The 125,765-nt window shown below is 43.7% G+C and overlaps 2 protein-coding genes across 2 annotated transcripts; both read right to left on the minus strand.

Moving 5' to 3' along the window:
- Positions 1–61,588: 61,588 nt before the first annotated feature.
- PSAT1 (phosphoserine aminotransferase 1) lies at positions 61,589–81,868 on the minus strand. The gene is made up of 9 exons (XM_033164070.1): positions 81,741–81,868; positions 79,153–79,213; positions 76,731–76,800; positions 75,496–75,701; positions 73,842–74,014; positions 73,017–73,186; positions 66,744–66,872; positions 64,411–64,548; positions 61,589–61,830 (listed from the first exon to the last, which is right to left on the minus strand). Exons 1-9 carry the CDS (start codon positions 81,798–81,800, stop codon positions 61,725–61,727), a joined length of 1,113 nt encoding a protein of 370 aa, XP_033019961.1. The 5' UTR covers positions 81,801–81,868; the 3' UTR covers positions 61,589–61,724.
- A 16,400-nt stretch (positions 81,869–98,268) lies between these two features.
- On the minus strand, positions 98,269–119,384 carry CEP78 (centrosomal protein 78). Its single transcript, XM_033164009.1, is given in 17 exon segments — positions 98,269–98,636; positions 101,181–101,299; positions 101,302–101,333; positions 102,950–102,989; positions 102,992–103,115; positions 106,179–106,319; positions 106,607–106,652; positions 107,692–107,827; positions 109,820–109,925; positions 111,283–111,347; positions 113,303–113,416; positions 114,188–114,362; positions 115,455–115,558; positions 116,878–116,950; positions 117,035–117,213; positions 117,779–118,061; positions 119,244–119,384. Coding segments are annotated over 16 exon segments (1,890 nt in total). The 5' UTR covers positions 118,032–118,061; positions 119,244–119,384; the 3' UTR covers positions 98,269–98,453.
- Positions 119,385–125,765: the final 6,381 nt, after the last annotated feature.

Below are 125,765 nucleotides of genomic sequence, written 5' to 3' on the forward strand. Positions count from 1 at the left end.
GGATTTCCTTGTTAGGAGCTAAGCACAGGATTAGCTGAATTCTCCATGGAGAAATCTTGATTTGTTCAAGGTCTTTCATGTTTTCTACAGAGAAGGGATTATGTCTACTTAAAGAGGGGGCTTGCTTAAAAAGCTACAAAGTATAAGAAAAGGATTTAGGGCAGTCGGGCCTGCGGTTAAGTAGCTGAGGGGGTAGAGGGTGTTTTAGAGCAAAGGATTATTTAAATCCATAAAGTTAAAAAAAAATTGGTTTAGCAGTACTAGGTCAAAGCGAAGGAACATGCTGGAAAGGCAGTTAAGCATAAGTTAATATTCATTTTACTTTGGCTAATTATTGCAAGGATTCAGAGATAATGGGTGAAAGAAGAAATGGCCAGTTCTTGCTGTCTCAATTGGGGGTTGATAGGAAGAGACAGAATTCAGTCCTACAGTGTCTTCTTTTCTGTTACTTTGCTTTTAAAAGAGGTGCTTATTGTGACATATATTACCAGCCAAATGCACACATTGGGAAGGATTTTTTTATTTTAAAAAAACACCATTTTGGCATTGTTTGGCATCACAAGGCTATGATGAAGTAGACAGTTAAATGCCTCTCTCAAGAATCACAGGAAACACGAACCTTTTGGAGCCCAGTAACCACCATTCTCTCTTTTCTCACTATATATGATTACTGGTATCAACAATAGGTCTAAGAAATGGCATTTTTTGCTCTTTGTGCAACTGAGAAAGTGCCACTCCACAATCACACCCATTAATAATGGGACACATATTGCACAAGACACACAGTTTGAATTAACTAGGGCTTACTCACAGGTAAGTGGAAATAGGCTTGCAGCCACATGCAGAGAGAAATATCCATTCTTGAGGAATTTGTCTACTGATCAATAAGACTCAACTGGTATGCCCACTTGGGGCCAGATTAGGTACACTTCCAAGCAGGTATACTTCCTTCTTCAGGTCTTTCAATGTACAGCTGATTCCCGTCTTGCTGGCTGTGCCAGGTGCATTTAAAGTTCCCCTGTTAAAGCAACAGAGGAGCAGCAAACAAGTTTCCAGCTCAAGAAGTACGTGAGTATTAATAGCCTGAACTGAATAATACTTGCAGAAATTTTGTTCAATGCCTTTATGCGTGCAGATACTGTATCTCCATACAAATGAATGGAGAAACTGTTGAGAGGGGTGGAGATTCTAAACTCACAAGTGATTTTCAACACACAGACAACTGCTGGACCAAATAAATCGAATTTATTTTTATATTTTAATTGTAACCTGAGCTGATAGAAAAAGGAATGGTAGAAATCCAACTAAATATAATTGGAGATTTATATTTATATATATAGTGTTGACTGTTTTCATTAGATGGATGGATAGATAGATAGATAGATAGATATTCACAATTTTCCTGAGAATAAATGTAGCCTGAGAACATATATAGCATAATTGTAATGTTAATATCAAATGGAAATGATGGTACTATGTAAAAATACTCTAATGTTCGTGAAATAATTAAAAATCAAGTAAGCTATAGTGCAGTTTTGCTTGTTGTTTCTAATGGGGAACAACAGACACATAAATTTTAAGTTAGGTGAGGTGTATACTGTATTAGAAAGGACAACAAAATAGTTAATCTGAAAAGGTTGGAAACATTGAAATAATAACAGGAAGAAGAAGAAGAAGAAGAAGAAGAAGAAGAAGAAGAAGAAGAAGAAGAAGAAGAAGGCAAACTATGATTTAATTTAAATTACATCAAATTAATTTAAATTACAAATTAATTTCAATTACATCAGATTATGGTGTAATTTAGAATGGTAGCTATTAGACTATCTGGGAGGGGGAAATGTTCTGAAATTCAATCTGAGGAAAACCTGGAATACATCAATGTTAAAAAAATGGGAGTAGTGAAAATGGGTGTTAGCTATACAGTAATAGTATTTGCCAAGCTGGTGCCCTCCACGTGTTCTGCACTACAATTCCCATCAGCCCCAGCAAACACAGATGGGAGTTGTAATCCAAAACATCTGTTGAACACCAGGTTGACATTTGTTGTTCAGTCGTTCAGTCGTGTCCGACTCTTCGTGACCCCATGGACCAGAGCACGCCAGGCACGCCTATCCTTCACCAGGTTGACATAGGCTACACTATAATATGACAATGCAATTAGAAAACCTCTAAGGTAAAATGTTGCACATGTTATGATCTGAAGTGCTGTCTCCCTCCCTTATATATCTGTTTGGTCTTGAATATCTTCAACAGAGGCCGGTCTCCAGAAGCCCTCAGCAAATAAAGTAAGTCACATGGTTACCAGAAAGGGGGTCAGTCATGGAATTATCTCCCTAGCAGGGCTTTCTTGGCACCTACACTGCGGTGTTTTGAGGTGAAGGAAGGGCCACTTTTATTTTCCCAAGCTTTTTAATCACAGGATTTTACTGCAGTTTTAGCTTTTGGCACTAATTACTTTCCCCTGTGCTGTTTTCTAGACTGCCTTGTGTGGATTTTATGTAATGTGCTGCATTTTATGTGGCTTTTGACCTGTTTTTAGGCTGATGTTTGTGTGGTTGTTTTTTTTTTAATCTAGTTGTAACATTATAGTTTTAAAACATGAGCTTCATTTTTAGGGCACTTTTATAATGTTTTGTAAAAGCCCAGAGGACTTAATCAAAGGAGTAGTATCTAAACACTCGGAAATAAATAGTCCATGCAAGAATCTTGGTAGCAGATAGGATACCCGAATAAACTCCTGCCAGTTCCCAATGAGATGCTGAGAAGTTGGAGAGAGTACAGAGAGGAAAATGGAAAAATAATTAAGAGGACAGGAGCATATTATTATCAGGAGTCAAGAAGCAAAATGCTGAATGAGCACCTTGCCTAAGTGACAATCAAGTGGGTGGTGGGAAGAAGACACAATATCAGGCTACACAGACTTGGGGATTGTACAAACAAAGGAGAGGGAATACATTATTTACAGCAGGGTGCAGGGCCTTAAAAGAGATCTGGTGTAGAATTAAGAACTGAGAATTGCTCCCTGAAAATGAAATCTATGGATTATTTCCCCAAAGCAGCAAAAACTGTGTCATAGGTATGTGCATGGGGTAGAGCAGGCATCCCCAAATTTCGACCCTCCAGGTGTTTTGAACTACAGTTCCCATCATCCCTGACCACTGGTCCTGTTAGCTAGGGATCATGGGAGTTGTAGGCCAAAAACATCTGGAGGGCCGCAGGTTGGGGGTGCCTGGGGTAGAGGGAGGATTTTATTTATTGATTCACTAAAGGTTTCATCATCGTCATCATTCATTTAATAACATTCATTTAATTTCTCATTTGGCTTAGGACATAGATATCTGAAAGAGCATTACTGGGACCCAGTATAATTCTGCCCTGTGTTTTGAGGTCAGCTGTCGGGGTTTGAGTGCTGGAGCTCCTCGTGCACAACTTGAACTAGTCATGCACGAGGTACCAGTTGCGGGGAAAGCGGCCAGCGTTCCGCGTGCTTTTGAGCACGGGCGCCGGCCAAGTCTCACAATCCGAAGGAAGCTGAGTAAGCCAATTGATGACTCCGAAGGTGCATGAGTTCTTAGTTGCCTTCTTAATGAAAAGTTGCCTCGTGAAATAGAATATACCCTGACTCTGAATAGATGGACCAACTTAAGGAAATTAAAATTTTTACTTTAAACCTTTTACTCCCCCCTTTTTCACCCCAAAGGAAGACAGACACCGGTTGTATCTTTAGTGGCTTCGGCAGAACCCGCATAGGCTCGTCCCCTAAGCTAAGTTCTCCTAAGCTTAAAGTCCCTGCGCGCCCAATCTTCCGCGAGGCTAGCTAAATAAGACTAAAACCGAAATATCTTCCGCAAGCCTAGCCCTAGGCTAAACCTAAAAGGAACCTAACTAAAACTAAACCGAATGATCTTCCGCGATCTAACTCTAACTAAAAGGAAAACCCATCCAACCCATCCAGCCCGCTCCTAATCCCTTAAACTAAACTTGACTTCAACTAAAACCCAACTAAAGCTGAACGGAAAAGAACGTACTAACCTGCCTAAGCGGGGAGCCTCAGCCTTTTATTTAGGAACAAACGTGACATCATGATCAATGCCTCAACCAATAAAATCACTGTTGCTGCCCTCCAAAAAGGCGGGAAGCAAGTTTAACGCTCATTAATAACTTTGAACATGACCAGAACTATAAAATAAAGGCGGATTAATCTCATAAGTGAACCACACTATTCATTCATACTTTCACTTTCGCTTTTGCGCGTAGTGATACCAAAAGTAAATCTCGAAAACCTCATTAAATAACTAAATAAATGTGGATCCATGGCGGATCCGTGAAACGTATACCGACAGTCAGCTGAGGAGGTTTTTTCTGGTAGTGTCTTCATTGCATGAGATTCAAAGTCTCATCAGAGGGGCTTCTCCCCAATAACACCTGAACTATGGGACATTCTCCTCTCCAAGCTTTGACTGCCACCAACTTGGGTTATTTTTGGGTGCCAGTTGAAGATTCTCCTCTTCCCTCAGACTTTTTGAACAGGCTATAATGGCCTCGAGATATATTTGGTTTTTATTGCACTTTTGTTTTTTCGTGACCCACCATGAAATCACAAGTGATGAGGGGAAGAATATAGATCTTTATTAAATAAATAAAATAAAATAAAATAAAATAAAATAAAATAAATGATTTTCTGTTGGTTTTGGTTTTATCTACTTGAAAATAGTGATAGCTACCAACCTGGATAGCTTTAAAAGAACATTTGATAAATTAAAGGAGGATAAGGCTATCAATGGCTACTGGGCATGATGACCATGTTCAGCCTCCACAGAGGCAGCATGCCTCTGGATGTCTGTTACTGGGAATCACAGATGGAGAGAGTGCTGTTATGATCACATTCTGCTTGCAGGCTTCCTATGGACATCTGATTGGACACAGTGAGTGTTTCTTCTTATGTCTGGTTTATTGTATGTATGTATGTAATGTATTTAAATAAAATATAGCTTCATATGGAAATCCACAATACCCTAAGATTATTGTTATTCTTTATTGATATATTAACATTCTCATACAAACAGCTACTACATATATACACATAAACACCCCCCCAAAAAAAATACCCCTCATAACAACCACAGAAAACTTTGGCAGCACACTAACAGTGGGACCTAGCAAGATACCATAGGTGATGGGATCAAAAGCTACTGAGAAATTAAGGAGAATCAACAGGATCACACACTTTCTCTGTCTCTTCCTTTCAAAAGAGGTCATCCGGCAGGGCAGCTAAGGGTGTTACAGTCCCAAAACCAGGTCTAAAAACAGACTTCAATGGGTCTAGATAATCTGTTTCCTCCACTAACATCTAAAGCTTCCCAGACATTTGTTTGAACACCTTGCCAAAGAAGGGGAAATTCACAACTGGGGTGGGGTGGGGACTTTTCAGTGGTAAGTTCACCACCACTCCTTGATATAAAGAGGCATTTAGGTAAAAGGTAAATGACCCCTGGATGGTTAAGTCCAGTCAAACTATGGGGTGTGGCACTCAACTCGCTTCTGGCCAAGGGAGCTGGCATTTGTTCACTGACAGCTTTCTGGGTCATGTGGCCAACAGGACTAAACCACTTCTGGCACAACGGAACACTGTGATGGAAGCCAAAGTGCACGGAAATGTCATTTACCTTCCCACCACAGCGGTACCTATTTATCTACTTGCACTGGTATGCTTTCAAACTGCCAGGCTGGCAGAAGCTGGGACAGAGCAATGGGAGCTCACCATGTTGAGTGGATTCGAATTGCCGATCTTCTGATCAGGAAGCCCAAGAGGCATTTACCACACCCTGGACACACCCAGCGAATCCTCCTCTGCTAGGTGTCAGCAGCCAAGAACGGCAAGGCTAGATGTGGTTGGATGGACAGTCTCAAGAGTCATGTCCACTTCCTCAGAATGAAATAACTGAAAATAACCCCATAAAATCTGACTAGGTGGTAATCTGGATCCCTCCACAGGAAGTCTATGAATTGTAGTGCCAACACCAGAGTAGATGCAAGCAGTTTTATCACCAAAATGCTTTCCAAATCTGTCATAGCAGGCGACTGAGAGCTTCATCTCGTCTGCTCCAAGCTAGATCCCAGCAAGCCCTTCACCATTTATAATAGCTCAGCTAGAGGATGCAATGGAGGCAGCAAATTAGTTCTTTTTGCCAGCCTCACTGCCACATGACTTGCACCACATGTTCTCTGGCCATTGTCCATCCTGTTTTGTAGCCCTACAGTCCCCAGTAAGCTCTGGGCTCCACAGTATCAAAGAGAATATTTGGGAACCATTGTTTCAATAGCACCATCCTTCTTGCCATTCCACAGTGAAACCAGGATCTCAATAGAATGATCAGACCTGTCAACCAGAAAATCCCCCAGAGCTTCAAATGCCATGATCTTCAGTTTCAGGCTTACCACATCTGACAATATCAAACAAAAATAGAAACACTTATATGGATGGTATAACAGAAGCAAACTGTGGTCACACCCCTTGACCTAATCAAGCCTAGAAAGAAATGTTGAAATGTGGAGTAATAATAAGATGAGCACTTTCCCTTCAGTCTCACATAACTGCAGTTCAATAACACACAAGTTTTCCACATCACCAAGTTTTCCATCATGTGCACATGGTTACAAGTGCTCACTTTATATTTTATCTGAAATATATTATCAGGATTGCCAGACTACTTTGTTGTTGATTATTTTACTCTAACCTATCAGGAATGCCAGGGAGCAAGGCGGGAAAATGTTAATTGTGTGCTCTTCACAACTGAACTAATACACATTATTGTCTAAAATGGGAGCCCTGTAAGCCAAAGGTTATAACTGTAGGCCTACTGCTGCTCTGCTGTTGTGAGGGCTTTAAGGGGACACAATAATAAATCATTTGTAGTCATGGTGACTATATCCAGCTGGAATCTATCTGAGGAATCATCCACACACGTATAAACACAGAGAACATGTAATATAGCCAAAATTATACATTTCTGCAAAGTTCCATCCTCTCTCTGCTCCAGACTGAACCCAGCCTTGTGCACACTGTTTGGTTTAATTAACCTTCCATCTTTCCAAAGGTAACAGCTGTGCCATCACCTGTCAGTGTAAATTAATGTCAGTTGTATTGGACCAATACTAGAAGAAGCACAGCAACTTCTTCTTAACGCTTGGTAGCCTGTTGGTCCCACAGAACCAAAAACACATGAGATCAAGTAATGTACAAAAAGCTGAAGGTGTCAGTTGTTTTGCTACACATATGTCAAATAGAATGCAAACAGATTGGCCTTTCCACAGATCATACTGTGATAGTAACGGTGTATAAACACCACAGCCCCTCGGTGGCACTGGACAAGGAAAGAGAGGAAAATAACAGTAACATGGTGTCAGAGGGAATTTAGGAAGTCAGGTCATTGGTCCATCTAACTCAGAACTGCCTAAACTGACTGTTAGTGGCTCTTCAGGGTTTCAGACAGGGGACTTTCCCAGCCTGATCTGGGCCATTTGGGATTGAACCTGGGACATTCAGAATTCAAAGTGTACGCTTTACCACTGAGCTACAGTCCTTCTTCCAAGACTAACTGGATCATCTGCAAGGCACAGAAAACTTTACAAAAACAAACAGGGAGGCCTCCCTTAAAAAAGCTCAACATTTCCCCCCTCCTCCCTGAAAAAGCTCAACAACTTTGACCTGAACCCCAAAAAGGAGGGTAGATCACTGACAGTTTTTAACTCTGTGAGTAGATCGCAGTCTCTTGGGAGTTGGCCGCCCCTGACATGGAACATACAGCTCTATCTGCTAGCAAAAGGATATTGTCAGGGAGGTGAAGAGAAACAACCAGGGGACTGATGCTTCTACACATACACACAGACAGTGTCTTCCCCTTGAGGCGGTCATCTGCCTAATGGTAGGCCTGAGTACCACATACGACGCGGACTCCAGTTGGGGCAGGACCCAGGGGAGCCAAGCATATAAGGGATTCAAAAAAGCAAAGCAAAACACCCCACACCCATGGTACAAAATAGCCATTGTTGATACTGGGCCCCACTTGGGGTGCCTGCATCATACTTTATATTATGTGTGTGGTGAAGGGGCACAAACCACACTTGCTTCCTTATTATGTGATTTGCAGCACTGGTTTGTATGTGTTTGAACCAGGCCTCAGATTAGATCGCTGTTGGTCAAAATTTGGGGAGAGTGTCATATGTCATGTACATTAGCAGGTGGGTGCATGTATACACACACACACACACACACACACACACATACCACTGCTATTTTGGGGGGTAGTTTTCCTTTGAAATTGGGGAAAGGCATATTACACTATATATCCTAGGGTTGTTGAGCTTATGCAGGGGGGAAGGGCAAAGTTGTTGAGCACAATGGGTAGATTTCCCCAGACATTTAGCCAAATTCAACCCAGACACAGTGGCGTAGGGAGCCGCTTTGCCACCTGGAGCGGCAAACACGGAGGCACTCCCCAGGGGCGGGGCGCCGCTCCCAAGCGCGCGCCCTGACGTCACGACGCACGCGCAGCATCCAGGGTGGAGTGCGCATGTGCGGACATGCGCACACCACCCATGATGCCGGATGCGAGCAGCCAGCAACCCTTCCATGCAGGTGCAGCAGCGGCAACTTTTAAGGCTGCAGTGCAAACAGCAGCACAGACAGGCCTGTGCTGCTGCTCGCACGCTGCAGCCTTAAAAGTTGCCGCCGCATGGAAGGGGTGGTGGGCGGCGGCTTGGGAGTGGGGGGGGTGGCGCCGAGTGTCACCCTCCCCCCAGGCTGGCACCTGGGGCGGTCCGCCCCCATTGCCCCCCCCCGTACGCCACTGCCCAGACACGGCTTGTGGCTGCAGTATTCCGGATATGTCAGAAAAATTCTGGACTTGTGGCAACCCTACCATACCCAGGCTCAAAGGCTTATTGTTTGCTTGTGTGTGGCATCTGTGCTACAAATTAGTCACAATATGGTAGTTAGGAGGTAACATTCGCACAGAGAACACGGGATGGAATTAGTAAGGGCATCTCTGAGCAGGACATTCTCCTTAACCAGCCAGTGCTTTATTTATTTTTCCCCAGTTCTTCACTGCTTCACTTGAATTGCTGGAATAAACCAGCCCAATGTAATTCCAACTGAATTACATATACTGAATATCCTCCTGCTGGTTACAGAAGGAGCATCTGCAGTTCTGATTTCCAAGGTAGGTAAATGGAAAGGATACTTTGCTTCACTGAACAAGGAGAGCTTTGCCTCCAGGAATTTTGTTTTTCACATCTTCAGAGCTAAAACAGCCTGAACTCCAACAGATGACAGAGTGCTCTGCTGCCAAAGGAGACAGAATGACAACTCCATTCTTCACTGAATTCTGTCTCCAAAATTCAATTAAAAAACAAATATGAAACAAACATATACTTCTTTTTAAAGTGTGCATAACAATTACTATGTACTGCATCCTTCTCTGTTAGAAGTAATTTTGTTTGGGGCATAATTTGAATTCTGGAATCCTTTTTAACTCCATTTTTTTCAAGAAATTATGTTCCAGTGTCTTGATTATTGTTGCATATTACATATGCTCTGAAATATCAAAGGCTCAGCTCTGGGGTATATGCAGAGTAGTAGTAGTAGTAGTAGTCATATTTGCACATCACACTAGGCCAAAGCATTGGTAACGGTCATTCCCACAACCTCAAACAGCAAGCACAACCAGGCTCAAATGAGGAAGAGATCGACCAGAGTGTTGAGTCTGGTTGGCTTGGGTCAACCTGATAATAAAAAAAAAATGTTACAGTTTCTTAATGGTTGTAAATGGTCCTCTGAAGGGCAAGTCGCGTCTAAGATGGGGAGCTCAGACAAGTCCTCTGCAGGGTATATGCAAGACAGAGAAAGAGATAGCAGACAGGCAGAACCGCAGTTTTGCAGTCTATACGATGAGGCAGAATTTATAGCTAGAATTTGTAGCTGGAGTTAACAGAAACTGGGATCTCCAGGGATCTGCTGCCTGCTGCAGGAGTGCTTGTTTGCATCTACTGACTTTATTTTCAAATAGAGCAAATGTGACAAATACATGATAAGTCTTCTGTGCTCTCTCATCAAAGGGAAACTAAATGCTATACAGCACTACACCTGAAACTTCTCAGCCTTGGGGAAGTGGAAACACGTAAGAACACCAAATTTACTCAGAAAAGAAAAAGGGATCTAGTTTTGTGCCAGCCAACTGGCTAACCATGAAGGCAGCTGGTAAAAAATGGACCTCAACCACAGTGCCAATAATAAGTCTTCAAGAAATAAGAGCCACCACTGGAGAACAGCAGCTAACAATGCCTTTCCATACGCCCTGTTCTACCAGTTAAGAAAAATGTATTGTTATCAAGACATTTTGGGACTATTTATGACACTGCAATAGCAGTCCCTGCCCACCTAGCAGTTCGAAAGCACATCAAAGTGCAAGTAGATAAATAGGCACTGCTCTGGCGGGAAGGTAAACGGAGATTACCAGCACCATAATTCAAAAGCATCAATTCTTCAGCCTACCTAATTCTCACTTCCAGAACAAGACACAAAGACAAATGCAGCCATTTGCACTTTTCTGTGTACAGAAATGTCTGTCCTAAGGTGAATTGTGCATATAAATATATTCTTAAATTAATTTATATTGTTAATATATACTAAGGGAAATTTGCAAAAACATACATATAAAATGTATACAATGTACACAAACAAAATGCATATATTTATATTAAAATTGCATACAAAATTGTGTATATTATTAGAAATTATTAAAATGTTGATGAACCTTCATAATAACTTTTTAAAATGCAAATGGGGAAAGTGGAGAACTGAATTTCAGATTGAAAAAAAATGAGTAGCCATTCATAAATATGTGCATTCATTTATGCAATAGTGAAGTTGTTATAAGGGGTTTTGAGAAGATTTATATACTTGATGAATGAGCTCTTTCAGGGCCACTGTTGAGACAGAGTATTGTGTTAGATCTGATCCAGCAATGCCGTTTTTGTGCCTGTCACAGTGAGTTGAAATGACTAAAGTATTTGGTGGGGGGGGAGAAGAAAATAAATGCAAAACTTATTTTAAGAAAACCACACAAATGTACTGCTGGCGCAAAGAAGCTAAAACTAAAGTAACACACCAATTACAGAGCCCAAAACTCAAGTCCATTGTGTTTTGATATCACAACAGCACATATGGTCTTCCATTAGTAGGTCTCTGAGCTGTGAGCACTGTTACTGTACCATATGCACCAATGTGAACTACTGAGCTGATTTATGTCAGCATTTGTGGAGTTCCCTCCCCTGTCCAAGCTCCCTTTCAACAGAAAGATAAAGAGGTTCTTCATGTTTTGCTTTTATTCTGATTTACAGGAATTTCACATGCTGTCTCCCCGTGTAATGTTGTTTTCCAGGAGCCACCTAACTGTGGCTTGCCATAAATATTCGGCAGCCCCTTTAATGGCAGAGCTCTTTAATGGGGCTTAGAACATAAGAAAAGGGTCCCACTGGATCAGAGGACCACTGAATCAGAGGCCCATCTAATTCACTATTCTCTCAGGTGCCTATGGGAAGCCTGCCAGCGGGACATGAGCGCAGCAGCACTGACTCTTCCCACTTCCTAGTAACTGGTATTCAGAGACATACTGGCTCTGTGGAGATAGAACAAAGCCATCTTGGCTAGCAGCTATTGATACCCTTATTCTCCACAAATTTGTCTAATCCCATTCTAAGGTTGGCAAGCATCACTATATATTACAGGAGTGAATTTCATAGTTCCATGTGCTTCATTAAAGCTTCATTGGCTTTACCAACGTTCTAGTATTACGACCAGGGAAGAAAACCTTTTCTCTGTCTACTTTCTCTATGCAATGTGCAATGGTATGTATGCAGCTCTATCAGATTCCTCTTAGATGCCTTTTCTCTAAGCTAAAAAGCCCCCAAACTTTAACCTTTCATCATAGGGAAGTTGTTCCATCCCCTTGATCCTTTTGGCTACCCTCTTCGGAAGCTATTCCCACTCTACAATAACCTTGTTGGAATACTCTTGTTGGAATATCTGAGTTTGACTACTCTTTTGGGGTTCACGTGGACCAACAGTCCACCACATCTCTGAAACTTACTGCTTTCCTTTGGCACTATTGTGTGGGAATACATTTTGGGATTTCCCGCGCTTTTGCTGCTTTATTTATCCTTCCGCGCAATGCGCAGCAAGAAAGAGGATCCGGCTGGAGATTGGTGCCTGGATCCCTCCGTGCCTCCACAAGAGCGTGCCAGGAAGCCTCCTGGTAACGGTCACAGGACTGGTTTCCCACCCGGAAACACTGACTATTGCAATGCTGTTATTGGTTAATGCTTATGTTATGACGCTGTATAATTTGCTAATAAATAGCCCTGCTCCTGTTAGCTCTGTGACGAGTAGCACGAGACAAGCCCGGCGAGTAGCACGATACAAGCACAGAGAGACAAGCGCAGAGCAACAGAGAGACAGAGAGCTCGCTCGTACTGAGTGCACTTGAAACCAACGACTGCAGTCTTCTTTTTTATTTGGCCTCTTTCCTGCCTTCGGCCACACCTTTTGCTCTACTTCTTGCTGCCTATCCTATCCTCTTCAGAACCTTTGCAACGCCCGAAAACTCCTCACGACCTTCAGGAAAACTTCATAACCAGCGGAACCATCATAACCAGCCAGAGCAGGCTCTCAGACGACGGGTTATCCCAGAAGCTGGTTATCCCAACACTATTGCCTTAGCACCTAGTAAATACAGTGTTCGAGAGGCATCACTTCAGAGAGCATTAAAATCTATTTTATATCTTTTTTCACCTCAATAGGTACTGGGTTCAAGCCAGTGTTCATACAATAATTACATCATAAACATACACACCAATTTTATTTTTTTATATCGTTCAAGGAACGTACGACATTATGGTGTTTCTGACATCTTTCATGGTCCCTTTGAAAACAAGTTTTCAAAGCTTGTTTCAAAGCTTCTCAAGCTGGGGTTAGAACTTGTAATGTAGAAAGGTGTGCTGAACATTCATGTCAACCTTCCTTTTGACTTTTCAATCAAGACAGAATATTGTATTAAATTCTGCATTTTCCTTTTCCCTTCCCACACATTGAAAATGGGCATGTGTCAGCCAACTGAATATTGAATAGTATAGTAGGTTTAATCATATATTGAGCAGTGTACCGTTTTTATGGTATTACAATGTGATTCATGCTTGCCTTTGGTTAAACTATAAAGGTTTGTGATTTATATAGCCCAGGCTGCAGCTATTTCTTTAATCCCATGAAATTTAATGGGAGATATGGAGAATTGAGCCAACCCAGATCTCTATAAAGCCATCTGCATATCCCCCACTGATTCCAGTTCTTAGTATGATGCTAAAATGAGATGGAAAGTGACTACTTAAATATATTTATTAATTTATCTTTCTGCACTAATCACACGGAGAATAGACTCTCCAATCCATACACAGAGAAGTATTTAAAGAGTTGGTTAATTCCAACATTTTACCACTCTTTAACTCCCATTATTGCAACTGAAACAGTGATTAAAGCATGTGAGTTCATGCAAAATGGTCTAATGCCTTTTCCAAGCCAAGTAACCTCTCTCTTGGACTTTGTCTGTCAGACTCTTCTTCTTCTCCTATAGCAGGGGTCAGCAAACTTTCAGCAGTGGGCCGGTCCACTGTCCCTCAGACCTTGTGGGGGGCCAGACTATATTTGGAAAAAAATATATGAACAAATTACTATGCCCCACAAATAACCCAGAGATGCATTTTAAATAAAAGCACACATTCTACTCATGTAAAAACATGCTGATTCCCGGACCGTCCGTGGGCCGAATTTAGAAGGCGATTGGGCCATATCCAGCCCCCAGGCCTTAGTTTGGGGACCCCTATCCTATAGCATAACCTCTTCCTTCCCCTTTCTTATCCTTACAAGTTTCCCTGGAGCTTTACCTTCGAGGAAACCTTAATGTCCTAGTGCCAGCTGCTGTTCCAATCTGTTGGATCAAAACGTGCAGAAATAACTTCATCAATTTCAACCTTAAAAAAAGAAGAAAGAAAATAGGCTGGCATATGGCTTGACAGTATTCTCTTTGTGCATGTGCCAGCCCTTTCGGTTGAAATGCCTATGGTTCATCATCACAATCCTAGAAAATTGCACTCTTCCAATACCAGGAAGGGCAAGTGCTACAGGCCTATAGAAAAGCTAGTGGAGGTGAAATATGGGATTGAGGATTTCAGAATTACTAACCCCCTGCATTCTGGTAACTGAGACACCCTATTTCTATCACTGGAATAAAATGAGACAGTCTTTTCCATGGGGCCCTCCAATTTTGGAACTCCTCTCCACTGAAGTGAGCATTGCTCCAACATTTCAGACTTTTAAGCAGGTCTGAAAAACATCAAATAAATGAAGTTTCCTAATGCTACTGGTTTAAAGTTATTGAAAATAATAGGTGATATTCAACTAAGAGTAGTTGGATATCTATTTAGAAGAGACCCATTGAAATCAATGGACAGGTTACCCAGTGGGTCTACTTTGAGTATCTTACATTGGATATCATCCATTAATTTTTACAACATTGCAGTGTGTGTGTGTGTGTGTGTGTGTGTGTGTGTTGGAATCTACATTGCTATTTCATTAAGATTTGCATTAACTAGCTGAAAGGGCTTTAAAATAAAAGTGCTGCTGTCTTATAAAAAGTCTGCATTGTCCTAATGTGTTTTTATTTTTCACGATGACAGAAGCCACTATGTAAGGGCAATTCCTTAAAAGATGGACTATAAATGTGTGTGAGTGTTGTGAGTACACACAGCATACTCACACACACTGTAAAGCAGGGATGTCCAAAGTCCGCTTCGGGGGCTTAATCCGGCCCCTGTGGCAGTTTACTTCCTGGGGTAAAATCCCAAAAAAAAGCTCAACAAAAAAAGCTCAACAACTTTGGTCGGCCCTCACGCATGTTCACTTCATCAAATCTGGCCCTCTTTGAAAAAAGTTTGGGCACCCCTGCAAGCAACTAGCTCAGGGGTAGGCAATGTTGTGCCCTCCATATATTTATTGTTAGACTACAACTCCCATCATCCTGCCCACTGGCTATGCTGGCTGGGGTGGATCTCCCCTGCATGTACAAACAATATGTTTGCAGCCTTAGCCACATAGTGCATAAAGCAGCTTAGAGACAGCTGCTTCATTAAATACGGCTATACCCATTTCACAGATGCATACAAGGATCGCCAAATGAAAAAGCTACAACCATGGCTCGCAGCTAACCTTTTTCAGCTCCTCCTAATAATTCCCTGCTAGATTCACTGAGGAAACACAGAGTAGGAATAAAAATAAATGTACTCTGGCAGCTGCCTCAGCTGCCACTGTGGTGCCTTGTGACACATAATTAGAAAATAAATGGCAGATTAGCTTAATAATATTCATTAGTATCTAATGAAACTGAGAGTGTTTCCTGTTCAAAGCATGTTGAGCTGTTAGTTGAATTTAAGCAAATTCTATATTTCCCCCTCCGACAAATTGAGGTGGGATGGTGGCCGGGGGGGGGGGGGCTAACAACTATTAACCCTTTCCCTAAAGGCTGGCTTTGACACACATGCTTGTCCAAAAGCTGCAAGAGAAGTGAATGGTTAACAGAAAAGCAATACTTCCTTTCAGACATTGTTGTTCTTTTGCTTAGCCCCCCTCCAGTCTAAGAATTTAATGATATGCAGAAATTATAGCTGTCTTGCTGACCTCCCTTGACAGTTCTTAAATTATTCAGCTATCAAGGGCCTGCTAAACATTAAATTAAGCATCCTCTCTCCCCTGTCCTAAACCATTAAGTTATGCAAATGCACAGATAATGGGGCATATGACAGCTGGAGGCATTAATCAAGCCGCTCTGTCTCGGGGCTGTTGTTATGTAGGAACTGCATCTGCCAACAGACAGAACAGACACAATTAGATCCCACTCAGTGGGATGAGAAGGAACTACCTCGCTCTCTACGTTCATGTAAGGTTGTCAACCTGGGATTGAATAAGACACTTGGGAAATCTCTCTCCGTTTCATTCTGTCTAGTTTTAACTCTCCACCTTCCCACAAGTTTCTCTCTCTCCCCCCCCCCTTCCCCTCCTCTCTGTCTCTCTCTCCTCCTTATACCTGCTCCCTCATCAAAATGAAAAATTACCTATAATTGTTATCATTTGCAAACAAAGCCTGCCATAAGTTCCACCTGCTGTTTACAATGGAGGGGTTTTTTGTTTTTGTTTTTTTTCTCTTGTGCATAATTCAGGTTCTTGGGGGGATTTTATATATTTGTTTTTTTGTTTATTTATTTCACTAACATCTCAGGGCAAAGGAGGGAGGGAGGCAAACATAATCCTGTCTCACGTTGGCCCTTCAAACGTGTGAATTATTGCTTTTTTAAAAAGAAGTATACTCCATCATCCTCCCAGAATTTAGTGCTGAAGCACAAGACAGTTCTTTGTGCCTATTTATTTCTCACCAATAAAGGGCTAATTATTTGTAAATTAAATGTTGGCAAACATTTTACGCCATTATTTTCCCTCGGTCCTTATAATGTAGTTCCAGGAAAGTGATGACAAGAGGCAATACCCTGTTTTGCCTGTCTTCTGAAAATAACTGACCATCCAAACTCTAGACAGAACATGGAAGGCGGTGTGGAGGAAACCCCAGTGTCCACCTTGGAGACAATTTGGGTAGAGATGGTGCCTAAAGGAATCTTGGCACAAGAAGCCCCAGAATTAGTTTAGTTCCGTCATGGGATGGAGAACCTTTTTCAGCCAAAAGGCCACATTGCCTTCTGGACAGCCTTCTGGAAGCCACGTGCCAATGTTTTTGTTTTTTAAATTGCTTTTATTTTTTATCTATGTCATTTTAAATTGTGATTGATATTAATGCTGTATTCTTAGTTTTAGATTTTATGATTTATGTGGAAATTGTTTTCCATTTGGTTCTGTACTTTTTGATATGTTTTATTTATTGTTTATGACCTTTGTTATGTTGGTAATTATGTAAATCTTGTCATGTTGTAAGCCGCCTTGAGCATTGTTTTAACTGTGGAAAGGCGGCATACAAATATAATGATGATGATGATGATGATGATGAGGGTCAGAGGCAAAAGTGGGCAGAGCAATTGATGCCATTTTTACCTTTGAACAGTAGGCTAGTTTCTACACACACCACTCCCTATTACCCACCCAGGCAATCAAAAGGCATTCTAGAGGTTCAAGGGCACATGCCAATCAAGCAAAATCACTCGCGCAGGTTGTGAAGAAGGGCAAGTGGGAGGCATGGCTTGAGGAACTGCTTCTCCATTCCTAATATGTTGGAGCAATAAGAGCGAAACAAAAACCAGTTCACCAACCCTGTTTTAAAAAGAAAAGAAACAAAATACTCTGGAGCAGGGGTCAGCAAAGTTTTTGTGGCTTGGGCCGGTTCACAGTCCCGCAGACACCGCGGTGGGTTGCACGCGCACGCGCAAACGCTATTCCCAGTGCTCCTTCTGGCACAGAGGAGGCGTGCGCAGCTTCCCATTGGCTGCAGGAGGGAGTCCCTGTTCTGCTCTACGCCAGTTTAGCGCAGCGCATGGGAGCTGACCGAGTGGGCAGCGGGGGTCCATGGGGCGGTTAAACGACCCCCATTGGCCTTAGGTTGCCGACCCCTGCTCTTGAGCATTTGTAGTTTTTTTCCTTTGGAACTCACGTAAATCACAGCATCATCAGGACTACTGGAAAAGAATGGAGTTTGCTTCTGCTGCTAAACACATTTATTTGGAAATAAGCACCATTTTGTAGCAGAAAAAAGGATACCAGTAATTTATTTTTAAAGTGAAAATAATAATTATATGAGCACCTGTAACCTTGCCCCCCCCACCAACCAGAAAGTGTTATTGAAAATAAGAAAAAAGAAAGAATGCTGTGAGGACCGATGGGTTCCAGCGTCCCCATGGTGGTCTGTTGCTGAGTCCGGGTCTGTTTGCCACTGACTCCTTCATCTGCTACTGAACTCCATCACTTCCCATACTAGACAATTTAAGATATCAATTATATTGGCAAAAAAGTTGTCACCAGTGCTGTAGTCATTGGCACCTTCTGCTGCATGAGCACCAAATATCAGAGCAAGTTTGAAAGTGTATGATTTGACTTAAATGGCAGTTTAATGGTGGTGGAACAACTTGGACGGGCGACCACAGGAAACTAATGGAATTGGATTGATTTTTTAAAGCTGCAGAATAACATTTAATAAATGCTGAGCAGAGGACTACTCTGTCCACATTCAGGTGGATCTCAGTGACAAAACCCACCCAACCCTCTGGCCATGCTGTAGCATTTTGGTTGGACTGATGTCACCACCAGTAACTACCTGTATGATGAGTAAAGGTGGCTCAATGTCAGAGAGGGTTGCGGGAGAAGGAAGGGAGGACTTCCTCCTCTGAGGGGAAAGGGCCAGAGAAGGTGCTGAACGAAGATAGGGGGAAACAGTTTGAGAGACATGGGAAGAGGGGAAAATATAGATTTAAAAGCTCTCTGAACTTGGAGCTTCTGGATCAGAAAATTCTCCCTAAAATATTATCCATTTCCAAATATTTCCCAAGCTAATGTTTGTATTTAACTTGAGTAAGGATGAACTACGAAACTCCTTATGTGGAGGAAAATGGGATGGCAATGAGTTTCAAAAGGAGGATTACCGGTAGATATCAATAGAAAATGGTGTCAGCAATTGCCAACTGATTGTGTCAAACTCACTCTCCATCTGCCACCATTTTGTTACTGAATCTTCCCCTGCAGCACCATTTTGCAACTGGTGGGCTTTAGTAATTTCAGCCTGCTCAGGTGGGCTCTAGGGATAAGGAAGGCCAGCATCTGAAAAAGACAAAGGAGATTATGAACATTGGAATACCCATGGCTCAGATTTCTTATGGGTTATACAAAAATTTGTAATATCTACACTCGGTTGAAATTATGCAAAGTTCTGTAAATGTATTTCATTAGCATAATTCATTTTGCTAATAACATTTCCATCATTAATTGGGCTACTAATGACGGAGATCATTGCAGCCGAGGCAGTTTTAGGGTAGAGCAGCCACTGTGGCTGCAGAGGGTGCCACAACAATGCTGTAGAACATAGCATAGCATGAGAGGGTGTGCCAAATTTTAGCGATACACAGGGCACTGTTAAAGTTTGAGAGTCCTGTCTGCCACTGATTACAGGTGTGGAGGACAGCAGCAAAATAGTGAGGTGTTTAGACAAAATGTTTATTTACAAGGTGCATGAAGGTGTGCACTTCAGAATATCATTGATTTAAATGGGAGACCTAAGCCAGGAAGTGGGGAGAGTGCTGTTGCCCTCGGGTCCTGCTTGTGGGCTTCTCACAGGGATCCAGTTGGTTGATGCGAGAGCAGATGGAGAAACCCAATGTTAAGTGACTTGGTGGCCATCACCATGCATGCCGGATATTGCCCCAACTAAACACCAGTTGGAGAATCTGGTCAGCTACTGTGTAAAAATGGACAGCATGTACAACTATTCTGCCTCAAATGATCCATTAAAACTATGGATTGCGTTAGAGGCCCTACTATCAAAATATTTTTTTATCACAATTACGAAAGTACATCCTCATCAAAAAAACAGAAGAGATTCTGTTTTGTCATGGAGAAAAGTATAATTTTCTGAACAGCTCTCAGATTGTGGCCAGATATCTAATGTTATGTGGAGGTTATGCAACTTTATTTTGCTGATATGAAGTAGCAAATCATTCACAGACCAAAGGCAATAAGTCTTAACTGTGGGAAGGAATTTTCTTCCCTTAAAGCAGAACTTGTAGCATAGAGCACAAAAACTACAATATGCCCTGCAAGCATCAAGAAAGGGGACAGCTCAACACAGCACCAATAAAGAGCAAAGGTCCGTTCATTGGCTGTGCCTCAAATAAACCATAACTGATTTATAAATGTGTAGCTGAAGTCATTTGAAATGGCAACTGCCCAGAAAGGGGTTTGCTGCTCATACTTTATCAATGCATACATCCTATACGTCTTTTAGAAGATGTTTGGAAACTGTGATTCCTACTCTTGTTTAACTAATAATCTGGAAATACTTCATGCTCTGTGGAGGCTGAACTAGGTGGGTATTTGCCCTTTTCCTAACTCTGTAGGTCTTTCTGTCAGAGGCTAATTCATGCTTTCTGACTCCTGGAAGAATAGTGAGACAATCTAGAAAACAGCAGTTTGGTAAAGGAACTAGGACCATAAAGTTGCTGAGTATTCTCTCTCCAGTGAACAACTTTAATAATACCAAATAAAATTAAACACATGCAGGTTTTTAATGACAATTTCAACTTCTTCCATGAAGAACAAATAAGGATAAAGGAAGTTGGCTTGCAGTCAGAATGTTGGTCCCTCTAGCACAGTACAATGATTGGCAGAGATTTCATATAGGGGTCTCTATCTCAGCACTACTGGGACGGGAGATGCCAAGGATTGAACCTCGAACCTTCCACATGCAAGGATGATGCTCTACAACTGAGCCACAGTCCCTTTCTATTATAATTTAGCCTATTTACAATTAACTTCTTTCTAATTCATGTCCAGTTCTATGATACCATGTTCAGAAATGGCTCAGGATGTTTTGCCACATCAGGAAAAAACAGAAAATGCTGCCCCCTTTGCTGCTGTCAACTCCTCATCTGCACACCCCACCCTGCATGCCTGCTCTGCCTCCACCACCTTCCTCCTCCTCCTCAGCGGGCACTGGGCATGCAGACGTGGAGAACGCAGTGTCTGGCAGGTGGTGGCAAGGGAGCAGCGGGCCAGGGAGGAGGCAGCCACCGTGAACAGTAACAGAGGAGGCAGATTCTGCTGCCTGAGGAAACCACCTCCCCTCGCCTCATGGGCAACCATGCTTTTTAACTCTTGTAATCTCTACTGATCAGGGGCGTAGCAAGGTAAATTGGTACCCGGGGGCAAAAAAAAATTTGCCCCCCCCCCAGGCATGGGAAGGTCAGGTGGTACCTGGTGCGGAAAATTTCTAGTCAACCCCATTCATTCCCGCCCTCTGCAAAAATGGTTTTACGTTATTTCATATTTTCTTACAAAGGAATAATAACAAGTAATAATAATAAAAAAAACTTTTATTTATATCCCACCCTCCCCGGCCAAAGTCGGGCTCAGGGTGGCTAACATCAGATACATAACATTGGTATAAAATCAAACAATAATTAAATTACCTCCTAAAAACATCTCAAAATCAAATTAAAGTCTAATTAGATGGCTTTCCACAGGGTTAGGGTTGGGAACAGTAAGTGCTCCACTGAACTGAAATTTCAGCCTTCATGACATAGGAAAACAGCCAAGTGAACAGCTATTTTGGTGGAGGAGGGTCAATATATTAACCGATATGCATGAAATTTCATATATAGCTATATAATCCCTAGTATAGTAAGATAAGACCTTCGGAGCAGGCATTTTCCAAAAAAAAAAAATTCAAAAAAAATTGTTCCTTGATAATTTGTCACCCCCTCCATTATGGAACATGGGGAGGCCCGCCCCCCTTGCTACGCCCCTGCTACTGGTTTCCTTACCTGTGTGGTAATTTCAGGCATTCATTTCATCATGAGCACTTGTATTGTGGAAGAAGGTCTTTATCAAGTTTAACTCATTTTACTTTTGCAAAATGAGCTGATGAATGCCTCCAAAGGATCCCAACTGTATCAGTAATTATTGCTCTCTTAATGTTCTTGAAGGAAAACATATGCTTTTGCCGGTTGTCTTCCCATCATCATCTTATAGTTGCCATAACTCTTGGAAATACATTATGTCTCTATTTGTTGTTATGTTTTATTATTTCCTTAAGTTATTCATCCCACAGCTTTACAAAGCTCTGTCTAATATCTTTCTTCTGAATATGTTGGTTCTACCCATCTGCTGTTCTTATGTTCAGATGTGTTTTTGTAGATGTGTTAAGTGCTGTGTGCTAGGCATACTACTAAATCATAGTTATCCCATTGAAGACAATAAAAAAAATCTGTGGGAATTACTTCCAAGCAATGTATTTAGGATCAAGGCAGCAGCACCACCACCACCACCATTTCAATAAATAAAATAATATTGCACAATGGAATGAATGAGCTAGTAAGTTAAGCGAGTGAGTGGTTGCAGACACCTAGTCCTGAAAGCTCTGCAGTTTTGGTAACCACACAGGTTTTGTGTGTCTTCAGCTCTTCGCAGCAGTAGAGGCTGGTTTCACAGCTTTTTAAAGACGATGATAGTTTGACAGGATTTTCATTAGGAAGCCCAGCTGCAATGTTTGTGGCTGTGGCTGCTCAGTCTGCATTCGCCGAAGACATTCAGCTCAGTAGATTACTGTGTTCTCAGGGATGGCTTCGTAGGACTTTGCAGCAGCCTCCAGTGATGCAGCCACGTGTCAAGATCACATTCCCACCTATCAATTAAGAGAATTTAGGGATTTACCAGGAAAATTAACAACATGGATACGATATCATCATTTGAATGAAGTATTTAAGAAAGATAGGATACGAAGGTTTGGGGAACAAACATCACAATTGGAGAGAGATCTGTTGCAATGTAATGCTAAAGTGCTGTCTAAAATACTATTGGAGTGGGAGACAAAGGATGAGCAAGTAAAATCCTCAAGGATACATTGGGCAATAGATATTGGTTATACAGTAATATAGATATGGAAGCACGGGAACGATTGTGGAATACGGATATAAATTTCACAGCATGCTGTGGTTTAAGATAGGGGTCAGCAAACTTTTTCAAGAGGGGGCCGATCCACTGTCCCTCAGACCTTGGAGGGCCAGATCCCCCTCCCAAAAGGACCCCCTTCTCCTGAAAGGACCGCCCCCCGCCGCCACTCACATCGCAGGCACTGACACCGCCTCGTCTTTGGAAGCGTCGTCATTGTCCTCTGCCTCAGCCAGGGGTCCGCAGGGCACAGACTCCATGCCGCTGGCCATACGTGACCACCTCAGCGGGAAGGAAGGGGCATTGCCCAGAGGCCTCCATGGCTTCGGCTCCTGCAGCCAATCCAAAGCCGCGCCAGCGTTGCCGCCCGCCCAAAGGCATCCACAGCTTCGGGTTGGCTGGAGGAGCTTCCTGCAGCCATTCTGAAGCCATGCCAGTGTCATGGAAGTCAGTCTCCATGCAGCGAGGCCTCTGCACCACGCCAGTTTAGCATAGGGACTGACTGAGCAGGGTCCACAGGCCAGATTTATGAGCCCGGTGGGCCGTAATTTGCCAACCCCTGGTTTAAGAGAAAATTATATGAAAATGTTATATCTATGGTATCTAACACCGAGTAATTTGGCAAAAATGTATAAATCAAAATCAAGTAAGTGTTGGAAATGTAAAGAGAAAGAAGGTTCTTTTTATTTATGTCTAAGTTAAAGCTTACTGGGAAATGATATATAATGAATTGAAAAAGTTGTTTAAAATAATGTTTGTAAAAAAAAAACACTAGAAGCTTTCCTTATAGGGACAGATCTACCCAAACTGTATAGAAATTTATACACACAGCGGCAAGAATATTTCCCCAAAAATGGAAAGAATAAGTCGTCCCAACATGGTGAGAACGGGCATAGGTATCAAATTTCAGTTTCTATTTCAATGTTTTCCATCTTATACCAGTAGTTTTCCACTTCGACTCAGACTTTTCGCAGCCATTTTCCCTGAAACCAGGGCGCCAAGACCATAACTTTAAAAAGGGATATTCTCCATCCTCTTCCTCCCCAAAGGGAGATCTAAATAGTCTCACTTGTGAAAAAATCCAGACATTGTAACCATCTTGGTAGCAACAGTGTCATAAACCGTTATTTTCTTGCCGCCGAAGGGAGGGAGGCAGACTTCCTTTCCCTAAAACCTCCCGGATCGTTAAGACCACAAATTTAATCCAGTCAAGTACTCACAACCACCGGGCTTCATTTACTTTTCATCTTCTACAGGGAGAACGTCGTCGCTCGTCACGGCCAGCACTTGCCGCTTTTCCGCCCGGTTGGGGCATTTCCCCTAATGGCCCAGCTCCGTGATCCCCTCTCACCCCCCACTCCCCCTTTACAGGGGGAGCAAGGGAAGGGGACGGAGCTTAGCGGGCCCGCCGGGGAGCCCGAGGCGCAGGACGCTCTTCCCGCGCCTCACCGGAGCCCCGCTTAGCGGTAGCGGGGCTCCAACCCCCGGGCTGGACTGGGTCGCCTCGCTGCCGAGGCAACCCACGACCGCCCGCGATGTTTTTGAACTTGTTCTGAACTCTGGACTAACTGATGAACAAAGGATTATTATTTTGAAACTGGAACTGCTTAATCAGAAATTGAAGGTTTTGAGTGGGGATATGAAGAAAAATTTACTTCCCACAGAGGAGACCTTTCAGGTATTCGACACTATGGAAGAGAGCCTTGGCAAAGAGCAGAAGGGGATGATTGAAGAATTGAGAGAGATGGCTTGGCGACTCCTGGAAAAAGAAACGTCCTTCGGCGGTGGCAGCCCTGGGACGGTGAAGAATGTTATATCCAGCCCCCGAGGTGAGAGCTCGGGAGTGAAGGGCAAAAAATTAAGATATCTACAAATAGAAGAAGAATGCAGCATTGAATGGGAGAAGCTGAAAGAAGATGAACAGTGTACCCTGATGTTCGATGCAAGGACTGTTGGGGACTGTGTCTGGATCTGTGGGCGCACAAGGAAAGAGAACAATTTGAGGAGTGGTTCCGGTGTAAGATGGAGAAGGACAATGGATAGAGGGGGGATAGGGTGAAGTATATTAAGTGAAGAATATAAATGATTTGCTATGGTAATCTGAAATCGGAGGGTTAAGACATTAAGTTTTATTTTATTTTCTAACAAGAAAAGGGATATTTTGAATTTTTTGTTATTAGCAGCAGTTTAAGGGATAGAAGAAGTTTGCTTAGATTTGATATAAGAATAATTTGTTAAGATATAAAGTTTTGTTATTAATTATTATGGATTAAGATGATGGTTTAGATTTGAATTTTTTTTTTAATGAATTCAATTTTTAGAGAGATGAAGTTATTAAAGTAGAATCTGGATTTGGAACCGAAGGAGAGAAGGCAGGGGAAGTCAATTGTAAAGATTCGGAACTAGAATTTTTTTTGTGTGTGTAAACAAGAAGAAGAATCGTGGTTATGTTTGTATTTGTTTTGTATAAATGTGGGTGGGTGATGGTATTCTTTGTTATGGAAAATACCAATAAATTCTTTATATATAAAAAAAAGAATAAGTCGTCCCAACAAAAGAATAATGGATACAAAAACTTGTGGAATATGCAGGAATGGTGAAACTTACTGGAAAAAAAGAAATCAAGATAGCAAACTTTTTATAAAAGAATAGAAATGGTTTATTGAATATTTACAATATATAATATTTACAAACAAACAGTAAACAGATAAGAACATTGGCAGGATTATTGTAATAACTTGCAGTTTTATAAGAGCATACATTTAAAATAGACAAATAAATGATTATATTAAGTTAATTTGGAATATGCAGAAAATATGAAAAACAAATGTAAGGAACTGCAGAAAGAGGAGGAAGGAAGTCAGTTTTTGAAATGTTAAAATGATTGTAAAATTATTGAAATGTATAAAATTAAAAAAACATATATTTAAGATCACGTTCCTAACTACAAATGCCTTGAAGTCAATTACATTGTAGTCTCCTATTTTCATTGCCAGAAAATAACAGCCAACTTCAAAGACGTTGTTGGTGCCAATGATCATTGGTTTGGCTCCCACCTGCTCTGTATCAGGAGTAATGTTTTCAGGATAGCCATTTATGATAATTGTCTGTTCTTCTGTGATGTTACATTCCCCAATTATTGGCACAGCTTCTGCAATGATCCGCACTTTGGGGTGAATCACTGTCCTAGGCCCATTTTGTCACATCACCCTTGATTTAACTCTTCACACAGACAACAGCTCCAGGAGCAATCTTGACACTCTTCTGTGCCTCTCTGCCATCTTGTCCGGCCCCTCATCCATTGTTCCAAAAGTTTGCTTTTGGGGTGTTTGCTTCTTATTTAAATGTGGTACAAAAATTACAATGTTATAAGATTTTTCTTTAGGAAATCTTTGAAAAAATAGGATCTTTACATTGTTAATCATCTGAGGGTAAGGAATATTTGGCCACCTGGGCTTTTGATTCAATAGCATTTTAATTCAATGAAACCCAGAAGTGGTTTCATAGCTTCTAAAACTGAAATGACAAAAGAAATTAATAAAACAGTGTATCTCTGAACTCTAGTTCTAATCTGCTTTGCAGATTAGCATCCTAAAAAATAGAATTAATGGCTTTTTTAAAAATGCCATTTTCTATTTTAAAGATTAGCACAAGGAAGACGCAAAGCAGTTTTCAGTAACCCAACAACTTTCCTTTCTTTTCCTTTTGCATGTTCAGACCCAGAAACCTCCCCCCTAAATAAATTGACACGACTCAAATTTTAGTTTGGTTTTTGGCAGAATTTAGGCCACAACTTTATTGATTACAGAAAGTGAGTGGTTGCATAGGCTCTGGTTCGACTAGCTCCCTGCCATGCAGGTAGCGCTGACCCAGGGTTCCAGCATAGGTCAGCCAAGCGTGAACACCTGGGTAAGCGGAAAGACCGGGACAGGCTATGTCCGCCACCCAAAGGTCCCCCTGGACTCAGGCATGGGCACAACCCCCTCTCAGGGGTTGACCAAACCATTGAGTCCTTGGATTCCTTTAACGGAATACCCCTCACATAGGGATAGCGAGAGCGTTCTCCCACCCCTATCACCTGAACCAGAGCCTATCCGCAACCTTACAAGTTGTGACGATTTGCTACGTGGCAGGCAAAACCCAAATGGCAACAGCGAATCAGTCAAGTGGGGAAAATTCCTGCCATGCCCCTGTCTCAACGACAGACGACACATGACGGCATAGCAAGGTCAAGTGCAAAAGTCCTAAAAGGAGGGAGAGGTGGGCGGGTGTTCTGAATGCACGCACCAAAAGAGGAAGCTCAAGGCCACGTGCATGGGTATAAATAGGTCCCTCAATCATCAGTTTGGACTGCGCTCCATTGGCCCAATTGAACCCAGTATCAATGGACCTTCCAATTGGGTGTTGTAGCTGACCAATCATACCCACGCACAACACCGGGTGTTGGTTTCCAGGTCTCACCGCGACACGTGCCCACTTTGAGGGAGGACCCGATTTGTATTTTACTCCAAGATACATTATCAGTTGCCCAGGATAGCTAGAATACAGCTATTTCGGATGAGAGGTCTCAGTCCCCCCCCCCCATAAGGAGCTCCACACACACATCAAATGCAAAAACTCCAACCACTCTTCACAAGCAAGAGGCTTTAATTTCTGAATCTCTACTTGTACACATGCTCCAGTTGGACTTGAATAGGAGCAGCATTTGATAAATTACATCCTTTTCAGTGGGCCCCTCTCTTTCTTTGGAATTCATACATCCTTCTGAAGTACTGTAGCTTTTGTGGTTTTTAGTCAATGAATAATGGCACAGCACTCTCCACTTTCAGCCTTGAAGTGAACTCTCTACTTGGCCTTAATAAATGCTCAAAGTAACACCAAACTGCCAGTAATAACAGATTCGGTTCTATATGTGTAATATTTTCCAGCACCAATTTCTAGTGTTTTTCTTCCTATTGTTTTACAACCCCGCTAATTTTAAAGCTTTTTTTCACCCCTCATTTTCAAGCCATTGTTCCCTAATCACAGCAAGATCCCCAAGATAATTATAGATACGATCACTTTTGTGTGGTCAGAAGTTGAACTCTAAACCCTCAGGCCCCAATAAACCCCCGAGGTATGCTGAAATTCATAATAACCCTTGGTTCATTTTGCCATATTACTTAATTAATCCAGCTGCTCCAGACTTGCATTACTGGATATTAAAACAACTTGTCAATCTGTAATTGCAGATCTCCTTCCTCCCCCTTTTTATCTAATTCAGTTGTGTTATATTAAGTCAGTCTCTTCCCTGCACTCAGTCTCTTTGTTTCATTAACTTCTAATAGAAATGCATTTGATAAAATGACTTGGAGTGAAAATGCAATCTGGCCAGCATGGACGGTGAGGTCCGTATTTATGAAACCTTATATATACTTGGGAAGTGCACTAAAACATTATTACAAAATGCAGTAGAATATTATACAAGAAGTATATGGGAAATAATGTCACCCCCTTCCCCCTCCCAAAAGAGATACTGCATTACTATGCACTGATGAAACTTTGTATTCTTTCATTTATATGTTTTGCTTTTACATAAATGTATGGCTTTGTGACATATAGAATTGTCCACTGTGTAAGTTCAGGCATCTTTTACAGTTTTTCAAAGGACACTGAACACCCATCTCAGAAGGGTTCCCTTGCCGTGCATATGCAAATTCAGTGTAAAATTAATGGAGAAGATGGTATATTCACATCTCTGTCCAAAAGAGGACATGAACATTTAAACATTGGTCCTTGGCTTACGCCTGAGATAACACATTCATCTGGTTGGTTCACACATCCCTATGCATCACCTGATTCCTTTCACCACTTGATCAATTGCAGCTAAACTTATTTGAAAAATGTTATTGCTGTCATATTATCTGTGAAGGCTTACTCATGTATGGGGGTCACTTGATGCTCTAGTGATCAAGTGATAATCATGCATGTAGAAACCAACTCATAGCTGGGGCATGTCTACAAAAGGAGTAAGAAACTACTTGCATATTATATAGTATGGCTTTTCTTAGTATCAAAGATGCTTAAGTCCACATGTATCTGTTTCATATTTGAAAATGTGTTTTTTGCTCTATTTTCTTACATATGGAACAATGCTCTTGCTAAATATGAAAAAGCATCAGGGTATCTTTTTCTGACTTCCATTAACTTTTTCGGCGTGGAAGACCTATTAGTATATTATCCCAGCATTTATCTCACATGTGAATTCCTTATTGGCGGGTGGGGGGAATGAACCATGAAGAGAAATTAAAGTTTTAGATCCATTTTTGAAGTTTCGAAGTGTTAAATGACATTAAAACCCTAACTCATCCTCATGTATATGATTCATCAAGGTATGTGCCAGCCTGGTTCAGAACATTAAATGTTTCACACGGACTTGGGAAACTTTGGCTCAAAGGCCAAACCTTACCACTAGGCAGATTGAGGCAGCTGCCTTAAACATCTGATCTGGGGTCCATCAAGTTGTTATGGGCAGAGCAATTCAATAAGGGTGGAGGAAGAGAATCTGTCTTGATAGAAGCACCAAATCTACCTGGCAGTTTTATGCTGGCCAGGGTGGAAAGTGGCAGGGACACCTGAAGGAAGCATGCCCAGCCTAGGAGCATGCTGGGGGAATGGATAGCTTTAAATCCAATAGTTCTGGAGCTTGCCCTATTGTTCCCCAAACACCCTCCTTTTGCCTTCTTCAACCACCTCTCTGCGGCAGCCTTTCTGGCAGCAACTGGGAGGGGGCTTTTGAGCGTGGGACATCTGCAAAATTCTGTGTCCTCTGGGATCCCTGCAAACCACAAATTGTGGCCTTAATTATTATTACTGCTAGGTTGAGGGAGGGGGAGAAGCAGAGCTGCAGCTGGGGGAGGGGTCTAGCCAGGGTTTCTGCCCCGGGTGAAGCCTCCAGAGGGGCGCCATTGAGGTTCCCAGCCTCCCACCATGTCTGGACTTCAGGGGAGAAAGATGAAAAAGTGAATGGCAGCTGTGAGCTCTCCCCATGAAGCAAAAAAAGGGCTCATTTACAACACAATGCAGGGAGAGTTGGAAAATCTGAGTGGCCTTCCCCCAGTGAAGCAGAAGATAGGATCCCCTGTGGGTTTGCTACTGTGCGAGAAAGAAATTATGGAGGGACAGAGGAAGGGGTGGGAAGCTGAGGAAGAGAACCAGTGGGACTAGATCAGGGACATCCAACTTCCAAGAGACAGTGATCTACTCCCACTGTAAATAAACTGGCAGTGATCCACCCATTGGATTGAGCAGAGTTGTTGAGCTTTTGGGAGGGGGGGGATGAGCTTTTTGTTGAGCTTTTTAAAGGGAGGATCAACCAAAGCTCTTGAGCTTTCTTTGGGGAGGATCAGCTGTCGAACTTGGGAGGGTCCCGCGATCGACCAGGATCGACCAGGAAAACCCCACGATCGACAGGTAGATTGTGATCAACCGGTTGGACATCACTGGACTAGATGATCCTTGTGGTCCCTTCCAACTTCTATGATTCTATGATCCCTTCAAAACTTTGAATGTGTTTAAACAGCTAAGGTTGATTCATTTTACAGACTAGCCATGATCTACACACAGGAAAGTAAAGGGTGTGTGAGCATTTTCCTGCCAGAGGCAGTTCCCTGGCAAACGCTGGTCAGCCCGGCTGCATTAGGATTGCAATGGAAGGGCACTTTCTACTTTAGACCCGCAAAAAGGGGTGGGTGGTGTAAAAAGCCTCAAAGGGGGGGACATTTTAAAAGAAAATCAGAGGGTCTTGGCTGATCTTATGGAAATGTTTCTTTTAATGATCCTGTGACCAAATAAATCCAATTCTTATACTTGACCTCAGATAGACAATTGCTGCACATGGAAGTTCTCATTTTGACAAACAATTTGCTTTTGCTAGAAGGGATGCTCATTTTCCCTTTGGTCATATAGTCGTAATGCTTGTTAGGATTCCTTTGTAATAAAATGATATATTGCCTACTTTTTATGCCCTTTACGAAGAAATGTGTTGAGGTATGTACGCAAACACACATCCGGGGGGTGGGATGCCAAACTGGGTCTTTGACCTGGGTGACAGCCTACCGGTAGTTTCGGCCCTGGGGAGAGGCATTTGCAATATTTTCTACCTAGAGTGCCAAAATAAGTTGACTGGCCATGGGTGCTTGTAGGAGAGACATTGACTTATGGGGGGGGGGGTGTCGGGGTTTGGGTGCTGGAGCTCCTCGTGCACGGCCTTGGACTGGTTATGCACGAGGTACCAGTTGCGGGGAAAGCGGCCAGCGTTCCGCGTGCTTTTGAGCACGGTCGCCGGCCGAGTCTCACAATCTGAAGGAAGTTGAGTAAGCCAATTGATGACTCCGAAGGTGTATGAGTTCCTAGTTGCCTTCTTAGTGAAAAGTTGCCTCGTGAAAATGAATATACCCTGACTCTGAATAGATGGACCAGTTAAATGAAAATAAAAATTTTACTTTAAACCTTTTACTCCCCTTATTTCCCCAAAGGAAGACAGACACCGGTTGTATCTTTAGTGGCTTCGGCAGAACCCGCGTAGGCTCGTCCCCTAAGCTAAGTTCTCCTAAGCTTAAAGTCCCTGCGCGCCCGATCTTCCGCGAGGCTAGCTAAATAAAACTAAAACCGAAATATCTTCCGCAATTCTAGCCCTAGGCTAAACCTAAAAGAAAACCTAACTAAGGCTAAACCGAATGATCTTCCGCGATCTAACTCTAACTAAAGAAAAACCCATCCAACCCATCCAGCCCGCTCCTAATCCCTTAAACTAAACTTGACTTCAACTAAAACCCAACTAAAACAAAATGAAAGAATGCACGAACAAACGTGCCTAAGCGGGGTGCCTCTGCCTTTTATTAGGGAACAAACGTGACATCATCATCAATGCCTCAACCAATAAAATCACTGTTGCTGCCCTCCAAAAAGGCGGGAAGCAAGTTTAACGCTCATTAACAACTTTGAACATGACCGGAACTATAAAATAAAGGCGGATTAATCTCATAAGTGAACCACACTATTCATTCATGCTTTCACTTTCGCTTTTGCGCGCAGTTATACCAAAAGTAGATCTCGAAAACCTCATAAAATAACCAAATAAATATGAATCCATGGCGGATCCGTGAAACGTATTCCGACATATCATCTTTCTTTTTTTGTTTTAAATTAAATTATTTTTGTTTTAGTTATATAAAAAGGAAGGTTAAAGATATCAAAAAGCATTTATCCTGACATAAACATTACCATTTGTTATGATATAGACTTTGATATAAACACTACCAACATTATCAACATTCATCTTTTCATAGGAGGAAATACTTGTACAAAATGTAGCAACAAAGTCATGAAAATAACAAACCACTGGCCGAACATAAAAAGTGATCGATCCGATACACTGTAAACCTTTTAGGCATATATATCATGCAGCATAAAACAACAAATTACATCCCAAACACAAGAGAGGACCTGATGCAGGTCCAAAATTAAAAATAACGGATAACGACTGCCCAAACATAAGAGAGGTCCCGATCCGGGACCCAAAATAAAATATAACTAGAGCTGGGGCTACATAGCCTACCCAGACCCCTCCCCCATTTTTTTTAATTTTTATTTGAAAAACTGAGGAAAAATGGATAAGGTAACAGAAAAGGGTTGTGGCTCTGAGGCTACAGAATCGAGGGAACTTTCAGGAAGGTAGATTCTGGACTTACCACAGCGACCACAGGTAACGGGGAACTAGGGTCCGATTCCAGAGAGGGGATTTAAGCCACCTATGTAATGGCTTTCCAGCCATGAGTTGGGATTTAAGCCACCTAAGTAAAGGTCTCCCAACCATGAGGAAGGATTTAAGCCATCTACGCAAGAGTTTCCAGCAAAAGCGAGATGGGATTTAAACCACCTACATAAGGGTCTCCCATCAGCAGCAGGAAATAGAGTGAAAGGAAAAGCTGGGAACCTGGTTTACTGCCAAAAGGTAGCATATAGAGGGGGTTTTTCAAAAGAAAAGAGGGGTACCAAGAGGGTAGGATGCCACCAGACTTGACATATATACCTTGAACAAATCCGAGAATGACCAATTCTTTGACCAAAAGAAAGCATTTCAAATAAGGTATATAAGCGTTAAGACGCACATTTTGAACTACAACTTTTGTAAGCACAACGTGGAGATTTAGGATTATTGAAATTGAACATATATGTATGAATATGTCCATGACTAGAACTGCACAAAGACGATGCTTTGACCTTACATAAACATTTCCATATCATCAAAATTGTGATGCTCTAAATGGAAACCATTTCAGAAAAGTTTCATATATATAAACACCCATATCATTAATTACCAAGCTATAAGGAAAACACATGTAACATGCGAGGCGGATATTTCAAGAAGCATACAAAATTGAAAATACAAGTTTTGTAAATACAATAAAAGTACAGGACAGTTTTAGAACTGCAAAATGGTGCTGGAGAGGAAGATGAAGACGATGAATGAGTTGCCGGGCGTCTTCTTCTCCGACTACACACGACCATGTAGAAGAAATAGTCCTGGAACTCAGGAAAAGTTCATGGAGCTCAGGAAAGTTCTGAAACATTGAGTTCTGAAGAAACAACGATACCTGTAGAAGAAAGGAGGTTAAGCAAGCAAATCAGAGTGATCTGCTAGTGAATGCAGGTAAGGGAGTAACTGGAACAAATTCAGGCAGCCAGGAACCAAGGGGCTGCCCAGAAGCAAACAAAAGGCATAGGTTGAGGATAGTTGAAGAGTTGCTGCATTTGACACTGGAAACTGGTGCAGTCAAACAACGAGGTGGATATTCTTAACTTGGTTCCTTAGCTCTCCAAGGGCGCACACACCTGGCAGGCACCCAAACAGCCTTTTCTTCAAGGGCAACTGCAGCGTAACCACGACCCCAAGTGATGAGTGGAACTGGTCCTCGCCATTCGATGTCAGGCAAGAGGCGATAAGAGACCAAAGGTCGAGGAAGCTGTTCTTCTTTCTTGAAGTGGAGATCCACTGGGGAATGAGGCTTGTTATGTGGAAAGAGAAGAAAATTTAAGGTGAACAGCACCTTTGCAACTGCCAAAGGGATCTCCGAGGCTGGAAGGTGACGTCCTGCAGTCTGTTTGTGGAGCAGAGTTTTGAAAGTGAGGTGTGTCCTTTCAATGAGAGCTTGGCCTGTCGAATTAAACGGAATCCCATGGGATAGGGAAATGTTCCATTGCACACAAAAGTCACTAAAGGCCTGAGAAGTATAGGCCGGGCCATTATCTGTTTTAATGGCTTGAGGTTTTCCCATAACCGAAAAGGTTCTCATGCAGTGTTGTATGACGTGCCTCGCAGTTTCTCCCTTCAGTGCTGTAGCCCAAATGAAACCTGAAAAGGTGTCCACTGTGACATGCAACTTAGACATTGGAGCAAGGGCTGGGACATGTGTCACATCCATCTGCCACAGCTGATTCGCCTCCGTGCCTCGAGGATTTACAGCATCAAATGGCAAGCAGATAGGAGACTTGGAGCACGAAGGGCAGCATGAAATAATGTCCCTTGCTTGTGACATTGGAATGTTGAAGGTCTTGTGTAGAACCTTTGCTGATTGGTGGAAAGTTTCATGGCTTGTCACAGGATTGTCGAACAAGGAGAAAGCTAGAGTCCTGAGGGCAGCGTCTGCTACTGCATTTCCTTCCACCAGGAATCCTGGAAGGTTAGAATGAGAGCGCAAGTGTGCAGCAAAAAAGGGAAATGAACGTCTCTGTAATAGTTCTTGAAGCTGCGCGAACAAATTAAAGAGATTTTCGTCCATGGATGGAGACAGATAAGCAACAGGAAGCGATGATAACAGTCTATATACATACTGAGAATCTACGACGAGGTTGAATGCTTCTGCAGTGAAAGTCTGAAAAGCGAGGATCACTGCTGCCAGTTCCGATCTTTGTGCTGAAAGTTGTTTCTCTGTAAACACAGTCTTCCATTGCCCATCCTCCTGCCATGCAAGGACACCATAGGAAGAGGAGCCATCTGTGAACAGAGTTTTTGCAGTGGGAATAGGCTGAAGCACCAACATAGATGAAAGGTGATAGTTTACTTGCTGTAACAAAGTGAATCTTTTGTCCTTAGGAGGATTATACAAGAACGAACCAACAAAATCTGCAATAGCAATCTGGAAACTTTCTGAAAATTGGATTAAAGACAGTACTTGTTCCTGAGAGAAAGGAAGGTAAATGGAAAGCAGATCACTTCCACTCAGGCGAATTGCACGGCCTCTGCACTTAACAAGGAGATCAGCAACAGCGTCTATACTGGGGTACACATTCCTTTGAGGCGTGTGTGAAAGATGAATCCACTCCACGATTGCCACTTTTGAGGAAGTATCCGGAACATATAAAGCTGCTGTAGGCAATCTTGGTGTAGTGAAGATGGCACATGAAAGAGCGCAGTTAGCTGTTGGCACACGATCTACAGCTATTTGGTGCAGTTTTGTGTTTACTCCTTGTAAAGCAAGACGCATCTCAGAGGTGCACGGAATAACATCCGAAGGAGATGTATGTCCCTTAAGAGCAGAAAACAATGGTGAGAGTTCAGATGTTGGAACTGCTAGAGACTTTCGAGCCCAATTTATCTGTCCCAAGAGATGCTGCAGTTGTGTCAAAGTAAAGGACTCTGGGATGACTATGCTCGGCATCTCTGGCAGGGCTGTATCTTGAAGCAGTTTGTGACCCAAGTAATGAAATGGAGCAGTGCGCTGTACCTTTTCTGGGGCAATACAAAGCCCAAAAGAGTTCAGGATGCGCGTAAGATGCTCAATATGATGCTCTGAGACCTTTTCTCCATGGATCAAGATGTCATCCATGTAATGACAAACTTCTAAGGCTGGATATTGTGCTCTGAAAGGCTGTAATGCTTTATCCACAAAGTTCTGGCAGAGAGTCGGTGAATTCACCATTCCTTGAGGGAGTACCTTCCAAGAGTATCTGGAGGCTGGTCTGGTGTTATTGAACACAGGTAGAGTGAAAGCGAACTTTTCTTGATCTGCAGGTGCTAGCGGGATAGTAAAGAAACAATCTTTGAGATCGATGATTGCAAGCTGATGGTTTCTAGGAATGAGGTTAGGGTTAGGAAGTCCACATTGAAGGGGACCCATTGGAACAATTCTCTCGTTGATCCTTCTCAGGTCTTGAAGCAAACGCCATTTTCCACTTTTCTTCTTGATGACGAAGATTGGAGTGTTCCAAGGGCTATTAGAGGGTTGCACACGATCCTGATATAGCAGCTCTTTGATTAGGGCCTCTGCTGCAGCGAGCTTTTCTGACGTCAGCGCCCATTGGTCGACCCATACAGGGGGTCCTTCCTTCCACGTGAGTGGAAGAGCATGTACTGGCGCTGATGCAAAGGCCCACATCAAAAATGTGTATGGACAACAGTTCTTGCTTTAGACAATAAGTCTCTACCCCAAAGGGTGATAGGCACATCCATAACAAGTGGACGGAGCTGCACCATGGAGCCTGAGTCTGACTGGAAGGTAATCGGATGCACGCTCTGGTGGGCGGGTTCGAAACCTCCGACTCCGAAGACTTCCTGGGTGACAGTCGTTGCCCACTGGTCAGGCCAATCCTTTCTGGCGATCACTGTGACATCTGCGCCTGTATCAAGAAGACCCTTGATCTTTCATCCACCCATTTCTAAGACGAGATGAGGGCGTTCTTCTGTAATCTTGATTAGCGCCATTGCTGCCTGAGGAGGTAAAGAGTCTACAGGAGCTGTAGGCGTGGAAGTAAGCAAATAGAGTCTGGCAATTTCCAAACCTTTTGTTAGGACACAAGGAACAGTTGAAAATCCTGGAATCAGCAATTGCGATGAATCTGTGATTCGAACTAGGCCTGCAGTCAATGTGACTGTGGCAGGGAGGCGATCCATCCTAGGCAGAATAAGGCAGATTGAGGTGTCTGGGAATGGACCACGAATGGATGTTGGCAATTGCTGAGCAAACCATGGATTTGAAAAGTAACAGTCCTCTGTTAAGAAGAGTGGTATACCTGGGACAGAAGAAGCTTCTTGTTCTTCATTGGCAGTGTTTGAAGACATCTTTTTGGCTTCGGGTTTTTTGCACTGCTGAAGTTGGCAACTTTGAAGCTGCTTGGCGTTGAGTTGGCAAACTTGAGGTTCTTCCGTTGGTAAGAGTTGCTGATGCTGATGAACCTGCTGGCATTCAGTCAGTTGTGCATCAAACTGGCAGGATGGAACTTCTTCTTTGACACAAGGCAATCGAAGTTGTTGTTCATGATAATTGCTTGGTTGTGGCGGGCTGAGCTTAAAAGCTGGAGGTGACACAAAGGTGTGGACATTGTTAATTGGAGTGATGTTTAAGCTTCCACAAGAGGGAGCTGGCTCACTCACTTGTATTCTTTGGCCACATGGAAAGTGATCATCAGCTGGGTTGCAACTTGAACACTGCTGTTTCACCAAAGGCAAATGTTCTTCAACGATAGGTTGACCTTGATTTGAAGGTGAATAAAGCTCAGGTATTGCAAGGTTGATTTCAGTGGGATGTCTTCTCAAACATTGAAGGCAATTCTGCGATCAGAGACTTGACCGTGATTGCTTGCTGTGAAGCGGGGGTAACACCAGTAGGAACTGAAAGGCGGTTAGCAGGAGGTGAACTGAATGCTGTGTTCTCTACTGGAACCCTTTGAATAGGTAAGGCAGACGATGAAACCTCTGGAACCTGAATGTCTGATGAGGTCACATCTTTTCTCTGGACATCTGAAGAGTAGACACCTCTCTGGATCACTCTCTTTTCCTGATGACCTGGATAAGGAGTAGCGTTGTTCATCTTTCTGGGATGGTTGACCTTCATGATGTTCTTGAGCTTGCACCCTATTGTTTTACCGGGGCCGGGGCGCGGCCCGCAGAACCGTTTCCCTGAACTGGAGATGAGGTAGGTGATGTATTTTGTGGATTCAAACGACAATCATTCGCCCAATGAAATCCTTTTTGACAGATGGGACATCTCTCTGGCGGCTTGGCAGAAGGCCTTGGTGTTGCCGTGCACTGCGACCTGAAATGCCCATCGCCTCCACACCCATAGCACTTCTTGACTGGCGTAGAGCTGTCTTGACGTGGCATCTGTACCGCAGCTGCCAAGAGTTGTGCTTTGTAGGAGTGGGTACCAACATTCTGGCAGACGCGTAGCATCTCAGTCAATGTGGCATCTGGACGAGCTGCAACTGCTGTTAGGGCATTCTTGCAGTCATCGTTGGCATTTTCAAAGGCAAGTTGTTTTGTCAGCATGTTTCTGGCATGACGATCTTCTATCTGGCGTTCCACTGCAACAATCAGGCGATCCACGAAGTCCCCATAAGGCTCTTTTGGACCTTGCCTAACTGCAGCGAATCCTGATACTGAGCTGGCATCTGTGCGATTGGGTAATCTGCGCCAAGCTTTGACTACGATGTCTGCTATGGTGACGAGTGCAGCATCAGGTATGGCTAGCTGTTGATTGAGATTGGAGTAATGTCCTGATCCTGTGAGCATATCCTCTGTGGCGAGTGGTGTTGCACGTCTGGCTGCTACTTCTTTCCACTCTTACAGGCACAGAAGAGCATCTGTAGGCGACAGGAAGGTGCGAAGTATCAACTTCCAATCAGATGGCAGAAGTCTACTAGTGGACAGTCCTTCAAGTAAACTTCTAGTATAAGGAGCTTGAAGTCCATTTTCACGTATGGCCTTTCGCAGTTCACGTAGCGTTTCAAAAGGGATGGCTTGATATCTTGCAGGTTGTCCTCCATTGGCACGGATCACTGGAAAGATGTGCATTGGATCAGCACTAAAGTCTATTTGTCCCAAAGCTGCTTCCAAAGCTTGAGTTCTGCAGATGGGTTGCATTGCTGTTGGATCTGTAGGTGGCATCAGTGAGTTTAAATCTTCTTGATGCTTTCCAAATGATGAGCCACTAGATGGTGCTAAAGAGTCTTTGACATCTGGATGCCTTGAAGATGGCTGACTATGAAGACAAGATGGCTGACTTGAAGTTGGATGAAGACAAGATGGCTGACTTGAAGTTGGATGAAAACAAGATGGCTGACTTGAAGTTGGAGCATAAGGTTGTTGGCTCTGTACTGCAAGTCCTGGCATCTGGATCATCATTGTTTGGCTTTGTTCTTGTCTTGGAATCTGCACTTGCATCGGAGGTGCTGAAGGGTTGGTAAATTGCTGTTGTGCTGCTTGCATTGAAGCTTGGATTGCTGTTGATTGGAAATCAGCTTGCTGCAAAACTGGAGCTGCTGGCTTGAGCGCGGCCTGCAGGGCAGCAGGGTTTGCTGGCAAAAAAGCTGCTTGCTGCTGCTGCTGCTGGATCGCTGGCAAAAGCGCGGCTTGCGATGGAGGAAGCGGGACCGTTGCTTGGAGCGAGGTCCGCGGCTGCTGCTGACTTGAGATCGCTGGCTGGTAAAAGGCCTGTGATGACTGCTGAGCGACTGGCGGTGGGGCAGTTCGCGGCGGGGCTTGAAAGGCCGACGGCGTCTGCTGCACCGGCACAGGCGGCAATGAATCTGGCAATGACAAATTGGACAAGGGCGAGTGCGTGTACGACAACGGGGCCTGAACTGGCTGCTGCGAGGGGGCCGAAAATGGCACAACCGCAAGCGGCAGCACAGGGGCACTATTAAGAGCAGTATTTCCTAAATTCACTGTTCCATTAAGCAAAACATTTCTTGGAGCGATTTGTTGAAAGCAGTTTCTTACTTTGCTCCATACCAATTGCACAGGAATTCCGATTTTCGGGTTGGCCATAAATTCTAACCCGATCCTTTCCCATGAAGCTAGATCTTTCGTTCCCTCCTTAGGGACCCAAGGGCAAACTTCCCCAATAGTTTTAACTAAAAGCTCTACTTCTGATTCAGAGACAGGGTGACCATTTCTTTTCAAAAGGTACAATAAATCTTCACAAAATTTAACTTGAGCAGTTGAGAGTGAGGAGCCCATTTTTAACACTTTTCCAAAAACTTTTCCTCCCCCACCCGTAGGCTTCTACTAGGGGACACCGGTTCTACCCGTAGGCTTTAACCGAAAAACCTGGCACCCGTAGGCTTTAGCCAGAAAACCTCCACCCCCACCCGTGGGCTTCTACTAGGGGCTACCGGCCCTACCCGTAGGCTTTGACCGAAAAACCTGGCACCCGTAGGCTTTTGCCAGAAAACCTTTCCCTCCCACCCGTAGGCTTTTTCGGGAGACACCGGCCCTACCCGTAGGCTTTGACCGAAAAACCCTGGCACCCGTAGGCTTTTGCCAGAAACCCTTCCCACCCGTAGGCTTTAGGGAAGACCTTTCTACCTAGAGTGCCAAAATAAGTTGACTGGCCATGGGTGCTTGTAGGAGAGACATTGACTTATGGGGGGGGTGTCGGGGTTTGGGTGCTGGAGCTCCTCGTGCACGGCCTTGGACTGGTTATGCACGAGGTACCAGTTGCGGGGAAAGCGGCCAGCGTTCCGCGTGCTTTTGAGCACGGTCGCCGGCCGAGTCTCACAATCTGAAGGAAGTTGAGTAAGCCAATTGATGACTCCGAAGGTGTATGAGTTCCTAGTTGCCTTCTTAGTGAAAAGTTGCCTCGTGAAAATGAATATACCCTGACTCTGAATAGATGGACCAGTTAAATGAAAATAAAAATTTTACTTTAAACCTTTTACTCCCCTTATTTCCCCAAAGGAAGACAGACACCGGTTGTATCTTTAGTGGCTTCGGCAGAACCCGCGTAGGCTCGTCCCCTAAGCTAAGTTCTCCTAAGCTTAAAGTCCCTGCGCGCCCGATCTTCCGCGAGGCTAGCTAAATAAAACTAAAACCGAAATATCTTCCGCAATTCTAGCCCTAGGCTAAACCTAAAAGAAAACCTAACTAAGGCTAAACCGAATGATCTTCCGCGATCTAACTCTAACTAAAGAAAAACCCATCCAACCCATCCAGCCCGCTCCTAATCCCTTAAACTAAACTTGACTTCAACTAAAACCCAACTAAAACAAAATGAAAGAATGCACGAACAAACGTGCCTAAGCGGGGTGCCTCTGCCTTTTATTAGGGAACAAACGTGACATCATCATCAATGCCTCAACCAATAAAATCACTGTTGCTGCCCTCCAAAAAGGCGGGAAGCAAGTTTAACGCTCATTAACAACTTTGAACATGACCGGAACTATAAAATAAAGGCGGATTAATCTCATAAGTGAACCACACTATTCATTCATGCTTTCACTTTCGCTTTTGCGCGCAGTTATACCAAAAGTAGATCTCGAAAACCTCATAAAATAACCAAATAAATATGAATCCATGGCGGATCCGTGAAACGTATTCCGACAGGGGGGACACACCATTTGCTGCTCTTTCTTTCTTTTAAAAGTATTTTTTATTAAAGATTTTCTTGATTTACAAAGGTAGTGCAATGTCTCTCTCGTATTTTTCCCATGTAACATTTTTACAAATCAATTTCGTTTGTTGAGACATTATGAAGAAAAGGGGGAAGAGATGGGTGGGATGGGGAGATGGGTGAGGTGGGGTGACAATATTTCTATTTTACTTAATATGTGTAGGGTTTGGTGTCAGCATTGTTTGTGCAGGAACAACGTGGAAACAGTGACTTCATTTATGGGTCTCAGTGGATGTTAACATCAAGCACAGCAGGAACAGTGCATGGTTTTGTTCCATTGCTTTACCTATGACCCTGCACATCATGTGCTGCTGCAGATATGAAGGCCTATGAGATGGCTCATAGAGACCGCCAGCACTGGCAGGGCTCTCTGGCTGGTCCCTGCGCTGCAAATGCCGCTCCCAGGGGGGAGCCGGAGGTGCCCAATGCAAGGATCGAGGGGGCTGCACAAGGCTCCCACCCACCCCCGACCTTGGCTGCAACAGGACTGGGTTTGCCCTGGCAGTGATCCAACGGAGCTCAGAGATCCAACAACACAGCGGAGCCATAAAGGCCCCCGCCCCAGCTGAACACTTGCCAGCCTCCGCTGTCACAACCACAACTGCTGTAGGCATAATTCTTTTTTTAAATTAAAATACATTTTTCTTTTTATCTCTATTTTTTCTAACTCTCAAGAATTAAAATGGCGGTGCCCATAAAGGAGCCCTGAACCAACACAGGCCACTTCCTTGGACTGCTGCTTCAGCCCTGACTTCCTCTTATTTTTTATTTTTTATTTCTCATTTTTTTAAATTAAATAGAAAAAAAAACAAAAAATAAAATCTGAGTCCCAACCTCCCCCAACCTCCCTTTATTATCATCGTCGTTTTTAAAAAAACAAACAACTTTTTATTCCATTTTATTTTTATTGATATTGCTATTGTTCCCCTTCTTTCTTTTTTTATTGTTCCACTTCCTCTTTAAAGAGAACACACACACACACACACACACACACACATATAAAAGAACTCACTCTGAAACTCAATTACAGATGGTACCTAACACCTCAGAAACTAGCGCTAATACGCCCAGGAACCTGACCAAAATGCTGGAGAGGGTGCACCTCAACAGGCACATACCTCCACATGTGGTGGGAGTGCCCCAAAATCTAATTCTTCTGGACATCAATCATACAAGAAATATGTAAAATAACTTAGCAAGTCACCCCAGAAGTGGCCCTACTAAACATCTTTCAAGATAATAATGCCCACTCACATTATAAGGAGCTCATAACCCACCTACTCTCAGCAGCCAGAAACATCATAGCCAGGCACTAGAAACACCTGTCAGAAGTAAGCATGGACCAATGGTATCAAATAGTATGGAAAACAGCCTTATTAGAAAAACTAACTAACCAATAAATAGAAGAAGACGCCTTCACCCCGGTATGGTTCCCCTTTATCACAAACATAGCCCAACAAGACAGCAACAAGAATCTGCCGACAGCATACGAATCAATCTGGCTAACGTGATCCCAAAATCCACAAACACACACACCCCACTCACACACAAAAACAAATCTCACTACAGCCAAACAAAGACAACCAACCACACCCTAGGCCACCCCCAACCTCTCCCAACATCAAGGAAATACAACAAGTGAATAGTAAGAGAATCCATACAAGTGATGCTGACCCAAAACCCCACACATGCACTTAGAATAGAAGCATAGCCACCCAACCCCCACCCCACTCACCATTCCCCCTCCCCCTCTTTTCTCCCTAACCTAATACTGCATGCAACAGTAATGTCTCACAACAAATGAAACTGATCTGTAGAAAACACAACTTGAACAAAGAGAGAATGCACGTGTTTCTGTAAGCTAAAAAATCTTTTATATATATATATATATATATATATATATATATATATATATATGTATGTATATATATATATATGTATATGTATATATATATATTTGTAATTCCAAAAAAAAAAACACTTGCTGCTTTGCCTTTCCCCAAAGATGTTGCATATTGAAAATACTGTAATACATTTGGGGCAAATAGCAGCTGGGGGCATTTGTCAGAAGGGAACTCTATGCTCACAGTTCCGATCTGGAACACAAAGGGCAGCTCCTTTTATGAAAAATTAAAGGAGTCAGTGAAGCACATGCTGCTGTTTTGAAAAGTGTGCTTAACACAACATGTTATTTCCTGTCAGTGACACACTAATGATTCAGTGCAAGGTGCAGAATACTGTGCCCTATATAGGATTATCTTTCTTTCCCTGCTAACTCTTTTCTGTTCCTTTCTCTGGTATGTTTGGCTTCGAAGACCATACAAGTAAGTTGATACTGTGGGACAACGCTGATTGATTTTAAACGGAATATGAGTCTTGATGTCTTCCTTCCTCTTATTACGAAGAACGACTGTTGTGAGTGATACAGCCTGCTGTGCCCCTGGATCGTGGTGTGAGTTGCAATACTATTGCCTGACAGCAAAAACACAATTCCCTGTGAATAGTGACACCAGTTTTGACCATTGTTAACATAGGTCTTTGGTGTAATACAGTAGTATTTCTCCTGTTACCCCATTAATACAGTTATTATTACACAGCATTTATGAGTACACAACTTCTAACAAATTCATTTGAAACACACAAGGAAAAATACAATTCAGTTATCCATGGCCAATTTCTCTCCATACAGGAATGCCCAAAGGCAAATATACATGAAACCTATACGTGGATTATTAGGCTATAGCAAGCAGCCACCAAGAGCCTCATTATTCTCACTCAGGGGTTTTTCATGCAGGCCGAGAACGTCCCCTACTTGAAAGGACCATTCCTATGTTTAAGGCCCCTTCCCTTAAAAAAAAAAAGTCTCCTTTACTGATTTCCCTCCCATTCTATAACAATTTAGGTATTTAGATTATAAATTAATTTGGATATTTCCATTCTAAAAAAATAATATGAAGTTATCTGAGTGAACGCCCAGTGTGAAGAGAAGAAAATGTCACAGAGGGGGAGCAATGTTTTATAATGAAAAATAACTGTTTCAACACAACATGCAGTGAAAAAAAGAAACCAACTTGCATGTTTCCATCTCTCTAACAGCTTCCGGTTAGGCTACAAATCAGATTTAAAAGCATTGGGAACAAACTGCTCTAAAAATCAATGTAAGCAATCTGCCTGACCTTAACTTCCAATAGCTTTTTATCATCTAGTTTGAGGCAGGTTGTTTTTGTTTTGTCTTTGTATTAATAAATGTTGTCATTTGCACTTGATTCAAATGGGACAGACAGTTTATAAATACAATTGGCACACGCCCACCCCCCAAAACCCCACCCAAATAAATGGAGGGGGTGCTTTCTTAAGTGTCAGATAGAAGGACAGATTGAAAGGGAAGTCAGTGGAAGAACACCTGCTTGGCATGAAAAAGGTCCCAGGTTAAATTCTGGCATTTCTAGGTAGGGCTGGGAGAGTTCCCTGTCTGAAAACCTGGAAAGCTGCCGGTTAGTGTTGACAGTAACAAGCCAGATGCACCAGTGGTTTCACTTGCTGTAAGGCAGCTTCATATGTCCCTAAATTCGGGGGGGGGGGAGGTTTCAGCCACTACTGATGAAAGTTACAGGTAGGGAGCCGTGTTGGTGTGCCATAGTCAAAACAAAACAAAATAAAAAATTCCTTCCAGTAGCACCTTTGTTGTTGTTCAGTCGTTCAGTCGTGTCCGACTCTTCGTGACCCCATGGACCAGAGCACGCCAGGCACGCCTATCCTTCACTGCCTCCCGCAGTTTGGCCAAACTCATGCTAGTCGCTTCGAGAACACTGTCCAACCATCTCATCCTCTGTCGTCCCCTTCTCCTTGTCCCCTCCATCTTTCCCAACATCAGGGTCTTTTCCAGGGAGTCTTCTCTTCTCATGAGGTGGGCAAAGTACTAATTCCTTCCAGTAGCACCTTAGAGACCAACTAAGTTTGTTCTTGGTATGAGCTTTCGTGTGCATGCACACTTCTTCAGATACACTGAAACAGAAGTCACCATACCCTTATATATAGTGAGAGAAGTGTGCATGCACACGAAAGCTCATACCAAGAACAAACTTAGTTGGTCTCTAAGGTGCTACTGGAAGGAATTTTTTATTTTATTTTGTTTTTACTGATGAAAGGTTTAAGCTAAATGCACTCCACGGTGTTAACAGTTGCATTTGAAGTAACTCCACACATCTGCTTCATCACTGTTTCTGCACTGGACAGTAGCAACCCTCACAGGCATGGAATGAAACAATGAATAGCTATTTTGCTAAGAGATCTAAACTACAATGAATGAGCAGGTCAAGCAATCACAGTTTTCTTAAAATCATACTCACAGAGAACCACCAATCTGATATGCTTTAATAGTCATGTTTTCCAAACATCGTTTTTCTGCTGGTGCCTGATTCCTAGCAGTTATGGTGTGAGCTTCCAAAGTGAAGTACTTTTAAATGCTTAACCCTCCAGTTGAAATCAATGCTGGATTGTAGGCTAAATTTGATGTGATGAAGGGGGTACCAAATTTGTCTTTCTTAAAAATTCTAAAGTACACCCAAATATTTGATCAGTAGTAAAAGAAAGGCACGTTCAGGTGAGCATGCATACCATTAAAAAAAAGATTTATTTCATCATACATACATTAGGAAAGCATATGCAAATTTCCCCCTGGATTTTCTAATAATTTTCTGGCTAAAATTACAGCAATTACATTGTAGGCATCAGAGCACAGCAATTACTTCGCTCATTACCTAAGGCTTTGTCTCCCCCATGCGTTTGTAGTTTGAATAGCGGATGATAGAATCAAGTCTTTGGAAAAAGAGTATCAAATGATTACAGAAAGCACTAGGAACTTAAAAAATCCCCCAAAACCCACCATGCACAAAGTGTTTAAAATCCCATAAAAAATAGAGCTAAAATCTGATGGTATCGGAACAACTCTGAGCCTAGGCTCCACAAAATCTATGCAAAAGGTCTGTGTCTGCCTGCCTAAGAGATTCAAAACTGATTTTTCCTGTTCCCCTCCTCAGTAAACAATTACATTAAATATTACTAGCTTAACTTGAAATATTATATACTGCAATACTTTACGTAGCCAAGATCTCTTAAATGTTGCATTTTACAGTCATACATACAGCTGAATTTGCATGATCTCATCAAGCAATGACATAACGGCACCCATGATTAATCCTACCGATATTACTAAAAGTAACTTAAAATATTCGCCTCTTAAAATGTGTCATATCTGGTACACTGTAATGAAATGACTCACAAGTTTTATGTGCCTGTGCATTGCAATTATACTAATCAAAGTGAATGAGCTTCCAATCTGCCAGAATAGTATTTATTTATAAACTCTGTAATTGTATACTAATTACATTCAGAATTAATTAATGATCAACAGTCATTTGGCATACTAAATAGTGGTGGTTGTGACTGCAGTGCATTCTGTATGGAAAGCTGCTCAAAGGTGGCAGGTGGCCCCAGCCACAATAATAGGGATGGATTCAGGTGGGACCCAGGTACCTAGTTGTTACTATCTGGGAGCCTCACTATTTAATTTTGTTACTTATATTAGGTAAATAGAAAGCCATAGAAATACTTAGAATATCAAGTTCATTTTTTTATTTTAATAAAAAGATTTTGATTTTATCTATATAAAGGTAAAGGGACCCCCAACCGTTAGGGCCAGTCGTGTCCGACTCTGGGGTTGCGGCGTTCATCTTGCCTTACTGGCCGAGGGAGCCGGCGTACAGCTTCCAGGTCATGTGGCCAGCATGACAAAGCCGCTTCTGGTGAACCAGAGCAGCACACGGAAATGCCGTTTACCTTCCCGCCGGAGCGGGACCTATTTATCTACTTGTACTTTGATGTGCTTTCGAACTGCTAGGTTGGCAGGAGCAGGGACTAAGCAACAGGAGTTCACCCCATGGCGGGGATTCGAACCGCCGACCTTCTGATCAGCAAGCCCTAGGCTCTGTGGTTTAACCCACAGCGCCACCCACACAATTAAACAGAATACAGCAGGCCATGGAACACCTTGTAACCTTTTAGGCACATGTCTTAGCCTGAGTGTATTCCATGACATAATGTTCCCATTCACATGTAACAAGTGGCCTAGTGCAAATGAGCAATCAAATATGCAGCACTGAGCTAAATTGTAGTTTGGCTTAGTGTGTTATCCAAGCCTGGGTTTATGATTTAGCTCTCCCAGACAAAGGACAGTCTTGAGTTTGGATGACACACTACGTCAAACCATGGGTTATCCTAGCACAGCAGCAAAACAAACAGGGAGGAGCAAAGTGGCCACAAATTCTTCTCCGGGAACCTGCATGTTTGCTCATTCGCCATGGTTTGGCTTAACATAACATGTAAACTAGGCAAATGTGTTGGTTGCCTTGTATCATTTGTGGGGAGATACCCACTTCTAGGCTTAGAGTTCCACCCTGGATCACAATCCCTGTTGCAAGCTCATCCACACGGCAGATAAGCTTGTTTGGAAGATGCTTTGGAAGTTGTGTGGAAGAGAGCCAGTGTGGTGTAGTGGTTAAGAGAGGTAGACTCGTAATCTGGGGAACCAGGTCCGCGTCTCCGCTCCTCCACATGCAGCTGCTGGGTGACCTTGGGCTAGTCACACTTCTTTGAAGTCTATCAGCCCCACTCACCTCACAGAGTGTTTGTTGTGGGGGAGGAAGAGAAAGGAGAATGTGAACCGCTTTGAGACTCCTTCGGGTAGTGATAAAGCGGGATATCAAATCCAAACTCTTCTTCTCTTCTTCTTCCCTGTTGCAAGCTCATCCACACAGCAGATAAGCTTGTTTGGAAGATGCTTTGGAAGTTGTGTGGAAGAGAGCCAGTGTGGTGTAGTGGTTAAGAGCGGTAGACTCGTAATCTGGGGAACCGGGTTCGCGTCTCCGCTCCTCCACATGTAGCTGCTGGGTGACCTTGGGCTAGTCACACTTCTTTGAAGTCTATCAGCCCCACTCACCTCACAGAGTGTTTGTTGTGGGGGAGGAAGGGAAAGGAGAATGTTAGCCGCTTTGAGACTCCTTCGGGTAGTGAAAAGCGGGATATCAAATCCAAACTCTTCTTCTTCTTCTTCTTTCCTGAAGACCATCACCTACAGAATGCTGGGCTGCCCCACAGCCCAACAAGACAATGACAAAAATCCACCAACAGACTACAAATCAATATGGCTAACCTGATCCAAAACACCCACCCACCCCACTCACACATGAAAACAAAGACCACCACAGCCAGCCACAAATGAACAACCACACCCTAGGCCAACCCCAGCCTCTCTCACCACCAAAGGAACACAAGCGAACAACAGAGAACCTGCACAAGCAACGCCGACATCAAACCCTACATATATTGAGCAAAATAGAAACATCGTCACCCAACTTCAGTGTGAATGTGGCTGAGGGGAGTTGGAGTCTTAACAGCATTTGGAGAGCCACAAATTCCCCACTCCCACTCCCACTCCCAATCTCTTACATGCATATTCCTATTCGTGCCACCATTAGTCATTTCCAGAAGTACTATGCAAAGGCTCAAATGCTACTCTACAGAAAAGAAAAGAAAGAAAAGAAAAGAGAAAAGAAAAGAAAAGAAAGAAAAGAAAAAAAGAAAGAAAAGAAAAGAAAAGAAAAGTGAAATATACTCAGAGTCGAGTAGTACCGTATATACCCGAGTATAAGCCGACCCGAATATAAACCGAGGCACCTAATTTTCCTACAAAAACCTGGGAAAGCTTATTGACTCAAGTATAAGCCGGTTCACCTTTGCCGCTGTGGAGGAGGAGGAGGAACAAGCAGCCCAAAAGCAGTCCTTCCTCTTCCTCCTTTGCCAAGTTTGCATTATGCGAGCAGTTCAGGAATGGAACAAGCTGCCTGGGGAGAGTAAAGAACCGCTGTTCTTGTACACTTCTTAAGGAATGGTTGACTGGGGAGAGCGGGTGGCGGCACGAGCGGAGAGAAGGGCTTCTTTCTCGCCACCCCCACCGCCCGCCTCACTCGAGTATAAGCCGAGGGCAGCTTTTTCAGCACAAAAATGTGCTGAAAAACTAGGCTTATACTCAAGTATATACAGTAATTTCATGCTCTTTATTTCAGCTCATAGGAACAGTGATTGCATCCCCCATCCCCAGGCTTTATATACATTATTTACACAATGAGTACCGTCTGATTGGTTGATTATGTTTCCCTCCTGGAGCCTGATTGGGCTGCTGCGGCAGGCCAATCAGTTGTTGCATCCTAGTATCCTACCAGCCTAATAGGCTGATTAACCTCCTCCTGGGGTCTGATTGGGCTGCTCCTGCAGGCCAATCAGGTTGCTGCATTCTAGGATCCTACCTCCCTATTGTTCTAGGATCCAAGCTTAGTACTAACAAAAAGAAGAGGGGGGAAAAGACGCAAGGATCTACAATTACATGGAACAATCCTTGCAATATATATAGATTACACATCATAATGCATAAAGGGTATGCAGTTTTTTCATGCAGACATCCTGGGACTGTTTTTTAAAATTCAAGCCCAATATGAGCCATTACTTCAACCAGTCTGTGACTGTAGGAGAAAGCTCCAAAGAGTCTGCTGGCTAATAATTGTTCTCGTAATTGTTTGGCCTGGCAAACCAAGCTGAGAATTGAACCACACCGTTGCTAAGCTCAGCTGAGGAACAATCTAATCTTTTTTTTTTAAAAAAAATAATTTTTATTAAAATGTTTTCTTTGGTTACAAAAATAAGTGCAATGTTTCTTTTTTTCAGGTCATAGAATCATTAATGTATAAGGTTGGGGGAGAAGAGAAGGGGGAGAGGGGGGTGGGGTGGAACAATCTAATACTGATGGCAACTTGAAAAGAGAGAGATGGAGTACAGAAAATCCTTTTCCTAAACACGGATCTTATGTCTTGTTGACATATGTGACCTAGGAGAAATCAGTCTATTATCAAACACCTGGGAGTACATTCCCAAACTATTCTAAAGATGTCTGTCATTGTATGGCTTGCCCTAAAATCAATAGACTGGTGTCTGAACTCATTTATAACAGAGCGCTGTGTGGCAGCTGGGTGACGCTAAAAACATACCCAGCTCTTCCTGTTACATTGTCACTATTTCCCCCCCCCCCAATCATAAACTAAGGATGGAGAAGGCTAAGCAGAGCCTTTGTGAAACCCTAAAATATGGGATTGATGAAGCCTTTTAAGTGTTGTTATAACAAATAATCCTGAGTGACCCTGACCCAAATCTTAAATATTAGATCCCATTCTTCACGTAGAGAGGACATTGTTAGGACATTTATCTTTTGCTGCCACATAGTGAAACACAGCAGGAAAGTAGACCACCCGTAATAGAGTTCTCTTGAAAACTGGAGCTTCGGTATCCAGTATTGATCCAGAAGTTGCATGAGAAGATTCACATCAGTTTCTCAGATGTATCAGCAGGAGGGCTTCCCCAGATGCCTAAAGGAGCAAAGGATGTTAGAAGCTAGCCATGCTTTGATCGTTATCTCTTGCAAAACTTCAAGAATGATTGGCCTACAAATCTAGCGAAGCAAACAAGCTGTGCAAGGAGGGTGGTTATTGACAGGGCTTCCTGCAGACAGAATTCCACAATGTTTCAAAGAGCTTCTGCAAGGCTTAGGATTTGACAGATTGTTATAACTGAGTAGCAACCATGAAGAATCATTAAAAAAAAAAAGAATAAACTACAGTCAGCACAGAATTTTGTATAGCTGCAGTAACACATGCCATGGTTACTGGGTAACCAAGACTAAAAGGTAAAGGTAAAGGGACCCCTGACATTTACCGTAAGTCCAAATCGAGCGACTCTGGGGTTGCGGCACTCATCTCGCTTTAAGGGCAAGGGAGCCGCTGTTTGTCTGCTTCCACAGACAGTTTTTCCAGGTCATGCGGCCGGCATGACTAAGCCACTTCTGGCGAAGCCACAGCAGCACACAGAAACGTCGTTTACATTCCCACTGGAGCATTACCTATTTATCTGTTTACACTTTAATGTGCTTTCAAACTGCTGCGATACACTCTATATGGGACTACCTGCAAACAGTTTTTGAAATCTTCAGTTGGTCAAGAATTCAACAGCCAGGATGCCTTCTGCACCATAGCGATCTGAGCATATTATGCCCATTTTGGAGCATCAACACTAGTTACCAATACTCTTCCAGGCACAATTCAAAGTGTTGGCTATTATTTATAATACGCTGGATGGTGTTGGTCTACAGTACCTAAAATACTGTCCCGGTTCTAAAATCTGATGGAGTGTGTGGGAATACACTCCGTGGGTGTCTCTGCACCCGCGATTATTTGTATCTGGTTAATGTCAATAATATGCACTACTTAACGTATTCTTCCGAGTAAAAGCGAAAGTGAAAGCAGGACTCAGTAGGCGTCTTGCCACTGAGATCCCTCCGCTTAGACTTTTTGGCTCCAAAGGTTTAAACTTGTTAATGGTCAGTTAATCTGCTTCCTGCCCTTTTCAAGAGCAGCAACAGTGTTCTGATTGGTAAAAGTATTGATCATGACGTTGCTGGTTCGTTGTCAATAAAAAGGCTGCGGCTCCCCGTTTTGGGCAGATAGTCAGGATTGATCAGTCATTCAGGTAGACGGGGTTTTGGGGAACGGGTTGGTTGGGTTGGTTGGGTTGGAAGCGCGTGCAGGAGGTAGAGAGGTTAGCTTGCGGAAGAATTGGCGGTAAAGGTTTAGTTAGCCTAGAGATTGCGGAAGAATTGGCGGTACAGGGTCGGCTAGTTTAGGTAAGCTTAGAACAGTCGAGACATAGAGAAAGTAGAAGCCCATGCGGGTTAGCCAAAGCCATCAAAAGAAACAATGGTTGTCTGTCTTATTTCGTCTTAATTTAATTTTTCGTAGCTTACTAGCACTCTTGCTTGGCCGTAATTTGGCCACCTTTATTTGGGTACGTTACTTAAGGGAACAATTTAGGAGGTCGCAAGTGCTTTCAGGTTCATTCTACGAGGCACCTTTTATCCGAACTACTCATGCACCCTTCAGATTCAGCCTGGCGGACAACGGCGCGGTGTGAGTCAAACTCCGGAATTACCAGCCGTCCCGTTCGCAGGCTTGGCCGGCGCCTGTGCAAGGACGCACGTGAGGTGCTGGCCGCAGATCCCCAGCAACTGGTATCCCGTGTGCAGTTGACCTTGTCCTGCACACGGGAGGCTCCAGCAAAGAATCCCCGCAGGAGTGACCTTTCAGTGTGCCACAACATGGATGAATGCTAGGATAGATGGGGTGTTGGACGAGACGTTTTCTGTCACTGCGCCCTAATTGTGAAGCTCATTCTCCCACAGGAGGTTCATGTGACTTTGACTACATCCATGCTATAGAGATAAAGCACTGCCCCCACCCAATAATCATGGGAACTGTTGTTTGTTAAGGGTGCTATAAATGAAGATGGCAGGCATGGCTATCTGCAGTAGCAGATCCACTTGGGAATAAATTTCTAAAATGAAGGCATCAAGGCAACTACCATCACTGCCACATGGAAAGCAGGGCTGGGTGTGGGGAAGGAGACTGACCAGGCTGCAGGATAGGAAGAAGTGAGTCCCTTTTTCTTTTCTCAAAACTCTTTAAAAAAGGTTTGTCCCCTCTAAAGCAAAAGAAAGAAAAACAGTGTCAGCCCCACCAAGTGATGCACATCCAAGGCCTTTCATACACTGAAGATGCACCTCTTTGCACTGGCCTTTGCTGTCTGAGAGATATAGTTTAGGACCAACTCTGTTTCCTTGATTGTAATTTGTTTTCATTGCTTTTAATATTGTATTTTTAAATGGTTGTAACCTTCCCTGAACATGATGGTGAAGGGTGGATAAAAATAAAAAATATAGTAATAATAATATTGCTAACTAGTACAGGAAGATGTAGCTAGTCTGCTGATACCTGGTAGTAGGTTCTGTTCTCTGTGTTGTTGTTAAATAAACCTCCATATTGCACAGCTGTCTGATTAGAAACTGCATCCTGATAACTTCCCCTCATGAGGGCACCTTTATGGTTTATCATACAGGGTAATTGCAGCTTTTTGGGGAAGGGATTTTCTTTAGGAAATGGTAATATTGCATACAGTGTAAAAAAAAAAAGTGTGTGTCTCTCTGCATCACTCCATGTCTTTGACGTAATGTTCAGCACATCTTAGGGTTGTAAAAGTACAGTACATACCCAGAAAGCTGCTGAGAAATAGCAGAAGTAATAGCACTTAAAGTGGATAGTTAGCATTCTGTCAAAATCTGAGCACAGTCCCAGTGGTTTCAGGAAATTGCTGCTGTCATTCATTATTTGTGGCTGGTTAACAAAGCAGTTTACACTACCGGAGAGTTAAACAGAAGGTTTCCTAGCATTTTTCCCCCTGGTACAGTATACATTAAGGTCCCCATTTCCCATGGACAGTCCCCGAATGTACAAATCAGTCCCCTGACAAAATCCATCTATTTAATAGGAAGTTGAAAAGTGTTCCTGGATTCATTGGGGGGGGGGGGGGGGGGAATCTGGTAACCTTAGTATACAGTCAACATTTTCCAGTCTCAGTGCCTATGTCCTAACAGCATTAACTAAGTGGAGTGTTTCCTGGTATAGAAATGAAGTGATGGGCAGCTTCGCCACACAAAATGTCTTCCAGGTTGCAGCAAAGGTCAGTCCCTAAAATTTCCTCAGTATGAGTGAAATATACTCGGAGTCGCGTAGTGATTTCATGCTCTTTATTGAGCTCGTAAAACAGTGAATTTTTTTTCACCCTCTAGTTTTACACAATGGGTCCCGTCTGATTATTTACACAATGGGTCCCGTCTGATTGGCTGATTCTGCTTCCCTCCTGGAGCCTGATGGGTAGGATCCTACCTGCCTATTGTTCTAGGACTCCAAACTTTATAACAATGAGTCAATGTTTAGGAAACAGATAGCTAGAAATCTCTGTAGCCCTCTTCTCATGCTCCAGACCAGGCATTCAGTCAACACGTGAATGGAGTGGGACTGTAACCAGAGTTCCTACCCCCACCCTCCCAATTTTGGTAGGAACCTACATCCTGCATGTACTGTATGTAGGTCTGCCTTTCCCAACCTGGTGCCTTTCAGAATACCGGTATCCAAGCAAGCAATAGGCTCTGTGCTTCGAGTAGGACAAGGCCTAGTTAGAGAACAAACCAGTTCCTTCTTGTAATATGTAATATGTAATATGTAATATCCATACATGTAATATGATTCATGAATGGATTCAGACTTGGGGCTCTGTAGTGTAGTCTTACAGGTGCATAATCAACTTTTGCCAAGTAAGGTTTACAGAAGTCAGATCAGTAACAGCCAGTGCTTTTTTTCTGGGGGGATGCAGGGGGACGCATACCCCTAAACACTTTGTGAATCTAAGTTTGGCCTCATTGAGGGGCAGTATGTCAATATGAGTAGGAAAATGAGAGGACCCCTAAACATTTTTTTTTAAAGCACTGGTAACAGCAGAGAACTGGTTTATCACACTTTATATGAGACTACCACCTTCCAAAAGCCCAGCAAAATTCAGGCTTCTTTTGTTTTTTTTTAAAAAAACATTTCTCTGTTATTTAGATACACACTGGAGGCATATTGTTTTATAACTTCCCATCTTAATTTTTTTGTGACTTTGCACCTTGCTGCCATGTCTGGAATGGCTGTATGTTTTGCATGCAAAGAAATCATTAAGAAAGCAGAGTGTTTATTTTCTGCATCTGGTTTAAGGTGGACCTCCAAATTTCTCTCCGCGGCGAGACCCAGGAGCTCCAGAAACTTGAGTTGAGATACATTAGTTTATGTGCATGTGTCCACTTATCTCCCTAGCAAACATCAATGAGCAGAAGCTGTTGTCCCACCTTTCTCTTCAGCCAGATTCACGGTGTTACCAGCAAATTAAGTTGCAGCAACATCCTCATTTCATACAGCCACCATTTCCCTATCCCAATTCTTTGGCTTAGAGATGCATAGGAAGGACCCTCTTTGCCATAGTGTTGGACTGGAATTGCAGGGGTGCTGCAGAGACCTGTTGACATAAATACTTGCAGAGTTTCTCTTTGAGTTCAAATAGAAGTATTAAATGTGTGTGGAACAGGAAGAGTGTGTGGCTTTGAGGTTTGAGGGTTGCTGTTTTTTAAATCCCTCTAGTAGAGCGCTTGGGGTAAAAGTGAGGAGGTACTTGGAGTCAAGGGGAGGCAAGAAACTGGAAGGCCGGGGTTTTGAATCTCTCTTCTGTGTGTTTGTTCTACTATTAAAGGCCACAGATACTGCAGGCATACAGTATGTTTGAGACTGAGCCGCAAGTGAAATTTGTCTTACTTTGCTTTGTACACAAAGCAATGTTCCTTTCCAGTTTTAAAACTGGGAGGTTCTGTACACACCATATATTTAAAGTACAACTTCACTCATACCCCAAAAACAGTTCATGAGAACTGTAGTTTCTTAAGGATATTGGGAATTATAGCTCTGAAGTAAACTACAGGTCCCAGGATTCTGGGTGGGGTGGGTGTGTACATATACAGGATGCACAGAGTCAAAGTTTCATCAAAGTGGAGCATCCAAGGCCCCAGAGACTTGGTGCTGTGTGAAATGTGGTAGTTTATGGTATGTTTCAGCTTCCCAGAGTCTCTTGCACCTAGTGGACAGGCCACCATAAAGATATGGCCTGCAGACCAATGACCAGATCCATACTGGGTGATTTGCATCACATGTGTCTGCCACCACCATCATGCGATTTGACTAATCTAGAACTTGCCTTGCTTGTGCCTTAAGCAAACCATTATTTCCATGAAATAGACCGTGATCTTCTGCTTCATGAGTCTATTACATCATTTACGGATTGTTAACGTCCATTATAAAGCAGGTTACTGTTTAACTATAGCTTATTTAATGCATAATGAATTCTCTATCAAACTGCTCTAGTATCTAAAGTCTATACCTGACAATTTTGCCTTCAGGCATAAGGACTCCCAAGAGGAAACACTATATTTTAGTTGCCTGTTGCTCCCGAATGTATTTACATCAACATACAGTATATCTGTAAGTAGGGATAACTGGTGTGAGTGGTTGGGTGTGGAGTCGCAGCTGCCTGTGGCTGACTGCAAACTAGAGCTGTCAGGTATGTGGTGGACTTTGCCCTCTACCACCCCCTTCCATTATACCTAATCTCTACCCACTCAAACAATATTTGCATATTATTTTTAAGCATATACAGCTATGGATATCCTAAGCTTTGAAATAAAGGGAGACAACTAAACAGAAGAGCTCTGATTTAGCTAAATTATGGCTCTAATCATTTTACTGGCAATTCCTGCTACAATAGTTCCACACACTTAAATCCCCAACACATAATTTCCTCAGCCAAATTTCCTCAGCCCAAATGCATGGCCTAAAACACCCCTTACCTCTCTCTATCTTTCTGGTCCTTCAAGACCCATTTTTCCCTGGATTTCAGTTGCTGCATAAGCTTTTGTTTTTGCTACCAATACACACTTAATTCTTTAGCTGCTTAAAAACCTAATAAATCTTCATGTACTAAACAGCTTTTCTCTCTGTCTCCTTCCATCTCTTTGATCTAGCCATCCAGGAGTAATCCATGGGTAATTATAACTTCTGAGCTTCTTTTAGCCTAAAAAGAGCCAATTATCACAAACTGTCATGAATCCTGATTTAAAATTATCAAGAGCCCAATTACCAATAGAAATAAGGGGATACTTCTTTCCAATTAAAGTGATTGATTTCACATAAAAACCAAGTAACATTTCACTTTTAATTATGCATTCTTATCAAATGTGAAGAGGTTCTCCCACATTTTATTTTATTCCAAGAGTGTACTATAACGAACATTATCATATGCTGATATAATGCCAAGCCTAATAATTTGACACCTTAATTTGACAGAAACTAATCTATCAAAATATCCTATCACTTTAATGGTTAATCCTAGTTACTTCTAGCATCTAGTAATTTGGAGAAGCAAAATAAGAAAACTGATTTGCTATATCACAACACAATGCTATGCATAACTACTCAGAAGCAAGATCCACCGTGTTCAGTGGAGCTGACTCCATAATAACTGGTTAGAATCACAGCCTGATTCACCTGTCATATTAAATCCATCCTATAGAGTCATGCTGTTTTGTCTCTCTAGACAGCTTTATTTTTAAGACACTTCAATTTCATATACTTTTATGGGAAAAATATGAAAACCCAGTTTCAGATAAACTGATACCATCTTTAATACTACCCGTGATCTTCAATCCCAGCAGACCAGAGAACTTCAGGCACGTCCAAGAGGTAGATCGGGATCTACCAGTAGATCACTGGGCACCTGTGGTAGATCACTGGTAGATCACTGGCTCCCCCCAAAGAAGCTAAACAACTTTGGCTCCCCTAAAAAAAAGCCCTGCACCCTCCCATGGGCTTTCCTGCTCCCTAAAAAAAGAAAAAGCTCAACAACTTTGACCTGAACCCCACCCCAAAAAAGGGGGTAGATCACTGCCAGTTTTTAACTCTCTGAGTAGATCCCAGTCTCTTGGGAGTTGGCCATGGCCACCCCTGATCTACTCCATGCCAAAGGTGTTGCCATGCATTCCTGAACTGGTAGTTTTACAAGGGCATTGTGGGAAACAAATCACCTTTCATATCACGGACTTGATGGTAATTATTTGGTGGGCAGAAGGCCTGCCTGGGTAATGTGTTCTTTCACCCATACTTCTTTTCACATGGAGAAAAGTTTTATTTGGGCTGTCTTCTTATTGTCATTGTTGAATCCTGGGATGAGCATTGAGGGAAAGGGGGTAATGTTTAGTTATATTTTATTTTATGTAGGCTTCCAACATATTACCCCTGGGATGGTGCAGGTGAGAAGTTGCTGTGATCTAAACCACAGAGCCTCTTGGGCTTGCCGATAAGAAGGTCGGTGGTTCGAATCCCTGAGACAGGGTGAGCTCCTGTTGCTTGTTCCCAGCTCCTGGCGACCTAGCAGTTCGAAAGCATGCCCAAAAGTGCAAGTAGATAAATAGGTACCGCTCCAGCGGAAAGGTAAACGGCGTTTCCGTGGCGCTACTCTGGTTTTGGTGTTCTGTTGCGCCTGAAGTGGGTTAGTCATGTTGGCCACATGACCCGGAAAAACTGTCCGCGGACAAACGCCAGCTCCCTCGGCCTGTAAAGTGAGATGAGCGCCGCAACCACAAAGTCGTCTGCAACTGGACTTAACTGTTAGGGGTCCTTTACCTTTTAACTGACCAACACAGCATTCTCTTTAAACTTCCATATAATGACTTGGTTTTCATGTCATAACCATTGACTCCCAGAGAGGTGTTCACATCTGCTTTGCTCTTCCATTGGCTTTTTAGGTCAATGTTGGATGGCAGCTAAGCCAAGCTTTGGCTTCTTGTCCAAACCTAGGATGGTTAAGGCTTCTCCTCCTCAACCACGACATGTAACCATAGGACAAACCTTGACAACAGCTTAAGGAGGAGACACCTTAAATATATTCCTCAGTTCGAACACACCAAGCCAAAGCCTGGCTTAGCTGCAATGCTGAATCTACTTAAAAGCCCAAGGAGAAGCAAGGAGGCTGTGATCTGCTCATTGGGATCAGCATGTTTATGCACTTGCGCAAAGCCATGGCTTGTTTAGCATGACATGCCAATGCAGCCACTGGCGAAAGCAAATGAACTGGGATCTTGTAATAAAAGTGAATACTGTATATACATACGGAATTCTCACAACCTGTCTATTCAGCTCACTTTAATCAAAGGCCATCTATCCAGTGGTGGTCATCAATACTAGTATTTAAAAGGGCAGCTGGATATTGCAGGAGAAAAAGTAGTGTTGACCTTCAGACTAGATTGAATAACTACATATAGGACTGTTAAAATGTTTGTACTTGAAAGCAGATTACATATTGGGACTGTGGAGCTTAATTGAGAATATAATGCTAATGGGGTAACCAACATGGTGCCCTTCAGCTTCCATTGTTCCTAACCAATGGTCACGTTGGGTGATGGGAGCCGGATTCCAGCAACATCTGATGGGAACCACTTTGGCTATGCCTGAACCAAGCAATATCCAGACTATGTGCAAATATGTGAGTTTACTAGTCCATGGCTGAACTGAGGTAGCAGATTCACATAAAACGCTTTTGAACAGATTTTAATCTTCAGGAGGTAGGACTGCGTGTGGTTTTTTAAAAAGTCTCTCAAAAATAGTTTCGCATCCCATTTTGAAAAAAACAGAATAAAATAAAAATAAAAAAATCCTTCCAGTAGCACCTTAGAGACCAACTAAGTTTGTTCTTGGTATGAGCTTTCGTGTGCATACACACTTCTTCAGAAAAAGTTAAAACAAACAAGATCAAATTCACCAGTGATATTTTAAAACATTTTTATTATTTTTTTCAGTTTAGTATACACAAAGAAAAACTTTGTTATTTTAAACAAAGTATGGAGGACTCTTTCTTCTATATTGACCCACATACTTTTAAGTAAAAACTCCAGGAATATAAAAGGGTTGTTCTTAAGATGATGATGATGAGGATGATGATGATGTATTAAACTGTACATGAAATTGTACAAGAAATTGATAACCGTCTCTGTGGCTCTAAGAAATCCAATCTTGAGAAACGAACTGATCAGGTGGCCAAATTCTGTCAACAATGTTATTTCATTAAAAACAAATAAACAGCTAAAGGAACATTTATTTATTTATTTTTTAAAAATGCCATTATCTAATGAATGTAGTCTTTGAGAAATAAACAGTTTTGGTTAAAATTTATTTTTAAGGGAAACATTATTGTGCAGATGGGTAAGTTATACCAGAGAGTGAACATGAAATAGAATGCAAGGGGAAGATAAACTGAACCTTCCTTTCACAAGTTCAGAGTGTTGGCCATTTCATACACGACAGTTGTGTCCTACATGGACACAATCTCTGTAAAGGTATTTAAAAAAAACAACAGAATTATGTATGATCAGCAAGGGGGTGGGGTCATGACTCAGTCGAAGAACATCTGCTTGGCATGCAGAAGGTCCCAGGTTCAAACCCCCAGCGTGTCCAATGAGGGCTGAGGCTGCCTGAGACTCCAGAGAGCTGTTGCCAGAAAGTGCAGACAATGTTGAGCTAGAGGGAGCAATGGTCTGACTCGGTAAAGGAAGCTTCCTAGGTTCCTGACCAGGCAAGGAAGCTTCCTTTACTGCGAGTGCATCTTCCAAGAAGGCACAAAAGGTGTGACATGGCCCCTGAACAAAAAACGTTCACTGGGGGGAATTGTGTGGGATCTTGTGAACATGAAGGCAATGTTGGTTTCAAAACAGGCAGGAGGGCACAGGGAAAGAAAGTGACTTTGCTTTTTGTGCTGCAGAATGGAAGGGTGCCAAATGGAAATGTCTTAAAGTCAGAAGTATAGTTCAGTATTTTAAAAGCAGGGGATGGAACTGCACCACAGTATAGTTAAGTGTGCGCTTAACAATTCCATGGTCAAAGTCAGCAAAACCTAACAGGCTTCCTGCTTCAAAAACTAACGCCTGGTGTTAACAAAGGATGACTGCGAGTAATTCCCTTAGGCACTAGTGAGGCGTACTTGGAATTATTAAACATATAAAATCTGTTCCCATTGAATGTTATCTAAATACAGTGGTATATTGTGTTATGGTTATGGAAACTTTGGGTTATGGCCATGGCAAACCCAGAAGTGCGCAGAAGCACTCTGTGGCGCCATGCACATGCGCAGAAGCAGTCCTCCAGTTACGAAATTTTTGGGATACAGCCGGGCCTCTGGAAAGGATCCTGTTCATAATCGGAGGTACCACTGTATTTAACTTTGCTTACCATACTAAGCACATGTCATTCTTAAGGAGACTAACTTCAAGAAAATGTAACAAACTGGCACCAGGGGAAATATTTAATGTAAGATGGGATTGTCTGTCAGATCCCTTACACTGAGAACTACAATTTCCAAGAGTTGCCATGTATGCAATACTAATCTCTACAACCCCTCTATCCTCTATTATTGTCCATGCCGGGTTGCTCAACCATTGCTAGTGTCCTTTCTTTTAACAGATCAAGATGATAAGGTGACAGCAAAAACTGCAAGGTTTTTAGCAGGGGCAGTTAGAATAAGATCTATTATTTGATTATTAATGCAAACCCCCAAAATGTATTTTCTATAGTTAAGTTTTTACCTCTATATTCAGTAAGTACATTTCATTTCATTTCAGGCTGCTGAATTATCTCCCTACCTTACCCACTTAAAAAAAAACAAATGAACTGCATATCTTTAGGGACTGTGATAAAACACTGGGGTCAATTCTCAAAGTGCAGGGACAAGCAAGCCTGGATCTTCTACAGCCAAGACCGCTTTGCATATTGGGCAGGTACAAGAGACACTGGGATTTTTATTGGTTTCCAAAATCTGACTGTGGTATTGAAAGTTTAAGTATATGAAATATTTCCACCAGCTTCCAATTCATTACACTTTTATTTCCAAGAGGGGCAACACTAATTAATTCGAGTTCATGACCGATGCATCTCCATGAAGCTCTTCATGAATGTTGCTAACTTCTGAACGTCTTCTCTTGTCACAGCATTATACAAAGAAGCACGGATTCCTCCCACAGATCTGAAAGAGTAAGGGGAAATGCAAGGAAACAGTACATTTGGAGGGTCCCCCCGTTTCACCAGTACACTATATTCTTTTTGTAGTCCAGAACATTCATTTATATCAAGGGGAAAGTAACCTCTTTCAGCCCAAAGGTTGCATTCCTTTCTGGGCAAGCTTTTTTGGGGAAAGATGCCAGTGGTGAGCAAGGCCAGAGGCAAAAGTGGGCGGAGCCTCCAAAGTACATTCTACCTCTGTACAGCAGGCTAGTCTGTATACACACCCCACTCTGTCCTCCACTACGCAAGCAAGAGGTATTATCAGAGTACAAGGGAACATTCTGGCAAGGCAAAAGCACTCAATGAAGTTGTGAATCAGGGCCAGTGAGGAACATGACCTGGAAAGGTGGTGTGGCAGCTAAAGACCGAATGCGGTGTGGTAAGAGTCCTGAGGGGCAGATAGAGAGACCTGGATGTTGGGGTGAATGATTGAGAGCCATTCATTTCCAGAAACAGAAAGAAGATTCAAGAAGCAGTTTTCACTGATTGTTTAGTCTACCAAAGCAGATACTGACTGTGGGAACTTATTTCTGGAAATGCGCAGTTCCTACAGGAGACTCAGAGAGCTGGTTTTAACCAGCCTTGCTTTTTCTTCTCTTACTGGCAACATGTAGAGCCCAAAGACTCTTGTTTGGACTTTAAGCATAGCTTTGTTCTACCCAGATGCAGTAAATGCTGCATATTGCAACCTGCTCAAGTAAATATCTTACTTCACTGATTTCTTTTATTGCTTCCATGAGTATTTTATTGCCTCTTATGTGCAACCAACCCTCAATGTGCTTCCAGGAAAGGAGCTGTGCTGTTTTTTCTGCTGGTTTAAAGGCTGGCACATGCTGAAGTGAGGGGACGCAGGTTGCACTATGGTCTAAACCACTGAGCCTCTTGGGCTCTGTCCCAGCTCCTGCCAACCTAGCAGTTCAAAAGCATACCAGTGCAAGTAGATAAATAGGTACTGCTGCGGCAGGAAGGTAAAGGGCATTTCTGTGCGCTCTGGCACTTGTCATGGTCCTCTGTGCGCCAGTAGCGGTTTAGTCCTGCTGGCCACATGACCTGGAAAGCTGTCTGTGGACAAACGCCGGCTCCCTCGGCCTGAAAAGCGAGATGAGCACCGCACCTCATAGTCACCTTTGACTGGACTTAACCATCCAAGGTCCTTTACCTTTTACAAGTGGAAGTGTTGCTAGACCACTGGATTTATGAGCCGGAGATCATAAAACCTTTAACACTTGAGGGCCACATTTGGTATCCAGGCCTAGAGGTTTCCCACCCTCAATTTATACCAACCTGGTGCTTCCATATGCTGCTGGACCGTAATTCCCACCATTTTTGTCCACTGGCCACATTGCAAGCTGGCTGATGGGAGTAACATGTGGAGGACACCAGGATGGGGAAGGCTGGGGTGTGCTAACAAGAGGCATGCGCATCTTGTTGAGAATAATGGATCGTTTCTAAAGACAGCAATGCTTTAGCCACCGATGCTTTAGATGCATACAAACTGAAAAGAAGTCTCTTCAGACTGTTTTTCCAAGAGTGCATGAACAGAAGAACTGTGAGTTTGAGCTTGCATGAGGGCAGCAATAATTAGACCAGAGTGACAGATTTATTTGCAAGCTTCACAAGACAGGGGTGGGGAGATACAACTCCAACAGTGGACTAAAAGGAATGATCAAGATACTCTATTTACTCAGGACTGTGAAAGAATAGAACTTCATTTATGTAATAATTAGGGCTGAGCTGGAAGGAAGCTAAATTTTCAGAAACATTTATATTGGCATTTGGGCTTTTCTGCAGAACAAAATGGAAGAGTCTATGGACTGTAATAGCTTGCTGGATCAGGCCCATGGCCCATCAGGTCCAGCATACTGTTCTCACAATGGTCAACCAGATGCTTGTGGGAAACCAGGAAGCAGAACATGAGCATGATAGCCAAATCCAGGTGACCACATAGCAACGTATTACATGATTCCTGGCTGGTAGGCATCACTAAAAGGCAAAGAAGCCAAGGGCCCTCATTCAGAGGTAAAGCACATGTTTCGCATGCAGCAGGTTCCAGGTTCAATCCCCTGTGTCTCCAGGTGGGGCTGGGGAAGTCTTCCATCTGAAACCCTGGACTAGATTGGTAGATGGCCAATGGCCTTAATAGGGTGCTGAAGCAGTAGCAGATTGGGGAAATGGTGACAGTACTTACCAAATATTTACTATAAATACCATACACAAATAAGGCATTTCTGCTCATGGACTCTTAATTCATATACAATTTGGGCATCCAGACTCTAAACTGAAACTTAAATAAAAATTGGTTTGGTTATCACACGGCTTTTCAGTTTTTAGAAACTGAAAAATATCTATAAAATTGTGCAGTCACACATAAAAGGGACAACACTGAAACACAGCTAAGGTTCAGCACTAATACAACCTGTATTTTTTCACAGTTCTGAGAAACGACAATACCTCTCATTTGTGTGTGTTCAATTCCTACTGCTCTTTCCGTCACATTGTAACTCATCCTCAGCCAAAGCTTCTCCACAGACTTCTCTCTTACCTATGCCCTTTCAGGGACAGCATGTTGTTTTCTGTAGCTTGATCAAGGAATTTCTTTTCCAGGGCCTCATCGCCCTTAATACTGCCAATCCGGAAAGGAACATTCATTCTGCTCCTGCTCTTCTTCTCCACAGGACACCTGAAAATTTCACGTAAATATGATTACTGCCATATTTTGGCTTGTTATCAGATCAGTACATATTAATGAACTAAACTGTAGGTGGTATTCAACTAAGTTTTACTGAGAATAGACCTATTGAAATTAATGGGCCTAACATAGCCGTGTTCATTCATTTTTGCATGTCTACTCTGAGTAAAACTTAATTGACTACCATCCTATGTTTCTAAGTGACGTAATCTTTGGTCAGCCACAGAAATCAGTTCTACTTGCAAACTCTAAAGGGCTACCTGAAAGATAATTACATGGAAATTACACAGGGAGGTGTCAGATGACCTCATCCCTATATGTTGAAAGAATGCATGGAGGCGTCTGCAAAGGCTAGCCATGCCCCTACCGTGGGCAACACCCTGGACACTTGGAAGGTGTTCATTTGGCATGTGAGAAGACTATGTGTCTACGTGTGTGAAGATCTTCAACACACCTGCCAAAGATGCTTGAATCACGTGTGTGTGTGTGTGTGTGTGTGTGTGTGTGTTTGTCTGAACAACTTTTAAATAAGCACCAAGGGGAAATAATACATGAAGCCGGCAGGTCACCATTCAAAGTTAAACTGCTTTGCTGTTTTCTACAAACAAGTGGCATATAAAATTTTATGAAATAAACATTTTTTTAAGCACAAGAAATGTGCTTTTCCACTACAGGCTCCTCTAAGCTGGGAAAGCCAATGAAGCTTTTGTTTTTCCCAGATGTTCAAAAAGGCAGCAACACTGCGCAGGAGAGCAAATGGGAAGAGGCAAGGCTGAAGGAGTCTTTTGTTTGACTGGAAGGAGAACGTGCTGCGAATCATTTTATATTACACTTGTCTTTTACCTAATTCTCATCAAATCCAGAAGAAATTCAACAAAAGATTTGCAGCTACAATTACTGTACCAAGAAGCCACATGAAAGCCTGCAGTTGGCTCAACTGATGCAGCACAATCTCAACCACAAGAACTCTGAAGCCCATGTGATATTATTATTATTTAGTTTATATATCACTGAATGCCCAAATAGGCTTCTAAGCCGTCTACATGCATAAAAACCAGCTGCCACAATTTGATAGCAAAGCACTGCTATCTATTCACACTTGAAAAGGAGAATGGATATTACCCTTAAATAATTTAGGCCACTTCGGGTTGTGGTTGAAAGGAGTCAACAACCAGGAACTGTACATTAAAAAAAAAAATACAAAGAAGCTAAAACTTTGCCTGAGTGATTTGAAATTTACTTCCAGATTTTAGCATGGCCAGCTATCTGCAGTAAACCTCAGGCATGATTCAGCTACCACACACATCAGTTTTTGAACTTACAATTTCACTGTTTCACACCAACATAGCGCAGAGACACGCAATGCAAACAAACTGTAGCAAGTTTGCATGATGAAATAAGATTCTTGGTGCACTGAAAAGCTGTTCAAATTTTGCTCTGTCCAGTGAGGCACTTTGTTGCTTTGGTGGCATTTCACAGGTAAACGGCCTCCAGTCAAAAAGCACGGCACAAAATACAGGCAGTATGTACTGATAAGATGCATACAGTACAGCTCAATTCCATCATAATAATGGCCACCACTTTTGTTGTGCATTCCTAAACAGCTGACCGGCTACAGGCAAAAACCGTATTAGCTGCCATGGGGGGAAATAAGGTTCTCCTGGCTATAATCTCACTTAAATGGAACTAACAAGCTAGAAGTTATGAAATGGGTAGGATAAAGGTAAACACATTACAGATAATGTACCATTCATATTTCTAGCATTGAATAGTCTTCTTGCAATACGCCTACACGCAGAAGCTGCCACTCCTGGGAGAAAGCAAAGGCTACAAGCTTTTTCACTGAAATGCTAGCATGTGCTTGTGTGAAAGACTTGCTAAAGTCCTATACAGTGGTGCCCCGCTAGACGAATGCCTCGCTAGACGAAAAACTCGCTAGACGAACGGCATTCGCTAGCGGAAGGCTGCCCCGCAAGACGGAAATGTCAATGGGGCTGCCTCGCAAGACGATATTTTTTTTTTAGTGAAAAACCGCTACTTGTATTGGTGCTTCGCTAGACGAAAAAATCGCTCTACGAAGACACTCGTAGAACGAATTATTTTCGTCTAGCAGGGCACCACTGTATAGACAAAGTCCTCTGAGATAGCCCTGTTCAGTAACAATGGTCAAAGTCAGGACAACTTACACGTAGAATCCACTGGATCCATCAATAATATCATAAATCATTTGTGACTTCATTTGGCTAAGCTTATCCATAGCTGCAGCTCCGCCATTGTTTCTTACCCAATTCAGGACCAAGCCTGTGATATAGATACTGGAATCAAAAGAGAGGAGGCACCAATTATTTGCAATGCTATGTTCATGTCTCAATAACAAAAACAGCAAGTTTTGCTTACATGGTATAGAAGAGAAGTACAAGAGTGTGTGTTGGGGGACAGGGAGAGACAGAGTCATCTGTCCCCAATGCATAATCTCACAGATGCACCCAGTACCTCATCTAAATTGGTATGCCCCATGAAGACCAGAAGTGTGTCATGCCAAGGTGTCAGCAGGCATCCTGTTTCAAATGGCACAAGCAAGCAAGCCAAATCACATGCAAAAAGGCAAAGCATCATTTTACGGCAAGTGAAACCTGTCAGCCAAAGCAAGAGAACTTCCTATATAATGCTTTTTATTCTGGTTACAATCTTGCTGCCGGTTAACAGTTCTCTGGGGACACAATACCATAGAGACAATTGGAGGCTGCAGATATAATGCTAGGGCAAAACTGAAAAGTCCCATTGTTTCTTCATCTGTATAGGCCCTGTCATGACTGCTGAAATTATGGTCAAACCAACAAGAGATCTAGTTGTGAAATACTGGTCAAATTAAAGGATCTTGGCTCAAGTGGCAGAGAAGCCATTCAAACTTGCGAAAGATATTGCTGGAATTGGCCTCCTGTTGATACGACATTTTCATCAAACCTATTTCCTATTTAAAATTACTTAAACCTTTTCACATTGAGCTGTTCTTTTTGCAATAGCCAGTAAGGCAATACTGTCCTGCTGCTTTCATGTAGCCATTGACAAACTTTTCCAAAGACAAATACTGAATGAAAATCATATTTCAAAGCATTGTCTGCGATTTTAGCTACAAAGAGAGAATTCTGCTTGATCACAGGTATTTCCCATGGATGTCACTTTGCATACTAAACTGCTTGTAAAAAGCTAAAAGTCATAATCCTGGACATACTTACTATAGCTACTATTAATATTAAGCATTCAAACACTGCTCAAGACTGTTAAAAGTACATTACAGTGTTGTTTGTAAGGATTGCCATTTGGAATGCAGGAAGATGAATACCATTGTCTTCATATTACAGGTGGGAGCTGAGGGATAATGTTGACCCAAGACTACCTTGTAAATTCAAGGCAGGGATTCCCAACTCATAACTCATATTTTCAGCTAACTAGGAAGTTGCTCCTATTGAACCAAGCTGGATTATTGTTAAATCAACAGTGTGTTCATTGTAAGCAAATTGTTGTTGTTGTTTAGTCGTTTAGTTGTGTCCAACTCTTCGTGACCCCATGGACCAGAGCACGCCAGGCATGCCTGTCTTCCACTGCCTCCTGCAGTTTGGTCCGACTCAGGTTGGTAGCTTTGAGAACACTGTCCAACCATCTCGTCCTCTGTCGTTCCCTTCTCCTTGTGCCCTCCATCCTTCCCAACATCAGGGTCTTTTCCAGGGAGTCTTCTCTTCTCATGAGGTGGCCAAAGTACTGGAGCCTCAGCTTCAGGATCTGTCCTTCCAGTGAGCACTCAGGGCTGATTTCTTTAAGAATAGATAGGTTTGATCTTCTTGCAGTCCATGGGACTCTCAAGAGTCTCCTCCAGCACCATAATTCAAAAGCATCAATTCTTCGGCGATCAGCCTTCTTTATGGTCCAGCTCTCACTTCCATACATCACTACTAGGAAAACCATAGCTTTAACTATACGGACCTTAGTCGGCAAGGTGATGTCTCTGCTTTTTAAGATGCTGTCTAGGTTCGTCATTGCTTTCCTCCCAAGAAGCAGGCGTCTTTTAATTTCGTGACTGCTGTCACCATCTGCAGTGATCATGGAATCCAAGAAAGTAAAATCTCTCACTGCCTCCATTTCTTCCCCTTCTATTTGCCAGGAGATGATGGGACCAGTGGCCATGGTCTTAGTTTTTTTTTATGTTGAGCTTCAGACCATATTTTGCACTCTCCTCTTTCACCCTCATTAAAAGGTTCTTTAATTCCTCCTCACTTTCTGCCATCGAGGTTGTGTCATCAGCATATCTGAGGTTGTTGATATTTCTTCCAGCAATCTTAATTCCGGCTTGGCATTCATCCAGTCCAGCCTTTCGCATAATGAATTCTGCATATACGTTAAATAAGCAGGGAGACAATATACAGCCTTGTCGTACTCCTTTCCCAATTTTTAACCAATCTGTTGTTCCAATCCATATCTAGTTCTAACTGTTGCTTCTTGTCCCACACAGAGATTTCTAAGGAGACGGATGAGGTGATCAGGCACTCCCATTTCTTTAAGAACTTGCCATAGTTTGCTGTGGTCGACACAGTCAAATGCTTTTGCGTAGTCAATGAAGCAGAAGTAGATGTTTTTCTGGAACTCTCTAGCTTTCTCCATAATCCAGTGCATGTTCACAATTTGGTCTCTGGTTCCTCTGCCCCTTCAAAATCCAGTTTGCACTTTTGGGAGTTCTTGGTCCACATACTGCTTAAGCCTGCCTTGTAGAATTTTAAGCATAATCTTGCTAGTGTGTGAAATGAGCGCAATTGTGCTGTAGTTGGAGCATTCTTTGGCACTGCCCTTCTTTGGGATTGGGATGTAGACTGATCTTCTCCAATCCTCTGGCCACTGCTGAGTTTTCCAAACTTGCTGGCATATTGAGTGTAGCACCTTAAAAGTATCATCTTTTAATATTTTAAATAGTTCATCTGGAATATCATCACTTCCACTGGCCTTGTTATTAGCCTGAGCCAACTGTATCTCACAGTGCTCACCCAAGTCATCTGATCTTTTACTGTCCCCGTGTGCAGAAAAGCCTCATTCACCCTACTCAGCTGGCATGCAGGAGTGGCCTTCTAAGCTGCCTGCCTTCTCCGGGGACCTTCTGGTTGGTCACTACTTTGGAAGCAGGATCGTGGGCATTTGCCTTTTATTTGTAAAGCTGCCATTATGCCAGTGCCTGGATTTGGTCCCAGAATCACACAAATCTGTATTGTCACAGGTACATGCCCCATTTCCAGCACATTACACAAAAGCCATGAGCATTAAGGAAGCAGAGAATGCCCAGAAATCAGTGTTCCAATGTGGAGCGTGAATTATGTTGAAACTGGTATGGGGTCTCTAATCCACCTTCCAGACAAAAGGACAGACTTTGATGCCACAACACAAATGAACGCAAGGCTTTGGCAGACAATAAGCCTAAAATATAAAACATTCCTGTTCATTAGCCATTTTGTTCCACTTCCACATCACTCTTTCTCTCTACATTTGCACACCTGTTGCAAAAGTGTCCCACACTCGGAGAATTCCTGTAAGAGCTAGTTTGGTACCGGTTCATTATATCCTGTACTGGATTTCACATAAGCCTTTATGATCCACTCACTAAATAAGTGGGGGCAGGGGGCGTAATAGAATGACCCACTTTAAAAGCCACAAAGCAAGCTTCCATGCCATCCCCGAAGCAGGTTTAGTCATAGATTTGAATATCAGGGAAATCCTTGTAGCTAGGAAATGCAATTTCTCCCCAGGGGGTGGGAAGCACTGTTAATCTTCATGCAGCAGATTAACGTCAGGAAGCCAGGACTCCTTTTGGCAAGAGGTTAAAACGATCCGTATTGGACTAATTTAATTCAGCGCTTCCCTACAGCAGCTCATGGACATTCCGGTCAGGTCCCCAGCCAACTAACGGCTGCACAGAGAAGAAAGAGAAACAGTCAGAATTACCGGAAAAAAGGAAAAGAGAGTTTGGTCAATCTCTTGCAAGACACATGTTGTTTTTCAAGAAGCAAACTCGAGGCAGATACATCCTTCCAACTTGCAGGTTACAAATTTTACAGCACTGTAAATATGGAATGTTATACAAAATGGGTAACTAGTTTACAAATATATAAGAAAAAATGAAGTTTAAAAGTTTGCAATTGTCTGCTCTATGTCCCTACTACAGTATACAATTATTATGCAAGCTACTGATAATTTAGCAGTTATGGCTTCAAGGAGAATTCCATTTTTCTTAATTCCATTTTTCTTAATTATTTTCCATGCATGTAAACCTTTCACTCCATACGCAGGTTACTAGAATAATGTAATGGGGAGGGACTTAAACTAGGCACCAAAAATGACCAAGAGATGCAAAACTCACCACTGGTCAAATAAGGTACTTTATCAACAATGATGCATTCTTCCCTTTCACCACACCCCATTTTGTCTCCGCAGAGAAGCTTTTCTTGGTTTTTCTATTTAGCCAGACAAAAACAGCCAATCATGTTGTATGGCATAGCCATATTTCCAAATTTTAGAATCCTTGCAATGTTTGTGTTGTGCTTCTCAGGGAGAGGGAAATTGTGCTTTTCTGATGGGGTTGTAAACCCCCCTGAAAATGTTTAAAGGGCAATATAAAATTATTTGAAATAAATAAAGTTAAAATACTCCATACATTCCAGAACACTGCCAACACTCACTATCAAATAAGTAACTTTTGGCATGTGTGAATAAAATCTGTATGAAACTTCTAGTAATGGAAAAGGGCTTGAGGAGAGGGGGGCGGCACCAGCCTACTCTACGTGGTAGACCCGTGTTGTGGCACAATTGAAGACTAAGAGATCTGTTTGAACCCCTGCATCTGATATGGTTATTCTCCACCTTGCAAGGTAACATTCCTAACATTTTTCTATTGGTACATCCTATGAAGTTGAAACAGACTTTTAGAAATGGGGATTTAAATGCCTGGGGGGAAATGAAATGCCTGTTTTACACTCCTAACCCATTACAGAAAGAAGTTGTAAGAACTGCTTGCATAACCAAAATTTTCCATTCACATAATTCATGTGCTCACAATAGAATTGAAGAATATTTTGTTCAGTAGTCACACAATTACATACACTCATCTCTTGAGTAACTATTAACTCCTAATTACCCTACTAACAAAAGCACAACTCCACTGCTGTCAGCAATGCAGAAACACACAGAGTAACCCTTTATTCAGTTTTGCCTTGTTTGCATCTAGAACTGCTAATTAAATTCCATTTAGTAACCATGATGCCTAGATGACAATTAAAATGGAAAAGGCATGGTTGTTGGTTGGGATTTTGGTCTGGGGAAATAATCACCTGAGCCAGTTCAGCCTGAAACAGGTAAGTCAAGAGATGCATGTAGGCAGTGGAAGGGACTGAAACTATGGGCAGAGAATTTTTCGGCTCAATTCAGACCATGATCAGAAGCAGACCTGCCATTGCCATGGCCATCTTTGCAGTTTTCGCACAGTGTCGCAATGTGACACTACATCAGGGACACAACAAAGAATTAGCCAGTACTGCTGTGTAAGCCTACCTGCCAGCAGAATAGGAAGTCCAAAGAAAGCATTATGTCAAGGGTATGTTCAAGTCTGTAGTCAAGTCCTGCTGAGGACCAATTCAGGAAAAGCAGGAACTCCGCTAAAATTTATACCACCCTGACATATTATTTGACTGGGAGAATTTGGTTATGTCACTGAGACAGGACAACAATACCTTTTCAATGCCACAGTATGTAAAAAAGCCTAACACAGCTTCTACAATGCAAAGCTGAACTATATAATAAAAACAATCCAAAGCAACAGCTAACATTTATTTTCTGGAGTAGCTTTATTTTCTGGAATAGCTTGGGGCAGAACCTTCTCCCCCTCATCCAGTGCATAGCAGTCAACCTTCCTTTTTCTTGCATTGGGAAACAGCCATAGCTGTCAACCTTCCTTTTTTGCAGTGGGAAATGGCGCTGGAATAAGGGAATTTCCCGCCAAAAAGGGAAAGTTGACAGCTATGATCCAGTGGGTTTGGAAAGCCACCTGTCCAATAGCCTGACATCACAATGACATTAGATAACCTGTTTTTGCATAGCACTGTATACCAAATCAGCAGCGATCAGCTGATCACTGGGGTTTGCAAAATGCCATGCATGGCACTATGCAATCATCAGCTGCCTATCAGAGTTTGCAAAGCACTGTGCTCCATTTGCAGATGCCTGCAAACTTCCACTTGGCCCAGTCATGTCTTTATCTAGTATAGGGCAGGTGGGCATGGCCTCGTCAAAATGGCCTTGGGGGCCAAATGGAGAGGCCTGGTGGGCCTAACTTAGCCCACAGACTGGAGGGTTCCTAACCTCTGCTCTGCATAGTAAACTTCCGAGTAATTAGCAAAATGAAAGATATTGTACTGTGGCAAAATTACCTGAAGCACGGAGGAGTGTTGTATAGTGAGCTGTTCTCCACTTGCACTTTGTAGTCCAACACTGTTGGGCACTCTTTGAGTGCAAAGCCAATCAAGTCCTCACGTACTATAACCACCGTAACTCCAGCGCAGCCTGCATTCTTCTGGGCACCAGCAAAGATTACACCAAACTTGACATTGGAAGTGGGGAGGAGAAAAGAAAGGGGAAATGGATATTAAATCCATGTACTCATTTGTACATTACAGTCGTACCTCGGCTCCCAAACACCTTGCGAGTCAAACATTTTGGCTCCCAAATGATTGAAACCCAGGAGTGACCGTTCTGGTTTTCGAACACTCTTTTGGAAGCCGAACATCTGACGGGGCTTCCGCAGTTTCCAATTGGCCGCAGGAAGCTCCTGCAGCCAATCGGAAGCTGTGCTTTGGAAGTCAAACGTTTCAGAAGTTGAACAGACTTCCAGAATGGATTCTGTTTGACTTCCAAGATATGATGACTGTATAAGCAGAACACATACTGGTGTATGTTCCTATACACATAAATTAAGGAAAAGATCACTGCTGTGAAACATTAACAAGCTAAAATCACTTAACAATGCATATACAGAAAGTGAAATACACTCAGGAGGTCCTTCTGAAGTGATAACTTGCAATGAGAACCTAAATATGTTTTACTGAGAGCAAACCTATTCAAATTAATGGATTTAATTTAGTCATGCTCATTGAATAAGTGAGTAAAAGCATTACACGAATCAGCTTGAGCAAACCAAGGTTTCAGATATTAGGTTACACCGTGCAAAGGAACAAACTGCCCTTTTGGAATTTTACCTTAGACACATCCACCGGCCTGGAGAGGAAATTGGATGACATATCACACACTAAAACTGTCTTTCCAACATCAGGTACAAAGTCAAACTCCACACCATGAACCGTCTCATTTGCACAATAGTAGACATAAGAGGCATCGGGGTTAAGGTTCCAAGTGCTTGGATCAGGAATTTCTGAAGCAGGTAAGACAACAGACAGAGAAACAATGGAAATATTTCCCAACTAGTAGATTCAGAAGTCTGATGAAATACAATTTTCCTTTAAATATTGAACTTCCCCAACCTGGCACTAGGGCTGGGCGATATCTGGTTTTCAACCTCCCCATGGTGGCGGAGGGTGTGCCAAACTTTCCCCACAACAGCAGAGGGCCTTGACAAGGCTCCCTGTGGCGGTGGAGGGCCTTAAAATTTAAGGAAGTAGTAAATTTAATAAAAAAATTAAATAAACTTCCATTTAATATATTGAATATATTTTCAAATAATTTAAGAGTAGTTTAAGTGATTTACTAGTCAAGTTGCATCTCAGAGGCCTAAGTGGAATCTGAGCATTCCCCCCACCCTTCTGAGTAATACCCCTCCCCACCCTCTCACTATATATAAGGGTCTGGTGACTTCTGTTTCAGTGTATCTGAAGAAGTGTGCATGCACATGAAAGCTCATACCAATGACAAACTTAGTTGGTCTCTAAGGTGCTACTGGAAGGAATATTTTTATTTTGTGTTCAACTAAACATGCTTCTACTTTCCTGGGAGTAAGCCTCATTGAATTCAGTAGGGCTTGCTTGCGAGTAGACGCACATTTACTTGCACTGCATACCGAAAAACATCCTCCCCATCATTCTCACAAGCAAGATGAGCGCCGCACACCAATCGCCTTTGACTGGACATAACAGCCCAGGGGTCTTTTTCCTTTATCTAATGTTTGCAGTCTCAATCTGCTCTGAAAGGGGGGGGGGACCCTAATTTATGCACTGCACAGCAGACACACAATATCATCATGCATCTGGTTGAATGGGTAGAACAAGATGTGTTTCATAGATACAGCAAGTTGCCCTATTCTTTTTCATCATGGGTACTTCCAGGCCAGCACTCTTGTCAAATTGCATTTCTGCTTTGATCCTCACTCTCCCTCTACTGATTTTCCCATGCTCCTAAACTTGTGTTTTCCTTTTTCTCCCATGCACAATTTTACCCATGCATGGTCCAATAACTTGATGTAATGCGCCCACAGAAGGGGGGGGGAGTGCCAAGATGGGAGTGTAACAGCCAGATTTAGCCTCTCCTAAAAGCAATGTGCAGCAGCGTTTACCGTAGTTTTTCATGAAGGGGTGCACAGGTACCAACAGTGCAAATTCGGTAGTTCTTGAAAAGACCATTAAGAAAGATGGTCAAGGTCAAGGGCTAGGAAGCAGCAGCGAAAGCTTCCCACCCAGGCCAAATCATAAGAATGGCTGCATTTCAGTAATGAGATAACCAGTTTTCATACTTCGGGACCCATTTTTCTTTAGGGTTGTAGTAAATTCTAGTGTACACTAGAAATACACACACACACAAGCACAGTTTGTGTTTACAAATAACAGAAACAGTAATCAGGAAAGAAAACGCACATACAACAGTTTAGCTTCCACAAACGTTTAAGTTTCCAAGTTTACTTACTTGTGTAACTAGAGAGTTTAGGATGAACAAGGTTCACTTTGGCATATTTCTCCGCTTCCTTGGCTGCTTTTGCTGACCAAGCTCCTGTAACCACATAATCAGCACACCTGGCTTCTTTTAGCCCAATAAGATTAAGTGGGACACCACTGAATTGTCCGGATCCACCTCCTTGGAGAAAAATCACTTTGTAGTTATCTGGTATTTTTCTGTGCAAAGAAGTATCGGGAAAATGAAACAATACTATCAGTTCAGGATTCAAAATATTTGACAGTTGTTGTTCTCCAAATTAGATCCCTGGTGAAAATATCAGTTCTAGATCAATGAAACTTTTTTGTTAAAATGATGTTTTGCATTATTTGTAAACAGGTACTATCCAGTATTTCAGCTGATACAAAGTATTTCAGTATAACTGTCTGTCAGACTAATAAGCATTAGCTATATAATAGTCTACATATTTCAGCTTCCAAAGAAAATAAGAAAAACGTTTTTAAGTTGTTAAGTTCCGGAAGCTCTATAAATGCTGGTACTGGACCAATCGCATTAAAACAACATGAAGAAGAAAGCCTTGTGCTGTGGTTGGATGACTGATGACAATGCAAAATTAGGCTACAGATAATCAACTAGGCGTGCGCTTGGTGATGCTGAACAAATTTTAGCAGAGTGAGGAATCTTACAATGCTGTTCCAGAATGAACTGCGGAAGTCAAAATGTATAGCCAGTCCAGATACATGAAAAAAGTACCTAATCTCTTTGCACATTTCTTGTTTGGAGTCTGTGAAGCATCACTCTAAGCCTGCTCCCAGATACACTAGGCAGAATTCTAGGCTGCCCTGTGGATCTCGGACACTTCACATGCTCCAGTCTTCAAGCATGGACAGCCATTGGCAAAACACCACAAAGGAAGGCCTACTCTTGACTTCTTCAGAGCAAGCTTGAGCAAATATTCCATATCTGCATCTAACCCATGGTACTGTGCTACAGTTGCAAGTATTGCATGTATTTTGCACTTGCCAATACAACATTAGAAGCAATAACTGAATCTGCTGGCAACCTTTTAAGAACAAATCATTCTAAGAACAGGAGCACAAAGTGTTTGGTCTTGTGTCCGTATCAATTAAAAAGACACTTTGATGAACTTACTGTAAATAAATTACACATGGAGTGGGAACTGTACTACAGTTACTATGTCTTCAGATTAAAGGCTTCTTAGAATGTGAATAAAAATGATCACTTACAAGATTTCACGCAAGCACTTTTCAGCTGCTTTGACAATTTTGGAAAAATCAGATGATCTGTGGCTCATTTCTGCAACAAAATAGATATATCAGAAATGACACAATACAAACAATATCACTAAAATAAATTTGGCTTTACAAAATTGCCATCTTTTAATTCACCTTTATTCAATGGAGACAGAAGGTCAGTGGGTGCAGGAACTGTGTGCAAAGGTCCGCTTCCTCCACTGAAATGAATGGAGCACTCTTTTCAGGCAGCACAGCTACATACATCAGAGCTCCAAAAACTGGCTCGGTGGGGCATAGATAAAAGGCTCTTGTGGCTTATGACTAAATTACATGAAGGGACAGCCGCTAGGGTGAGATTAACACCTGAGGGTGATCTCACAAACTCTGTACCAATAAATAAGGGGGTATGACAAGGGTGCATTCTTGCCCCCTACCTCTTTAACCTCTTTATTAGTGACATGAGAACACCCCTAGCTGAGGCCCAAACCACCATTCATGCACCCAGGCTTGCAGACTATCGCTGCCCCTTATTATTGTACGCTGACGATGCGGTGATCCTCTCATATTCGAGAAATTGGTTTGAGGAGGGCCCTTAAGATTTTTGCATTATATTGCCAAACAAATTTACTTACTATTAACCATTCCGAATCTAAGGTCTTAATTTTTTCCAGGAGTCGTAAACTGTATAAGTGGGAACTCGAGGGGAAGCCAATTGAACAAGTGTTTAAATTTCAATATTTAGGAATTTACTTCCAGTATAATATTGGATGGAAAGCGCATATCACATATCTACAAAATAAGGCTAAAGCCCTTATCTACGCACTGTTACGCTTCTTCTTTACTGAGGGGGCTATGCATGTTCCATCTGCCTTAAAGGTTTATAGTGCAAAAGTGGTTGCAACTATGGCCTATGCGGTCCCTTTATGGGGCGCCTTTGTAAACCTCACGCCTCTGGTGACATTGCAAAACCTTTACTCAGACGCCTTTTGAAATTACCCTCCTGTGTAAGCAACTCTTCCATTCACTAAGAACTTAAGATCCCCTCCTTAGAGATTCTGATGTGGAGACATGCCTTTAATTATTGGCTGTCCCTTTGGCATAAATTACCAAATTACCATCTTATTCAGTGCCTTTGGAGAGATGGAATTCACCAGCCCATGGGCAACAAAATCCATTCCAAACTGTTGTCTTATGGAATCTCTCCTTCTGATATACTAAATTTAGATCTAATTGCAGCTAAAAAGGTCATCAAACAAATATTGGAGGAGGTTGATTTGCAACAAAATCTTACTACAGGTGGAGGTACGTGTTCTCCGATAAATCTGGGCATTACATCTATGCCCCAGATACCTCGATATCTGTCTACCTTATCAGTTGCGTCACACAGATTCGCATTTGTTAGAGCAAATTTAATGTGTTCCCCTCAAATGTTCTGAGCAATAGATTTTCTAATGGTAAAACCTCTGTTTTATGCGCATGTGATAACAAATCAATAGAATCCCTTTACCATATCTTGTTAAATTGCCCTTTATACGTTGTTCCCCGATCAAGGATTCTGAGTTCAATCATTCTGGAAATTGTTGCTAAACCACCTGAATTGCATCTATCTTATCTACTCCAGGACATTGACTCTTACAGAACATTCCAGGTTGCCAGATTCCTGATTTCAGTTCTTTCATATAAAAGACTTCATGGAATGCTTCACGACTATTAAAAATCTAGTAAATTCTATGTTCCATCTTTATCTTTAAGGCCATAATATGGTACATCTAGAGCTTGTACGTAATGCGAAGGAGATTATGTGTTGAAATATTTTAGTTGATATTTTAGAATGTAAAATGCCGTTTTTATTTATTGATTTGTTTTACCTTGTGGACTTATAGCCGAATAGAGTATTATCTATCTATCATCAGAGCTCCTACACCCTTGAGGAAACTACTAGACCAGGGTGACAGCTTCTGTTTCAGTACCATGGGGGGTAGAAACTGCAAAGGTAGCTGGATCCTCAGTTCACTTCACTGGACAAGTGAAAGGGAAATAGCAAGAGCTGCTGTTGCATAGCTGTAGCTGGAGTGTTGCAAGTGGCTCAGGAAGACCAAAGTTTAAAGTCCTGCTCAGCCACGAAGTTCATTGAGTGACTTTGAACCAACTGCAGTTTCTCAAGCTTAACCTTCTACATTGTGCAATCTTGAGAAGAAAATGAACACCCCTGGCCCCTTCAGACATCTGCTTTCCAGAGCTCATTGGTGCAAGGGTGGGATAAAAGTGGGAGAGATATTTCCAGAAAGGATCATTCTCAATCTGGGAATGCCTAGATTTAAATGTGTAGCTCTTCCTTGTTGTGTTCATTATAAAATACAATTAAAAGCTCCAAATGCTAAAAAGACATCAAGAATAAGTAGGAGTGCCTTACCAAGAACACTAATGCCAAGGCCATTATAATCCACCAACTCTTTCTGGGCTTCTAACAATACCTACAAAAGAAATCAATTCGGTATCATTGTGGACATTTCAATGCCAAATCTCACAAATCCTAGTTACTATATAGAATCATTCGTAAGTGTGTGTGTTGTCCAAGCATGGGCAGACATAATTATACCAGGTTGTTTTCTATCACCTAATCCTTTTTTGTTTGTTTTTCCTCTTGCTATTGTAGAACTGGAGATAACAAAGACAAATCCTGAGACTTTCTGCACACTCAGCATCCACCTTCTACTTTTGAGCTATGCTTTCTGAGCTTGTATATTTCTTATAAAGAGGAATCCTTATAAAGACTTTAAAAAAGACAGATTCAACAGGATCGGATTGTGTGTAGTGTCACCCATGGTCATTTCAATATGGCTAAAGTTTTAGCAGCCAATCACAGATTTTCCAGTGTTTCAGGTACACTGTCCTACACTGGGAATGAGTTATTAACAAAACACCTCGCATCCAGAGCCATTCTCTCTTTGCACCGATGTGAAAGACTGCTGGAATAGATGACCTAATTTATCATTTTCATGCACAGCATTTTGGACAGATCAGATCTGGCATTATTAACACTGGGCATCATTTTTCCCCAGTAAACTACTGAAAAATAAAGGCATTTTTCAATATCCATTGATATACGTGTGTTTAGGCACAAGTTTTATTAAACATAAAAGTTCCTTTCTAGCTGATTAATCAGATTCAGCACAACAATAAGACACTAATGCACAACCCTTTGATTATAAAAGGCATCAAGCTCATCTTATTAGGGATGGGGAATCTGGTTCTCTAGCTGTTGTTGGACTACAGCTTCCATCTTCCATGGCCCTATGGGCTGGGGCTTATGGGGGTTGGAATCATACAACATCTGGAGGGCCACAAGGTTCACATCCCTATCAGAATATTATGTATGAAGATTAATTCAAAGGAAAATGTTTGCTGTAGACTTCTAAAGCAGTCTTTTAGAAAGTAGCAACAACTTCACAGCTTCCCGTGGGTGTAGCCAGGATTTACGGTATGTTGGGGGGTAGGCTTTATGTTGGGGGGGGGGAGAACCTCAGTTAGTTAAATATTTTTGATTTACTTGATTAGGACAGTACAGCTTCCCCCCACCCCCACCCCCGCTATGCCCATGCAGCTTCCCAGGTCCAAAAGAGAACAATGCACAACAGTGCTTTAAACTACAGTAACTAAAGCACTTAAGAATGCAATTCTTATGGAAAGCCGGATTGGGGGGGAATTATATCGGAGAAGGAGCCAAACTTCTCCCATATGTGATTGGATCAAGACAGATGCTGATGTAACTTTCAGAGCGGATGAGTTTACAGTCAGCATATTACTATCATATGTTGCATAAAATTTATTTCTCCAGTCGCCTGACAGTAAACTAGGATATCTGCAAATGTTTTTCTGCCCTACATGTTCACAAAGCATTTATTCAGCAGTGGTAAACAAAGGGTTGCTTTAATTCCAGCCCCACGCACAAACAGAAGGGGTAAGCATTTTTATTCCATGAGCTCTGATATTGGTAGCTTTTTCAACTGGAAAAACCAAACAGCTGTTGGAGCAAGGAAGGAGGGAATTTGGGTAGTTTTTCCACAGCAGCTGGGACACACATCCACAGAAGGCCATATGTCCTTTTAAAGAGAGAGACAAAATGCCCTTTGCACTCTTCCAATAAAAGGCTTTGGGAGTTAAAAAGAGGAGGGGGAATACCCTGCAATGCAGGCATTCATTTTGCCAGATGTTCTGGGACAGCCTTGAAAAAGCCATTTCCCCTCCTTTACTATTTATACCTGAAAGAACAAGGCGTTAGCAATTGCTCTTTAGACACCAGCACAGCAAGAAGAGAAATGAAGATAGGAAGAGGCGAGCTAGTGCTAACTTGCCAGCTAATTAGCGTACTTGGCAAAGATGCAGTACAGCGCTTGTTTGAAGCCCCAGCCTTTCTCGCCCTTTGCTCCACTTTAACCACGAATGCAAAATCCCTCCTTTGTTACAACTTGCTAACACCCGTCTCGAGAAAGCTCTCCGACGGGAAGAATACGGGAATGTCCTCTGCATTTAAAGCAAACACTTGCAAATTGCCCCTTAGAGACACCGCTTCCACAGCCCCGTTCAACGGACTATAATAGCTGTTGATCTTGTCACATAATAGCGTAGAGAGGACGGGAACACAAGCACACACCTTTTGCAATATCTCTTAGCATTGTGAAGAGTTGACTTAGGGAGTCTCTTCCCTGATCAACGACCCGCAGCTCCTACTGCGAAGATAACTCCCGTCCCGAGGGCACCAAAAAGCGCACACCCCCAACGCAGTTATCTGAAGGGCAGCCTTAAGTTGAGTGGGGGGCTTACTTACAACTTACAGCGCAAGCCTACTCGGAAGCAAGCCTCGCCTACTTCCATGGTTGCGTGAATACAGGATTGCAGCCACGGCGACACTGGCTTCAAATTCTACACACTCGCGCGTCTTGCCTGCAGGATTTAGCCAGGCGCTCTCTGCGGAATCAACCTCCCCCGCGAAGCACGTACCGGCAGCGGCAGCTTCGCAGGTCCCGCGCCGAAGTTGGCCACATGCTTCTGGGCGTCCATGGTCGCAAGCGATGCTTCCTCCGCGTCCCTCCCGGCTTTGTGGGGCTGCACCGGGAGCCGCGTCTCCGGATATTCCGAAGCATAGCGACCTTGAGCGTCCCTGCTTTCCGATTGGCTCCTTGTGCCTAGGTATGGTAATTACCACGCTCCGATTGGCCAGCGGCTTCCGTCTGGCCAAGCCATTGGCCGGATGGGCGCAGGAGAGAGGAGATGCAAGGCAGGAGGCAGATTGCAACATTCGACGGGCTCCGGCAGCTGGAGCGGCTCGTCGAGGCAGCGGCAACCTTGCACCCGCGACGCCACCGCCGACGCCGCCACTCCCCCTTGGCAGCGGAGCCGAAAGAGCTGCGGGCGCCTGTTCTCTTTCAGAGGACGACGAACTCTGTTCTGGGCACCTTGCCTGCCCCCGCCTGCACCATCAGAGCAATTAGGATCTCTTGTTTGAAACCAGACCCCCCCCCCCCCCCGCACTGAAAAGGATCGGGCTACAAATGCATATTGGAATGCGCTGGCTCCTTCCTAATGGACAGTGGAATACACTGTTTGAATTTTCAAGTGGTCACTGAATGGGGTGCATTTAAAACAGGAATGTGGCACCTAGGACCCACTAGACAGATTTTCCTAAACTACTGCAACTGTTTATTTCGTGAAATGTATACACCGCTGGTTGTAAAGGAGGGGAGAAACCTCAAAGCGGTGGCTGGTACTGGCAGGAGTTGGATTCCATCCATGGGCGTACCCGGGGGGGGCAGATGCCCCCCACCCCTAGAAGCAAGCTGCCCCCCCCCCAGAAGCAAAAATGATCGGCGTCTGTCGCTGGGCGAGAGGAGCCGCAGATCGCTGGCTCCAGGCCCGTCTCAGCCAAAGAAGCGCGAGATGGCTGCCCGGGGCTCCGCGCTCCTTACCGGCGGCTCTTTGGCTCTGTTGGGATACTTGCCGCGGTCGCACGAGTGCCTTAAAGCCGCCTCCCAGCAAGACGGGGCGGCCCGGAGGGCGGAGACTCAGGGCCGGACCTCCCCTCCGCCCCGCCCATACCTTTTCCGTGCTGAAATGTCACAACCTGAACGACCATGGCTCCGCCCCCCCTTATTTTGTTCATGAGTATGCCCCTAGAGCAGGGGTGTCAAACTCAAATTCATCGGGGGCCGCATCAGCAGTTTGGTCACCCTCAAAGGGCCGGTTTTATCTGTAGGACTATGTGTCCACTCCGTGCACTACTTCAATCATTTTAACTCGGGGTGAAAGGAGAGCATGGTGGCACTGGTGTAAATCATGGCCCTTCTGATAGGACTAGCATACACAAACCCATTAATTAGTAAACAAGCACCATGCCTACTGAATAGTCACCATGTGAGAAGACCCAGGCACAAAGCAATCTGTTACATGCAGGAGGGAAGCTGAAGGGCATTTTCATAAGTGATGCTATACAAGCCTTTTTAAACTACTTCTGAAACCGAATGTGAGACACAAGCTTTAAATCGGATGTGCTTGTGGCTTTCCAAGGTGACACAGGTTTCACACTGCAAAAAATGGTCTCAGTTGAGTGTGAACCAGCAGAATTGGGGGTGCAAGGGAACCCACGTGTGTGTGTGTGTGTGTGTGTTATTGGTTTGCTTTATTATGTATGTTGTGCTTTTTCATGTCGTGAACTATCCTGAGATCCAAGGGCAGCAAACAAATTTAACAAATAACAATAACAACCATAACAACCCCAAACTTTTTCCTCAGGGCAAACCCCGTCGACGCCCAGTAAACTCGCTCCCCATGCAACATGCATAGCTGTCAACTTTTCCCTTTTTTAAAGGGAAATTCCCTTATTCCGAATAGGATTCCTCGCAAGAAAAAGCTATGAACATGTGCACCATGCAGTGGTGTTGGGTGAGGGCAGGGCCGCCAGCGGTCTACCTCCCAAGGTTGTTGTGTTGAAGTTGAAGCAGCAGCAGCAAAAGCGCGCCATGGTGGGTGGACGAAAGAAAGAAGAGAGAGAGAAAAAGAAAGAAAGAAGGAGAGGAGAGAAGAGGAAAGGAAGGAAGGAAGGCAGCTTCTTGGATCCATCCGGTCTTCAGCTCCATCTCCCCGGCCCTCACTCACCTCGTCGCCCCACTTGAGCACGTCCTTGTGCCTCTCGCCCACCACCCAGTAGATGTGCAGGAACTGGAGGATGCCGTGTTTGTGCACGTGCTCCGCGTGGCGCTGTGTCTTCTCCCAGCTCAGCGGGGAGCCCTGCGACAGGAGCCCCATGCCCCCCCCCCCGAGGGAGCGGCGCAAGGGCGCGCGGGGAAAGGGAGGAGAGCCGGCCGGCAACGCCAAGGAGAAAAGCTACCTCCAGGTGGTGGCGGTGGCGGCAGGAAAGAGGAGCAGGAAGGAGAAGGATCCTCCGCCGGTGGCGAAACAGGAGGAGGAGATCGGTGCCAGCTGCTACTTCTCTCTTCCTCCCCGGTGCGGCGCCTCTTTCCTCCGCGAGGCTCCCAGAGGGGAAGCGCCTGTGCCGGCTGCAGACGGAACAAGAGAGGCCAGCTGCGTGGCTGTGTGTATGTGTGTAGATGCAGGGAGGGGGTGGTGCTGGTGACCGTCCCGGCAGCAGTGGGGCACGTGATCAGGGGGAAGGGGAAGGAGGTTGCTCTGGGTGCGCGCGCCTGTGCGTGTGTGTTTGCGTGCGTGCGTGCAGTGAGCGTGCGCGCCCTCCCTCCCCGGTGCGGGCGGGAGGGCGCCGGGAGGGAGGGAGGCGCACGCGGGCCACATGACGAGGTCTGGCGGGCCAGATTAGGCCCCCGGGCCTTGTGTTTGACACCCGTGCCCTAGAGGAAGGGCATACAATATTCCAGGAAGGTTTGAGGGCGGAGGGGCATATTCAGGGTGGGATTGAGGGAGGGAGGAAGGTGGCATATTCTGAGAATGTATGAGGGAGGGAGGGCATATTGAAGGAGGGATTAAGGGAGGGAGGGGGCATATTCTGGAAACCTTTGAGGGAGGGAGGGCATATTGAGGGAGGGATTAAGGGAGGGAGGGGGCATATTCTGGGAACGTTTGAGGGAGGGAGGGCATATTGAGGGAGGGATTAAGGGAGGGAGGGGGCATATTCTGGAAACCTTTGAGGGACGGAGGGCATATTGAGGGAGGGATTAAGGGAGGGAGGGGGCATATTCTGGGAACGTTTGAGGGAGGGAGGGCATATTGAGGGAGGGATTAAGGGAGGGAGGGGGCATATTCTGGGAACGTTTGAGGGAGGGAGGGCATATTGAGGGAGGGAGGGGGCATATTCTGGGAACGTTTGAGGGAGGGAGGGCATATTCCAGGAACGTTTCAGTGGCGGAGGGGACATATTGAGGGAGGGATTAAGGGAGGGAGGGGGCATATTCTGGGAACGTTTGAGGGAGGGAGGGCATATTGAGGCAGGGATTAAGGGAGGGAGGGGGCATATTCTGGGAACGTTTGAGGGAGGGAGGGAATATTGAGGGAGGGATTAAGGGAGGGAAGGGCATATTCTGGGAACGTTGGAGGGAGGGAGGGCATATTACAGGAACGTTTCAGTGGCAAGGGGACCTATTGAGGGAGGGATTAAGGGAGGGAGGGGGCATATTCTGGGAACGTTTGAGGGAGGGAGGGCATAATGAGGGAGGGATTAAGGGAGGGAGGGGCATATTCTGGGAACGTTTGAGGGAGGGAGGGCAAATTACAGAAAAGTTTCAGTGGCGGAGGGGGCATATTGAGGGAGGGATTAAGGGAGGGAGGGGCATATTCTGGGAACGTTTGAGAGAGGGAGGGCATATTGAGGGAGGGAGGGGGCATATCCCGGGAACGTTTCAGTGGCGGAGGGGGCATATTGAGGGAGAGATTATGGGAGGGAGGGGGCATATTCTGGGAACGTTTGAGGGAGGGAGGGCAAATTACAAAAACGTTTCAGTGGCGGAGGGGGCATATTGAGGGAGGGATTAAGGGAGGGAGGGGCATATTCTGGGAACGTTTGAGGGAGGGAGGGCATATTACAGGAACGTTTCAGTGGTAGAGGGGGCATATTGAGGGAGGGAGAGGTATATTCTGGGAACGTTTGAGGGAGGGAGGGCATATTGAGGGATGGATTAAGTGAGGGAGGGGGCATATTCTGGGAACGTTTGAGGGAGGGAGGGCATATTGAGGGAGGGATTAAGGGAGGGAGGGGGCATATTCTGGGAACGTTTGAGGGAGGGCGGGCATATTGAGGGAGGGATTAAGGGAGGGAGGGGCATATTTTGGGAACGTTTCAGGGAGGGAGGGCATTTTACAAGAACGTTTCAGTGGCGGAGGGGGGCATATTGAGGGAGGGGGCATGGTCTGGGAACGTTTGAGGGAGGAGGGCATATTGAGGGAGGGAGGGGGCATATTCTGGGAACCTTTGAGGGAGGGAGGGCATATTCCAGGAACGTTTCATTGGCGGAGGGGACATATTGAGGGAGGGATTAAGGGAGGGAGGGGGCATATTCTGGGAACGTTTGAGGGAGGGAGGGCATATTACAGGAACGTTTCAGTGGCGGAGGGGAATATTGAGGGAGGGATTAAGGGAGGGAGGGGCATGTTCTTGGGAACGTTTGAGGGAGGGAGGGCATATTGAGGGAGGGATTAAGGAGGGGAGGGGGCATATTTTGGGAACGTTTGAGGGAGGGAGGCATATTGAGGGAGGGATTAAGGGAGGGAGGGGCATATTTGGAACGTTTGAGGAGGGGGGCATATGAGGGAGGGGATTAAGGGAGGGAGGGCATATTCTGGGTAGGTTTGAGGGAGGGAGGGCATATGGGGAGGGAGATTAAGGGAGGGAGGGGGCATATTCTGGGAACGCTTGAGGAGGGAAGGCATATTGAGGGAGTGATTAAGGGAGGGAGGGGGCATATTCTGGGTAGGTTGAGGGAGGGAGGGCATATTGAGGGAGGGATTAAGGGAGGGAGGGGGCATATTCTGGGAAAAGTTTGAGGGAGGGAGGGTATATTGAGGGAATGATTAAGGGAGGGAAGGGGCAATATTGGGAACGCTTGAGGGAGGGAGGGCATATTGAGGGAGGAATTAAGGGAGGGAGGGGGCATATTCTGGGAACGTTTGAGGGAGGGAGGGCATATTGAGGGAGGGATTAAGGGAGGGAGGGGGCATATTCTGCGAACGCTTGAGGGAGGGAGGGCATATTGAGGGAGGGGTTAAGGGAGGGAGGGGGCATATTCGGGGAACGTTTTGAGGGAGGGGAGGGCATATTGAGGGAGGGATTAAGGGAGGGGAGGGGGCATATTCCTGGGAACGTTTGAGGGAGGGAGGGTATATTGAGGGAATGATTAAGGGAGGGAAGGGGCATATTCTGGGAACGCTTGAGGGAGGGATGGCAAATTGAGGGAGGGATTAAGGGAGGGAGGGGCATATTCTGGGAACGTTTGAGGAAGGGGGAGGGAGGGCATATTCCAGGAAAGTTTCAGTGGCGGAGGGGGCATATTGAGGGAGGAATTAAGGGAGGGAGGGGGCATATTCTGGGAACGCTTGAGGGGGGAAGGCATATTGAGGGAGGGATTCAGGGAGGGAGGGGGCATATTCTGGGAAAGTTTGAGGGAGGGAGGGATATTGAGGGAGGGATTAGGGAGGGAGGGGTATGGTCTGGGAACGTTGAGGGAGGGAGGGCATATTGAGGGAGGATTGAGGGGGCCATATTCTGGGAACGTTGAGGAGGGAGGGCTATGAGGGAGGGATGAAGGGAGGGAGGGGCATATTTGGGGAACGTTTGGGGGAGGGGGCATATTCAGGAAAGTTTCAGTGGAGGAGGAGGGCATATGAGGGAGGGATTATGGGAGGGAGGGGGGCATATTCTGGGAACGTTTGAGGGTGAGGCGGGATATGAGGAGGGATTAAGGGAGGAGGGGGGCATATAATGGGAAAGTTTGAGGGAGGGAGGGCATATTGAGGGAGGGATTAAGGGAGGGAGGGGGCATATATGGGAACATTGCGGGAGGGAGAGGGGCATATTGCGGGAATGATTAAGGGAGGGAAGGGGCATATTCTGGGAACGTTGTGAGGGACGGAGGGCTATTACAGGAACGTTTCAGTGGTGGAGGGGCATAGGAGGAGGGATAAGGGAGGGAAGGGGCATATTCTGGGAAGGTGGAGGGAGGGAGGCATATTGAGGGAGGGATTAAGGGAGGGAGGGGGCATATAATGGGAAGTCTTGCGGGAGGGAGGGCCATATTGAGGGAGGGATTAAGGGAGGGAGGGGGCTATAATGGGAACGTTGAGGGAGGGAGGGCATATTGAGGGAGGGATTAAGGGAGTAGGGGGCATATTCTGGGAACGCTTGGGGAGGGAGGGATATTGAGGGAATGATTAAGGGAGGGACGGGGCTATTTGGGAACGTTGAGGGAGGGAGGGCATATTGAGGGAATGATTAAGGGGGGATCAGGGCTATTTGGAACGCTTGAGGAAGGAGGGCTATGAGGGAGGAAATTAAGGGAGGGAGGGGGCATATTCTGGGACGTTTGAGGAGGGAGGGTATATTGGAGGGAATGATTAAGGGAGGGACAGGGGATATTCTGGGACGTTTGAGGGAGGGAGGGCATATTGAGGGAGGGATTAAGGGAGGGGGGGCATATTTCGGGGAACGTTTGAGGGAGGGGGGCATATTCCAGGAACGTTTCAGTGGCGGAGGGGGCATATGGAGGTAGGGAGGGGCATATTCTGGGAAACGTTTGAGGGAGGGAGGGCAATACTAGGAAAGTGTCAGTGGTGGAGGAGGCATTGAGGGAGGGATTAAGGGAGGGAGGGGGCATATTATGGAACGTTTGAGGGGACGGAGGGCATATTACAGGAACGTTTCAGTGGTGGAGGGGGCATATTGAGGGAGGGATAAGGGGGGAGGGGGCATATTCTGGGAACGTTTGAGGGACGGAGGGCATATTGAGGGGGGATAGGGAGGGGGGGGCATATTCTGGGAACGTTTGAGGGAGGGAGGGTATATTGAGGAATGATTAAGGGAGGGAAGGGGCATATTCGGAAAGCTTGAGGGAGGGGGCATATGAGGGAATGCTAAAGGGAGGGAAGGGGCATATTCTGGAACGATTGCGGGAAGGAGGGCATATTGAGGAGGGATTAAGGGAGGGAGGGGGCTATTCTGGGAACGTTTGAGGGTAGGAGGGCATATACAGGAACGTTTCAGTGGTGGAGGGGGCATATTGATGGGAGGGATTAAGGGAGGACGGGGCATATTCTGGGAAGTTGGAGGAGGGAGGGCTATTGAGGGAGGGATTAAGGGAGGGAGGGGGAATGTAATGGGAACGTTTGAGGGAGGGGGGGCTATTGAGGGAGGGGATTAAGGGAGGGAGGGGGGCATATATGGGAACGTTTGAGGAGGTAGGGCATATTGAGGGAGGGATTAAGGGAGTTAGGGGGCATATTCGGGGAACGCTTGAGGAGGCGAGGGCATATTGAGGGAATGATTAAGGGAGCGAAGGGGCATATTCTGGGAACGTTTGAGGAGGGAGGGTATATTGAGGGAATGATTAAGGGAGGGAAGGGGCATATTCTGGGAACGCTTGAGGGCAGGAGGGCATATTGAGGGAGGAAATTAAGGGAGGGAGGGGGCATATTTGGGAAGTTGAGGGAGGGAGGGTATATGAGGGAATGATTAAGGGAGGGAAGGGGCATATTCTGGGAACGTTTGAGGAGGGAGGGAATATGAGGGAGGGATTAAGGGAGGGAGGGGACATATTTGGGAACGTTGAGGGAGGGCGGGCATATTCAGGAAGTTTCAGTGGAGGAGGGGGCATATGGAGGTAGGGAAGGGGCATATTCTGGGAACGTTTGAGGGAGGGAGGGCATATTACAGGAACGTTCAGTGGTGGAGGGGGCATATTGAGGGAGGGATTAAGGGAGGAGGGGGCATATTCTGGGAACGTTTGAGGGACGGAGGGCATATACAGGCACGTTTCAGTGGTGGAGGGGGCATATTGAGGGAGGGATTAAGGGAGGGAGGGGGCATATTTCGGGAACGTTTGCGGAGGAGGGATATGAGGGAGGATTAAGGGGGAGGGGCATATCTGGGAAGTTGAGGGAGGGAGGGTAGATTGAGGGAATGATTAAGGGAGGGAAGGGGGCATATCTGGGAACGTTGAGGGAGGGAGGGATATTGAGGGAACTGATAAGGGAGGGAAGGGGCATATTACTGGGAACGCTTTGAGGGAAGGAGGGAATATTGAGGGGGGATTAAGGGAGGGAGGGGCATATTCTGGGAAGCTGAGGGAGGGAGGGCATATTGCGGGAGGGTTAAGGGAGGGAGGGGGGCATATAATGGGAACGTTTGAGGGAGGGAGGGCACTATTGAGGGAGGGATAAGGGGAGTTGGGGCTATTCTGGGAAACGCTTTTGAGGGAGGGAGGGCATATTGAGGGCATGATTAAGGGAGGAGGGGCATATTCTGGGAACGTTGAGGGAGGGAGGGCATATGAGGGAATGATTAAGGGAGGGAAGGGGGATATTCTGGGAACCGCTTTGAGGGAGGAGGGCATATTGAGGGAGGAATTAAGGGAGGGAATGGGGGCATATTTGGGAACGTTTGAGGGAGGGAGGGTATATGAGGGAGAGTAAGGGAGGGAAGGGGCATATTCTGGGAAACGTTTGAGGGAGGGGAGGGCATATTGAGGGAGGATTTAAGGAGGGAGGGGCATATTCTGGGAACGTTGAGGGAAGGGAGGGAATTCCAGGACTGTTTCAGTGGCGGAGGGGCATAGGAGGGAGGGAGGGGCATATTTGGGAACGTGAGGGAGGGAGGACAAATTAAGAAACGTTTCAGTGTGGAGGGGGCATATTGCGGGAGGGTTAAAGGAGGGAGGGGGCATATTGATGGGAACGTTTGAGGGACGGCGGGACATATACAGGAACGTTTCAGTGGTGGAGGGGGTATAGTGAGGGAGGGATTAAGGAGTGGGGAGGGGCATATTTGGGAACGTTTGAGGGACGGAGGGATTTGAGGGAGGGATTAAGGGAGGGAGGGGGCATTATTCTGGGAACGTTGAGGAGGGAGGGGATATTGGGGATGATTAAGGGAGGGAGGGGCATAGTCTGGGAACGCTGGAGGGAGGGAGGGATATTGAGGGAATGATTAAGGGAGGGAAGGGGCATATTTGGGAACGCTTGAGGGAAGGAGGGGAATATTGAGGGAGGATTAAGGGAGGGGGGGGCATATTTGGGAACGCTTGAGGGAGGGAGGGCATATTGAGGGAGGGATTAAGGGAGGGAGGGGTATATTCTAGGAACGTTGAGGGAGGAGGGCATATTGAGGGAGGGATAACGGGAGGGAGGGGGCATATCGGGACCCGCTTGAGGGAGGGAGGGCATATGAGGGAGGGATTAAGGGAGGGAGGGGGCATATTCTGGGAACGTTTTGAGGGAGGGAGGGCATATGAGGGAGGATTAAGGGAGGGAGGGGGCATATTCTGGGAACGTTTGAGGGAGGGGTATATTGAGGGAATGATTAAGGGAGGGAAGGGGCTATTCTGGGAACGTGAGGGCGGAGGCATATTGAGGGAGGGATTAAGGGAGGGAGGGGATATTTGGGGAAGTTTGAGGGGAGGGGGCATTTCAGGAACGTCAGTGGCGGAGGGGGGCATATTGAGGGAAGGATTAAAGGAGGGAGGGGGCATGGTCTGGGAACGTTTGAGGGGAGGCATATTGAGGGAGGGATTAAGGGAGGGATGGGGCATATTCTGGGAACGTTGAGGGAGGGAGGGCATATTGAGGGAGGGATTAAGGGAGGGAGGGGGGCATATAATGGGAACGTTTGAGGGAGGGGGGGGCATATTGAGGGAGGGATTAAGGGAGTTAGGGGCATATTCTGGGAGCTTGAGGGAGGGAGGGCATATGAGGGAATGTAAGGGAGGGAAGGGGCATATTTGGGAACGTTGAGGGAGGGAGGGCATATTGAGGGAATGATTAAGGGAGGAGGGGGCATATTCTGGGAACGTTTGAGGGAGGGAGGGCATTGAGGGGAGGGAAAGGGAGGGAGGGGGCCATATTCTGGGAATTTGAGGGAGGGGGGTATATTGAGGGAATGATTAAGGGAGGGAAAGGGGCATATTCTGGAACGAGGGAGGGAGGCATATTGAGGGAGGATTAAGGGAGGGAGGGGCATATTTGGGAACGTTTGGGGAGGGAGGGATATTGCAGGAAGTTTCAGTGGCGGAGGGGGGATTGAGGGAGGGTTAAGGGAAGGGGCGTGATATTCTGGGACATTGAGGGAGGAGGGAATATTGAGGGAGGAATTACGGGAGGGAGGGGGATATTTGGGAAGTGTTGAGGGAGGGAGGGCATATGAGGGAGGGATTGAGGGGCATATTCTGGGAAACGTTTGAGGGAGGGGGGCATATTACAGGAACGTTTCAGTGGTGGAGGGGGGCTTATTGAGGGAGGATTTAAGGGAGGGGGCATATCTGGGAACGTTTGAGGGAGGGGAGGGGCATATTGAGGGAGGGATTAAGGGAGGGAGGGGGCATATTCTGGGAACGTTGAGGGAGGGAGGGTATATTGAGGGAATGATTAAGGGAGGAAGGGGCATATCTGGGAACACTTGCGGGAGGGAGGGCATATGAGGGAATGATTAAGGGAGGGAAGGGGCATATTCTGGGAACGTGAGGGAAGGAGGGCATATTGAGGGAGTATTAGAGGGAGGGAGGGGGCATATTCTGGGAACGTGAGGAGGAGGGCTATTGAGGGAGTAATTAAGGGAGGGAGGGGGCATATCTGGGACGTTGAGGGAGGGAGGGCATATTGAGGGGGAATTAAGGAGGGAGGGAGGGGGCATATTCTGGGACTGCGGGAGGGAGGCATATTGAGGGAGGGATTAAGGGAGGGGGGGGGCATTCTGTGAACGTTTGAGGGAGGAGGGCATTTGAGGGAGGGATTAAGGGAGGGAGGGGGCATATTCTGGGAACGTTTGAGGGGGGGAGGGATATTGAGGGATGATTAAGGGAGGGAAGGGGCATATTCTGGGAAGTTTGAGGGAGGACGGGCATATTCCAAGAAACGTTTCAGTGGCGGAGGGGGCATATTGAGGGAGGGAGGGGGCATATTTGGGATCGTTGAGGGAGGGAGGACATATTGAGGGGGATGAGGGGGCATATTCTGGGAACGTTGGGGAGGGAGGGCATATGAGGGAGGGATTAAGGGACGGAGGGGCTTCTGGGAACGTTTGAGGGAGGGGGGGATATTCAGGAACGTTTCAGGGCGGAGGGGGCAATTGAGGGAGGGAAGGGGCATATTCTGGGAACGTTTGAGGGAGGGGGAAATTACAGAAACGTTTCAGTGGTGGAGGGGGCATTGAGGGAGGGATTAGGGAGGGGGGGGCATATTTGGGAACGTTTTGAGGGAGGGAGGGATATTGAGGGAGGAATTAAGGGAGGGATGGGGCATATTCTGGGAACGTTTGAGGGAGGGAGGGCATATGGGGAGGGATTAAGGGGGGAGGGGGCATATTCTGGGAACGTTTGAGGAGGGAGGGCATATTGAGGGCGGGATGAGGGGGCTATTCTGGGAACGTTTGAGGGAGGGAGGGCTTGAGGGAGGGATTAAGGAGGGAGGGGGGCATAGTCTGGGAACGTTGAGGGACGGAGGGGAAATTACAGGAAACGTTTCAGTGGTGGAGGGGGCATATTTGAGGGAGGGATTAAGGGAGGGGGCTATTCTGGGAACGTTGAGGGAGGGAGGGCTATTGAGGGCGGGAATAAGGGAGGGAGGGGGCATATTCTGGGAACGTTTGAGGGAGGGGGGATATTGAGGGAATGTAAGGGGAGGGAGGGGCATATTCTGGGACACTTGAGGGGGGAGGGATATGAGGGAATGATTAAGGGAGGAAGGGGCATATTCTGGGAACGCTTGAGGGAAGGAGGGCATATTGAGGGAGTAATTAAGGGAGGGGGGGGATATTCTGGGAACGAGAGGAAGGAGGGATTAGTGAGGAGTAATTAAGGGAGGGAGGGGGCATATCTGGGAACGTTTGAGGGAGGGAGGGCATGAGGGAGGAATTAAGGGAGGGGGGCTATTTGGGAACGCTTGAGGGAGGGAAAGGCATATTGAGGGAGGGATAAGGGAGGGAGGGGGCATATTCTGTGAACGTTTGGGGAGGGAGGGCATATTGGGAGGGATAACGGGAGGGAGGGGGGCTATTCTGGGAACGTTTGAGGGAGGAGGGTATATTGAGGGAAGATTAAGGGAGGGAAGGGCATATTCTGGGAATGTTTGAGGGAGGCGGGGCATATTCCAAGAACGTTGCAGTGGCGGAGGGGGGAATATTGAGGGAGGGAGGGGGCATATTCTGGGATCGTTTGAGGGAGGGAGGACATATGAGGGGGGATTGAGGGGGGCATATTCTAGGAACGTTTGAGGGAGGAGGCATATGAGGGGGATTAAGGGACGGAGGGGCATATTCTGGGAACGTTTGAGGGAGGGCGGGCATATGCCAGGAACGTTCAGTGGGGAGGGGGCATATTGAGGGAGGGGGGGTATCTGGGAACGTTTGAGGGGGGAGGACAATTACGGAAAACGTTCAGTGGTGGAGGGGGCATTGAGGGGGGGATTAGGGAGGGAGGGGCATATTCTGGGACGTTTGGGGAGGGAGGAATATTGAGGGAGGAATTAGGGAGGGGGGGCATATTCTGGGAACGTTTGAGGGAGGGAGGGCATATTGAGGGAGGGATTAAGGGAGAGGGGGGGCATATTCTGGGAACGTTTGAGGGAGGGAGGAATATTGAGGGAGGAATTAAGGAGGGAGGGGGCATAGTCTGGGAACGTTTGAGGGAGAGAGGGCATATTGAGGGAGGTTAAGGGAGGGAGGGGGCATATTCTGGGAACGGTGAGTGGAGGGAGGAATATTGAGGGAGGAATAAGGGAGGGAGGGGCATATTCTGGGAACGTTTAGGGAGGGAGGGCATATGAGGGAGGGATTATAGGGCATATTACAGGAATGTTTCAGGAGGAGGGGGCATATTGAGGGAGGGATTAAGGGAGGGAGGGCATATTACAGGAACGTTCAGTGGCGGAGGGGGGCATACTGAGGGAGGGATTAAGGGAGGAGAGGGGGCATCTGCTGGGAATGTTTCAGGGAGGGAGGGCATATGCGGGAGGGATTCGGGAAAGGAGGGAGGGGCATATTTGGGAACATTTGAGGGAGGGAGGGATTATTGAGGGAGGAATTAAGGGAGGGAGGGTGCATATCTGGGAACGTTTGAGGGAGGGATATTGAGGGAGGGATTAAGGGAGGAGGGGCATATTCTGGGAACGTTTTGAGGATGGCAGGGCAAAATTACAGAAACGTTTCAGTGGCGGAGGGGGCATTGAGGGAGGGATTAAGGGAGGGAGGGGCATATTCTGGGAACGTTTGAGATGGGAGGGCAAATTACAGGAACGTTCATGGCGGAGGGCATATTGGGAGGGATTAAGGGAGGGAGGGGCATATTTGGGAACGTTGAGGGAGGGAGGGAATATTGAGGAGATTAAGGGAGGGAGGGGGCATATTCTGGGAACGTTTGAGGGAGGGAGGGCATATTGAGGGAGGGAGGGAGGGAGGGCATTTGGGAAGTTTGAGGGAGGGAGGGCATATTGAGGGGGGATTAAGGGAGGGAGGGGGCATATTCTGGGAACGTTGAGGGAGGGAGGGCATATTGAGGGAGGGATTAATGGAGGGAGGGGCATATTCTGGGAACGTTTGAGGGAGGGAGGGCATATTGAGGGAGGGATTAAGGGAGGGAGGGGGCATATTCTGGGAACGTTGAGGGAGGGAGGGCATATTGAGGGAGGGATTGAGGAGGGGCATATTCTGGGAACTTTGAGGGAGGGAGGGATATTGAGGCAGGGATTAAGGGAGGGAGGGGGCATATTCTGCGAACGTTTGAGGGAGGGAGGGCATATTAGGGAGGGAGGGGGGCATATTCTGGGAACGTTGAGGGAGGGAGGGCATGAGGGAGGGATTAAGGGAGGGGGGGCATATTCTGGGAATGTTATGGAGGGAGGGCATATTACAGAACATTTCAGTGGCGGAGGGGGCTTATTACAATGGCTATGCAGAAATTTGGATATGACTGAACAAAGAGACTTAAAAATGAATAGAGTTGGGTTACCAACATGCTGCTCAGGTGTGCACCTGGTGCCTGCAGAGACATTCCCTGGGGCTTTTATGTTCCTTCCCAGCCACTGAAATTGGGTTTGAACGAAGCATTCTTGCAGTGGGTAGAATAGGGTGTGGGTGATTATGCCTATGATAGTTTTTCCAGTTTATGAATGTGCCCACAATCCCAAAAGGCTGATGGCCTCTGATTTAGAGCCTTCAATTTTGTAGTAAGGTTGGGGACACAACACACATTGCGTTCCAAAGGTCCCAGGTTCAATCCTACATTCAAGTAGGGATGTGAAAGAGCTGGAGGGAGAAATAGAGTACAGTAATGTCTCCCAACACAGCATAAATTGGCTTCCTAGGTTCACCCTATGTTAGCAAACCAATTTATCAACCATTGATTGCACTAGAAAGAGGGTAGGAATTAGGGGTGCAATTTACTTTTTCAGTGTAATATTGGGAAACTTTATTAATTCAGGTTAAGGTTCAATTTATCAAAAAGACAAATGGTGAAATCCTGCCCCCACCCCAAAAGCAATGTGGTGTGGAGGTGAAGCAACTGATGTTGAGTAGATGTGAATTGTGCACACAGCACATTTCACAAATTATGAAATGGACAAACTGACGTCATATGAAAGGGCAAATACTCTCATAAGTTTAAGCAGGAAGCTGCCAAAAAGTTCATGATACTACTGCATGAGACCAAGAAACCAATGCCTTCAGTAGCTTGCCGCAGAAGTGTATACAACTGTGAAATTGTCCAACAGCCAACCTAATACTTATATCATCAAAAGTGAACAGAAGTTGTAAAATGACAAATTGAAATTATGGACACTGCCAGACATTCTGATAAGCTATGGAACAAATAGAGGTCAGAGTAGTATTGTGTAAAGTTTTGCCATGTCAAACACAAAAGCACTCAAAAGTAAAACATTAACCACCATGCATGGGGTTCTTTAAAAGCCACAAAGCAACTACAGCAAAAAGACATTTTACTTATATGCTTCTTTAAAAAAGTCAAAACAATTTTGTAATAAAATATTAACGCTCAAAACTACCGGTAAGTGTTAATCAAACTGCTTTGTTTGCTAGGAGTTAACAGTACCATGTACTGTATTTTTCCATTTACAGGTAGGTAGCCGTGTTGGTCTGCCATAGTTAAAACAAAATAAAATTTAAAAAATGCTACTGGAAAGAATTTTTTATTTATTTTGTATTTTTCCATGTATAAGACTCCCCCTATTTTGGGGGACTTCAAATTAAAACACCCTCAGCACACCCATGTATAAGACGAGCCCCAATTTTAAACCTAATTTTTTGGTTAAAAAACCCAGTCTACATGGAAAAATACGGTAAATCTAATTTTAAGAATGATGAAAGTCTACTGCTGTTTTGGCTTAGTAAAAAGTGTTCTATGGAAAACAATTAGCTTTGTTTATAGTAAATTCAGGTTTAATAATTAAAATTAGTTTTAAGTTGGCATGAGAGCAAACTGTTCACTTAGGCTGAAATCTGTTATTGCTTTCATGCCTATTGCTATAACTTAGGCCTGGTTCACACATGCATATCATATAGGCTTTATCCAGCACAGCACAGGTCTTTCATTCCATCAGTACAAGGATTTCTGTTTGTGCAATGGAATGTTCCTCCCTCTCTTCACCTGCATACGCCCTAAATCAGTTTGGATGCAGTTTGAACAAGATTCAGTCTTCAAACATCCTTTTATTTTATAATATCCAGTTAGTTAAAATGAAAAGCAAAAACCTTTGAAATACTCTTTTTAATCAATAAAGCTCCTTTAAAGACAAGTTATACTTGCGTAAAAAAGGGAGAGGGAAATACTAAAAAAAAGCCACAGCCACTTAAATTTTTGTATTTGATTCCTAATATTGGTATTCCATATGTGAATAGTCTATACAACATCAGACATTAAAACTTAACAAAATACTTTGTAGACAAACTAAAAAAAAACATTTTATTCACACAGCATTTATTATTTTAAACTTGACTCACGTTAGAATTATGCACAAGAATTATTTGAATCACATGGGATCCTTTATAAAACAATATAAAAAGTAAAACGCACAATCCTTTTGGATACTGCCAGCGAGTATTATTGCTAAGATTTACACTGCAAGAAGTTAGGCATGACAGACGCACAAAGTGCTGCATACAGTTTTTGAAACATGCATTATCTCCAAGACCCATGAAGTGAACTACCCAATAGGAGTGTTTTGTTTTTTTAAATACCTCCCATAGAATGGATGCTTTCTTGTATTTCAGAATCAGAACCTACTGTGTCATTTCTAGAAAGGTCTGTTTGATGTACACTTTGATCTCCAGCAGCAAAGCTTGCAGTATAGGGAAGTCTTTTGAGGAAACTTTACCATTTTCACTAGAAAGATTGCTGAATTTGCTACTATACATATTTACACTGGGATCAGAGACTGAATGCCAACTAGCAACTCCTTGCCTTACAGAGGAGCCTCTGGCTTCCAGTTCCACAGGTTGGCTGCTCTTCTCAGAAGATGCTGCCTGGCTGATTTTTGATGCATTTACTTCCATTCTCCAACTTTCAACTTTACCTTCAAAGTCTTGCCATAATCTTTCTTGGGCTGCCCAATGCCCTGAAGTTCTTGTCCTTCTGTTGTAGCAGCTAGGACATTATTTGCAATTTGAAATGGAGCTAAATCAGTCTGGAAGGAGATGGGATCAGGAATAACAGCTGAACCAGCATTCTAGGGAGGAAAAGAAAAGAAAATTAAAATGAACATCAACTGAATATCTGCAGCAATTTTGTGACTAGACTGCTATGTTTACAGTCAGAGGGAGAATTGCTTCTTTCCCACCCCAGTATAAAACACCATCAATGTGCTCAGTGTTGGCTACCACTTTCTCTACACTGGGAAAAAGGGAGATAGCTGGAAAGTGTGAAATAAGCAAGTCTCACCAAACTCATTATCATATTAGCAGCTAGCAATTCATTCTAAACGTCATTTTATGGTCTATTCCCATCTGTAAGCACCAGTCACAAGGATGATTGCTCCATAATGTTCAGCACTTGAGCATTATGCAACAAGGCAACAACAAGAATCCACCAACAGCATACGAATCAATATGGCTTACTTGACCAAACAATCCCTCCTCCCTCACAAATGCAAACAAACTTCACTGCAGCCACCCACAGACAACCAACCACGCTCTGCCCCCCCCCGTCCCTCTCAACATCAAGGAAATGTAATAAGCGAATAGAGAACTTACCCAGTTAAATGCTGACAAAAAACCCACATGCACACTATATAAAAGAACGTAAGATTCACCACCCTGTCACCCCTCTCCCCCTTCTTCCCCAACCTTATACTGTATACAGCACTAATGTCTCATATCAAATGTAACTGATTTGTAGAAAAGACAACCTGAAAAAAGAGACAATGCATGTAAACCAAGAAAACCTTTCATGAAAATTATTATTTAAAAAAAAAAAATTGAGGAGGAGGAGGAGGAGTTTGGATTAGATAATTTGATAACTGAGCATTATGCACAAAAGAATGATACTTGACTGTTTGGTAAGGTAAGGGTAAAGGGACCCCTGACCGGAAGTTATGAAAACTTCCCGCGGGGGCAAGTTGAGAGACTGACCCCAAGGCGGACGAAGCTTCCGTGCCCTCTGGCTTCTGGAGTCCAGGGGCACAATGTAATATGCGGTTGTTCCCAGCTTGAAAACAACACACACAAGCCTTTTAGGCTAAAGCTACTTTATTGTAGATAAAGTGCAGAATGTCTCTGCATAGCCAGCTCATTATTCAGAGCTGTCTGTTAAAGAACGAAAGTAAAGAATACAACAGTAAATTACAATGACATCACATGTGTGGAATGATTGTTGGATTTCCCACAGTGTGAAACATGACTCTTAAGTCTTGTGACCTTGCTGCTACAGCGTTCGCAGCTCGGCATGTTATAATATCACAACAAGGTCAAGTCGCAGACGACTCTGGGCACTCATCTCGCTTTACAGGCCGAGGGAGCGGCATACAGCTTCCAGGTCATGTGGCCAGCATGACTAAGCCGCTTCTGGTGAACCAGAGCAGCGCACGGAAATGCCGTTTACCTTCCTGCCGAAGCAGTACCTATTTATCTACTTGCACTTTGACGTGCTTTCGAACTGCTAGGTTGGCAGGAGCAGGAGCAGGGACTGGGCAACGGGAGCTCACCCCATTGTGGGGATTCGAACCGCCAACCTTCTGATCAGCAAGCCCTAGGCTCTGTGGTTTAACCCATAGCACCACCCGCGTCCCTTGACTGTTTGGTATGTCTAGCCAAATAATTTAAGACTGACTGAGAGGATCTTCTTACTACCATAATCCAGGTATTGCCAGGATGATGAGGACATGTATTAATATTATTATTTCATACCCACTGTTCACCATAGGAACCAAGATACAGCATTCAATATTAAGAACAGCTTAAAACAAATTACAGCACAAGAATTGAGTGGGTCCTCAAAATACTTATCAAAGGCCGGGGTAAAGAGATCGGTATAGAGGATCTCCCTGGCTACTCCTTCAGCTATAGAAATCTCTCCACATATCAATGATCAAGTATCATTAAGAAACACTCTGCTGTCTTCATAGTTAGTTCACTTGGCTTTTTAGGCACAATCCTAGGAAACTTGAGTTTTCACCATTAACAGAGCAATCCAAAGCCTCACTCAGTCTGCCCCAGGCATAAAGAAGAAGAGGAGTTTGGACTTGATATCCCGCCTTTCATTCCCCTATTTTCTCCATACAATTTTTTTCTATGCAAATGTTGGAGCAGCAGTGCTGGAGAGGACAGCCCTACAGAGCTTCCTGCAGCCACAACCAAGAGGCCTGTGGGGGCAGACTTGCTCTCCACCAATTAAGAACTCTGGCTTCTGAGACACTTCTAAGGAACCATAAATTGCACTTTTAACTGTATTTGGCAGCAGCTTATATTTCATTTGCACAGGGAGGTGGCTCCTTTTCTAAAAATGCTGTCTAAAATCCTTGGACTTCAATTTGTATGCCTTACAACCAAGGGTTTCATTTGGGTATCTCCAATAAAAAGGCTGCTATTCCAAGAATCTCAATGGAGAGTAAAACAGTGCTTGAACCACAGTTTCCTGGAAGTGAAGACACACAAGAGCATAAGGCGAGAGAAGTCATGAAAACAAATTTGTAGGTAAAGCAAAAGGGGGAGGATTTAAACAACAACACCCGATGAATTTTGAGCAGGCAGTATTCTTCACTTGTCACCATACTTACTTTGAAATTCTCCATGTGTTCTTGTCTTTCTTCTTCAAATGACTTCTCCCTTTCTGTTACTGCTGGTTTAGCTACAGTAGAAGTCATTTGAGGTTGGGCAAATAAGCCAAAATCCGATGATCTATACCAGCCATTGCTGCAAGCTGTCCAAGTCTGCATGATAAAAGACATATTAATATTATATACCATTCGATTGTAAGAAAACATTTAAGCAGTTTACAAATATCTAAAATAAAACATTATAATTGTCAGTAAAATCATACGCTAATACAGCTGCTCACAGCATAAGTAGAGAAAAGAAACTATTTTGGATCATTTTTATACACTTTTGCTCTCCGAGAATGAGTAGGTCAGGCGTTTGGGGGCAATGGGAATTTGGAGAGAGTGCCATGGGTGGCACACACAAATGGCTGCTGTTGGGTGGCATTCCCCCGTGGTAGAAAAATATACAATGTGGCCACTCCATACACAGTCCAGGAAGCTTAAAGTCACTCCTTTTCACCACATGTGCAGCATTAACTAGCTGGCTGACTGCCAGGGAGGGCAGGCTCCATCTGGAAGGGGGGAAGCAATGTGTGAGAGAGCATGTGTGGAGTGGTGACGTAATATTTTTTTCCTGGTACAGGGGAATGCTCTTTGTTGGAGCATCTGTGTGTGTGTACACACACACACACACACACACACACAGAGAGAAAATCAGTATTGTGTGAATCTGTAGAATCAGGCCCAGCATAATGGTGGTTGACTTCTCACGGTATGGGTGGGAGTGGGGAGAACAGCAATGAATTTACACATAATTTTGTGTTATGTCACACTAGCAGTAGTTCCATTAAAAAAAAATGATGGGAAGGGGAGGAAAATGAAGGTCAGAAGCTGTACATGTGCATAGCAAAGAAATTCCTCTGCCCTTTCTTCAGCACTGAAAAGTTAAAGGAAGAGGAGACATCCTTTCTTGGGCATTTAAGCAAAGAGAAGAGGTTGAATGGTTTTGAGTTCATAACAGGCAGTTTGCAAAAGACTTATCACCTGACCTTTCATGCTCCTTTATATTTCCACACACCAAACTCTTTAAAATGGTTGGGGAGAGACTCTCTTTACACAACACACTGACACACAGATCTCCCCCTCTCTGTACCCAAATGCCTTGTAAAGGCCCATCCAGGGGGGTGGTCAGACTGACCATGAAGCAATCAGGGACATCATCCTCATTGCTTCTCTTTGCCATCCAACTCACACTGAAAAAAAATGCCCTCCAGGACACGGAAAACCCTGTTGCTGCCTTCACAATTCACAGTTCCACATGCAAGCTAGGAAGCATCTGGAGAAACCATCTTTGTAGCTTTTCCCTCCTCGCTCCATGCTGAAATGAAATGCCCTTCTGGGCATTCAAAGTAATGGTCACCACCCAGTAACATTCCAGCTTTTTCCATAGCATGTTCAGGATTCCCTCCAAAGAGGACGTTCCCCCCCCCCTTGTAACCAATTGGAGTGGAAGGGGGTGGGGCCTTCCAACTCTAGGAAGTGTTATATGCAAGGCCATGGGCCTCATCTTCAGTAAAGTTAATATAGGTCAGGTGACCTGAAGAACAGAAAGAAGGCCTTCACAAGTGCCATGGTGCCTGCTGATACTGGGTTGGTGACCCCAGGATTAGGCAAACTTTTGAGCGGTGAGGATCTCAGAAGATGAACCATTGATGGTTTTGAACTATGACAAACTAATCTATTAGAATGGATAATGCCAAGGATAACTCAAAAGAACACACTCTTACCCTGCGTCTTTTAGAAGATCTAAAAAAGCATGAAACTTTGGAAAGAACTCTCAATGCTACCCAAAACTCCTTCATCTTCAAGAATTGTGCTGGCTACTGACTGTGCATGGAGGACCTCTGACAAAGAGCAATTTAGATTCCGTAAGCGGGTGTTTTCTAGTTCCAGCTAGAAGAAATCATGAAACATAATTTAATTAATACTAAATTAAATACCTGGCAACTTAGGGAAACTCAGGGCCACACACCTGCTCCTTTCATATTTCGTATGTGGCCCTTAGTGCAGAATTGCTGTTAGTTCCCCGTAACCACCACTCCAATATTATATACACTCATTTAAACAAAAGCTTTATTACGAAATAAGAGTTTAAAAGCCCTGAACAGAAAAGAAATTATATCACACTGAGTGTTGATATCCTTATGGCTTTAAAGCTGACAATTGTGTATGCTCTACTGAACTCAGTTTGAAAAGCCTCTAAAACCTAAAATCCTAGAAAATTCAATTTTCTACTTATGTGAGAAAATATGCTTAAACTATATTTAAGCAGGACAGGTTAGTGTCTCTTTTTTTTAAAAAAAAGTGCTAAGAAAGAACATGAGTGCTACCTCCATTATCCGTTCTTCAGCAGTTGCCCTCTCTCTTCGTTCTTCTTTAATCTTAATTGACATTTTTCATAATCCATCTGTCAGAAAGAAGATCATGGTTTCTTAAGGGTACTATAGCTCAAAATTAGATTCTTTGGGATTTATGCTTTGGAATTTTGGAATTTCCAAAATTTTCTGGGTTATCTCTGCTCTCGAAATCAGGGGTTTTAACCTCAAAAGACAGAACCATATTAAAATATGTTACTGCTGTGTCTGTATACATCCCATACATAGGTAAAGTTTAGATAAATGGATCGAGCAGATCAGCAGCATTACCCTCACTCTAATCAAAACAATTATTATATGGATGTAAATAAAGTTAAACTAAGCATCATTAAGCTTTTAACTAGTTAACTTTTAATTACAATCTTGTAGTTTCCTATAGTAGTAAATCCTTCAAGCAATTTTGGCTCACTCCAGTGGCTCTTGTTTGAAACAACATTTGTCAGAAGAGAAAACGGTTACTAACACATCACTTTGGAAAGAAACTATAGCAAACAGCTGTAAAGGGAACACAAGCAGTCCAAGGTCTAACTTCCCTCCCCCATCACACACAGTACTCACCAATGAATCTATGGGAATATTTACCCTTAGACTACTATATTAGATAGCATTCATTGTCAGAATTCTAGGATACAATCTTTGCGTCAGAGGCAGAGCAAGAAATGAAACACACCATGTCCTACACAGAATCTCTCAGAAGGATAGGCCATAGTTAAGTGGCAGAAAGCACGTAAAGGTTCCCAGGTTCAATCTGCAGCACACACAGTTATAGAAAGCTCCCATCTGGTTATTTAGTGCAGCACCAATATTGGCTGAAGGAACCACTGCTTTTCTAACTCTCTGATCTGGATATGTACCAATTTGAGGTGTTTGTAACTCATTTTGGGCATTCAATACGTATTGGGGGTGCTACTGGTAGTATACCACTCCCTGTGGCTCAGCAGCCTCCCTACCTAAGCTGATTGAGCTATTCTCAGAAACAGTGTTGAAAACTTCCAGGGCTTCTGGTGGATCTCAACATTCATGCCAGGGCTGCCTTGTGAGGCAGGTCAGGACTTCACAGCTGTCATGACAACCATGGGCATGTCATTCCAGAAACCTGGAATACTCGAGATTTGGTTTGCTCAACAGGGCAGAAAGATAAGTGTTCTAAAAGTGAGGAATTTGATATTGATTCCCTTGTAATGATCAGGTCACTTTTCTGTTGGAACTTCAGGCTATCAGTGACTTTACCTGTCTGTGGAGTGAAATAGTCCAAGACTAATTGATTACTAAGGGCTCTGGGGGATTTTCCAGCTGGTATGGTTGGCACTCCTGTTGAAGTTCAACTCTCAGGTAGGCGACACAATCACTCCCAAGGACCCTCTTCCACTCAGCTGAGCCTGTGTGCCTCCTTCATTGATCTCCTTGAACTGAGGTCAATGAAGATGGCTGCAGTGAAGGTGGAGAAAAACATGCTGAGTCTGATCAAACTCATCAGGCCTACTCTGTCATGATGCAAGCGAGGAAATGAGTCCTTCTCCTCCACCACTGCATCCATCTTGTAGTGTCCAGTAGAGCTTTTCTGGCTGCTGTGGGGCCTTTTGAAATCTGGCTCTAAAGAGATGCAGTAGACGCCTCAGTAGCATGCTGTGACACATTTGCAAGGCACTCTGAGGATCAAGTAGATGGCATCTAACATGACTTGGTTGTCACAATTAATGCTGTATCATTTGTGGAGGTGCCTGGAGCACTTTTATTACTACTTGAGTATGTAGACCAAGGTACCTGATCAAATCTGGCTTATTATAAATGTAGCAGGGAGGGGATGTTCATCTGAGTCTAGGAGATGACAGGATGGCACAATTACAGCTTCTTTAAAAGATGATATAATTTGACCAGCTCCTGATATAATTTGACCAGCTCCTAGTTTGCACAAGTATGACATTAACTGCAATGGGCAAGCAGTTAATATTCCTTTCCGGGGCAAGGTAATGAAAAGGGTGCTTAGTTACTATTGGATAAAATGCAGATCCATTTCAGTTTCAGGTCTGCTTTGAAGACACAATCTGCCTTGGCTGCTCTATGGGATGGCCTTTGTCAAGAGAAAGATAGTAGGATTAACTAGTATTGGCAGGAGGGTTAAATATAGTTTCTGTAAACAAATGTAAGACCGGTGGGGGCATGGATCTCATAGAAATATATTATAAATTATGTATTGTCTAATCCAAAAAACCCTTAATTATGGGCAGACAAGCTGCTATTAATTTTTTGCCACTGTTGCCCTTAGTAAATAAGACAAGTTGTTTCCCCCCCCCCCAAGTTGCTTATCTCATTGTTTTGTTACTGCAACTCCCAAAGCAAAGTGAGGTACCAACTGCGCATATGGTTTCCTTGCCTGCATTCATCTGGATCACAGCCTATATTTGCAATTCATTTCTGTATTTATAAAAAATTTAGAGACCTGTACATCTACCAGCCTTCTAGAAAAATTAAGTTATATGAGGTCATGTGCAGACTATTTCTATGTGCCTAGTCCCATGCACAAAAGCTAATAACTGAATTTCATTTGTCTTTCATAAAATCTAAAAGACAGAAACCGTACCTGTAACTGATGGTACTGTTTTAACTTTATTTCTGGTGACTTTGTGGCATCAGTTTCACATATAACATCCTCTGCAGCACCATCTGTCTCCGTTTCAGATGAAGACACACTTTCTACAGTTACTTTCACTGGAATGCCAGCCTGCATGCACATACAGTAGGCACAGTATACAATTGGATTTAATTATGTTAATGATCTCATTTTACAAGTGGATTATATAACATTAGTGAACGTCTGTTAGAGATCTTTTATTCTGCCTCTTCTACAAGTCCAGGTCACACTGTACTTGTTACTGAATTTAAGTCATAAACTTCCCTAAGGAAGAATCTTTACAATCGGACATTGTCAAAAATAAGCTGTCCTTCCCAAAGCCATTGATAATACTCTCTTGTCCGTTTCCTAGAAATGAGGAGAAATTATAATGTTACCTGGATTTGCAATGGAAATTCATGAATATTCTTCCTAGATGCAGCCCTAAACACAAATTAAATGTTTTTAAAAGTGGGGAGGGGGAGTCTGGTGTTTGCAGCATGATTTCACAGATTTAAGCAAAGCTTATTTCAGCCTGAGATCAAGTCCACATATCAATATTCCCAACCAAAGCCTTCACTTTCCCTCCACCCAAAATAATGTTAATGTACAACAGCAAGCTGCTGACAGTAAGTAATTTATAGCAGACAGTGAATGGGGTAAGTGGAATCTATCTCCTAATTCAATTATGTGCCATGTTTATTTGCAGAACCAGACATTCCAATTTAGATGAGTTCAACCACCACAGCAAAAACTATGCACCTCTTTCTCCAATCTCTCTTGAACTGATACAAATATACTAGCTGTGTTCACAAAAACATGGTATATTGGGAACATTACTCGATTTTCACCTACATTTTCTACATGGGCACAAGCCCTATACAGTGGTACCTCAGCCCAGGTTACATAACCAATCCATTCCGGGGTGCCATTCGCACCCCGAAAAGTACGTAACCCGAGCGTCCATTTTGCGCATGCGCAAAGCGCAATATCGCACTTCTGCGCATGCGCAGACCGCACGGACATGTGCAGAAGCGTCCACGCGCCGAAAAACACTTCTGGGGTACCTGAGTACGTAACCTGAAAATACATAAGCCGAAGCGGACGTAACCCGAGGTACGACTGGCATACATGTACAGCAACTAGCCACAAGGTGGATTCATGTGTCATCAAAGTAGTCACTACAATATCAAGAGTTATTTCTATCCCAGACACAAGCCAAGCTTTTCAAAAGAGAGTCGTCCTTGTAGGGGTCCCTAAATAAGTTGTTAAGCCTTAGGGCATTCAGAAGTTGAGCTACTGAGTACAACACAGATGCTGATGTCACTTATTTCTTAAAAAACTATTTATAGCACTGCACATTTACATATCTATAACACAATTTTAACTCAGTTAGGGCTACCTAAGAATATACTAGCCTCTTCCACATTACTATAATCCACAAAGCATATGGCATTTTTTCACTGCCTTCAATAAATATTACCTGTGCTGTTTTGCACGTTCAGCAGTACGCCAAGGCAGGAAGCCACGTGCTCCTGGAGGTAAGGGCTTTGGAACATAGCTGTCTTGATCACACAGCATTGTCTTACTAGGGCTTAAGGGCTTTTTTGATGCAAATCCTGTATCATATCAAGTAAGAGAAAGAAGAGAAATTGCTCCAGATAACATGGGGGGCAAATACAGAATTTTAAAGATTTAGGAGACAAGAAGTAGATGAAATGGGTTTCTGCTGTCAAGCCAACATCAATCATCTAAGATTTTACTGAGAAATTGTTTTTATTCCATAAGTCCCAGGTTATATTCCACAACTGGGAGGTACTACAAAGTTGCAACTTGGAAAAATGCTGATTAAAAGTCAACAAATAATTATTCTCCTACCACACAGGTTCATAAAACTTTATAGGACTTACTAGTAAATGGAAATGATTCAAGACTTAAAATATATTGTTGTGAGTTATATTCCAGTCACTAGAACATGCTGTTGATGAAATTCCAGATTTTGTATATAAACATTGTCTTAACATAGTTTTTCTTTTTATAGTCAGATACTAGATTCAGGCTAAGTCTTACCACGCTGAACAAGACTCATGAGTAAATGTACTTAAGATTCCAATTGCACAGTCCAATCATATCCATTTTCTTCCATGGGGAAGAAAAGTGCCCCGCTTGGTGGAGATACCATCCTTGGCAAATGGCGATCTTGTAGCACAATCCTATGCATGTTCATTCCCAGGTAACTACACAGAACTGCAGCCTTGGTGTCCAGAAAGTTCATAGATATTAGCTCGCATGCTTACCTCTGTGTCTCCAGATTACTGAAGCAGAAGTAGGAAAATAGCCAAATACATAAATTAATCAAGATAATACATTTTAGATATCTTTCAATTTAAATAGTCATAAAAATGCCTTGGCTGGCTTGCTCAGAAGTTTAAGGTTTTTCCATGCCAACTAGAAAGCTCATATTTGAAGCATATATAACAAACTCCAATTACTAGAAAAGCCTTAAAACATAAACCTTTTTGTTTAATGGAACATCACTCAGGACATTAAATTTACTGCATGAGGTCAGCACAGACCTCACTTAAAATTAGAATGTTGGGCTTCAGGTGATTCATTTCCCCTCCACATATTTCAAATCAAGCCTGGATTGTGAATGGGTTTTAAATGGAAGGCAGTATGCAAGCTGTATTAAGGAAGCGATGTGGGTTGTGTGCATGGATGGATAGATACCTAAGGGCATGAACACTGGTAAAGTATGAACACAGCAAATTGAAGCCTGAAATTTCTGACTACATTTAATCCAAGAAACAGGGCATGTCTCAGAACTCTGTATACTATCTATCCTAGTCAAGTATACTAGCAGCCATCCATATTTCCATTCACTACCCCTGCCTTAGCAAGTGGTCCATGACCCTATGTTAATGGTGACAATGAGCTACCACCTTAAGGTTTAGCTTGGAAGCAGTGGAGAATTGTCTCTTGAAGTTTCACTGAGGTTGAGAGGATTGTATGCAAAGAAGGGGGAGATCCCAGTCCCCCCTCCCTGGCTAGATTCAAGGTAGAGAGAAATGTTGGGTGATACGGCAGCAAGAAGTAGAAGCACTTGGAATGGCTAGGCTAGTGTTTTTTTTAAATAATTCTACTTTGAAAATGAGAAGCACTTCAAAAACTGTCCCAGTTAGAAAAATGCAAAATGAAATCAATGATTTTGTTTGCTGGTTGTTGGTTTGTTTTTGAAGCTTTCATTCTTCGAGCCAAAATAATTTTCTGCCTTGCCAACTGGCTGGAATAAATTGATGTATGACTAGCTCAGCCAAGAGATAACCATGGTTTAGTAACCTAGACATACCCCAATTTAAATTCTTGGAAGCACTCTTATTCCAAGATCCGGTCTGTTCTGCATTTTTTGTTCACTAGTAACTAAAAATGTGTGAGAATATCTTTTTTAGTTTATTAGGCAGTTTCTTAAGTTTCTTATCATTTGTTTTACGATTTCATTTTTTTACAGTCTTGCTTCTAAACAAATATGACCATCTATATATACAAGCTGTATCAACTCACTGACATATCAATTAATTTTTATATCAATTTGCACAAAGCAATATAGTTACCAATACGAATAGTAGCTTTTCCTTTTCTGCCATTTCCTAAGACAACTGTTCTTTTTTTAGGTTTATTTTTAAGGTCTTTTGAGGGTGGAGATGGAAGCCACTTATACTGGAAGAGAAGAAAAAGAGAGTATATTTTGATTTAGTAGTAACTACTTCAATATGAACACCCTTACTTAAATTGATACCAGAGATTGGGGAATAAAGGAGAAACATAAGTATTTTAAATGTATTTAAAAATTGATCTATCATTTGCATACTTCCTAGACTCATTGACCATGCCATTCCCAGGCCTATGAGGTGGTAGTGATGGCAACTGCAAAGAAATCTTCTCTGCCACAACATCAAAAGAATTGCATGCAGCTGAGCTTTTCCAGGTTCACCAGACTGAGTCACCAGAAACTGCTTGCTCTGACGGTTTTGCCTGATGCATCATTGATAAACTAACTCAAATACAGTCTGGCTTGGATGCTGTAGTTCATATGTGGTCTACAACCACCCATTGCTGTTGCTTGGATTGACATAAGATCATTCTCAAGGATGTTGACAGGGTGCTTGGGATTTTGAAAACCACATAAAAATAGCAACATCACATGCCTTGGCTAGCACAGATCTATCATGGAGAGCTTAGCAAATTTCTGAACAAGACTGGTAATATTTCTTTAAAGGCCAGAATTTCAAATTGGCAGTGGTCCAATCATTCTTTTAAAAATCAACACCAAATAAAGAAGTTTAGCCAGTTTTCAACCAGCGCCAAATCCTTCTCTTTGGTGGAATGATTATGGTACTTATGCAAGAAGAATTCCTCAAGGTATTGTTGAATGATACACCTCTCAACCCTTTTCAGTCCAGTATCAGCAAGAGACAACAAGGACATCACCTCCCTACTGATCTTACTGGGCCTCTCAGCAGTTTTTGACTGTGTAGATTGCGCCATTCTTTACATGGTTTAGAACATCTGGTGGTGGTGATTCTCCAGTAGTTCTTCTGTTTTGTCTAATTCAACACATCCGGTCACTTATCTTCATTGGAATTCGTGTTTGCATTTCTACAGAGTTTTATATATTATTTACTATGTATCGATGAAACCACTGAGTGAGGTCATTCAGTGCTTTGGGACCAGGTGTCATCAGTATTGTCCCAGTCTTCAAGCAGTGTCTGGAAATTGGATGAATTCAAGCAAAATATGAGGCAATGCAAATAGGAAATTCTCAGGATCTGGAGAAAATTTATTTGCTTGAGATAAAAGGAAGTGTCTCCCTGTCTGACCAAACTGTAAACCTGCTCTGAGCACATTGAAGAAGCAACCTAATGCTAGTCTGAATTTTAAAAACATGCTCTGCCTTTTTATAAGTTCCATTGTCCAAAATGTAATGAGCAGAGAAATGACTGACACAATTATTTGGTATTTTGTGGATTATTTCATGATATTAGTAACTACAAACAAACTCTGTTACAGAATATACCTCCTTGTTACTTTCATTTGCATTCATCAGAACTTTTTCAATTATTTTCTTCATTACAGCATGATCTACAAAAAAAGATTAACAAAAACATTTTCATGATATGCTATTTTTTTAGAACCCACTGTAATCCATTCAGCCTCTCCTCTGCCCTCATTTCTACTACTAGAGTGACTAAAAGGACTACCTATATATAAAGTCTCCATGGCTCGGCCCCATATCTATCAAAGAGCCAAGTCAAAGGACCTAAATATATTCCCAGAGTTATCTAAATGCTAGTGCAGAAAGAGGGACCAGGAATTTACTGTCTCAATGATTGTCTAAACAGAGCTTTGAGGTTTTGCGTTATTAAGTTATTAAGACACTAAGGTTATTAAGTGGAAAGAGGGGGAGACCATTAAATGGCTATTTTTTTCTTTTACATCACAAGAGATACAGGCATGTGCTTTCGTATGGTGAATCTGTCAAACAGTAGTGTTTTGCAGTAAATAAAAAAGAACCACGCAGACTCAAAGATCCACAGTAAAAGAAAAACTTTACTGTGGCAAAACTTTTGTTCCATGCAATGTACAAGTAGAGTAAAAGAGAGCAAACAGATAAGGTAGCTCGCTGAGCCCAGGAATTTATCTCTCCTGGCTCCACGTGACCCTGAATTAGTCAAAACAGTATGAACTTTCCAGAGTCTTCCAGCACTTTCCAGTTTCTGCCCTCAAAGGCCTTATTCATGACAGAATCTACTGCTGGCAAACCATGGATATATAACCAACCCACACAGTAGGTTTGAGTCACTCTTACAAGCTCAATGATCATGAGTATTGGCCCTTGGTGTTAGAAGGCAGATGCCTGAAGCCTTTTAAGCTTACTGTACTGAAGACTGGTTAGATCTGGGAGCTTTAGGCTGATGCAGTTTTGACGTGTAGCCCCTAGAACAGGGAAGCCAACGTGGTAACTTCTATGCTGTTAGACTACAATTCCTATCTTGCCTGACCATTGGTCATGACAACTGGGGCTGATGGCACATCTGGGTGTCACCACATTGGATACTGCTGCCCTAGGGTGTGTATGTTCCCAGCACAGGTACCAATCAATGTACTTTAGTCACTTTCTTCTACACAACCAAAAGGTTTCCATTTTCTCCCAATGCACCTCAGTCACTTCCTTACGCATGTCTCTTCGCTAGTACATGGCAGCCAGCAACAGAGATGTATAAAGAAAGAACATGAACACCTGTCTATTAGTGTTCACGTTGGGGAGAGAGAAGGTATTAAAGAGTACTTTATGACTCAATTTTGTGGGAAGGGGTCATCAGTGGAGGCAACAGAGAGCGCTCTCTAGCATTTATCCAATTCAAAATAGGTAAAAGGTAAAGGGACCCCTGACCATCAGGTCCAGTCGTGTCCGACTTTGGGGTTGCGGCGCTCATCTCGCTTTATAGGCCAAGGTAGCCGGCGTTTGTCCGCAGACAGCTTCCGGGTCATGTGGCCAGCATGACAAAGCCGCTTCTGGCGAACCAGAGCAGCGCACGGAAACGCCGTTTACCTTCCCGCTGGAGCGGTCCCTATTTATCTACTTGCACTTTTGATGTGCTTTCGAACTGCTAGGTGGGCAGGAGCTGGGACCGGGCAACGGGAGCTCACCCCGTGGCAGGGATTCAAACCGCCGACCTTCTGATCAGCAAGCCCTAGACTCTGTGGTTTAACCCACAGCGCCACCTGAGTCCCAAAAATTCAAAATAATTTCAAAATAATTCAAAATAAATTCAAAATAAATAAAATTCAAAATAAATTCAAAATAAGACCCTGTCAAAAGGCAGAATCCTAGACAGAATCCTACAATACCTGCAATTATTTTAAAATCTGGTTTTGCCCCACAAGAAGTAGCTCTCTCTAAGAGTGCCCTGAATATCCTCATTCTCAAGGGGGTGGGGAAACATTAATGTCACATTGTTTTTAAATGCATTATACTTTTCAAATTCTAATATACATTTTTATACTCCAGGATGGTGCAACCAAAAGAAACATACCTATTAATGGATTTTTCCTGATGTCTAGAACCACAATTGTTTTGTTGGTCTCAAATATATCCAAAAGTGATGTAGCTCCCTCATTGGTAATTCCACATTGCTGCAAATCAAGTGCTAGAATATTAAAGAAGAAGAATATTAATTGGCATGATCAAGAAGTATTTAAACACAGACATAGCAGAATGTTTAGACAGACCCTGCTCTAACTTCAATGTGAAGTTGCCAAATTGTGGAGGAAAAAGAAGAATTATATTATTTCAACAAATTCTGTGTGATTTTACACACACTTTGCCCACTAAATTATTTGCTCATCACTCCGTCAGTTTCATGTTAATGTTTCATACATAATCAAGTACATACACTGTTATTTGCATTACTGTCCACACATAGCAAGAACTCTCATTCATCTGGTCATGTCTACTTAATTGAGATTATTCAGTGTTACTTCTGAGAAGCAAGTGCTCCTGATAGTGGAGCAAAGAGGGCCAACAGCCCTTATTATTCATGCTGCTGAAGGCCCTCCCCAAACCCAGTCCCTAACTGATAAAGCTCATGGAAATAAGTTGAGGGAGGGGTGGAAAGCTAAGAAAGGGACAGAAGAAAGCAATCATGTTGGGCCAAATTATTTAAATGCAGAGCCTACATTTGGCTTAACTGAAGGCTTAACAGAAATTCTTTAAAATAGTTTGTACTTAAGAATGGTTCTAAACCTTATTTATAGGACCCTATTAGAGCTACAAGTTAGCTCACAGAAAAGGGCAGGGAACTTGACATTCCTCTCCCCATAGTAAGGAACAGACCTGGTAAAATATGCAGTGATTTACTCCATGTAACTGGAGTAAAGGTGTTGTATGTAAAAGCATGCTGTTTACAATTAGCACCTACCTTTTAACCATAGGTCTTCTCCAAGGCATTCAGCTAAAACAATAGCACCTCGGTCACCAATAAGTGAGTTGCAGTTGAGAGTAATGCGCCTTAAGCCAGCCATGCAGTCCAAATCAGGTCTCCTATAGCGCAGGCTCTCAGCCCAAGCTTCACTGTGTCTTTTCAATGCCTGGTGCTTTCAAAGACAAAACCACCAAAATGCTTGCTGAAAATGCCAGCTAGAATATAAAAACTGAATGACCATTATATTGTTGAAGCTATAACGAGAGCTAAAGCTAAAGTTAAAGTAATATTAAAACACACTTGAGAATAAGTTACGTTTCAAACTCATTACTATGTGAAGACAAATAGAATGCTGCAATGCTGTGTTAGAAGTTAGTACACTAGGGCTTCAGAAGTAGTCCTTAGGGACAGGCAATTTTCATCAAAAACAGAAACATATGCTTAAAGATAATGGATTTGCGTTATAGAAGACTCAGGGTGCAATTCTAAATATCCTAAACTAGGGAGTAAGGCCTGCACTCCAAATCTCACTAAGCCCCACTGAATTCAATAGAACAGGGGTAGGCAACCTAAGGCCCAGGGGCCAGATGCGGCCCAATCGCCTTCTCAATCTGGACCGTGGACGGTCTGGGAATCAGCGTGTTTTTACATGAGTAGAATGTGTCCTTTTATTTAAAATGCATCTCTGGGTTATTTGTGGTGCCTGCCTGGTGTTTTTACATGCGTAGAATGTGTCCTTTTATTTAAAATGCATCTCTGGGTTATTTGTGGGGCATAGGAATTCGTTCATTCCCCCCCCCAAAAAAAATATATAGCCCGGCCCACCACATGATCTGAGGGGACGGTGGAACGGCCCACAGCTGGAAAAGGTTGCTGACCCCTGCAATAGAACTTACCTTTCAGTAGACATGGCTAGAATGACATTGTAAATCCCTTAAAACTGAGTAGAATTTACTTCCAAGTAAAAATCCTGAGGATCATGCACATCCACAAACATCCCTTTAAAAGCTGACATAATTTGAAGTCAACTTTTCAATTAAAAAATAAAAGCCTTTCACGTGTGGGAAATGTTTTTAACATGCCAAAGGGCATAAAATTAGGTTAAACAAAAAATTTCAAATTTTAAAAAGTCACCTTAGCAGACGACACAGCAGATAGTGCCAAGGCTGTCTGCTTAATATGCAGGTATTGTTAGCATTCGATTCACATATAAACTACAGACAGGAATAGCAACATTTACATCAAATTTCAAAAGTGGTTTTACCTTTAAAATGTTGGCCATGTGTTGGGTTCCTCGCCATGTCAAACTGCACCCTGTAAAATCTATAGTTTTGATGCAAGCTGAATTCTTCACACTCTGACAAATCACTGAAAATAAAGAGAGATGTCATTACTTAAGTACTGGTATAGAAGGTTGCTATATTGTACAGCTTCAAGCTCCTTTTAATCACCAGTACTTTCTCACTTCATTGATCAGCAATGTTGTGCTGCCATGTGCTTGCAACAAGGGTGACAACTCTAGAGTGGCAACTGCTGTACTAAGCAGTCTACTTTCCCAAAGCATTTGTAAAAGAAAGAAAAAATCTAAGTACTTCCCTTAACTTCAGTGTCTTTTGGGTATTCATACATCCTATCACATAGTAAATTGTGGAAAAACACTATTGTAAAAGTGTTTTAGTTAATGCAGTTCCAAGTTGTGTTTCTGTGTGTTTGCATGTCATGTAATACAAGCCAACAAGTCACCAGTTCCTCATGCAGTATGTCATTTTTCACTCCTCTGATTGAAGCTCTTGTCAGTCTCACTGCTGAACAACACTATCTAGTACCAGTGGTATATTTCCAGAGAATACAAATTTTAACAGTTATGGCATGTTGGGACCTCCTTGCCTGGCCCACAACCTCGCATCATTGGCCCTCCCACAGCAATGCAATTAGCCTCAATAGAAACATTCAGGGCAATAGGAAGGTTTCTTTTCAAACCTAAGGGGTGAGAGGTAGCCTATGTGCATACAGACCTTCCCCCACAATGTGTGAATGACTAAGGGTTTGGGGGTGGGCAACAGGGCCGCAACAGTAGGGAGGGGCAGCAAGGGCTACCCTGCACTATCTCTCATGTAAAGGGAGAACGCCTGAGAAAGGCTATACCAGGCTTCCTCAACCTAAGACCTCCAGATGTTTTGAGACTACAATTCCCATCATCCCAGACCACTGGTTCTGCTAGCTAGGGATCATGGGAGTTGTAGGCCAAAAACATCTGGAGGGCCAAGGTTGAGGAAGCCTGGGCTATACTCTTCTTTGTATTTCAGGTACATTTGCTCCTCTTTACCACCCAGTGCACCTGAAGCAGCTACCTAAGTTGTCATACAGAAAAATAGACAGATCATAGCCACCAAGGCAGCCACGGATTTCCAGGATACCATCAATTTAAACTTATTCTATGAACTTCCGACAGAAGAAAGCCAAGATGTAATTAGAATGCCATTAGTATTTTATTTCAAATGTGGGAAATGTTTTTAACATACCAAAGGACATAAAAAAGGTTAAACAGGACATTTCAAATTAAAATGTACTAACTACAGCAGTATTATGAATGTGTGGGACTGAGCACAAACAGAAACAATATGTATTTTTACAAATGACACTGTCACATATTAAGTCTAGTTTTTTTCAGAAAATTCAGAACTTACTTTCCAAACCTCCATCACCAATTGGTGAGTCTGCTAAAGACAGTCTCTCTAGAGATGATGTGTTAGCCAACCCCTTCAAAATAAAGAATATTAGTAATTTTAAAATGGGCACAGACGTATTTCCATGAAAACATTTATTGCAATTGAGCCGTCTTACTTTTGTCAGTAATATTAAGTCTTTTTCCCTCAAAAGCAGTCCCTGTAGTTCCAAATTTACTAGAGCACTTGATCTCATCAGACAACTTTTAATAGCTTTACATAGTTGACCAGTAAAGTCTTTGGATCGAATTGCTGGAATTCTTCTTCTTACAATATATGCTCCCTGCTTTTCAGCACCTAGAAAACAAAAAAGCTAATAAAATCATCAGAACAAACACCACTTAAGTGTTTACATAGGCCATTCATGATTGATTGATTGATTGATTGACTGACTGACTGACTGACTGATTCTGCCTACCATCCCATTTTAGCTACATAAGCAGACGCAAATTCCTTTGTATTAATGACACCATGGCCAAAGGCAACTTAGACATAATGCAAGTCACATGCATAACTCTCCCTCTTCTATTGGAACCTGAAGGAACAAATACTAAGGAGCAAGTATGAATAAAAAAATGGACCGTTAAATGAAAAAAAATGGACAGAAAGGGGGGAAACAACCCAAAACACACAATTCTTATCATAATCCTGATTTTTCTTTTTTCGTTTTCTTTTTTTTAAAAAAAAGATAACTGCAGGGAAGAGTAATTTGCAGTATTTCTGCTTTTGTTTGACTCTAACTCTCATCATCTGTGACCACTGACCATGCTGAATGGAGCTGATCAGAGTAGGATTTAGCACAAGAACACAACTTTTTGAGAGAAAGAGCAGTCATATGGTTAATAATTTAACTGGTCACTACCTGAGTCTCTATGTCCCTGATGATGAAAGCTTCTTATGGCAATCGAAGTCAAAGTTTTGTTGTGCCTGATAGCATCCAAGAGAGGTACCCAGTCAGGAGGTTTGATGCGATCTGCATTTATATCGAGAACACCAAGAAGCCTTCTAGCTTTTACAGATTGTAGAGGGACACAGCCCTGAACTGAACAAAGGTGCTCATAATGAGAGTAAAAATCCAAGCTGCACTGTCTTCTTACTTTGACTGAGTCAATCATTTTTAGTCATGTATTGGGCTGCAACTGAAACTAAGAAGAGAAAACAAAAGATTATGTGATATTACTTCAACAGCTACAAACAATGTTTGGCGTATGCTTTCCTGAATTCACCAGAACCATGGCTCTGTCCGAAGACTTTTCCTTCAAGTGATGCTTTGAAAAAGGCACTGGACTTCTGTGTTCCCTTCCTGCAGAAGTGAACAACTTAACTAAGAGAGATACTGTGCTAATTTGAAGATGAAATCTTTCCTGGATTCAAGAGATTAAAGCTGGGATGGAGCTCACAGAATTAAGGAGGGTTCAATGTTCAAATAAATGCAGCCTCCTGGTTCACCTCCTCACTGCACTGAGAAGAGCATAGGAGGGATCATAAAAGCCTGAGGTGTCTCTCTCTAGATACAGTCCATGGGGAACATTGCCATGCCCTTTATTCCTTAACTACTGTATATTCAGTTGCAGGTAGGTAGCCGTGTTGGTCTGCCATAGTTAAAACAAAACAATAATAAATCCTTCCAGTAGCACCTTAGAGATCAACTAAGTTTATTATTGATATGAGCTTTCGGGTGCATACACACTTCTTCAGATACCAAGTCTCTAAGGTGCTACTGGAAGGTTTTTTAATTTTGTACCTATATATTCAAACAGCTATACAGATAAGGAAGAACGTAAGAAGACTCTGATGGATCAGGGCAGACATCATGGCTAGTAGCCATGGGCGTGGGGGGCACCTGCCTCCCCAGAAAAATAATAGAAATACGTAACAAACTGACCAATCACGTCGGTTCTCCCCCCCCCCCAAAAAAAAGGTTCTGGCTACGCCCCTGCTAGTAGCTATTGACAGCTTTCTAGTCCATGAAAATACAATTATCACCATCCAGGTACTCCAGCTATTGGGGAGAAACCTCCCTGATATTGCCGAAATCCAGGAGCTGCTCTGAGCCTCGCGGCATCTCCGGGAACAGCGCCTCGTGAAACCCTAGTCGTGGAAACGATTCAGTTAAGAAGCTCGACTCGTTCCCCTGTTTTGCTTGGATGAATAATACAGCCTCATTTAATGCAGGATTAATATTTCGACCAGCTTTTCCTGCGACCATTCGCGGAGAGCGCGAGGCTGACGGGAAGCCGCGACAGGGTTTGGGTCACAGCGGCAGAAAAAACGGCTTCTAAAGAGGTTCGCGACGGGGCCGTTTCCCTGCCTCTTCGTCCTCTTACCTCGAGTTAACACTACGAGACGGCGGAAAGCAGCGGCCGCCTTCTTCCCCCTCCCCCCTTCCTCAGCTCCCAGTCTCCCCGCACTGCCCGAAAGGCACAAAATGGCCCTGCTCGCTCCCTGTAGCCGATGAACCCGCTTTGTGTTTGCAGGAGTCGCTGTGGAAACCAGCCGCTCTCACGGAAACTTCGCGGGCCGCCGACTAAGTACAGGGAGCCGCGAGGGTCAATTTCAATCGGCGTTTGAAACTTGACCCTCGCGGCTCCCTGTACTTAGTCGGCGGCCCGCGAAGCGTCCGCGACGAGACCATTTGGTTTCCATGGTAACTGCAGCCGCGGCGGGCCGATAAGCCACAGGGAGCCAATAAGGACAATTAGATGCAGTGCAAGAAATTCGGGGAGGCTTGGAAGCCGCAAAAAACAAAAAGCTGAAAGGAGCCGCGCACGCTCCGCTACGCCGCCTTTTAATGCTTAATATAAGACCCTCCCCGTCCCCGAAGTTATCTTCCTTTTCCATCAAAACACTAGAAAAATGTAATGGGGGGAGGGGATGACACACTAATTTCAAAACCATACCTGGACAGTCAGTATTTATTTGAAGATTTGTAACAGGTAAACTTATCCCATATGATATGACCCCCCCCCCCCTGTATATTTCTATCATGTTTTCATTGGGGATGGGCGGGGCACCAGGCATCAGAGAATTTGAAATTATAGAATGAGTGTATAGCAATAACACACGACATTCGCACGCGAATTATGGGAGCAAGTGACAGAATCAAGGCAATTAAGCAGGTAACATTAATGCCTTAAATACTAGCACTTCTGACCCTATTCGAGTGTTCCCTGTGTTCGTATGCCAGCAATCGCTAAATGGGGGAGGGCCCCGCTGCAAAACTCCACCCTCTGGCCTGTAGTTTTTTTATTCCGTGTATCACCTGCTGCCACGACTTTGAGGGCCAAGTTCTGTAACGCAAGGAGCCTTCTCTGCTCTTGGAGTTTCCCTTGCTGAACTTAAAGCCCTGAATGTGCGGGTGGTGACCTCGGACCGCTCGCCTATAAGTAGCCTAATCTACCTTGCAGGGCTGTCTTGAGTATAAAACTAGGTAGTAGGAGTCTAGGAGAAGCACGTACACGATCATCTAGAGCTCATAGGAAAGACAGGATGTAAATATAATGAATGATATTTCTGACCAGTTGTAAACAAGTTCAAGCCTAAACGCAAATGTACGTCATTTGCAAAGCCACAACGTCCCAGTTCTATTCTCTCTGCCCCACTTTCGGTACCGTTTACGCAAATCATCTTCATGATGGGATACTTCCCATCCATTGTATGCTTAGACAGGATTTTCACTAGTGTTGTGTTTTGTTTTATTTGTGTTCATGTATGTATGTATGTATGTATGTGCAAAGCTTGGAAATGAAGAGTGTTTCTGATTTCCCAGCAGCTCCTTTGGCACTCCAGTTGTTTTGGGACAATCCCCATCATCCCTGACCACTGGTCCTGTTTATGATGGGATGATGGGAGTTGTAGTCCCAAAACAGCTGGAGGGCCGAGTTTGGCCATGCCTGCTTTAGAAAATGCAGGGCGCTCCTCCCACAACCTGCTTTGTAATCCTGTACAGTATACTGTTTCCGCACTCATGCACGCACTACCTTGGATGCGCTAATAAAAGTCCAGAGAATCAACTGCTCTGCTTCTCCTGCAAAATTCCTACCTATCCAATGCCTAGAAGAAAACGTCAGCCGCGGTCTAACGAGGAACTGACTGGACTGAATCTGGGAGGAGCAGCAGGAAGAGCGCAAGAACCGCGCAGAGCGTGAAGGAGGCTTCGCCCCACCAGCGCCCGCTCCTTCCTGCCTCCCTCCTGCCCCTGCAGGAGCCGCGCCCCTTTCCTAGGTTCCCCCACCGCTTTCCCCCTCGCCGACACAGCCAGCCACATCCGCCACATGACCGGAAGCAGCTTCCTTTATTGGTTGCCCCTCCGGGAGTGGGTGCTCCTGTCGGCATGCCTCCTTCTGCAACCAACTTTTCAAATACAGTACAGTACACAGTAGTCACGATTTCTCATACTGCTGGACACCGGTGACGACGACGACCACGACAACAACAAATCTTTATTATGGCCGTAGACCAGCATAAACTGAACAACGAGATCCCACCAGTCACCATAAAATGGGGGTGGGATCTTTACAGTCACTGACTTGATCGCGCGTTCAAGCAAGCTGGCTGTCTCTCACGAACAATCCACCAGCCGAAACAAAAACAAAAATTTTTTCCTTCCAGTAGCACCTTAGAGACCAGCTAAGTTTGTTCTTGGTATGAGCTTTCGTGTGCATGTACACTTCTTCAGATACCTCAGGTGGTTCCCCCCCCCCTTGTTAAACTACCCCTCCAGCCGAGGTCCAACCTTAAACGACGGGCTCTTTTAGTAACTTGGAGCTGCCTTCCCCCAGAGCTTGCAAACGGGTGGTGGTGCATGGGGAAGACATGTGATATGGGTTTTCTATTCGTGAGGAATGGCTTATGTCTCAAAGGTAAAAGATCAGAAAAGGTGTTAATTTGGAAAGCAGCAAAGGAGTATTTTTTAGAAGGGGATAACTTGTTTTTGGAGCAAACATCTCGGGGTTTGCAGTGCTGAGTTCGAATGCAGGTACAGTAGTGCTAAATCATTTGCTGATTAGACTGCAGTCTTAACCATACCTGGAAATAAGCCCATTGTATTCAATAAGAATACCCCATTGTGTTGAGTGGACATGGTTAAGAAAGATTGTGCTGCACCTCCTTAGTGCCTGATGTGAGTTCTGTTCAAGAAACTTGACTTGTGGAGCTCTCAATGGCTCTCCATAGTCAGAATAAACATAGACACCATGAGGCGCTTTAGGGACAGTTTTGTGATACTTTTCCTTTTAAAGGTAAGGAGGAGTGCCTGGCTCAATATGACTCTTGCAGGATCCTTTGCTTGGCTTGACAGGGATAGTATTTACGGTAAGCTTTTTGCAGCTCAGTGTGGCTGGGGAAATTTTTAGGAGAGTGTCTGGAAGCTTTCCAATAATATAAGAAGCTATTTTTATGGAGATGGGAATTAAGTGGTGTGGATATGGTCCCTACATGGAATTTGAGAAGGTATCAGGCTTAAATGTTTGGATAGCGGTAGGTAATGCAAGTTCAATGGTTTTGAGAGTTTTTTCTAAAATGTTGGAGCAAAGTATTTTGGGAGCAGCTCATGCTATTCCTAGATGGAAGGAGGTGGGAAGGAACTGGAATATGGTGGACAGATGAATGCAGTAGGGTAATTTGGGAGCGTAATGCAACTTCTGGGAAGGTTAGATGTACCTTGGTAGGGGAAAATTTATTGGAGAAATACTGCTAAGCTATAATTAAAAGGGTACTTAGGAGGGCTAAGAGAAATATGAAGGCAATGTTGTGGAAACATTTCTGTAGTTACACCAGTAGCATTGATATATAGACAGATAAGGAAAATGAATGCTATCTGGAGGAATATTCCAGCTTTGCTTATTGAGAATCATACGTGCCCTTCTTAACTCTCATCTCATTTGTAAACAACTTATGCATCCACACCAGTTTCCTTAGATGCCTCCCACTTTTCTTTCTTGTTGTAATTGTCTGTGTTTGGGGCTTCAATATTTCTCCTTGTATAAACTCTTGTCCATCTTGGACTCCCTTCTCTGAATATTTTTGAACATGGGATCTCATCCAGTAGCTTTTTCGGGTTTTTTAAATTCGCCTTCTTAAAGTCCAGAGTGTATGTCTGACTACACTCAGCTTTCCCTTTCCTCTGTATCATGAAACTCAGAAAGAACTCATCACTTCCTGCCAAGTTTTCCAGTATAAGTACTTCCACTTTGTTGATCAATTCCTCGCTGTTGGTGAGGATGAGGTCTAGGATAGATGATCCCCTTGTTTCTTCCACCTTCTGCGATATGAAATTGTCAGCAAGGCAATGGAGAAATTTGTCAGACCTTACATTCTTGTCAGAGTTTGAGTTCCAGCAGATATCAGGGACATTGAAGTCTCCCATCTCTCTCCTTTTTTAGCGTTTGGTAATCCGCTCTAGGAAGGCATCATCCAAGTCTTTTGCCTGGCTTGGCGGTCTATAGCAGACCCCACAGTAAGGTCACTGTTGTTTCTCTCTCCTACAGTTTTACCCATATACTCTCAGTCTGCTTTCCATGATCCAGGTCATGGATTTCTTTACAAAATTACACATCCTAGACATACAATGCAGCTACTCCTCCCTTCCTGTTTGGTCTTTTCCTTTTAAACAGGTTAAACCCCTCAATTCCTACATTCCAGTCATGGGTCTCATCCCATCAGGTTTCAGTAATGCCTACTAGGACATATTTGCCACTCTGAACTAAAAGTTCCAATTCATCTTGCTTGTTTCCCATATTCTGTGTGGATTTGTGTAGAGAAAACTGAAATTGTTCCCTCCAGCTGCTTCCTCCTTGTAGTTTCCTACGAGATGTCAGAAGCCTGTTAAAAAATGGCATAAGCCAGTTACAAAAAATAAAATAAAAATCCAGCTTTGCTTTTGTTTACAGCCTTTATGTTGTCTAGAAGTATGTGTAAAATAGTTTCCCTCAAAGTCCAGTGACCAACACAATAACAGTGCAATACTACATTTGAAGAATTGATGCTTTTGAATTATGGTGCTGGAGGAGACTCTTGAGAGTCCCATGGACTGCAAGAAGATCAAACCTATCCATTCTCAAGGAAATCGGCCCTGAGTGCTCACTAGAAGGACAGATCCTGAAGTTGAGGCTCCAGTACTTTGGCCACCTCATGAGAAGAGAAGACTCCCTGGAAAAGACCCTGATGTTGGGAAAGATGGAGGGCACAAGGAGAAGGGGACGACAGAGGATGAGATGGTTGGACAGTGTTCTCGAAGCTACTAACATGAGTTTGGCCAAACTGCGGGAGGCAGTGAAGGATAGGCGTGCCTGGCGTGCTCTGGTCCATGGGGTCATGAAGAGTCGGACACGACTGAACAACGAACAACTACACTTTTACTTGGGAGTATGTCCCACTGTGTTCAATGGCTCTTACACCCGGGGGGATAGCAGTCCCAAACCCAGCTTGGTAACAGCGGATTGTGACACAGTGGTGTAACCACAGTCATATCCACAGCCCCATTGCTCCCACTGGCTGGGACAGCTAAAGACCTGATGCTGGCATAGCAATCAGATCCACATCAGAACCAACACCATCATATGATGTCAGTGAGGCCAGTGAGGCCAGCCCAGGATCCAGTCAATCCCAGACTGATTCAGCCCCTCTATGACCCAAAAACGGCTCATTTTGGTGGTGGTTGTTTTTTGCAGGAATCCCAGTGGCCTACCTGCACTTCAGGCATAATGAAGACCTCCACACCAGAAAAGTGTTACGTTGTGGAGGCCAGCAGAGCTGGTGTGGGCTGGCTGGAGGAAGATTTCTGCTCCGTCCATGCCCCATAACCCACTATTGTAGGGTTAGCTTGCAGGCCACATGTGCCTAGAATTGCACTGGTTGATTCCTTGGAAAAGCTGAAGCCCATTACATTAGATGATTTAAAAATAGTGAGCAAAAGAGAACAGAACTTGATAAAGTAGGGCTGATAATGTAGTAGAAAGAGTTGTGTAGAGGAATATTCCGAAATATTATTGTAAACAGTTCATGTAAACTTTAACAGCGATGAATAAGAAATTGAAATAATGTGTGTATAAAATCATCCCCAGTTATTTACCTTTGTCAATAAAAGAAGCAAGTCCATTTGTCCTGTTTTCTTTCTTGAGAGATTACTATAGACTTGTAAAAAACTTGCTATTTTTTCCATTTCCATTTAAGCAGTGAAGATGATTTGGATCAACAATGGATAAAAAAGCACTTCCTCTTCCATATTGTTGTTCAATGAAATTCAGAAATAAGAATTCATCTTGTGTAGGAGAGGATCAGATTCTGGATAACTGCAAACGTTAGATTTTGGTTGTTTTCAGGCAAGAAGGCATCTTGCTGTCAAGTTCCCTGTCAACTGAAGTGAACTGGAATTGTTCAGATATATTATAAATCTCAGCAGCATTGCTGTTGGCATGCAAATGATGAGAAGAGCTCTTTGTTTGCTTTTATATCAACGGCTTTTATATTTTACTTGTCATTGTTTGGAGGGACAAATTGAAGGGTCAGAGTGAGAACACCTTATGATGGAAAAACAAAGAATGGGCAGAATGAAAATGTGTGAGACAATCAAAACAACTTTATTTAACTATTCCCATTCGTTTCTACAGAGCACAAATAGGCACCATGCTTTTTGAATCAAATGGACAGCAATAGCTTTTTCCAAATTATTCACAAATGAACAACTCTAATTATACACACATCATAATGAGTTTTTCCAACACTGGCTGTTTCACTTCTCTGGTAACCACTGCATTTTTAGAGCACAAAAGTAGTGGATTTTCCAATAATGATGCAGTATTTAACTAGCCTGTCACAATACAAGAATGTGGGGCATGGAAACAAGGTTG

This window comes from Lacerta agilis, chromosome 11 (genome assembly GCF_009819535.1).
Source record: "Lacerta agilis isolate rLacAgi1 chromosome 11, rLacAgi1.pri, whole genome shotgun sequence".
Classification (NCBI taxonomy): Eukaryota; Metazoa; Chordata; class Lepidosauria; order Squamata; family Lacertidae; genus Lacerta; species Lacerta agilis.

Excerpts from the sequence above, each read along its gene's own strand:
- PSAT1 (XM_033164070.1), bottom strand. The coding sequence starts at position 81,800 with ATGGACGCCCAGAAGCATGTGGCCAACTTCGGCGCGGGACCTGCGAAG. Across the intron at positions 76,801-79,152 it reads CCTTGGCATTAGTGTTCTTG|AAATGAGCCACAGATCATCT; the intron begins GTAAGGCACTCC and ends ATTTTGTTGCAG. Across the intron at positions 73,187-73,841 it reads GGCCGGTGGATGTGTCTAAG|TTTGGTGTAATCTTTGCTGG; the intron begins GTAAAATTCCAA and ends TCCAATGTCAAG.